Raw genomic sequence first — 124159 nt, forward strand, 5'->3', positions numbered from 1 at the left:
CACGTGGGATCTTATTAGTTCCCTGACCAGGGACTGAACCCGCACCCCCTGAATTGGAAGTGCAGACTCTGAACCACTGGACCGCCAGGGAAGTCCCCTCTGGGTAACTTCTGGGCTGAAGCCTTAGAGGCTTGGCCAGTGGGATCAGCTTTGAACTTCAGTGACCAAGTCGGGGGGTGTAAGCTTGGCTCGGGGTGCAATCTGGCTGTTGACCAGATCGCCACCAAGTCCCCAGCTCCACTGATGAGCTGCCCACACTGGGAAACAGTGTGTCACGACTGCTCCACCACCACCTGCTTTGGGGACTGCCTTTGGTCCCCTCACATTTGACCAGAGGCAGTCAAAAAACAAGAGCAGCTGGAGAGAGACATAATTAATATCCCCTCCCTTCCTGTCTTCTCTCCAGCAGCAAGAATGTGAGAGTTGATAATGAGGACCATTGACAGGGAGGTAAGGGAGCCAGTATATCTGTAAAGAAGGAAGACCTGGCCCTCAGCCCCCAAGCTGGTGCAGAGCCTCCCCTGTGTAACTCCACACCCGTGCCTGTGTTTACGTCCTGTGCCCTAAGCATAGCCAAGCCCAGGCCAAACTGTTGCTGGTCTTGTAGCTCCAAGGAACAGACTGGCTTCCTGCACCGCCAGCCTCAAAGCCACAGTTTTTAATGAATGTGGATTTCTCTCTGTAACTAAAATCAATGCAACATGTTGGATCTTGAGAATGACTGTAATCTGAAGGCCCTGAGAGCGTGGTCTGCAGGGTCAGGAATAAAGACCTCTGAGTGTGTTTACTTGATACTTACATCTTGGCTTTCCTTGGACACGGAACAATTAAAGTGGTTCCTCTAGTGCCGGGGGGCCAGTCCCCAATCTCTGGAGAGTTCTGGCTGCCAAGGAAGTCCCTCCAGTGCCTTCTACAGCCACGCCTTCACTAGAGAGGGAAAGGCTGTTTGGGGAATAGCGTCAGTGGAAGACACCCATCCCATGCCTGAGCCCTTACGGGAAGCCAACCACAGTGCTGAGAGCTTCACGTGAATACTTTTTTGCGGTACGCGGGCCTCTCACTCTTGTGGCCTCGCCCGTTGCGGAGCACAGGCTCCGGACGCGCAGGCTCAACAGCCATGGCTCACGGGCCCAGCCGCTCCGCGGCATGTGGGATCCTCCCAGACCGGGGCACGAACCCGTGTCCCCTACATCGGCAGGCGGACTCTTAACCACTGCGCCACCAGGGAAGCCCCATGTGAATACTTTTAAGCTCTCACAAATCCTCAAGTCGATCTATATCATTCATGCCGTGAGTGACCCCCAGACCTATTAAAACTAGACTGGCCTGTGTCCAGGTGCAAAGACAAACAGCTCCCTCGACTGGTCATGGGAAAACCCAGGGCTTTTCTATGGCTCAAGATCTTCCATGGTGGCCTCACAGGCTGGACAGACGGTCTCTGTAGGAACTCTTCTGAGGAGTCCTCGGTGATGGATCCTATCCAGGCTGGCCAGTGCAACATTAAAACAAAGAAACAAACAAGAGTTGCCAAACCAGACAACATTTCAAATGACAATTTAATTAAATACAAACGAGGAAAAAAGGCACCACAGCCCATTCAAGTATTTTGCATAGATATACAAATATTGTAAACAATTAATAGGTGGACGAGAGAAAAGAGGATCTGTTTTCTGTGAACAATCTCCCAAATAAAAAGAAAATTCACATTGCCCTGGATCCCAGACGCACACGTACATACACACAGTGGATGGTAAGAGAGGATGCATGGAAGGGTGACTTTGGGGGCACCTGGCTTGGATTCTGCAGAACCTCTCCTTTGCACGGTTCCCTAAGGATGGGTGGAGCACCTTTCCAGTTGGCATACTCTTGACTTTCTTGCGTGTCCAGCAGAGCTGTTACATACGCATTTAACGCCATCACTGACTTTAGAACTGGTCCCCAATTTAAAACGCGCAAGTTTTCCATACCCTCGGCCGAATAAGAACAAATTCTGACCTAGGTAAGGGGAGGCTTTGTTCAAAAGGATTATTGCAAGAGATGGCGAGGGGCCATGGCCACAGGGGGATGGGGCTATGACAGTACTGTAAGGTCTACAGTGAGACCCTAAGATCTGCGAGCCTCTCAGAGCTGGGGCAGAAAGGAGCTTTTCTTTCATAGGGAGAAGTCAATAAGGCTAAAAAGAACCCACGGCAAGCAGGCAGTTACCACTGGAGCCTGGTGCCTGGGCTAAAACTCCCACTGAGCCAGGTCGAGAGAGGGTGCAATCCCCCTTGATGTCCCCTGAGGTTTACATTTCACAGATGCCTCCTAGGCTCTTAAGGAAAACACACCTACCAAAAAAAAAAAAAAAAAAACCAAACGAACAAACAAAAAAACACACCTAGGGTTGAAAAACTGGCAGGAGGCTAAGTTAGCTTCTAAATAGATTTACATAGTCTCCATCTGAACAGAAGGCTGGTTAAGTCACTCCACCAAGCCTCAGTTAGGCTCCCCTCCTACCCCCCAGACCCTGAGCATGGACTCACCCTTGGCCAGAGCCAGCATACAGCCCCTCCCCCAAAGGCTGACCACAGAGATGGTCCCTGAATGTGGTTTTTTTCCAGCCATGCTCACTCCTTCCTATAAAAGGCCCCTTCCGTCTGAGCTGTGGGATGCTCATAGATCTTGTAGCCGCTCAGCTCACCTGAGCATTCTCCTAATGCAACTGCCCCCTGCCCCTATCGCAACACTCCCTTCCCCAGTCTTGCAGTAATCCTTGAGAATAAAGTGCCTCTTTCCCTAAGTCCATATTGGTTTCCGTCACCTCAAAGCAGCACATGGATACAGGAGGGGAAGAACGGGCTATGACAGCCAGGCTTGCTCCTGGGCAGACTCCCCGCCGGCCTGCCAGAACACAGCGAGGAGTCAAACAAACAGTAAATAGAACCAGCTGCTGAAAGTCTTATCAAATTTAGAAAATTCAACCATTTTCCAGTTCACAGTACAATGTTTATGGGATGGAGGTGGTATTAAAAAAATTGAAAACAAAAACGGAAACAAACAGGAAAGCAACAATCCAGGTCTCTTTCTGGTATGGTTCCAGGGAGGGTGGATTTCAGGTTCAAAAGGCTCATGCAGCCACAGTGGCTGGGGCATTTTCACTTCAGAGCCTTCAACCTCCTGACGTTGAGGAGAAAAGCTGGACATGCCCCAGGAATGTCAGTGAGGCAGGGGGTTGAGTTTAAGGGTGATTTCAGTGGAGAGGTGTTTTCACCGTTAATTTTCTGGGGCCCAGCCTTGAGGCCTGGGGCGTCTCGAGTAGCACACTTAACATGGAAGGCCGTCCCCTGACCTCCTCAGGCAGCAAGGATGGTGGACATCGGCTGTGGGGAGCAACCAGGCCCTTGTCGGCAAGACAGGGGTGTGAACATCACCAATAACACAACCTGACTACCTGAGGAAGGAGAACTTCATTTTCCTGAGCTCTTTCTAAATCTATCCCAAGTGTCCCCCCACAAGTGCACAGCCTGAACATCCCACTTGTCTACAAACCCAAGAATATCTAGTGAGCACCTACTGTATACAGAGAACGATAAGGGGGCCCCGGGGTAGTGGTTGGGAGTGAAAACTCAAGCCTCTTCCTTGCACTGAGGTTTTCAAGAGCAAACGTCCGTTCACTGCAGGAGGCGGGGAGGCCCCAAGCTGCCCGGCACCTTTCTGGGGTGGGAGATCATCCCAGAGAACATCTCCGGTGGTTCTCTGAAAATCCTCCCAGCTAGCAGAGCACCACACAGCCCCCATTCCCTGCTGCGGGGAGGACAGGACCAGAGGAAAGAACACAAGGAAGAGGATGAGAAAATGTCTGGCCGGTCCCGGCACAGACTCTGTTCCGTCAAGGCTGCTGGCTGCTGCTTCTCTAGGGATCTCTAGAGACAGGTCTGCTCTCTGCTCAGAAGACAACGGTCCTGCCTCAAGCCAGTGACCAGGTCTGGAGACAGGCTGGGGCTCCCAGGATGTCCACTCTCCTCCCTGCACCCACCACTGTCCCTGAGGACCTTACTCAGATTCAGGTCAGGGAGTAGAAGGAAGACCCACACTCTGCTGCGGTCACCACACACCATGGAAAGTAAAGCTACGACCCCACAGCCATGGCCCGAGTCTACCCAGGTCAACGCTCTTGAGAACCAACATAGGAGATCCCGTGGCCAACCCGCAGGCAGGACCCTGACTTGCAGGTCACAGCACCAAGTCCCAGCAAGTCGGGACTGCTGGGGATTCGCTCTTCACAGCACCACACATTAGGCGGGTCCCAGCGGAGAAGGAGAAATCAGAAGCGTGAGGCACTTGGAAAATGCAGAAGAGAAAACAAGGAGCACGCGAGAACAGTGGCGAGCAGAGTCAAAACCTTTGGCTTGACGGCTCAGAGGGGGCCGGGGCTGTGCTCCCCCTGCTGTCTACACTGCCTACAAATAGTACCTGTCTGAGTCAGAGTGACCCTTGGGAGTAAGGGGATGCAGGGGCTTTGGTGGGGGGAGGGGGGCGGCGTGAGGAGGGAACTTGACGTGTTCACATATGGCCACAGAGCCAGGAGCTGTGACCTCAACCAAGCCCTGGCTGGAGTGACCCCTCCTGATCAGTAAAGCTAAAAGGGACAGTAAGTGCCCAGCCTCTGTCCAGCCTGGGACCTCTGAGGAAGATGGAAGCAAAGGAAAGCTCTCATGCGTACCCTCCTCCATAGGACGTGGATAGATGGCTTCTCCAAGCTGAGTCCTGGCCTCAAGGGCTAAACAGACTTCTCCCAGCTGGGCTCGCCAGCTCGGACAGCCTGCACCAGCTCGACTGTCACCTCTGGGGTGAGGGGCCAGCTGAAGGGCGGATAGGGGACGAGCAGCCACTCAACCTCTTCGGCTCTACCCTCCCTACCTGGGGCTGAATATTGCACAAAACAACACTTGGATGCCGTCGATGGTAGGCACTCTGGGCCTCTGTGGAAGCCGAGGTGGCACTGAGTCAAGGAGGAGATTTTTCAGAGATGCAGTGGTTCCAGGAGGAGGGGAGGGGGGGAGGGGGAGCTTAGAGGTGGCCAGGCATGCTTCCTCCAGATTCCGTGGCCACGGCTCCTCTGTGGTGTTCAGAGTCCTCACAGGAAGGGAGAAGCGCCTTCAGACGAGTCTAGATTTTCGAGCTAGCCATCCCCACAGCCCTCTGTGACCTGTATTCAGGAAACTGCAGGGAAAAAAGAGAGGGAGAGAGACATCAGCTCCGTGCTATCAGTGGGGAGCTGTCCTCTGGCTTGTGACAGGTGGGCATGAGTGGCAGACTGTCACCTGAGAAGAAGGGTTTCCGCAGAAGTCTGTCCACATGTCTGCTCGTCCAGACCATCAACTCTGCAGTAAGAGGCATGGTGGCAGCCCCCAACCCCCAGCTGACAAGCCATTCCCCTCCTCCCTCCCAGCAAAGCTGCAGCTCAGTCTGCAGGGTTCCCAGGGCCTCGTAGGAACACAGGGCAGTGAGCCAGCTTCCTCACCTACTCCCCTCTGCCCCAACTCCCAGGACTAAGTCCCAGGGAAGATGTATTAAGAGGGGCCATTTGTGCACAGCCTACCATAGGCCAGCGGTTAATGTAAATTAACTGCCTTGACCTTCACAGTAACCCGATGGGGTTGGCTATTTCTGCTTCGTAAAACCTCTTTCTAGATAAGGAAACGGAGACTCAAGAGAGTGATTTGCTCAGGGCCGCTCAGCTCAGCTCAGCTCATCAGTTGCAGACCCAGGTTTGAAGCTACCATAGCTCAGCCTCCTAAACATCACCTTTCACATGAAACCAAAAAAGGGGGTGTGCAAGGGTCTCACCAATTTAAGGGACAGTCATGCAGGCACCAAGAAATGCTAAGCTTCTGTCCTTTGCTTTTGTTCTGGAAGTTCAGCACTACATCAAGAAGCATGAGCTGGTCTGTTTTCTCAACTCTTATTTTTGTCCCCTGGATCCCTCTGCCCCAGCTTCTACCTCGAGTGTTTCTGAAGACTCACCTTTGGGGCAAGCACAGCCAGAGGCCGGGTCTGCTGAGGTCTAGAGGCAGGGGGCCACAGAATGGAGACACCACCTGGCCTGGGGAGACTCTTGCGGCCTGGCACCGGGTTAGCCGGGAGTGCCTTCTGGGGCGGCCGAGGCCTGGAGAAATCCTGGGGAGAAAGCCACAAGCCTCACTCAAAGGCCAGAGGGGCCTGTTTGAAAGAAAATGTTCTCAATATTTTACAGGTCAAAAGCAGATGAGAAAAGGGATATACTATTTAAAAAGAACGGTCCCTCCGGAGCCTGTGCTCCGCAACGGGAGAGGCCACAACAGTGAGAGGCCCGTGTACCACAAATAAATAAATAAATATAAAAAGAATGGTCCCATTTAAAAAGAAATTGTGTGCATACATGTTTACATGCTCAGGAAAAAGCCTTTTTGGAGAGCAATTTAGCAGTATCTATTAAGATTAGAAATGATCATTCTCTGACCTAATACATAATTTCATTCCCTCTGAGAACTATTTGCACAGGTGCACAAAAATGAAATTGCAAGGATGTTCCTTGCAGCACTGTTGGTGACAGCTAAAATAAACTATAAATAACTAAAATTTCCATCAACAGACAAATTACTAAAATTATACAGTGATATATAAAGCAGCATTTCAAAAGAAGGAAGTAGGTTGATACGTGCTGAGGTGGAAAGATGGTCAAGACTCATGGCAAGCTGCAGTACAAGCTATACAGGATAGTTTAGAGAAAATAAGTCACCCCACTATCCCCCACCAATGTAAATGCAGAGGTACAGAGGAAAGTCAGGAAGGATGAAGACCAAATTGATAACAGAGGTCAGAGGTTCAGAGTGGGCTGTGCATAGGGAGAGGGGTCGTCCAAATGAACATTCAGTTTTTTTAACAAAGCATATATGTGTATTACTTGTGCAAATAAAAATAAAAATTGTAAAAAGAAGAAATCATATTTTCCGTATTGTTTGTCTGTGGGTGGCACAGTCTTTCCTTTGTGCTTTTACATTACCTTCATGTTTTGCCCCCTTCTCAATAAGGCCTTCCCTGATGACCTTATTTAAAATTATAACACCCCCAAACACAACAATACACAATCAACAGGAGGCAGCAAAAGCAGCCTAAGAGAGAAGTTCATAGCAATACAGGCCTTCCTCAAAAAACAAGGAAAATCTCAAATAAACAACCTAACCTACCACCTAAAAGAATTAGAAAAAGCAGAACAAACAAAACCTAAAGTCAGCAGAAGGAAGATCAGAGAGGAAATAAATAAAATAGAGATTTAAAAAAATAGAAAAAAAAAAATCAATAAAACCAAGAGCTGGTTTTCTGAAAGGATAAATAAAATCGACAAACCTCTGGTCAGGCTCACCAAGAAGAAGGAAGAGGACCCAAATAAAATAAGAAATGAAAGAGAAGAAATAACTACCAACACTGCAGAAATACAAAAAATCATAAGAGAATACTATGAACCATTACATGCCAACGAATTGGACAACCTAGAAGAAATGGACAAGTTTCTAGAAACACACAGCCCACCGTAACTGAATCAAGAAGAAACAGATAATTTGAACAGAATGATCACTAGAAGTGAAGTGGAATCTGTTAAAAAAACAAAACAAAACTCCCTGCAAACCAAAGGGAGTGGCTTCCAGGATGCTTCACTGGGGAATTCTACCAAACATACAAAGAAGAGCTTACACCAATCCTTCTCAAACACTTCCAAAAGATTGAAGTGGAGGGAACACTCCCTAAGTCATGCTATGAAGCCACCATCACCCTGATACTAAAACTAGACAAAGACACTAACAAAAAAGAAAACTACAGACCAGTATCTTTGATGAATATAGATGCAAAAATCCTCAACAAAATATTAGCAGACCGAATCCAACAATGTATAAAAAAGACCATATACCACAACCAAGTTGGATTCATCCTAGGGTCACAAGAATGGTTCAACATATGCAACTCAATCAATGGGAAACACCACATCAACAAAAGACAAAACTCACATGGTCATCTCAACAGATGCAGAAAGAGCATCTGATAAAATTCAACATCAACTCATAATAAAAACTCTCACCAAAGTGGGTATAGATGGAACATATCTCAGCATAATAAAGGATATTTATGACAAACCCACAGCCAACATAATACTCAACAATGAAAAGCTGAAAGCCTTCCTGCTAAAATGTGGAACAAGAAAAGGATGCCCATTCTCATCACTTCTATTCAACATAGTATTGGAAGTCCTAGACAAAGCAATCAGACAAGAAAAAGAAATAAAAGGAAATTGGAAAGGAAGAGGTAAAATTGTCATTATATGCAGATGACATACTATATAAAGAAAACACTAAAGACTCACACAAAAACTACTATAACTGGGACTTCCCTGGCAGTCCAGTGGTTAAGACTCCGTGCTTCCAATGCAGGGGGTGTGGGTTTGATCCCTGGTCAGGTAACTAAGATCCCACATTCTGTGCAGCACAGCCAAAAAAAAAAAAACTACTAAAACTGATAAATGAATTCAGCAAGGTAGCAGGATACAAGGTTAACATACAGAAATCTGTTGCATTTCTTTACACTAATAATAAAATTATCAGAAAAAGAAGTAAAAATATAATCCCTTTAAAAATTGTACCCAAAATAAAAATACTTAGGAATAAATCTGACGAAGGAAGTGAAAGACTGATATGCTGAGAATTATAAAAAACATTGGCAAAGGAAACTGAAGATAATTCAAAGAAATGGAAAGATGCTCTTGGATTGGAAGAATTAATATTGTTAAAATGGCCATACTAACCAGAGCAATCTACAGATTTAATGCAACCCCTATCAAATTACCCATGACATTTTTCACAGAACTAGGGCAAATAATCATAATATTTATATGGAACCACAAAAGACCCAGAGTTGCCAAACGATCCTGAGGAAAAAGAACAAAGCTGGAGGCATAACCCTCCCAGACTTCAGACAATACTACAAAGCTACAGTTATCAAACAGTGTGTTATTGGCACAAAAGTAGACATATGGATCAATGGAACAGAATAGAGAGCCCAGAAATAAACCCACACACCTATGGTCAATTAATCTCAACAAAGGAGGCAAAAATATACAATGGAGAAAAGACAGTCTCTTCAGCAAGTGGTGTTGGAAAGCTGGACAGCCACATGTAAATCAATAGTTAGAACACTCTCTCACGCCATACACAAAAATAAACTCGAAATGTCTTATTAAAGTCTTAAATGTAAGACATGACACCATAACACTCCTAAAAGAGAACATAGGCAAAACATTCTTTGACATAAATCGTAGCAATGTTTTCTTAGGTTAGTCTCCTAAGGCAAAAGAAATAAAAGTAAAAATAAACAAATGGGGCCTAATCAAACTTACAAGCTTTTGCACAGCAAACGAAACCATAAACAAAATGAAAAGACCTATGAAATGGGAGAAAATATCTGCAAATAATGTGACTGACAAGGGCTTAATTCCCCAAATATACAAACAAACAGCTCAATATCAAAAAACAAACAACCCAATCAAAAAAATGGGCGGAAGACCTAAATAGACATTTCTGCAAAGAAGACATACAGACAGCCAAAAAGCACATGAAAAGATGCTCAGCATCGCTAATTATTAGAGAAACGCAAATCAAAACTACAATGAAGTATCATCTCACACCGGTCAGTATGGCCATCTTCAAAAAGTCTGCAAACAATAAATGCTGGAGAGGGTGTGTAGAAAAGGGAACCCTCCTATACTGTGGGTGAGAATGTAAATTGGTGCAGCCACTATGGAAAACAGTATGGAGGTTCCTGAAAAAGCTAAAAATAGAGCTACCGTATGATCCAGCAATCCCACTCCTGAGCATATACCCAGAGTTTTATGGTGTCATGTCTTAATTCAAAAAGATACATGCACCCCAATGTTCATAGTCGCACTATTTACGATAGCCAAGACATGGAAGATAGATGAATGGATAAAGAAAATGTGGTATATATATACAAGCGAATGTGCCATTTGCAGCAACATGGATGGACCTAGAGATTATCACACTAAGTGAAGTAAGTCAGAGAAAGACAACTATCACATGATACCATTTATATGTGTGGAATCTAAAAAAATGATACAAATGAACTTATTTACAAAACAGAAACCGACTCACAGACTTAGAAAACAAACTTATGGTTACCAAAGGGGAAGAGGCAGGAGGGATAAATTAGGAGCTTGGAATTAATAGATACACACTACTATATATAAAAGAGATAAACAACAAGGACCTACTCTACAGCACAGAGAACTACATTCAGTATCTTGTAATAACCTATAACAGAAAGAATGTGAAAGAGAATATATATATCTATATATATCTATATATATATCTGAATCATTTTCCTACACAGCAGAATCTAACACAACACTGTAAACCAGCTATACTTCAATTTTTAAAAATTGCAACACTCCCCCAGTCAGCATTCCCAGACCCCTTTATCCTAATCTACTTTTTCTTTTTTGGTATATATCACTTATCCCATGCCACCATACTATACAACTTATTTTTTATTTTCTGCCTCTCCATCCCCCACTATATAAGAAACAGGGGCAGGGGTCCTTTTCTATTTGATTCAGTGATACAGCTCAAGCTTTAGAACAGTGCCTACTATACAGTAAGCACTCAACACGTATTAGCTGAAAAAATAATAAAACTCTGCACCTGTCAAAAAAATTTAAATAACTGTATTTATTCTGTGATCCAAAAAAAAATTTTAAGGGGCAAAGAATGGATCTCATGCCACCACCCACAGATCCCCAAGCTGGTGGGGTGCAAGAGAGAAGCTGATTCCACAGGTGAGAGTTCCAGTGCCTACTGTCCTGGATCGCTCCCCTTCCTGAGAAGGTCACTAGCAAGCATAAAAATGGCTCAAAGGCAAGCATGGGGAGAGAATGGGAGTAAATCAGAGATCGTCTGAAAGCAGCTTCTCAGCCAGCAGAAAAGTGAGAGCAGAAATAAAAAAGAGCAGCAGATTCTCATGACCGAAGCGCCCCGTTGTCCAGCGCCATCCCTTCCCGGAAGGACAATGCGATCCCACACGCTTCCAGCCCAGAAAGCTGTCAAATCAGTGGCTGCTGGAGGCCAGGACAGAGACCTTCTGGGGGAAGCAACAGCTGGGGGCAGATGTCAGGATGCCGTGGGGAAATGCTGTGCTCCCTTGGCTGCTTTCTGTGCCAAACGAACAATCTGTGTGTGTGCGAGTGCACACGCAGGGCGGGTGATCTGGGTGATCATCAGCATGGCAACACCGGGCCTCCCAGAGCAGGGTCATGCCACTGGCCACGTCTGCTTTGACCCAGCTCGGCTCTACCAGGGGCCTCACCCAGCACTGTTTTCTAGAGGCAGAAACTGTCCTTGAACCGCTCTGGCCCACTGCTCCTGTCCTCAGCGGGTGGCACCTCCATCAGTCAAGCTGCACAAACCAGACACTGGGCAGTTGTGTGGGGGGGGTTTTTTTGGGGGGGCGGGTTGTCATCCCCTCCCAACCCTCATCAGCAACTGTTCCCCTGTCTTTTCTCTTCTACACATCCCTCATCAGCTTCACCCCATCACTGCTGTCACCCACCCTGCTCCAAGCTACCATCACCTCTCCTCTGGACGCTGTTTAAACTTGTAACCCCTGCACCCAGTCTCATCCCTCGGATCACAATGACGCTACAGTGAGCCTTTCATTCTTTAAAACTAATTTTTTAATTAAAGTATAATATACATAAAAAGAAATGAGTCATACAACCAGATGAATCATCAGAGTGAACACACCTATGTAATCCTCACCCAGGTCAAACAATGGAAGATTAATAGTCTCAGAAGCATCTCTGGACACCCTCCCAGGCACTGTGCCTCCCTCTTGCCTAAATGTAGCCCAAAGTGAGATCCCTGTAGATGGCAAATCTGTAGGGAAATTTCCCTGTAGATGGAAATCCCTGTAGATGTCACCCATGCTCCACCACTGCCCTGTTCCCATCAAATGCAGACCAAATTCCTAGTCCTTGCCTGTGGCACAGTCTGGCTTCCCCTGGCTCTCCAGCCTTTCATCATAGCTCCATGGGCCCCAGGCAAAGGGGCCTTGAAGTTCCTTCCATCTGTGGGCTCTCTCCATCACAAAGCTTCCCTACCATCAGGTCCCTGGTCCAAGAACCTCTCCCACCCCTCACAGCCTGCTCACCCCGCAGGTCTCAGCTCAAATGTCACCTCCTCACGGAAGCCTCCCCCGATTTCCCAGGCTAAGTCAAGTCCCCCATAACTCTCTTTGTAAGAATGCTGAACCTCTCCTTCATAGCACTTACCACTACTGTCACTACATGTATACCAGTCTCGTCCCCAGCAAGCTGTGAGCTCTGGGAGGCGGAGATGGCATCTGCTTTGCTAACCACTGCCTAGTACAGAGTAGAAGTTCATACACATTTGTAGACAGAATAGAAGAGGTTACGAAGCTTCACCCTCCACCTCTCCAGAGTGGTCCATGTCACCAAGCTAGGAGGTGGTGGAGTGTGAATTCCCCCAGGGCAAGTGGTATCTCAGCTCTGGACTCCAGGGCCTAAGCCAGGACCTGACCCACAGGGTGGTGAAGGGTTTAGAGTCAGCCCTGGGTGCAAGTCCTGGCTACTCCACTTACAAACCGCCACCTCGGGGTAGCCCCTTCGACTCCATGAGACACAGCTACCCAACACCGAAAATGAGGGCAGCAGACTCTCTTCTTGGAATGGTTCTGAGGAAGGGGGCGGCGCCCCGATTTAATCCTCGCCGCCTGCTCAGAGAAGCTGCCTCCCACTCCCCGCCCTTGAGAAACCCCCATCTGGGCCCGGGCCCAGCAGAAGCCGTGCTTGGCATGTGTTTTGGGATAACTTCCACCGGCCAGGTGGCCCTCTGAGCTCTGGATTCCTGCCAGCAGCCACCAGGGAAAGTGGGAGTCAGGGCAGGACATGGAGCCTCCAGGCTTCCCGTCCCCCCAGCTGGAGTCCACTGCCCCTGGAGACCCCTCCCCCAACCTACTGCTCGGCACCTTGGGGTGAGGCTGACACCATCTCCACTGAACAGGCCTCCAGTGTGGGTTTTTTAGGACCAGTGGTTTCAATGGACTGCTCCCTCCTCCTACACCTCTGTTCTTCCCACACCCCTGTCTGCACGTGGCTGCTTTCTCCCCTCTTCCTCCCTTTCTCTCCTCTTTCCTTCTGTTATGGGCCGACCTGTGCCCCGCCAAAATTCATACGTTTCCGCTCTAACCCCCAGTACCTCAGAATGTGACTGTATTTGGAGACAGGGCCTTTAAAGAGGTGACTATGTTGAAATGAGGCCGTTAGAGTGGGCCCTAATCCGGTCTGACTGGCGTCCTTATAAGAGGAAATGTAGACACAGAGAGACATCAGGGTGCACGTACACAAAGGAAGGACCATATGAGGACACGGCAGAATGCAGTCATCTGCAAGCCAAGGAGACAGGCCTCAGAAGAAACCAAGCCTACTGGACTTCCAGCCTCCAGAACCATCAGAGGATAACTTCCCGTTGTTTACACCACCCGGTCTGTGCTGTTTTGGCCGCCCAAGGAGGCTAACGCACCCTCCGTCTCCTCATCCCTCCTCTACTCCTCTTGCTCTTTTCCCTTTCTCCTTCCCTCTTCTCTCCCTGTCAGTCTTTCCGTTCCCTTTCTGCATGGAATTTTCTATCCCCCCGCTGCCCCAGATGAGAAAAGTGGGATAGTAGCAGCTTCGCATCATCAGAGAACCAAAACTGATGCTCTCGGCTCTGCTAAACCATGACGCTGCCATGTCCCAGGGACACCCCCCAACACCTGGAGCCAACCACAGTCCTTAGGGGCAGAGACAGCCTGGGGCCCATGGAGCCCTCTGGACCATGCCCAAGAACAGCAGTCCCAGGAGGAAAATGGGCAAGTCCCCTACCCCACATGAGGGGCTCCACACCAAAAAACACAGGCCGCTCTGGAAGGCACCACGCCTGGCCACCGTCCTGGAAACATCTGTGTCTGTGCTACAGGAACTTCTGCCAGAAGGTAGAGCTGGAGCCATCAGAGCACAGAAACACCGGGTGAACAGACTGCTGGGCAGGCAGCTCTGCTTCCAAAGAACACCAGTGGTGGGGGGATAGCCCAGCCCCTACTCAGCCGTCCCAGAGGCCCGGCCCCTTGACCAGCCTCCCAGACGAGCGAGGCATCACCGTATGTCCCTCAGTAAGACTTCCCGACTAGTGCAAGATACCAAGAGGCACAATTTGGTGGAATAAGTACTATGATGAGAGAAGTACAGAGGCACCAAACTCAGGCCTGGGGGTCAGAGAAGGCTTCTTAGAGGAAGTGGCATCTAAGAGGAGACCTAAGGACGAACAAGAGCTGGCCGTGCAAAAGGAAGTATATGTGGCAGAAGAAACAGCATTTGCGAAGGCCTAGAGGAGAGAAAAAAGACCACGGGGAACTGCACCATTAACTGAACACTAACATTTGGGGTGGAAGGTGGGTAGCGGCTTGTCACAGAAGAGGCCAACCAGGAAGGAAGTCCTCGGTAGCGTACTTCCTCATGCTCATCACCCTCACTCTCTGTGTGCCCTGTATCTACCAGAATGCAGAAAAGGCAGCCAGCCCATGAGTCAGCAAGCTCCCTCCTCCCAGCCTCTGTCATTCCTCATGGCTGATGGCCTGAAAAGTGATGCTTCTGGCCCAGGGTTGCTGAGAAGCCACTTACCTGGGAGAGGATGCACTTTGGTGCGGGGGGCACTGGCCGGCTTGGGGGAGGCCTCCTGGATGATTCTTTCCTCTCTACTGGGGGTCCGGCCCCTGGGGAGTTCCTAGCAGTCCTGCTGAGGTGCGCTGGCAATGGCGCAGGTGGGGACCCACCATGCAGATAGTCCGCAGGGGGCCTGGGAGGAGGCTGGGAGGGCTTCCGTAGGGTTTCAGGGGTGTTGGTCACCTGTATGCAGAAGACGAGGAATGCCTGAGACACAGGAACCCTTAATGCACTTAAAAAGTCAGGGGTAGTCTTGTGTGTTGCACTGACATGCACAGAGGCCTAGGATCCCAGAGGTCAGATGCAACGTTTAAAGTCATTAGGGGATGGCAGAACCAGCTGACCATCTCTCAAGCCAAGAAAGTGTCTTTTATCACCAATCCCGTGGACCCACAGAGGCGCTTAGGAAAATCTAGCAGAGTCCTGAGGGACAAAGTTAAAGTAGCAAAGTTCATGGTGCAAAGCCCCTACCTTTCGCTTGCCCTGGGGTGTCTGCAACTTGAACGTTGGGTTGGCGTGGCCAGTTCCACTGTTCTGAGACACCCTGAAGGGACAACTAGTAACAAGGAAGGAGAGAGGAAGAGTGAAGGGGGTGTTGTTCATTGAGGATCAGTGCCTGACATCCCTCTGACCGAGGCATGGCAGTGAGCAGCTCAGTCATCCCAAGTCTGCTCTGGTGGAAGTGGGATGGGTCCTCCTGAACCCCGGCTCCCTAGGCATGGACACGGTGGCCAATGGAAAACTCCCAAGGAAAGACAATTGGCCTCATACAAAGCAGAATGTTCCTCAGCACCTTTCCTTCACCCTTTTAAGACCTTTCTCCCCCAAGAAGACGAGGATGACACTAGCCATCAACCAATCTCCCTCAGGCGTTGTGCCAGGAGGACCTGGGATTTAAAATCCCCTCCGGAAAAAGTGTCATCTAATAGAGGACTCAGAGACTATACACCTTCAGTATTCAAAGGAATGAACTGCTTAGGAAAAAAAATTACTCTGTCTTGAGCTGATGTCCAGCCACCCCTGTGATTGACGAGTTAGTCAGTTTTTCTCTGTTGCCTCAGTTTCCTGCCCTTTAAAATGGGGAGCAAATCAATTAGATAGATACACGCTAGCAAAGAGGTTTCATTTCTATTCCAACTTGAATTGGTTGGGGCATTCTGCTGAGAAGGATCCTGAAGTGATGACCAGGCTCAGCCAAGCTCACTTATTAATAAAAATCAGCTAGTAATGTCTGCCACGGTCAAGGAGCATGGCAGCAGTGGAGAGAGCGGCGTGTACCTGGCATTTGCCTTCCCCGAATTAGACCCACCACCACCAACTTTTTCACCAGGTACTGCTTATGGAAAGCTCTGTGATCTCCAAGTGGACCCCAAATCCTTCACGGTACCCCGTCATACCTGAACTGTTGCCTCAACTTGGAAGGGAGGGCTAGGGGCTTGAGGTAGCCCAGTTTGTTGTTCTGTTTACAGCAGTGGTACATCAGCATGAGGACCGCCAGCGCAAAGATGGCCGAAAACACACCGGCTACTACAGGACCAGCACCTTCCAGAAATAGAACCCAAGTGAAAGACTTAGAAGCGGTCTGAGCTTTAGCTGTGGATTTCAAATAATGTATTCCTGACACTCTTCAGATATTTAATCTTCATTTACATTGTATTACTTACTTTAACTTAAAAACTACAGTAAAAAAAACACACATTATGTCCCACTGCGAAGCCACTATTATTAGCTTAAACAACCAGGTCAACTTGCTTGGCACAGATCTCATAATAAAGCTTCTCCGGCCACTTCTGCCTAATTGAAGAGAGTGCCTTTTAAGGCGAGGAGTTTCAGCTCTATTATTATTTACCATTAGCTTTCAGCCTGAATCATGATGTTCCTGGACACAAAGAAACCAACACAAAACACTGAGAGTCATAGAGTGATGTAAGATTAGAACTTTCACACATAATCCACAATTTCACGTTGGGTTTCACCGAACCGCCTCAATGTTCTCACAAATTATAAATCTAAGTGCACAAAATATATAGAGAACAGTGACACACTACTTTTATGTTTTACATGTTGAGGTTTCTTCCTTAAAAAAAAAAAAGTTCTCTATTACTTTTTAAAAGCTTGGAAACCAAAGAGCTAGAATCCCTTAGATTTCCACTAAAAAAACTGTAACAGTTTCTGAGTTTCTGGCTCCTCATTTGAAGCTTTGTTCATCCAAGGAGATCTGAGCCACTATAATGTGTCCTAGGTTCATGATTATTTTTAAGTGGCCGAGAAGGGGTAGTCGCCTCCACCGCCCCCCAGAAAGAATGTGATTATTCAGTAGCCTGTGGTCTGTCTTAATCTCTCTCTAAGCAGAACCATGCCCCTCAATAGAAGGGACAGAGGAAGACCAACTGAGGCTGAGCCCCACACCAGGCTGCTAGCCTGGGCCACTCCTCCCACTCGGTCCCTCTTGTTCTCTCATCTACAAAATCAGGATAGTGATGCTGACTCATCATCTCTCTGCATCATGCCACCCGCCCCCATGGCACCCACCCCTCCTCACAAAGGTGGGCAGAGGCCCACACAGGCCAGGCACTCACTCTCGGGGGGCATGGGCCCGCTGTCGATGCTGCCCCCTTGGCCCGGTGTGTTGCAGAAGGGCGGGGCCCAGCCCCGGAAGCAATGGCAGTTCTGATTGTTGTTGCAAACCTGGAGCAAGGGCAGGGAAGAGGCGTCAGCACCCTGGAGAGCTCTGGCCTCCCATAGGGCCTGCCCCCTCAGTCATCATGGCAGAGGAGCCCCAAAACCCCAGGCACGCGTACCCCGTGGCCGTGGCACTTCTTCCCACAGCCTTCTGTTTCGAAGAACGAGGTGTTCCTGCACTGCCCCTCGAAGCAAATCTGTAATGAGGAAGAAGCCACTCAGTACAACGGAAGGGACACTGGTTGGCAATTAGGAGACTGGGGTTTTGCACTCAGAACTTAACGGGACTCAAAAAGGCAGCCTACTTCAGGTTATTACTGTGAACAATTAAAAACAACCTAAAAAGCCAAGGAAAGGATGGTAGTTAACTAAATTCTGCTATCACTTGTGTGATTAGGGAGAAAAAACCAAATATTATATTTTTAATAAATGTGTTATTCCACTCTATATTACTATATGTTGGTGATATGTTAATTACTTAATTGTATATTAATATGCACTAATTGAAATATTATACTTAAAAATAATGACCATGGTGACAGCTGTCTGCTTTGTGCCAGGTAGTATACCAAGTGCTTCAAATGTTTTTTATAACATCATTCTCATAGTAAACTCTGAGACGCGGCCATTATTTTCCCCAGGCTTCCCTGACTCCTAGTCTAGTCCACTTCTCAATTCATAAGATAATTAATGATAAGGACAAAAGAGATAATAGCCAGCCTTCTAAATGGTTTACAGGGATTATCTCATTTAATCCTTATAACAATTCTATGAGGTGGGTCTTGCTCTTACTAACATGCTTATTTAATAAAGGAAGCAAGCCACAGGGCCAGAGAGGTCGGGGAAGCCGGGACTTGAGCCCAGGCACCCTCGCTCCAGATTCACACTTTAGTCACTGCAACCCAGCGACTGAGTGAGGCTGGAGAAAGGCACTCACGTGGTTATGGCCACATTTGGTCCCGGTCATCACCAGGCCTGGGTCCAGCATGTCACCCTCCTCCTCGGGACCTCGGTAGACGTGGGTGCCCCGACATCGGATCTGCCTCCCGTTCATGATGATGGTGGTGTCGATGGGCACTGCGTTGGACTCCAGGGGCCGGGCCTCAGAACTCTGACACTGGATCTTCCCACACTTGGCATCTCTGGGCCCGAGAGAGAAGGAGGGAAGGAGATGGAATCAGAGGCAGGGGAAGAGCTGGGGCACCAAAGAGCTTCAATCTTTCTTGACCAGGACAGCAGGCTTGGATGGGGGAGAGGCAAAAGGGCAATGAGTGTGCTGTAGGGACTCAGCAGGAAAGACCCCATGTGGACTGAGACCAAGGATAGGATGCTAGATCTTTATCCCCAAGCAGGTCGAGGCCAGAGAGCTGGCCTTGGAAAGTCCTCTTTACTGCAAGGACAACTGCCTGACCTGAGCAACCTGCCCCCTTATGCTCCTTGCACCCCCATGCACTCGAGTGCTGCAGCCAGAAGCCTGGTGTCATCCCCGACTTCCCATACTCCCTCCCTCCCATATACCGACTCTAATTCACACCACCATCCTTTCTCACCTGGACACCAGGAATCTGTCTCCCTGCCTCCAGTCTTGCCCTGTAAGAGTCTAATTTCCAAACTGCTCTCAAGCCAAAGTCCAAACACCTCTAGCCGTGCATTCGAGGCTTCTCATGATCTGGTCCCTGCTTAACTAGCTAGGCTCATTTCTCAGAAGCCCCCTCTCCACTGCACCCCAACATTATACTTTAACTATATCAAATTGTTATCAGTTCTTCCTACCAAGGATTTTTCTCTACTCGTCTCTCTGCCTGGTACACTCTCCCAGGTACCAGCGCCATTCCCCATCCTGTTCAACTGGATAATTTCTCCAAATCTCAGCTTAGGCATAACTTCCTTTGGGAGACCACCTCAACCCACTAACGTTTCCATTATTACACCGTATCGTTATGTTCCATGTACTCAGCACAGTATCTGGCACATGGTAGAGCCACAATAGATAGTGGATGGGTGGGTGGGTGGATGGATAGATGTTTGAAATGAATGAATGAATGGGTGAATAACAGGCTGTTCAGATGAGGGTATAAGTCGTACCCTGTGGAAATGACCCAAGAGGGCTGATGCCCCGCCCTACTGTAAGAAGGCCCCAGAAGGAGGTCTGACCAGCTTTCTAGGAAGCATTGCCATCCGCGCCCTCCCTCGGACTCCCTTAGGGCTGAATGGCACATTGCCAAAAGGGCCTGGAACAGATTTATTTAAAGGCCCAGTTTGGGGCCAGCCAAGCTGCTGAGAGGGCGGGAGTGAGGACGGAGCAGGAATTGTTTTGTCACCCTCATCTCATGGGGTCTGCCCTATGGTCATCACCTCATGTTGCACTTCTTGTGTTTCCCATTCATGTCCTTCCCACAGTTTCCAAAGGTGTCCCCTGCCACATTAACCTTCTCGAAGCAGAGATCTGGAGCGGGCCGGGCTCCTGGGTGGGCAAGAAACATTTATCAGTACACTAGCCAACGTCAGCAGAAGCCAGAAGCCCCCAAAGGGCAGAGCTAGCCCTTGGCAAAATCAGAAGGTTAAGAAAGTTTTAGGGGAGGGAATACTCAGCCTGTTCTTTCTTTACCCCTATCAGTTATTCGACCCCCACCTCCTCAAGACCTACTCATAGAAAAAGGTTTTACATCAGTTCTTTATACCTTATTGGGGTTTTATATCTGTGGGAGGTTTGTGTGCTAAGCCTTCTCTCTAATGAAGAAGGCCTGTCCCACTTCAGGTTTTTTACTGAAGGTAATACCTGCACAACATTTTAAAGAATAAAGCATGTCTTTCAGTTTTTTCTACCTAGTCATTCCAGTTCCTACCTTCCTACAACCTGGTGAAGCAATCTTAATTAACAGTGTATCTTCTAAAGATAATTTTATCTCTACCGTCTAGATACAATTCTTGTGTATCTTCTAGAGATAATCCAGCTAATAAAGAGTGCCAGCATAGTCCATTCATTGGTCTGCGTCTTGCATTCTTCACTTAATTTATCACGAGAGATTTTTTTTTTTAATTCAGTACATACAGAGCTGCCTCCTTTTATTCAGCTGTATAGTGTGGAGGTACCAGAATAACTGGTCCCTACTGAAGGATTTATAGGTTGTTACTGGTATCACTAACAATGTTGCAATGAATATCGTTGTAAATCTATCTTCACATAAATGTGCAAGTGCAAATGTAGGATAGATACATCCCCAAGGAGTAGTATGGATGAGCCCAATGACAGGTGCACTTAAAATTCTGGTATCTCCAAACAGCTTTCCATTGGGTTTGTACCTACCTGTTTTCCCACACCCTCCACAACTATATTATTATTGTTCTTGTTGTTATAGTATTATTACCTTATTATATTAATTCTTCAGTCTTTGCCAATATGATACGTGAAACAAATCCCATCCCACAGTTGTTATAATCTGCTTATAGCTTAAGGCCATTTGCATTTCCTTTTCTGTCTCCATCCTCTGCCGTTTCTGTTGAATTATTCTTATCCACTCACCCACTCTGAGAATTTAAAGCATCAAAGAACTAGGAAGAACACTGCCTACTGCCTCTCCCTGAAAGTCTACCCTGAGGCAAGGGGTTTGAAGAAAGGTAATATCTGGAGATGTTGTTTTAAAGCCAAGGATTCTAAGCTACCCAGAGTGCCTGAAGGGGGAGGCTGGCTAGGAAGCAGTGGGGTGGGAGGAGGGCCATTCCCCCCAGGAGAGCCTTACCAGGACCCCACAGCTGCTGGCACTGCTCCTGGTAGGTAAGGCACATGCCATTGTAGCAGTAGGCCTGGCCACCCTCGCAGGGGGTGCCGTCCATCTGGTAGAAGTTGGTGGGGCAATGGGGAGACTTGCCCGTGCAGAACTCCGGGAGGTCACACTGCCGCGCCTGCTCACGGCACAGTGTGCCAGGGGCCAGCAGCTGAGCCGAGGAACGAGAGCAGAAAAAAAGGTCAATCTGCCACCTGCCCTCAACCCTCCCAGCAAGGGCTCATGAGCATCACTCTCGTGGAACAGAATTTCCCATTACCATTATTTCGGAGTGCTTTTTACATGACCTCATTAGCTCAAATCACCATCATTCATCCAATATGAATAGTGACTTAGGGTTTCGAGGTGTTTTCACAAATGCTAACTCTGCATAGCAGTCTTAAGAAGTAGGTAAAAAATAATATTTATGCAACAATTTACAGTTTACTAAGTGCTTTAGTAATCACAGCTACTTTATGGAGCTCCCACTTAAGTGCAGTACAAATATTACTTCATTTAGTTTTCATGATAGTCCTATGTAATATAATTATCCCTATTTCACAGATTACGAAACCTGAGGCGAAAGAGGTTAAATAATGTCTCCAAAGTCTCATGGTTAGTAAGTGGCACAAGAGCCAAGCCCACTAATACCTATGTAGAGATACACACACACACACACACACACACACACAGAGTAGCGTTCATACGTCTTTTTTTTTTTTTTTCATTCATACATCTTTGAATTTACAAAGCACTCTGGCAATAATACATCCCAGCGCCAGGCTAAGTATGTTACACATACTCAAGTCGTGAGATCCTCACAATATCCATGAGCTACATATACTGCTATCTGCCTCATTCTGCAGATGAAATAACCTGATCAATAGCACACCTTGGGCAACTGGTAAACACTGAGTTTCCACCCAGCCTCCCAGGGTGGTCAGAGTTATTAGTACTCTTCCCGTCTTACAGATAAAGAACCTAGGCTTGGATGGGTAATAGGCTGCCCCAAATCACACAGAGGGCTTGAATTGAAGGCCTCAGACTCCAAGCCTCCTCTTTTCCCACACACTTCTCTCCAGGAACTCCTTTTTAAGATCCAAGCTGATATCCTGGGACTGGGAGATGGGCGCTCTCCACACTCACTCTCAGGCCTTAGCCTGAGACTCGAGGACCTGACCCCAGCTAGCACAGCCTCCCTGGGGGACGCCGGGTGCATCCTAGAGTCAAACCAGATGGCGTGGGAGTTCCCCTGAGCCAGGCAAGGAGAGCTACGTCTGAGAACAGCGCCCCTCCACACTCGCGGGTGACTCCACGCCACCCACAAGGCCCTCCCAAGACAGAAGGCAAGAATGGGCCAGCTGAGCAGCTTTCTGACAGTCTCAGTTCAAGGGTGGCCTCAGAATGCATCTCTCCACCTGAGAGCAAGATGGAGGGGAAGAGGACCTACCATGGAGCCAGCCTGCCTGGGTTCAAATCCCAGCTCCTTAACCAGCAGTAGGACCTATGTTTATGCACCCGTGAGGGTAATAACCCTCTCGTGGTTATTGCTAGAAGGAATGTTCTAATAAAGTACTTGAACAGTATGCAGAACATCAGGAGCCCTCAGCAAGTGGTAGGTGGAAGCACAGTCCACAATCCTATGCAGAACCCTGGGATCAGATGGGCTTCAGACTTTACAGATTTTAGAAAGCAGACACTACACAGATGTACATACATACGTGTGTGTGTGTGTGTGTGTGTGTGTGTATATATATATATATATACACACACACACGTACACATTACATATGTATGTTACATAACCCACCAGCAAGGCCTAGGATTATACTTTTTAATCACACACATTAATATTTCTGCAATGAAATATAATATTCACTTTAAGTATGATTTTTTTTTAAGACTATAATTAGACTCATGTCAATTCAGGTCAAATTTTGCCACCAATAAGTTAAAAAAATTTTTTTGAGTTTTCAGAACTTCCTCAATTTCAGAATTATAGATAAGAGACTGCAGACCTATAGTAACATTAGTGGTAAAAGTGACGTGATCTTTCACCTCAATATTAAGAGAGTGGGCTCCAGAGGCAGGTCAGCCTGGTTCAGCCTCCTCCTGCTGTGTGATCCCAGAGAAGCCACGTATCCCTTCTGAGCCCCAGTTTTCTCATCTTAAATTGAGGATATTAATACACATCTCATGGGGCTTTTATAAGGATTGAATGAGACGACATATATAAAATTCTCTGTACCATGCCTGGCACCTAATAAGCAATTCATTAATGTTAATCAAAACTGTGATGAAGACGGTTATGAGTTCCAAATAAAATCAAGCCCACTCTTTCTGGACCCTTTTCTTTTTTTAATCTCCCATCTTCCAGGAGGCACACACAGCCCTCTGGGATGATCTGAACTCAGTGAGGCCCAATATAGAAAAAAGTAAACTTTGTTCAAGGGCCCTTCCTAGCTCCATGTTTCTGAAACTTTGATGCCACCGCTTCCCCAGGATAGAGGCTGAATCCTGGCCATGACCCCCCAGCAGACTCTTGGACTGGTAGGTCAGAACCCTGGGCAGGGAAGAAAGGGCCACTTACCTTACACCGGTGACAGCAGGAGCCATGGGCACACTCTGCCCCCTCTCTCAAGGTGCAATTAGAGGCATTGCAGCAGGGGTTATCACATTCCTGGGGAGGCAGTGGGAGGGGGCGTGAGCCTCTGGGGCAGCAGGGCAGGGATACAGGGGACTAGGCAGGGTGAGGGCCTTTACCCCCTACCCTGCCCCACAGGCCCCTGGGAAGTCTCCACCAAAAAATCACTTTATAGCTTTATCATTAAGGTAATACGTATACATCGTAAAAACATACATATGCATAATCGTCAGTAACACAACTTGACACAACTACATTTTGTATTTTTCTAAGCACTTTCCTATACACACACATAGACATATACTCATTTTATAAAATCATAGTATCCATACTGCTTTTTTTATTTTTTATTTTTATTTATTTATTTATTTTTTGGTAAGCGGGCCTCTCACCGTTGTGGCCTCTCCCGTTGTGGAGCACAGGCTCCGGACGCGCAGGCTCGGCGGCCATGGCTCACGGGCCCAGCCGCTCCGCGGCACCTGGGATCTTCCCGGACCGGGACACGAACCCATGTCCCCTGCATCGGCAGGCGGACTCCCAACCACTGCGCCACCAGGGAAGCCCCATACTGCTTTTAACTTAACATAATATGCCCATTTCTCCTTGTACTCATGGATTCTTCTAAAACATGGTTTTTAGCATAGTATTACATTATATGGAAATTCTGTGATTTGTTTTTCTCATCCCCAACACAACATCCAGAGACCATGTCTTCTACTGCTGCACCCCCCACACTCCTAAACCTTACTATCTGATAAAAAGAGGCCATCAGGAGTCAGAGCATGCTGGAACAACTCCTGAACAATTTATGTCAGCCCCCGGGCCTGCTTCCCCAGACTTCTCTTGCCATCTGCTGCTCCTCCTCAACCCTCGCTGGCCTGGACCCTTCTCTAGGGGTTCCATGCTCTCCTCTCTTCCTTCCTGCCCTACGGGTCCTGATTTGCTGACATACAGAATGAGATTTAAAAAGAGGACGGCGGCGGGGAAGCAGCCACAAGGCACAGGGATATTAGCTCGGTGCTTTGTGACAACCTGGAGGGGTGGGAGGGGGAGAGTGGGAGGGAGGGAGACGCAAGAGGGAAGACACATGGGAGCATATGTATATGTATAGCTGATTCACTTTGTTAAAAAGCAGAAACTAACACACTATTGTAAAGCAATTATACCCCAATAAAGATGTTAAAAAAAAAAAAAAAAAAAAAAAAGAGGACGGGACTCCCCTGGTGGCACAGTGGTTAAGAATCCGTCTGCCAATGCAGGGGACGTGGGTTCAAGCCCTGGTCTGGGAAGACCCCACATGCCATGGAGCAACTAAGCCCACGCAGCACAACTACTGAGCCTGCACTCTAGAGCCCGTGAGCCACAACTACTGAGCCCACACACCACGACTACTGAAGCCCACGTGCCCTAGAGTCCATGCGCCGCAACAACAGAGCCCATGCGCTGCAAGTACTGAAGCCCAAACACGCTAGGGCCTGCGTGCTGCAACTACTGAGCCCACATGCTGCAACTACTGATGCCTATGGGCCTAGAGCCTGTGCTCTGCAACAAGAGAAGACACCGCAATGAGAAGCCCACGCACCTCAATGACTGAGCCCACTTGCTGCAACTAGAGAAAGCCCGCACGCAGCAATGAAGACCCAACGCAGCCAAAAAATTAATTAATTTTTTAAAAAAGATGACTTTTATCTACAAAACAGAAATAGAGTTACAGATGTAGAAAACAAACTTATGGTTACCAGCGGGTAAGGGGTAGGATAAATAGGGAGATTGGGATTGACATATACACACTACTCTATATATAAAATAGATAACTAATAAGAACCTACTGTATAGCACAGGGAACTCTACTCAATACTCTGTAACAGCCTATATGGGAAAGGAATCTAAAAAAGACTGGATATATGTATACATATAACTGATTCACTTTGCTGTACACCTGAAACTAACACAACATCGTAAATCAACTATACCCCAATAAAATTGAAAAAAAAAAAAAAGATGATGAGATGCCCAGTGACTCCAAATGTCCCTATCACACTCCTACTATAGAGACAGGCCCATCCATGGGTCCCTCACAGCAGGATTATGAGGCACAATTATGCCCATTTCACAAAAGGGGAAAACGCAACTCAGACAAGTCCAGTGGCTGGTCAAGGCACATAACTGGCAAGTGCTGGAGCCGAATTCAAGCCATGTCTGCCTGGGGCCCACCCCGTGCTTATTAACCATATCATAACCATCACTGTCCAGGTCTGGCTTGTTGGAGAGACACGTGCCACCACCTGACTACAGATACTCATCCACCTGTCTCCCCCTCAGAGAAGGAATAAGGGCACTTTCTTTCCATGAATCTCCTACCACCCTGGACTGCAGGTAGACCTGTGTTCCTTCCCTTCTAGCACACCATGTTTCTTCTCACCCTAAGGCATGGTTCCTCCTCTAGCTGAAATGCGCCTTGGCCTCCCTGCGCTCCTCACTAACGCCTTCCTCAGCCTTCGGCTATGGGGTCAGAGGTCACACTCCCACCTGAGTAGGGCAGTTCCCCTCACATTACATATACTCCTAGCATCATGCCATTGGCCCTCCTAGCACTTACCACAGTTGTATTTATACATTTTTGCAATTATTTGGTCAATGTGTGTTTCCCCCACCGGACTATACACTCCATAAGGACAGGAGCCATGTCTATTTTTTCTGCCTATCAATTTTCCTATACCTGGCACATGACACAGTACCACATACTCAATAGATATTTATTGAATGAGAAGCTCCTCTGAATATAAGCCAGCTGGCCAAGCCCACTCGCAGGCTGCTCGTCAACCCCACTGGGCGCTCTGTGATAGTACAGCTCTCTCCCTTCTGAAGGGTCTGGGCTGATCTCTCTGAACTCATGGTGGTGCGGATGGTGAGCCTTTAACTAGTTCTTGTTTTATTACGAAAGTTACGTGCTGGCGTTAAAAAAAAGTCAAACCATGGAGAAGATTAGAAAATCAAATAGTCTTATCCCACATATACAGACCCTCAATCTCACCCGCATAGTTTATTCTGAATACATAGAATACTCACGCATTCTCCCACAAATTATTTTGCATGTTAACGTACATATTTTCATCCTTCAAAAAACAGATATGAAACTATTCAGTTCTGCTTTCTGCAGAACAGCGAGCATCTGTTAAAAGTGAGAGAGCTATGCTGTACGCCCACCACTCTCATTCTGAAGATTATAAGGAAGGAAAGAGCTTATACACCAAGAGTTCTGCTCCTTCTTCCTCCTAGAAGCCCCTTTCAGACTTGCCAGTACTTCCTACACCCCCTTCCTTTCAATCATCTCTTCTCCAGGCCAAACAGCACGAGCTTGTTATTTTAAGCATCCTCGTAAGGCCCAGGTTCAAGTGCATATATCTGGCTGCACGGCCTTCAGAATAAATTCAGTGCAGCTGGAGGGCCAAGGAGGCCACCTGTGGCGTCACTGGCAAAGACTGTGGTTTCTGGGTAGACCTGATGCTCACAATCTGAACATAAACAATGTCAACTTCAAACCGGGAGAGCCTATAGACATCTTATTTGTGACGGGGTCTTTGATAGCCACGTGTGTGCAGGAAATGCCTATGACTAAATTTTCGCTTGCATTCTCTTTAACCTTGAGATTTGAAGCCAATGCAAAGTCTTCCCCTCCCACTAGCACCAGCACAACAGCTTACCTCCTCCTCTCCACAGTCACACTCTTCCCCATCTTCCAGGTACCCATTTCCACATCTCTGGCCTCCATACAGCGTCCTGGTGTCCGGCATGTTGGAGAGACACATCCCTCCGCCTGACTGCAGATACCTGTCCAGCTCCTTCCTGTTGCATCTATTGAACACTCTGGGAAAGGGGTGCCTGGGAGAAGAACAAGGCTGGAATTAGCTGGGAGTCTGAGCATCAAGCAGCCAGAACAGCATCAATCCTGCCGCCCATGAGGCTGATTCCAGCTGGACTCAGACCCCTATAGTCCCATATGCACATATATTCTGCCCCCCCAGAACATCACCTGTACATTAACATTCTAAGAATTAAGAAATATTAACCACCCCATAATGCTTTTTTTTCTCACGCCCCATGGAGGATTTACTTGAGAATTTGAAGCAACAATTTCAGCCGTTTTCATGAAGGAGTTGCAATAAATAAAGGATAACTAGTGTGTCACAATCGGTCTCTTGAGCCTTAGAGCTGAATAAAATACCAGCCAACCCAAACTCTTCCTGAAGCTGATATTAGATGGAGATTTTCTTAGAACAGAAGACCAGGCCAAAAAAGGCCAAGTTCAAGGGTTTAATTTCTTTGTTGGGCCAGTGATCTGATCTCTGTTCTAAGGATGCAGGCAGCACTCCAAACTCAACCAGCTAACTCACAAACACATGGTCTTTAATCACAAGAATATAAAAGGTCCTGGATCCCGCTATTGGGAAAAAGAATCAAAAGCCGCACACTCTCTGGCGGCAGGTCAGTACCACAATTTGGGTCTGTAAGGGAAGAGTTATCCTGATCCCAATTCTCTAAACCAACTAAAGGTTAAACACTGGAGGGTTTTCTTCAGTTGTCAGGAATGTCACAAAGAACTTGTTACTAATAATTGTTAAACTATTGTTTAACAATTGTTTAACAATAATTGTTAAACTACTAAATTTTGTGAACAGCTTAAAAACAAATATAACTCTCTCAACCATTTGTCTACAGATATGCTTTTTAGATTGAGAGAGAAAGAGGTGGACTTAATGGTGAGCTCACAGGGATTTGAGCGTGACCCATGGAGTTGTCCCCTGCATGTCAACGTCATCCTTTGTGTGTCACTTTCTCTGAGAAGTGAGGAGAAAGCAATGGACACTGGAGCTCCAAGAAAGCTGCATCTCCTATCTATCTATCTATCTATCTATCTATCTATCTAATCTACTTATGTATTTAGGCTGCGTTGGATCTTCACTGCTGTGTGCAGGCTTTCTCTAGTTGCGGCAAGCGGGGGCTACTCTTCGTAGCAGTACGCAGGCTTCTCACTGCGGTGGCTTCTCTTGTTGCAGAGCACGGGCTCTAGGCGCACGGGCTTCAGTAGTTGTGGCACATGGACTCAGTAGTTGTGGCTCTCGGGCTCTAGAGCGCAGGCTCAGTAGTTGTGGCACACGGGCTTAGTTGCTCCGCAACATGTGGGATCTTCCCGGACCAGGGCTCAAACCCGTGTCCCCCGCATTGGCAGACGGATTCTTAACCACTGCGCCACCAGGGAAGCCCCTGCATCTCCTCTTGGAGACACACCATTCCCTAAGAAGCATAAGCAGACCCTAATGGTTTGGGGTGGGAGGAACACAAGCTCCCACCATGGTGCCTTCTGAAGAGTGACTAGGGTCCCGGAAGAACCCAGTGTTCTCTGCTCACTGACTTTTAAGCAACTCCAGAATTCTCTTCAAAGGCTCTGGTTTAAAGACCCCTCACAGCTACAGGGAGATGGAGCTGCCTTGTCCTTATTCCTTGTGGTAAACACAGCCTGTAAATTCCCTGAGGAGTCACTGGGGGGGTGTGGATGCTCCCCTTCCCTTTCCTTGTTCTGGAGGCCACCTCAGCACGTTCAATCTGGCCCGAGGCATAACAGCACCGATTACACTTCGTTCACATGGAGGGATTAAGGACTGTGGCTGTTTATAAATGGGTTCTCAGCAAAAAATCATGAAGTGGAAAAGACACACGTGGTTATGCCAATTTTATAGCTAAAGAACCCCAAGACAGAAACTAAGTATATCTAAGGTTACACTACACCAGACTTCCTGCTAGAAACCTGTGCTCCTTCCACATGATTGTTTTCTTGGTCTTCTTCCAATGCTTTTGTTGTCAAAACCCCCTTTTTCTTCAATGCCCCCGTTAGTATAACAGAGGCTCCCTGGGCCGGGAGCAACACAGGGGCCACACTGGCCTCTCGTGCTCTGCGTCCTCCCCGTCCTCACCTTCCTGCTTGACTCACCCGGTGGCGGCTGCCATGATGCACCCACCATCTGCCGCGCTGGCGGAGCAGCAATCCGCAGAATCATGGCTCATGCCGAAGTTGTGGCCCATCTCGTGGGCCATGGTGGCAGCCACGCCAATGGCATTCTCAGAGTGGTCCTGCTCAGGGAGACAGTTCAGGTCAAGGACATCTCCCCACTACAGCCCTGCCTCTCCTTTAGCCAAGCCTCACAGTCCTCCACTGATTGTACAATTGCTGTGCGTACAGGCTCGGTGACTAAAGCCCGTGCTCTTAACTACCCTGCTGCATCTGTCAATAAATACAGGTGGATGGAGGGGTGGACAAATAAATGGACAGCAGCCTCCTTGCTGTCTACTTCACAGGTCAGACATGAGTAGTCCAAACACTCCCACAAAGTCAGAGAGAACTTCAAAAGAGGGCAATAATTTCCTGTGACTCTGAGACAGGCTCTTCCTCCATAAAGATATACAGAACAACACGAGACTTCAGATAAAAAAAAAAAAACATTTCATCTCTGTATCTTACAATTTCTCAACCCCTGGTCTGGAACATATAAGACATCTAGTGATGTATGATTAACGTAATTGCTTCAAGGTGTCTCCTGAGCTTGAAAATTGGGAATAAATTACAATAAATGAAAATTCATCCCTGAGTACCTCCACCTCTTAGAACTTAATGCCTTCATTTTAAACAACGGCCCTTCTTTATGTTCAATCTCTTTTTCCTGCAACAATTAATACAAAATTATTTTTTAGAAGATGACCTCCTGTCTTGTGGGGCAGTTCTCTGCCTTCTGTAGCATCAATATATTGGCTGAGACTCACCATGTTGACCCCTCCAGACTGGTACACAGAGCACATGGCCATGAGGGGGGCCAGGCCGATGGTGGTGCCGTGGAAAGACATGCCCCTGCAGGAGGGAAGGAGAGAGGGTGACTGGAGTGGGGACCGAGAGTGGGTGGCCATCACGGCATTCCCTGGCCCTGCTGACATTCCCAGATCATTCCCAAGGGGACAGATCCCACTACTCTAGGCCAGCTGGACAACTTCCAGGTCACCACCCCTCTCACTTCCTCTCACCTACTCTCTCACTGCTCCAGAGAAACAGAAGAGAGAGCAAAAGTTCACTTCTTCCCACAATATGCCCGTAGCCCCATTCCCTGGAAGGAAATGGGCAGGGCTTGCAAAGCTGCATCCCATTCCTGCCGCAGAGGAAAAGGTCAGAGGGTGGGGATGAGGGAAGGGTGGCACAGGTTCTGAGGCTGAAGTGAATCATGCCCACTTCCGCCAGCTGCCAGGGTGCCCTGCCATATCCCTGGCTCTGTAGTATGTGTATGGGGAGGGGGGGTCAGGGCAGCAGCTGTGGGGGCTGATGCTTCATTCCTGCATAACTCTGGGGCCAAGGAAACAGATGTGTCCCATCAGGAGCCTCACAAAGTGCAGCTGGGTGCAAGGATGAACTGTTTCTGCCTTTGTTTTGCAACTGTGCTCCTAATCTGCCAACAGCCGGCTACGTTCCCCCAGTTTAACACACGCTTTTCTCAGCTGTACGCATCCAGGGCAGGGGCAAGGGAATGAAAAAAATACCAGTGTTTTCGTGCATACCACAGACATGAAATTCATTTAAAGCATCTACATGGAAGTTCATTACATCATGCTTTTATATCTCTGTCTTTGTCTTCTTACTTAGACCATGATATCTTAGAGAGTCAAGGCTATCTCATTTATTTTGGGGTCATTAGAACTTAGCAAAGCATCAGACACGTAGTGGGTGCTTAATACATGCTTGTTGAATTCAAGGCACACTTATCTTCAGAGAAACACTCCGCAAAAAAATACATGCAGGGCTTCCCTGGTGGCGCAGTGGTTTAGAGTCCGCCTGCCGACGCAGGGGACACGGGTTCGTGCCCTGGTCCGGGAGGATCCCACGTTGCTGCGGAGCAGCTGGGCCCGTGAGCCATGGCCGCTGAGCCTGCGCGCCCGGGAGAGGCCACAACAGTGAAGGGCCCGTGTACCGCAAAAACAAAACAAACAAACAAACAAAAAAAACATGCGAAGCTCTATGACGCCCTACTGGTTATCTGATAAACTCACACATGGCTCCGAGGAAGTCCTACTGGAAATTGGATTCAAGGACTTGCCCAAAGCAGAACTCCAGGCTTTCAAAGATCAGGCCAAAGTTTTGGTAACCAAAGACTCTTCCTAGGTAAACGTGCCATCATGAAGTAAGCACTTGGGTTTTTGGTACGGCTATTTCCCCGGTCTCTTTTAAAGAGTAAACAAAGGTTTCAATGATTGTTGTTTCAGAGATATTTAGGAAACAGGAAAAAAAAATTGGTTTTATTATGTATGTGCCTTTTGTTGTAACTTCCTGAGAATACCTTTGGAAGTCAACACTAATAAATACTAGATAATCACCACCGGGGACTGTCACGGGCCACCACGACCCCCATCAGTTTCTGCTCTTTTCTCTCTGGGGATTGAACAAACTCCAACACATCCGCCCTCTCCCCCCATGTCTCCCTCCCCCCAAACACACTATTCCTGCGCTACCTGCCACTTGACTGTCTCGCAGTCGACCCTGAGCCCCTGGGAATGACGTGAAAGACAAGCAGAGGAGGCCTCTCTCCTGTGCCTGCTTTGGGCGATTAACACCTGTTCTAGAACAAAGCGCCACGAAGATCAAGGTGAGCCCCTTAGAAAGTCTATTTCAAAGCAGCCATGACCAACAGTCACTCACTTCCCAAATACACACCCAATTGTTTCAGAGGCTCAACTAAATATGTCTAAGGCTAATTGTCTTATTTGGGCTGTAAACACTTCTTGGGATTGCTATGACTCAGGCTTTTTAATATTTTCCTGGATATACTGGGTACGGAGCACATGCCTGAGGAACACTTCGTTACCTGGACTGGAGAGTAAGGATGGCTTAGTCCAGCCAACCTTCAGCACTGGGGAGAAAAGGGCGAACAGCACACGCACTGCAGGCAGGGGCTTTGCAGCCAAGGCCAAGGCAACACATACGGAAAAGGCTATTTACGTGATTAACTGTGCATTGTCATGGTTCTTCCAGGCGAGCAGCTTGCGCCTCCAGCTAAGAAATGACCAGAGGGTAGAGTACGGGTTCTCCGAAACTTCACACATATTTCCATGAGTCCACACTTCCAAGCCCACAAGGGCAATCCGGATATTCAAGGATCGGTAAAACTGAAAACACACAGAGAAGAGAGTCACAGCATCATCTGTCAACACCACTTGAGATTATGAGCCCCTTCCTAGCCCAAGCGCTCAGAGCACAGATTCCAGATTTCTCTTCTATACATGCCTCCAAGGGGAAGAGGGAACACGTGTTGCTCTTCACCTTCTCAGAAGGGGGACATCCTGAGACAGGCGCGACATCCTAAGAGAGGCTCTGCCCCTGGTGGCAGAGCTGGGGTGACTTCGCTTAGAGAAATGAAGACTGAGATAGGACACAGAGTTGCTTTCAGACATGCACGGGGTTCTCATGTGGAGAAAGGATCAGCATTTTTGCACATGAGCCTAAAGCGGGGCTCAGTCTACAGGTAAAAAAGACAGGAAGACATTTCATTTCAAACAGGAAAAAAGCTTTCAAAGTGAGCTAAGCCACGCTGTCATCTATAATAAGGACCTTTGGCCCAGGTGTCTGGTACAATTATCCCTCCCAATTCCTTTAGGGCCCTTATTATTTTTATACATGTCTAAAAAGTTCTCTTGTATATGCATTTTTAAAACAACTTTACTGAGGTATAATTTACATATCACAGAATCCACCCATTTCAGGTGTACAGCTCAATATTTTTTAGTAAACTTACCAAGTTGTAAAGTGATCTCCATAATCCAATTTTAGACTTTTTTCATCACACCAACAAGATCCCTTATGTCCACTTACCATCATTGCCCATTTTACCCCCAGACCTGGGCAATCACTAATCCACTTTCTGTCTCCACAGATTTGCCTTTTCCAGACATATTCTATAAATGAAATTATACAATATGTAGTCTTTTGTTATTTCTTTCATTTAGCATGTTTCTGCGATTCATCCGTCTTGTAGCCTGTATCAGGCTGCCATTCCTTTTTATTGCTGACTAGTATCCATTGTGCGGATATATTAATGGATTTATTGGAAGACGTCTCCGACTCATTTTGGAAGTAAATGGGTGTAAATGAAATACATGTAGATAGATGTGCTTACTTTGAAAATTTCCTTCCCCATCACTGGGGGTTTTTGGGTTTTGTGAAGGATGCCATAAACAGGTCGCAAGCTTTAGGCTGCAAAGGTCCTAGATAATCTTCAGGATTTTGTCCAACCCAGAGATCCTGAAATTCTATACACGAGCCTTGATCCTTGGGCTCCTTAAGGCTAGAGCTACACCTAACTTTCATGACACAGTATATTTCATCTCACACACACATAGCAGGAAGAGGGTTTTCCTTAAAGCGAAGTACTGGAAGGCGTAGGTACAAGGAATTCTTTGACTGGCCTATCCTAGAGAATACTGAGACAGCAACTTAAAAAAAAAAAAATTGCAGGTAAACCTAGGTCACGTGAGCAGGAGATGCCATCTTAATCCGAAAGTGGCAGGTACTGCCCCCAGGTAAATATAACAATCATAGCACCAATGCTTATCAAGTGCTTTCTATGTATTAAGCACTGAGGCCTAGAGGAGTTCAGTAACTTGCCGAAGTCTCAGCAGGAAGCTGGCAGAGCCAGGATTAAGGCCCGGATTATTAGACCTCAGAGTCTAATCATGACGACACTACACTGCTGAAGTGCTACCATATTTACACATCCAGAGAATCAACTTGCCCTCAAGAAACTGTGATGTAAATGGGCTCCAGATTCAGCAGAGTATCAGTTGATTTCAATGGAAATTTTGATTTTCCTGTTTTATGCTAGGTCAATCATTACAGAAAATAAAGGGTTTGGATTTCAACTTGAACTTGCTTCACTAGGGAGCTTTTTGAGGACTTAAACTTGGCTTTTTTCACAGTTAAGGAAAAACATTTTTGATTGGGTTCATGATTCAGCTGATCAGTGCAGTGCATTCCAGTTTTAGTTCCATGATAGTTCAGTTCAAGTAGGTGGGTCAGCAAGCCTCAGAGAAGTGAGTTTGCCTTCCCTAACCCCAGCCGGGAGTGACTAACCTCAGCTGCAGATGAGAGAACCGAGACTGCTTCACAGAGCAGACCAGCTGGCAAGGCTGGGGGCCTTCCAGCAAGGATGTGGTTTGCTAACGCCTCTCTTCTCCTTCCACTTTTCACCAGCACCCCTCGTTCGATGACCCAGACCAGCTGCAGAATCTACATAGCGGAGACCCAGCCAAGTCTCCCACCTGCAGCATCTCCAGAACAATAGATGTCACATGGGGGATAACATGGTCTACCCCCAGGGAAACAAGCTTTTCTTGTTTTCCCAGATGCTGAGTGTTTGGGTTGTGGGATCATTTAGATGTTATTGCTGAGCGAACTGAAGGCTAGAGAGAGGACTGGACTGTGTCCCTGGAGTCCTTCCTTCCAGGAAATGCCAGTGTTTGACTTTTACCAGGCACCAAACACTGACCAGCGTTTCCAGAGTCATCTATGGCAAAAACACAGGGCATAGACCTGCCCATCCAATGACTTCAGTACACTACCAAATTTGCTTGGAAATCCCTAAAAATATTTGTTCTCTTCCTTATCCTCTAATATTTTTTTAAATATATATATATATTCCCCCTTGAGACCTGGGGTCCAGGAATCCCTAGCAGGCCCAGAGTTAAGGTTCAGCTATTTTGTGAGTGCCCTGAAACTGTACAATAAATGTGATCAGATTCTCAGAGACCTGCGACCCCAAACATTAAAATCTACTTTTTAAAACTATTTACCACTCGCCTATCAAGAGGCCACTGTCATTCTAGGTTACCTCTCCTGCATTTTGTACTCTTTCATATAAACAAAGTATTTCCAAGTCCCAGACCAGCCTATTCTAGTAAAATTCAAGAATCTGGGTATTTCCTAAGAGCTTGCTTAAAAGAGCCTGACCTAGGAAAGTTAACCAACTGCATGGCTTTTCTAAGAGACAAAAACAAATGATTTTAGAACTGTTTTACAGAGGGAGATTATACAGATTGACCCCAAACAACCCACTCCTCAACTTTTAAGGCAGGGATGAAGGGAAGGGGGTCAGAGGACAGCACTCTGGGTCCTCACCCCTGCTTCAGCTTAGAGGAGTCTGTTGTCATCGGACTTCTATATTAGACATTGGAAAAAGGATTCCATCAGAAAAATAAAAACAATCCAAAGCTATTGATTTAAATCAACCCCTCATTTTGTAAATTAAAAAACAAAACAAAACAGCAACCCAAACAAAACAAGCTACTTGGCTAGGTCCATGCAGTTGACGGTCTTGTCGTGACCACTGAGTTTCGGCTGCGTCGCTACTGCCTCCCGGAAGCTGGTGGGGCGGCCAGTTGAGCAAGAGGCAAGTCAGGTGTGATCTCCTGTCCTGCAGCTCCTCTAAGGTGCTGGCACCTTTCCCACAAGGACACACCTGGTCTCACCTTATCAACGTAATTGGCGATCTCCATGAGCTTGTGTTTGGTGGCGTCCTGGTCTCGTCGATTCTTCTGAAACTAAATGGGGTAAGCAGAACTAGGTGAGACCCCAGAACCCTTCCCAGGACCCCTCGTGTGCCCCATTACTGGTCTTTGAATTCCTTTTCATTTTCTTCCGTCTTCTATGACGACTATCTCCCTTGGGAGGGCAGAACCTGGGTCACATCCATCTTGGTACCTCCAACTACTAGCTCAGTTCCAGGCACACGGTAGGCATGTTAACAGTTGTGCAGTGAACTGAACTGTCTTCCTCCAGCCTGTGAAGTCAACCTTGTTCTCCTGTCCTCCTAATTACAAGGCCTCCTGCAAACTTCCACTGGGGCTTAGAAGAGGGACCAATCCAATCCTTGCCTCGGTCATCACCCCAGCATGGAGCCACCATCACGGGGATCTCACAAGGCCTCCGTGCACATGATCAGTCAACATGGTCAAATTGTTGCTGAACAACTGCAGTGTGCAAGGCACTGCACTTGGTGCTGGGTAGGATACAAAGTGTGTGGTCCTGGTCCTAGCCTTGAAGGAGCTTCAGTTAAAACACAGCGCAGACCAGAAATAACAACAATGGCAGATGCTATATTTAAGGAGTATGAAATAGAAACGGGCTGAGAAAACCTGCACAGAAATAACTGCAACAGGAGGCTGTGTGAATGACACAAAATGAGTGCTGGCAATGAGGATCATAAAACCTTGGGAAGTAGGCTTCATCTAGGCACGCTACTCAGATCAACTAGCAATGCCTTCCACAGTGAGAAGAATTCTAAGGCTGCAAGGGGCTCGGCAGCAAAAAATGCTGTGCTCCATCAGAAATATCCGCCGTGGGCAGCAGGAGGGGCACATTTCTGTAGGTAGCCTCACTTAATCACGCCTGCTTCAAAAGCGTAGATCACGGGCTTCCCTGGTGGCGCAGTGGTTGAGAGTCCGCCTGCCGATGCAGGGGACACGGGGTCGTGCCCCGGTCCAGGAGGATCCCATGTGCCGCGGAGCAGCTGGGCCCGTGAGCCATGGCCGCTGAGCCTGCGCGTCCGGAGCCTGTGCTCCGCAACGGAAGAGGCCACAACAGTGAGAGGCCCGCATACCGCAAAAAAAAAAAAAAAAAAAAAAGGGTAGATCACTTTCAGCTGCAATGATGAAGGAAAGCTTCACAGCATAAAGATAAAACTTGCTACAACTGAAACCTAAACTTGAAAATGATGGGTATGTCCTATATGCTGCCATTGTTACACAGAACCTGGGTACCTATCTGATTTACCTTGTGTACACACGATATATGTTACTTCAGTCCAAACCTTCACGTCCTTCCTCCACTGCATCCCACAAGAATATACAAGAAAGAAATGAAAAGAACAGCCAAATGAAACACCCTGGGATATGTGTCCAGATGGGGGTGTGTCTCAGCCACGATAGGGGGAGAAGCGCACCGTTTCCTATTCTCCCACTGCTTCTGGACCTTCCTGGGCCTCCTGGGAACCGTGACTCATCAGAACTGCAATCGTCTCACTTTCACCATTGCTTTCTAGGGAGTTAAATTCAGTGTAAGATCGTGGGACTTAGACCTTTCCAAGGTGTTAATCCTGAAGTTTCTCTTTACTCAGTCATCCCATTTCTAAACTCGTCTCACGGGCACAGAAAGTGCTGCAGCATTTAGGGAGTATTTATTAGAACATCAGAGTCAGACTTCATTGTCTTTCAGATATATTAATCCTATCTTCAAACAGCTGCCCGATAATACCACCATAGTTTTAAGGAATGTACCATGCTATCCTGAAGAGCCTCAGGCAAGAGTCAGCAAACTTTCTGCAAATGGCCAGACTGTAAATATTTTAGGCTTTGCAGCCATAAAGTCTCTACCACAACTACTCAACTCTGCCATTGTAGCTCAAAAGCAGCCATGGACAACACATGCAGCGGTAGGCATGGATACGTTCCAGTAAAACTTTATTTATAAAAACCCAGAGTGCGCTGGATTTGACCATGGGCTATAGTTTACAGACCTCTGATGTAAAGAAAAGAGTATCTCCCACTTACACTTTCTGGGCTGACACGGGCCTTAAAACACGGTGCAGCACCTGGTCTTTCCCAACTGCCCCACATTCTGTCTGTATCTTGAAAAGTCCTTGGCATACCTGTTCTCACAGCTGCCCTGTCTCCTCCTCCAAATCCCATCTTGCTCTTCCCCCAGCTGGATCTCCCATTTCACCTAAGGAATGAATAAACTGAGAACCACCCCCAGGTGCTCCCACCTAGGCCCAGGGAGCTGCATGGTCATTTTTACTGCTGAAAACCCTCTCCAGGCAGCAACCCCATCCATGTCTCTGCTCCCTGTGCTAAGTCCAGAGCCCAGAGGCGAAGCCTGGCCTGTCTCAACACCAGGTTATAAATCACAGATAAGGCGCCCTCCTCTTCCCTGTCTGCCGTCCTCTCAGATTAATTAATTGTCAGGAGTACATTTCTGCCCGCGGAGGATGAGAGGCCACTTGGAGAGGGAGTGGGGGAGGAGGTGGTGAGGGGGGCAGGGATCTGTGAGCCTGTGAGCCCAGCCTGGACTATTACTTCCCCACCCACCCCTGCCCAGGACCTGAATAGTGAGCACATTCCCTATCCACCAGCCACTGAGCTGCATGAATCACGGCCTGTGGGCAGCACCTATGGGGCGCTGCTGGAGACCCTCCCTCTAGAACAGGAAGATGGCTCTACGCACAGCACAGTTCTGGAGGCACCTTGGGCGCACACTTTTCCTTTTGGGGGTTTGCTTTGACCCTGGAGGTCAGGAGACTGAAGATGTCCGATCCTCACCCCACCCCCGCTTCTCCAGCTTTCAGACTCACACCCAGTGGGTTTTAAATCCCCACACCAGGAGTCCTCTGGTGAGAGTGCAAGGCCGAGGGGGAGCATCACCCCACCTTTCCATTAGAGCAGCTGTGTTTCTATATGCTTAACTATCGGGGTCCCAGGAGCTTTCATCTGAACAAAGGATTCTGCAGCACACACACAAAAAAGGTTCGAGACCACTGTATTAGAGGATCTCAAGATGTCCCGGAGCCGGGGAAGCTCAGCTCTCTTCCAGCAACCCTCCCACTATGGCAGTTCTGTTAGGCAGGGGCCAGCGCCATTAGCATCCCCCATGACTGCGCAGCTGCGGCTTTTAAATCACTTAGGATTTTGCTCCCCACGCCACTCCCCCATCCTACACACACACCAGTCTTTGGAAAGGAAAACAAGAGGAAAAAAAAAAAGAAAGAAAGAAAGGCTGCTGGAAAAACCAATACCGACACCAATTAAAAAGCAAAACTTCTCTCAAAGCAGAACAAGATGTTTCCTCGGGGCTTCCCTGGTGGCGCAGTGGTTAAGAATCCGCCTGCCAAGGCAGGGCACATGGGTTTGAGCCCTGGTCCGGGAAGATCCCACGTGCCACGGAGCAACTAAGCCCGTGTGCCACAATGACTGAGCCTGTGCTCTAGAGCCCACTAACCACAACTACTGAGCCTGCATGCCACAACTACTGAAGCCTGCACTCTAGGGCCCACAAGCCACAACTACTGAGCCCGTGCACCACAACTACTGAAGCCTGCACTCTAGAGCCCAAGGGCCACAACTACTGAGCCCACACCACAACTACTGAAGCCTGCACTCTAGAGCCCGTGCTCTGCAACAAGAGAAGCCACTGCAGTGAGAAGCCCGCGCACCACAACGAAGAGTAGCCACCACTCGCGGCAACTAGAGAAAGCCCGTGCGCAGCAACGAAGACCCAACGCAGCCAAAAATAAATGAATAAATAAAATTGAAATATATATATATATATATATATATATATATATAAAAAAGATGTGTCCTCGGTCTGAGGAAAGCCCTTCACCTCCGCGTCTCTGCGCAGTTAACGACTCCGTGTCCTTGCAGACACTCAAGGGCCACCTCCTCCTGCCACTAACACTGGAAGGCAGCTCTTCCAGCGCGAAGTCTAGTATTCTTCCCCCTTCCCTGCACTGCCTCCAGGATCTGCGCTGTGGGATTGCTCCTCTGGCGGAGCTGCTAACTAACCCATTTGGATGGTATGTGACAGATGGGAACTGTGACGAGTTCTGTCAGAAAGGGAGCCCCAGGCGAGATGCAGCGTTAGAACGTGGGGAGTGCTCAGCTCATCTGACCTTCCATGCCCAGAAGATATGTCAGTTCTGTGGTTGAGCCACTACATAAAGTGAGAATGGGGTAAAATACGGCTAATTTAGGCAAATATGGGCCGTAGGGCCTGAATCCATTCTTTAGGAGTCGGCTTCAACACTACTGCCTTGGGAAGCTTTTCCCAATTCATTATCTGCGCTCTAATCCTCTACAATGAACCATCCTACAGCAGTCATCACACTTGGAACTAGAGAGTTTTTGTGCTGCTACTGTAAACCCTGTGGTTTAAGGGCAGGTCTATCTCTATTCTCCCAAAGAATAAGCACCAAAACCTAAGGGTCTTCAGACCCAGTCTAAGAAATGTTAACCCAAATAACATTCAATCTATCCTGATGTTCTGATTAATGCACTGGGCTGGAAGAGACTTCTCCTTGTTTTCTTCCCAACTATGTTTAAAATAGCAAAAAGAGCCCTTGGTCAGATTTAAGGTCAAAATCACATGACAAACCGGAAAAAGAGGAATGCTTTAGTATTTCCCCAAAGCAGTTTGAAGGCTGGAATGGAAGCTATCAAGAGAGCAATTTTTCTGCTAAAACCCATTGCCTCCCCCTTACCTCTTCATAATCAGCCACAAGGTAAAGCTCCACATACTTCATGGAGTGTAAATCTTCCCTTTTCATCTAAGAAAGAGACATAAGCAGATCAGAGCTATAGAAATGGTGGATTTGACCTCATTTCAAAAAACTGCTCAGAAATGGTGCAGTTAATAAGCAGCGGCCCTCCTTACTAAATTTGTACCTGGGATCTAGAGACAACCCCAGCTATGGTCACTTCATCATCACCCTCACTACACCTTCCGCCCGCCATCTTGGTTATCGCGGGAGGCTGCTCTGGGACAGTGGGTCCAGTCCTTTAGTCTCCAGAAATAACGAGCTGGCTGCCTAGTGCAGACAGAACAGAGGCTGACATACCGTGAGGGAACATGCTGACAGTCAAGTTCCCAAAAGACATTGAAACCACATACCTCTCTCTATCTTCGGTATAAATAAATACAAGCATTTTGTGCACATGGTTAAGTGGCTATTCCAAAAAGGGAGGCGTATATTTTTTTCTCACATTTTAAAGTTTCTGAAATCAGCACCTTATTTTAAAGGTAGTAATGTTTTCCCCCAAAGCTGTTATTCTGTCGAAAACAAGGGTTTCTCACACTCAACAATGACTCAGACTAAGAGGAAAAAGCTACTTCCTCCTTCTTAGCCATCTCCCTTTAATTTAGAAATACTCCTGGATCCAAGGCAAGGGTCCTCAGAAGGGACAAGCCTATCCCCAGGCTAACTCCTGTGCTAAGAAAAACTCACCCTGCGAGGTCGCTTCTTGGTCTGGTTTGTAAACTGAAGGACCCAGTCCCTGGCGGTGGGCTTGGAGTGCTCGAACCCACAGTTCCTGGGGGGAAGCTTGAGATGTTCGGATCTGTAAATAAGGTGGTGGCCCTCGCTGTCAGGGAGGGGCTCGATGATGTAGCTGAGGTTACTGCTCACCATAATCAGTCCTCTGTTGACGGGAGAAATAGAATCTCTGGTCAAAGATTATGGTCCTGGAAAAGTCCCTTGCTCAGGCCTCAGGTTCCCCCTATAAAAAATTTCACAGTTGGTTTTGATCATTGCTTCTTAATCTTATTATGGGGTCGTGCACTCCTTGGTGAGAATCTGACGCAAACTCAGACTTCCTCTCCAGAGAAATGCACATGTACGTGAGATGTGGTGCACGGTTTCAGGGTACAAAAGCATATCACAGAGGAGCTTGAAGGTTCTAAAAGGGCTGGACCAGGGACAGTTCATACTCATAAAGGATGGCAGGACGAGGATTCCAAAAAGCCTCCCAAACCCAAACATAGCATACAACAGATCACAGGTCAAAACTTGACAGACGGAGAAAAAGACAGTCTGGTGACTGGAGGAAGAATGCTGGCCTGAGGATGAGGAGACCCAAGTTCCAATCTTAGCTCCAACATTAAATTGCCAAATGCTCTTCAACAAACCTGTTCAATCACTCCAAGCCTCAGTTTCCCCAAGTGTAAATGCAAATGATAATTTTCTAACTTCACAGGACTCTTGGGATGATTAAATGGAAAAACAAGTGTCCTTGCTCTTGGAAACCAAAGCTAGAGACGTCACTGATGGCATGCCTACCAGCCCCAATTTCCCTGTATCAGCAAGGCAGCTCTGCGGTGAGGTGACACCCACAACCAAGCATGTGTGACTACTCTTTTCTCTGGGTTACAGATACTAGCCTTGAACTCACAATAAATATGTGTGTTCATTCATTATATTTTTTCATTCATTGAACCCTTACTCTGTATTAGATGTAATCTAGACATAATCCCTGCCCTTGTGTAATTCACATTCCATTGGAGGACAGACATTCATTCCACAAATACTTCCTGAGCTGCTGCTATGTGCCAGGCATCGTGCTAGTTGCTGAGGACGGACTAGTGAACAGGACAGACAAGATGCCTGCCCTCATGGAGCTTAGAGTCTGAACATGGGAATAAATCACTACAGTATGTTAACAGAAAAGGCAAAAAGCTTTCATCGCCCTTAACACTGATGTTGGATGCTGCTGCCTGGGGTGCTGCATCAATGAGGCTTCTGGGCGCTTTATCTGGACTCGGTGAGAAAGAGTGCACAGCTTATCACCAATCACTATCACCAATAATCAATGGAAGGGACAGCAGAGGCTTTATTTGCCATCCTTGACACCGTGAGATGAAAACTAGAGCAAGGGAATGTTATCAGGGCCCTGGGGAAGGAAAGTCCCAGCAATGTACCCCAGGGACCCCACAGCATTTCGTTTGCTCCAAAACCTCAGGCTCTATCCATCCAGAAATTTCAAAAGGTAAAGTGTAGCCAAGTCAGTCTTTGCCACTCCAAACTGGCAGGACCTCTCTTCGGCTGTCTCGGCTTCCATCCCTGCCCCTAACACCTCCGGATCCCCACCCAGGTTTTGCCCTTTGGGAAGAGCCTGTGATGCTCTCAGGAGAGACAGTGCCAGGCCCTGATCAGCAGCAGTCCTTCCTGGAATCCATCCCTGGTTGACCTCATTCCGGTGCCAGGGAGCCTGACGACTTCCCGGCTACCTCATCCAGGCTGACGCAGCAATCCCAGACCAGCCCCCCGGCGGGACGCCCAATGGGCTGCCTGTGCAGCTGGGGGTGAGAGTGGAACAAACAGCAAGGGTCACATCCGCTCCTGAGTCCAGACGGGAAAGGGCAGAGGGCAGAGCTGCTGTGGGCATCCTGTTCTCAAGCTATCTTCTCATCTTGGCTGACCAAGGCCCCTCCCCGTCACCTCAGTTTCCCCCCATAGCTACAAATACTACAAACCAGCCGATGGCTTTGTGTGCACTGGGTTGTGGCTGTGGAGATAAAACCCAGTGGGTGGAAAGTTCCAGTGTAGCTGACCAGGCATCACTTGAATAAGCCTCTAGGCCGAACAGGACAGAGAAAACGCAGAAGTTTGGTGCACAGTGAACAACAATCATGGTGGTTATAAACTACTGAGTCTTTACTAGGGACCAGGCACCGTGCTGAGTATTTTATTATTCACATCAACCTCTATGCTCCTTACAAATATTATCCTCATTTTACGAGGATACGAGAAAACTAAGGCTCAGCGAGATTAATCAACTGACCAAAGTCACACAGGCAGTAAAAACCTAAGTAGTCTGGTTCTAGGTCCCAAGACCTTAACCATGACCTCACACTGCCTCTGTCACCAGAGCCCTGTACAGTAGCTATAAGTGACAAGAATCAGCAACTCTCCTCTGAGGCGTGATCGGCCATTACCCAACGGGCCTGTCTGAAGTAAGACACCAGCTGGGAGAGGCAGTCAGTCCACTTCTCATTTTTAGACACCATTTTTCGAGAGTTAACTATATGCCAGGCACTGTGCTTATAATTGTCGTTCTTATTTCATTCTTACATCAATGCTGTAAAGCACCATTATGGGTCCCATTTGATAGATAAGGAAACTGAGCTCCAGAGAGATTAAATAACAAGCTCTCATGGGTATTCCGGGGCCAAAGATTTAAGGTCCGGCAGACTCTGGACCCCATGCCCTTAACCGCTATGCTATCTGCCTCTATCAGTGAGTTCCAAACCTAGGGGTCAGAGATCTTAGGATCAAATCTCCCAGATCTATCCATTAGAATATTCTACAGGGTGTATTAAAAATGGAGATGTCCAGGCCCCACCTAGGAGATGCAGATTCTGTAGGCCTGAGCAAGTGAACAAGTCCCCTAGGAATCCCCTGCACAGCCACACTCAGGAACCTTGACCTGGAGCCCAGCCTCTGGCAGGGCCCTGTCTTTTCACAGAGCTCTAAGCAATTCTGTTCCAGGGAGTGGGCAGATTATAACTGGAGAAACACAAGCTCAGAAGGACACTGAAGGTCCTTCCAGCAATAGGACTCTGCGGCCGCTCCCCTCCCCTGCCCCTGCTGCGGCTGCTGGTAACGCGCCTGTGTCACAGTTGCCACCTTCCCGACTGCCAGGGGATGGAGAACAGGCTGGCGCAAGCCCTAGCATGTCACAGCATGTCCAGCTTTGAAAGTGGGGGGATTTGTGAGAATCTACTTCCCAGGGCCCTTCACTGTCACCAATCCCAAGCCCTGCTAGCTGCCCTCCCCTGAACACTCACCAGTCATTTCTCCTTCTAAGTGTCTCAGTTGATCTAATTTGCTAAATGTAAGCTCTGGCAGAGCTTAGCGGGGGGTGGGGGTGGGGTGGGGTGCGCGGGAGGGGGACCCATGAGGTTGGGTGGCCAGGACCTCACACGCTATTCATTGTTGAGAGCGACCTCACACGCTATTCATTGTTGAGAGCTTGATACAAATGAAATTGTACAGAGGAACCCTGGCAGGGCAGGCCAGGCAGGCAGCAGGTTTAACCCCTGAATGACCACAAGACTCGCTCAAATGCAGCCTTCCAGGAACTAGGCAAGAACTGCTTCTTAGGAATTTGTCCATTCAGAGCTGAACCCAAGGGGACACACCCTACATGCCTACATCCAGAGCTGCCCTAAGAGGTAATCACTCTGTCACACTTCTTTCCTTCCCCCAAAATCTGCATGCAAGTGAGAAGGAGTTACAGGGAGCTTCAAAGGCAGCACAGAGGTGACGTGGTCACACGGGTGATGTGGTCCCTCTGGGATGGGGTGGCCAGCCACAAGTGGAGAGCATGGGCTCGGGAGTGGGACACACCTGGATTCAAATTCTGGCTCTGCTGTCTGCTAGCTTTGGGCTAAGTTACTCAACAAAGCTTCCCCTCTCACAGGGCTGCTATGACAGTTGACTGAAGTAAGAGGCAATGTTTACTAATAATTAGGGTAATATTTAAAAAGGATAGCTAATAGTCATTGAGCATGTATGGTACACAAGGCAGGGTACAAGGCATCTTATTCAGTAGCCATTCAGCACATATGTATTGAGCACCTACTGTGTGCCAGGAACAGTTCTAGGCACCGGGGATGCAGCGTGATAGGAAAACAAAAGAAAGTCCCTGATCTCAAGGAAGTTGCACTCATCACCTCATGTAAATCCACCAATGATGTCACTATTGTTGCTCCCATTTTACAGGTGAGAAAACTGATGCTAGGGAACTGAAGCAACCTGTCAGGTTTTATACCAGGAACTGCCTGGCTCCAGAATCTACACCTGACAAAACTTGATGCTGCCCTGTGAGCGCTTACTCTATGCTTGACACAGAGGTAGCATTTCTTATCTGTTCTGCAGAAGGAAGGCCAGGTATTCAAATGGGAAAGGGCCACGCCTCTCCTTGGCAAAAGGGCAGATAGGCATGGACTGGCTCCTTCTGTCCCAGGCGCCCCACCTCCTGGAAACTCTGCCCACTCTCTCTGCAGCACAGAAATTTCTACACTGAAGAGTCCTTTCCATGGTCTTGTCTACCCTGCTTTCTCAGATAAGAGGAACCAAAGCCCAGAGAAGTAGGAACTTGCCCAAGGTCACCTAGTGAGCTACTGTTAGAGCTGGGGGCAGATCCCAGGTCTCCTGACATCCAGGCTCCTTACTCATGGGCGGAACCATGACACCACCCTCAGCCTCCCACCCAGGACTCAGCAGCCCCCTGCACCGTGGGCATCATCTAGAGAGCTGAGCTGGCCAAGGCAAAGACAAGGAGGAAATGAAACGAAACAGGGGGAGGAAAGCTCAGAGATCACACAGCCGGGAGGTATGGAGCTAGATCTGAAACTCAGGTCGCTTGACTCTAAATTGTGAGCTCCTTCTAAGCCATCACATAACGTCCACACACATGCTCCTGTACTCACTCTTAATTTCATATCCTCTCTCTCCCTCTCTCTCCCACAAAGGCTGAGTCCAGGGACCTGGGGTAAGGTATAACCACAATGAGTATGGGCCCCAGGGTTTTGAGGACAGATCTGCTGTAAGAGTGACGCATCAGGGCTTCCCTGGTGGTGCAGTGGTTGAGAGTCCGCCTGCCGATGCAGGGGACACGGGTTCGTGCCCCGGTCCGGGAAGATCCCACATGCCACGGAGTGGCTGGGCCCGTGAGTCATGGCCGCTGAGCCTGTGCGTCCGGAGCCTGTGCTCCGCAACGGGAGAGGCCACAACAGTGAGAGGCCCGCGTACCACAAAAAAAAAAAAAAAAAGAGTGATGCATCAAATAGATGACTACAGGTGATCTACTGTATGTCTTTGAAAGACTTTCTATGTAATTTAACTTGCCAGACATTAGTACTTAAGACACTATACAGCCATTAAAAGAATGAGCTAGATCTATGTGTGCCTACGACATAGTGTTAAATTGGAAAAAGAAAAAAACAAATTACAGAATGGTATGTATAACCCTATAACCAATCTCCCTTGGATTAAAAAATCATATATACACATAATTATGTATTTCAATTATGTATACTCCCCAACAGATTACAGATGGGGAATGAGATTGATTGAAAGGGCAGGACAGGATAAAGGATTTTCACTTCTTTTAGTTTTATGCTCCAGTATTATTTGGATGTTTAGCACACTCATTAGTTACGTAATGATAATCTTTAAGCACTTTCTTTACAAACAAAGTGACCAATCAGGTTTAAAAAATGTTTTTACTGCAATCAATACCTCTCCTGCTGATAGACAGTGAGTTGGACACACACACGCGTACACGCACGCCCAGTGTCTGCCAAATCCCACAGGCTCAGTCAGGACACCTCAACCCAGTAATGTCTAGATTTCTTCACAAATAATCGTTGCTCCTAAAATTTACACTTTATGTTAATTTGCAAAGCATTTGTGCACACAAGACATCGTATAGGACATTTAGATGAGTGCTTCATAGGAGACAGGCTTGGGGAGTATGGACACTGAACACCCCTAGGAAATGGTGCGCCACATCATTTCATTGGTGTAGTTTATAACTATCCAGAGCTGCCACCCTATTCTCGAAGGGGTCAGTGGCCTAAACAAGATTACAGAGCATTATATTACATATCCATGTTCCTTTTTGGAAGGAAGATTTCTAAAAGGATACACAAGAAACTGGTACCGATGGCTGCCACTGGGGAGGGGGGATTCGGGAAACAGGAAGCGTACTCTTTCATTGTACGCTCTTGTATTATTTGAATGTATTTTTACTATGATCCCGTATTACCTCTTCAATTAAATTAGCCTAAAGAACTGCTTTGGAGAGAAGAGGACGCCCAGCAACGATCTAGAAACTCAGCTGGATTCCTCTGTATTTGTATCATCAGCCTGAAGATCCCACTTGGTATAAATCCTACCTATTTTCTCCAGTCACAAAAAGCATGTTTCCAGGAGAGAAGCACAATTGCTATGGAGATTTTCCATTGCAGCATCGCTTTATGAGCCTTAGTGGGGGGCGACTGGAGTGCTCCGGGGGTTTGAAGCCTGCTGCTGCTACAGCTGCTCCTACTCCAGAGTCTGAATCGAGCCATCTGCCAGGCGTCTCCAGCACTTAAATCAGTCGGGCCCACAGACACCCTTGGTTTCTTAAGGTGTGTAGTGAGAAGGCTGGGAAAATAAGGCGGGTGGACCCCATAAAAGGGAAGCGTGCAAAATAGAAACACATGGACAGCTCACCCAGTTCCCCCCTATCAGCACAGCTGTGGGAATGATGTACAAGAGGCCAAGCCAAATTCCCACTGCCCCATACCAAGAGGACAGAGGAACAGGCAGAGAGAAGCAAGTCACACCTGCATGTTCCCTTTCCTCCTTCTTGGGACAGATGCTGTTCACTTGCAGACTGCAGATGACTGGGCCTGTAAACACCACTGGAAGGCCAGTTGGCTAGGCTCAATCAGGTCACTTGAGCAGGGGATTTGGGGTCTCTGTTATGGCCTCCCAGCCAAAGCTTGTTTCCTGCCTAATCCCCTCCGGCCAACTCACCATGAAGCCTTACAGACGAGACATGGCTCGATTTATAAACAAACACGTGGGATCGGCAGCGTGATGGGCCTCAAGTTGGCATGTGAGCCTGGGTGAGTCTTAGCATGGTTTCACTGTTACAAGATGATAATAATCCCGTCTGCATGCTGTAGCGTTAACACAGCACTTAACATTCTCTACCACGCCTATCATCCATGCCCACTTTACAGATGAGAAACTGAGGGCTCAGGAAATTACTTTTATATGCCTGTCTTCCCTCCACCCGTGTAGGACATGGGCATAGAGCAGACATCCACTGTTAATTTGCTGAATGAAAGAAACAATCATTGGCTCAATCGATCAAGAGAGAGGAAGGGTACACAGTGGAAACACCTCCTACTGGCTCATGAGAGCCAACGTGTGCATACCTGCCCAATGCTGCCTTCAGTAACATCCTGTTGATAGCTTCGAATTGGTCATGGTGGGAATATTTTTACCAGCATACTGGCAGATGCTACATATCAGTGCTTTTTTTTTCTTTTTGTTTTCATAGAGCTAGGTTATCAACACACTGGGTATAGGTACCACATAGTATAGGCAATTAAAACCCAGGCAATTAGTATAGGCAATTAGAACACAGGTTTTTCAGATCATCATCTCTTTTCCAAACGGAGGGGAGGCTGGGAAGAGTCTAAATAAATGATTTTTATTACTCCAACATACATGTATAGATCCTACTATATGCAAAGCACCAGGGTAGGCTGGAGGAGAGAAACAGATATTGAGATAGAATTCATATTCTCAAGGAACACATATTCTCAGGTATAAACTATAACGTGCACACATATCACCTGGGGATCTTGGTAAAAATACAGGTTACAATCCAGTAGGTCTGGGTGGGACCTGAGATACTACATTTTGAACAAGCTCCCAGGTGATACTGATGGTGCCCCGCTGCGGACCCCGCCCAGGAAGCACGGGTCTGGGAGGTGACTGAGTGCTTGTATATACTGGCCAGTTCTAAACGTTAGATATCTATTAGCACGTGCAATCCTCACAACACGACAGATATATATTTCCCTTATCCACATTTTACAAAAGAGACCATCAAGGTCCAAGGTCACCCCTCTGGTCAACTGCTAGTTGCTCAAAGCCAGGTCGTCTGGCTCAGAGAATGAAGTCACTCTCTTTCCAACATGGCCCCTCGTTGGAACTTTTCAGTTCATTTTCTGTCTTGAAGATTATCCCTGCTTCTCCCTTCTCTTCCTGCTCTTTTCACTAGCTGCCCATTTCCTTTTTTGCCGCCTATAAGCACTTCTACCAGAGAAGAGCAAAGGAGAAGTGGGAATAAATGCTCAAATTCATCAATTTCAAGTGTATGAACCATGTCTTTTATTTCCTATATCCTGGTGCTTTGACACTGGGACCTTGCTCCTGCCCCCAGGGTTAGCCAATTCCTACAGATGGTAACTCACCAGTGAGCACAGCATGCCTTTCCAATGGGCTTCTCACTCTCTGGGCCGCCCACCTCCCCAGGCCTGTTCACCCCAGGGCCAGGTACCAGACAACTAGGGACAGCCCCATGCCCCAGATCCCACCAAAATTATTCAAACTAGCCAATCCTAAGCCTGCTTACCCTGCCTTTCCTGTTCCTTTCCACAGAACCCACAATAAAGACTCCTGCCCACATTCCCTCTCCCCCGTCTGCCTCCTGACTGACCCCTGTGCTGCCCTGTGCCCCAGCCCCAGCATGGCGTGCCCCTCCTCCTGGGATCTGGAGTACAATAAAGTGTCTTTTCGATGGCAGTTGTCTCCTGCTCTGTGGGCTTCACCATACCTAAATAATAATAAAACCTCAAGCTCCTCAGGAAAGAGTATGCTCAATCCCCAGTGAATCTGTGGGTTATCTATTATTAACATTATTATTTTTACCATCACCATCATCAAAGGATTACTTCCCTTGTCCCTCCCAAGCTCAGCCCTTCTCAGAGCTGGCTTGCATACATTCTCAATTGACAGCTTCTCAAAGTCCCTGCCCAAGGCCAGCCCCGCTTAGCTTAAAAAATTCCATTGCTGCGGAGAGTCTCAGGTGCGCCCCACCCAGCACTGTCAGGGCCTCTTACCTCATTCCCCGGCAGGTGCTGAGCGTGACACTGGACTGTTCTGCCTTCCTCACTGTCCCATGGTAAAAGCAGTGATCCTAGCATGGAGAAAGCGGGTGGTCAGACCACAGGATACTGATAAGCATGGCAATGTTAGTGTCTCGTGAAAGTCAGGGATGATTATATACCTACCCTAACCTTACAATCTGCAAAGAGCTTTCTAAGCCACCATTTTATCTGACCCTCGCAATGTTCCTAGGCGGTGGGACAGAGTGGATGCCATCATCCTCACTGAAAAGATGAAGAAGCTAAGGCTCAGAGGAGCAAAGAGATTTGCCGCAGGTCTCACTGCTAGCTGGGGAACCCAGGATTTCAGATCTCTTTTTTTTTCAGAGAAACAGTTTATTTATTTATTTTTGGCTGCGTTGGGTCTTCACTGCCGCGCGTGGGCTTTCTCTAGTTGCGGCGAGCGGGGGCTACTCTTGGTTGCATTGCACAGGCTTCTCATTGCGGTGGTTTCTCTTGTTGCGGAGCACGGGCTCTAGGTGCGCAGGCTTCAGTAGTTGTGGCACGTGGGCTCAGTAGTTGTGGCTCGCAGGCTCTAGAGCGTGGGTTCAGTAGTTGTGGCGCATGGGCTTAGTTGCTCTGCGGCATGTGGGATCTTCCCGGAGCAGGGCTCAAACCCGTGTCCCCTGCATTGGCAGGCGGATTCTTAACCACTGCGCCACCAGGGAAGTCCCTCAGATGTCTTTCTGTGACATGATGCTGGCCACAGGAAACACTGGCTTCTCAAAAGCCTGCCTCCCCACTAGACTCACATCTTTGACCCCCCGTAAGGACTGAACACTGTCCCCCGCAAAATTCATGTCTACCCAGAACCTCAGAATGTGATCTTATTTGGAATAGGGTCTTTGCAGATGTAATTAAATTAAGATGAGGCAATACTGAACTAGTGTTCTTATAAAAAGAAGAGAGGACACAGAGAGACACACACACACAAAGAAAAAGGCCATGTGCAGATGGAGGCAGAGATTAGACAAAACTAGAAGCCAAGAAGCACCAAGCATGGCCAGGAGCCACTAGAAGCTGGAAGAGGCAAGGAAGGATCCTTCCCTAGAGACGACAGAGGGAGCATAACCTTGATTTTGGACTTCTAGCCTTCAGAACCATGAGAGAACACATTTCTGTTGTTTTAAACCTCCAAGTTGATGGCACTTAGTTACAGCAGCTGTAGGAAACTGGTCTATCCCCCATCTTCCCTGCTCCCCTTGAATCCCTACCCGCCTGGAGCAGACTTGATTTGGCACCTGTGTCCATGGACGCTTGCAGGTCTGCTGCTGCTCTCTAGCCAGGGCATCTCACGGTCATCTGGTCTTCCGAACCCGGCTGGATTCCTCATGGCTACAAACCACTCTGTGCTAGGCCCAGGACTAGGCCCCGACACACAACAGTGAGCAACAGACACAGCTCCAGCCTTCGTAGGACTTATGGTCTTGTGAGAGCCAATATTAGTTTAAAAGCCATACAAAGATAATTACAAATCATGAAGAATGGCTTGAAATAAAGTTCGAGGTGCCAGCAGAGTGTTTGATAAGTAGGGTAGCCAGAGCATTTATGAGGCAAACCAGGACCCCGTTGAGAGTGATAAAGTGCTAAACCAGACAGACGGACACAAACCAGGACTGTTCCCAGCACACCAACGGGTGATAACAAGGGGCACATTCCTAAAGCTTCTTCCCAAAAGGTCAAAAGAGATAAGCTGGTCCGAAGAGACAGAAGGTAAAATCTCCAGGGCAGAGCCAGGTTCTTAAAAAGGGCTTAAGAAGGATGTAAACTGTGTAGCTGCAGACACAGAAGCTTTATCTTTCCCCACCAACGGTCCTGGGCCTGAGCAGGGCCAATCGGGAATCTCTGGCATTCACCTACGTAACAACAGTCTGAGGGATCCATCACCAGGACCACACTTGATTGTGGTTGTTCCTTGGTCCCCAGCAGGCAAGCATGTGACCCAGGAGACAGCTAACCCATTCGTCTACATTCTCTGGTTCTACCCTCTGCTCAGCTCCAGGCATGAGTATAATGCAACACACTTTACAAAGGGCTGCCACACACATCACCGCATGTGATAATAATGCCTGCCATTTACTGTTATTAACAGTAAGAGCTAACATCTACCCAGCTCTTGCTCCTGGATAAACAATTTACATGATTTTTTTCCCTTTAATTCTGACCACAGCCTTATGAGGTAGATACTCTCATTCTCATTTTTTAAAAGGGGGAACTAAAAGTTGGAGAGGTTTTAGGTCATTCACAGGGCCACACGGCAAAGTGGAGATTCAAACCCCAGCAGCCTGACTTCAGACTCCATGCTCTGTCTCTCTTAGCAAAAGCAGACCCAGCAAAGTGCATGGAACTTAGTTTGTCAAAGCTCTATTACCTTCCAGCACCAACGGAGATTGAGGTACTAGTCTAAGCCTTGCCTCTCACTGGTTATCTCGACTTCGGCATGTTCCTTTTTCTCTTCTCCCCTCAATTTCCTCATATGTAAGATGTGGCATTGGAAGAGATGTTTATAAATTCCCATAAAAATCAGTGATTCATCTTACCCTTCCACAGCCCTGAGAGTCAGATCTTAGTATATCCAATTTTCAGATGAGGAAACTCAACACTAGTGTGGTCAAAAGGGTTTTTCAGGTCACACAGCTGGTTAAAGCCAAGACTAAAACCCTGGCTTCAGACCCCAAACTCTGCAACTCATTCTACTGGAACACACTCACAGACCATTCCCCCAGTGATCTGACCTAGATCAGGGCTGGAGCCCACAGGCCCAGCAATGGGTTGGATAAGGTTCCCACAAATCCTACTACCCCTGGCCAAGTTTGGTAGGAGAGTGTGATCTACAACATTTGGGTCAAGCGAGGCTAAGTGGTTTATTCCATTCCCATTTCTCTTTGAGTCTTCAGCTCCCAAGTAAGAAAGCTGACTGGAAGCCCCCTGGGGCTGGGTGGGGGGCTTTGCAAGAGCCTAGGAGCAGCGGATGTAAGAAAACAAAGAGGCATCCCATGCTTCAGGCGAGATGTGCTTCTGTGCTTCAGTCAACGAGACCTTCAGGAAGGAGGGGCTCTCTGGGAGGGAGGGGAAGTTCTCTCACTGTCCTCTGTTTCTCAAAGGCCCTCACAACATCTCTGCCTAACCCTGAGAGCACAAAGAACAAGTACACAACAGCCATGAAGTCATCGCATTCCTTCCCAGCTTCTCAGCCTAAGGGGGCCACCCTGAGGGGGCTTTCGTAGCAGGAAGCATGAGCTCATGGCAAATTCAGAGCACTGAGACCCATTCTTCAGCACAGAAGTGCAGAAGCCAAGCCCAGAGGAGGGTGCTTTGTGAGGTCATAATGGCGAGGGGCTTTTGAGGCATGTCTGTCCCTTCCCCACCGAGCTGGAGACAGAGAACAGAAGTCTCAAGGGAGGAAGAAGTTTCAACCAAGGGGCCTTGAAGAAGGTGTGGAGCCACAGCTGGCCAGCCTTCCCAGAGATGAGAAGACAGAGCCTACTTGCCTCCCGTGGGCACCAGCCACTCCCCCCACCCCAGGAAGGTCTTGGTGAAGAAGGCAGCCCTGATCTTCACACCCAACAGTCCAACATAGCCCCTCAGCTACCAACTTACTACAGACCTCTTAGACCCATCGAAACCTAACTGTCCTGTGTCCCTCTCCTCATTCAAGGGTGATCTGATAAACTCATCTGTGCTGCTAACAACTGTTGGTGGCTGTCATTGTCTTCTAGGCTTTTGCACTCCGGCAGGGCTACTGTAGAGACTGGATCACGTGGGAACCTCAGGGTCATGGGAAGCTGTGGGAGGAGCCCATCGTGCTGCCTACACACCACACCCCCAAGATACGCACACCACAAAAGCCCATGACATCCAGCCCCAAAGGCAAAACACTGCTCCTTCTGCTGGAGTCTGTCTTCCCTTCTCCTTCACCCCTGCTCTTTGGCACAGAGTCTCAGAAGGGTCACTCAAGTCCAGAATGTCTCAGCTTGGGTACTATTGACATTTGAGGCCAGATAATTCTCTGCTGTGGAGGACTGGGCTGTGCATTGTAGGGTAATTAGCAGCATCCCTACCCACCAGATGCCAGTAGCATCCACCTCCCGGTCATGATAACCCAAACTGTGCCTACAAATTGCCAAGGGTCCCCTCCTTTGTTGGCTAAAACAGTCAAAGAGACAAATAGAATATTCTAGGATAATTGCACCTGATTAAAATTGGTATAAATCATCACGAAGCATATTTCCTTTGCTTTATGTTCATTACCAACATATTTAACAAAAATTTAAGGAAAAGAAATGATTTAAACCAAAATCACTCCTAGTGGAGAACCACCACTCTAATCCTACAAATTCTAAAAGGTGCCCTGTAGGAAAAGCTAGCAAACCATGAAATGTGTATGATTCATGACCTTAAATGTCCACCAGTGACCAAATGGTGTGGTGGAGCAAACTAAAAGACTAAAACTGAAACACCATTTTTTGAATGACGAATCTCTGTGCATACAGCCAAACTCAACTTTGAGGGGAAAAATACCCAATATGAAGATAGGAGCAAAATAAGAAAATCTTCACATCCTAAAACCACATTAAAAAGGCAGAGTACAGGTCTTCCCTGGTGGCGCAGTGGTTGAGAATCTGCCTGCTAATGCAGGGGACACGGGTTCGAGCCCTGGTCTGGGAGGATCACACATGCCGCAGAGCAACTAAGCCTGTGAGCCACAACTATTGAGCCTGCGCGTCTGGAGCCTGTGCTCCGCAACGGGAGAGGCCGCGATAGTGAGAGGCCCGCGCACCGCGATGAAGAGTGGCCCCCGCTTGCCACAACTAGAGAAAGCTCTCGTACAGAAACGAAGACCCAACACAGCAAAAATAAATAATAAAAAATAATTAATAAACTCCTACCCCAACATCTTAAAAAAAAAAAAAAAAAGGCAGAGTACAAAACCTTACATGTCCACATGAAAAAAAAACCAAACACCTGATTGGGTGAGATGACAGGATTACCAGCAAATCATTTCTCTTACTTAAACTTTTGTTAGTATGTGGGTAATTAACATAAAGCAAAGAAAATGTATGCTTCACAATGATTTATATCAACTTTAATCAGATGCAACTTGCTTAAAATATTGTTTGTTTCACCATTGTAGCCAGCAAACGGGAGGGTACGCTTACGAAACAACAAATTCATATTTCGTGTCTCCTGCTCACTCCCTGGGTCTCAGTCAGGGAAACAATTTCTTCAGGGGAGGGACTGTCTCCACTGAGCATCTCCTCACTTCCTAGGGGTGGGTCTGGGATAGGGCATCTGCTTGATAGATATTGACCTGAACTTACCTCGGATTTCAGGGTGGTAGTTCGAGGGTTGCCACTTGGAGTATATTGGGTTTCTGTGTAGGCTGGAGCAAAAAGGTGCCTGAAAAGAATAAAAACAGGCATTTGTCTCCTTAGATGATGGACTTCACGGTCCTGGGAACAGCAGCCAGTGATTCTAACTAAACTTGGTAGAGCCACCCCAAGCGTCTCCACACAGAAGGAACTAGGCAGTCCTAGGGAACGGCTCAAGGAATAAAAAGAAAAACAGAGTGAAGTTTGTTATGAACTTTGTGTTCATTAGGATCATCGCTTAAGTCAGCCACAACCAGATAGAGTTGACCACAAAAGCAGTTATCTCAGATCTTAACTTGTTCTGGGTCCTAGGAAAATACATGTGCAAACACATTCACAAAATTTCCCAGGGTCTATGGACCCTATTGTGTACCTTGACTGATTATTTCTCCAGCATATCCACCAACTTTTGGTATCAGCACACCAATTTTTCTTTAAGGGAACCCCTCTTCCCTGTTGCATGTTTTGGTAAGACTGCCAATCAAGGTATCCTACCTGGCCTTGGCCAAGGGTGGCCCTCGGCGCGAGCCAAGCCAATGGAGCAATGCTGCGAGAACTTAACAAATGGGAGCTATTCATCTGCTCCTGTTCCTGCTGCATGGGTTCCCGGAGTTTCCTTTGCCCATCTTTTCTGAGACCTAGTGGTTCAGATCCCCTGAGACCTGGTAGTTTTACGTGTTACCCTTCCAATATTGTTTTTTCTTTCCTAAAATTGGACATTGGTTTCTCTCTTGCCACAGACCTCTTGCAGCTGGGGTTAAGAATCCCTCACCAGGGCTTCCCTGGTGGCGCAGTGGTTGAGAGTCCACCTGCCGATGCAGGTGACACTGGTTCTTGCCCCAGTCCGGGAAGATTCCACATGCTGTGGAGCGGCTGGGCCCGTGAGCCATGGCCGCTGAGCCTGCGCGTCCGGAGCCTGTGCTCCGCAACGGGAGAGGCCACAGCAGTGAGAGGCCCACGTACCGCAGAAAAGAAAAAAAAAAGAATCCCTCACCAAAGGCAAGGTGACCTCAAATAAGGCTTTTAGAATTTCCCTGAAAGTTAAAAGACAAAAGAGCCAAATGGACGCTTCAACTAGCTCAGCCACGTTAAAAGCAGAACGAATCTAAAGAAAATCGTGGTCGGGGCAAAGTTTGTAATGGAAGGCACCATTAAAAATTGGAGTCTAACAAAAAAGAATTAAGTGGATCTATATCTACTAACGTGGAAAGATGTCTAAAATGGAGTTAGATAAAGACAATAAATTTCAGGAAAGTATGTACTTTTTAAATCCCTTTTAATGAAAAAGTAACAGCAGTACACACTAGTGCACGCATCAACAACAGCTGGAGGAGGGCACGCCCGTCGTTAATGGTGGTTATCTCAGGGAATTATGGAAGATGTTCACAAGGTAAGCTGTATAATATTTCTGAAAAACTGGTTGATCTTAAAGAATAATTATCATGTATTTATTCTGAAAACGGAAAATCTAATTTGAAACTGCTTTTTAAATAAGAAGATACAAGCTGAGGCCAGCATAGAAAGCCAAAGGGACCTGCAGGGACCACCCTGGTTTTGTAAGAGGTGACATTTCCCACAAGAGAGGGTCATTGAAGAGGATCTCCAGAGTCTCTCGGAGTCACTTCCAGCTCTAAGTTCCAGGACCCCAGACTCTCAGATTCCCCTCCACCCAAAGAGTGCAGTCAGAAGGCAAATGCCACAAGGGTTGTCTCTTGCACTATGTCAAGCCCTTCAATGTGCTGGCGTGGACGAGAAGAAAAGAAACCCAACAGGGAGATGTAAAAACAAAGCAAAACAGAAAACCCAGCTTGTGTAGAGAAACTCCAATCCACATGGAAAGCTTGGGTCAGTAGCTAACTTGCCAGATTCTGTCTCCCTTTCTCTTTCTCCTTAGCATCTAACCATTCAAGGATCGAAGGGAAGAGCCACCCATTTGTCTGAGCGAGATAAACTGTAAGCCCAGGAGGGCAGAGGCCAAACTGTTTTGCTCACCAGTATATACTGGTGTTTAACATGTACTCAGTGAAAGAATGTGTTAACTAATTACTGAATGAATGAATGAGTGAGTCGTTGAGCATATTAGGAGCTTAGAACATGGTCTGGAGTCTGAGAGACTAAGTTTCAGTGCCAGTTCTGACATGTACTATCTCTATGGCCATGAGCGAGTTGTTTTACCTCTCCAAACCTTTGTTTCCTCTTCTGCAAAATCCCTTCTACTTGACAGGGTTGTCATCTGAGTAAAATAACATAATGCATGAAAAGAGCTTAAAACCAGTCCTGGCTCAGAGTGGAGCTCAGTAAATGTTAGTGGTTATCATTATTGCTTTCAACAGGGATTATGATGGGAAGAACCCAGAAAAACTGGTGGAATTTACCTATTTCCTTTCAATTCCCCCCAGCCATTAACTCTCCAGTATATCACTTGAGAGAGGTGAAAAAACAATGAGCTCATTCCTGCAGCCCATTTCCTTGGTCTGCTTTCACAGACTGCATAATGGACGGCGAGTCAGGAGTTCAGAATTTAACAGTCCATCCTGGATGACAGCAGGGAGACGTGAGTTTTCCCACAGTAATGCACTCCTGGAAAATACACTCCCCCAGGCTCTTCTGAGCCTTAGGGGGGGAAATATTCATCCAGTGACACCAAGATGCTCCAAAGAGAGCAATCCAGACTGAACCTCAGAGGAGTCTACATTCTCGTCGGTTCTTGGCCACACATCCTCAGAAGGGTAAGCATCTTTCTGCACCTTCTTATTCAGAAGTTCTGCCACTGTCATCATAGGACTCTCAGAGCCTCAGTGCTGAGAGGGACCTCAGGAATCATTAAGCCAAACTCACTAGACTGTGGACTCCCTAAGAGCAGGGAGCACGGCTGCCTTGTTCAATGCTTCTCCCCAGCTCCTAGTACCAGGCAGGTTTATTCTGTGGGAAAAGTGGATGAATGAATAAATGAACGAATGAATGAATCTTCTACCTTGTGTAGGAATCTGCCAGATGGCCATTCGGCACTGGACATCTCCAGTGACAGGGAGCTCCTGAGACCACCCACTCCATTTCTGACCACATATAATAGTTAGAGAAAGTTCTTACGCTGAACCAGAAACTACCTCTCTCTGTAACCGGCACCCACTGGCCTCATTCTTGTCTGCTGAATCTACAAGAAACAGTCTGCTCCCTCTTCCACCTAGCTGCCCTTTTCAGGACCAGCAGCATTAGCATCACCTAGGAACTAGTTAAAAATGCAGATTGTAAAAAAAAAAAAATATATATATATATATATATATGCAGATTGCCAGGCCCCACTGCAAACGTCCTTGCACACAGAAACTCTGTGGTTGGAGCCCAACCATCTGTTGTTGTAATAACTCTCTGAGTGAGTCTCGGGCAGAACCACCACCCTAGACCACAAGTTCTCAACATACTTTTAAAGCAGGCAAACTTCAGAAATATCCACGTGTCTCACTACCCAAGCCTCCATCACCCTTCTACCTCCACCACACCCTGGATCATTCTGAGCTTAAGAAACCCTGAAAAGTTGCCATCAAAACAGTTCACATGCCTTTAAGTGAGAAAGCATTTCACCTTCACAACATGCCTAGGAGGACACTGCAACCTCGGAAGTGTAACTTGTCCAAGCTGTCATGGCACAGTGTCAGAGCCGGGTTTCAAAGCCAAGTCTGTTGGGCCAGACCATACGTTTTAAGCAGTTCTCTGCTCCGTCTCTATTAGAAGGTAGAAGCATAAAACTAAAGCACTGCCAGCAGTAGTCCAAAGCACAATTTGACGGTGATGACAGCAGCCTTGAGAACATGTGATGCCACAAAAAGGAGGCTCCTAGGCCTTAGATGTGAATACATGCAGAGAAGAGCCATAGGGGTAAGCAAAGCCCAGGGCAAGATAAAGAGGATAGACATGTAAGGATGTCACGGGTCGTTTTTTGGGGGGGTTTTGTTTGTTTTTTTTAATAACAACCCTTTCCCCAAATGCGGTTGCGGGTGTTGACCAGGAGGGTCATCCTTCCTTCTAAAAGCAAAAGGAAGGGTCATGTTCCATCACCACTATCTGCGCAATTGTACCGATTCACAAGACACTGCTTTCACACGCTCCCCATCACCCCAAGCCAGGCCCATCTATGCCTCCAGTCCCTGGTGGTGCCTTGGCGCTGCTCTCGGCACCAAAGACACTATCCCCTCAGAGACAGGGCTGCAGGGCCACTGAGCAGCCCAGCTCAGCCCAGCCACCCCTTCTCCAACCACATCTTGTTCTCATCTCCTCTCTGACAAGGGGCTGGCTCAGCAGATCTGCAGGAAGCTGTCTCTCACCACTGGAGTGTGCTAGGATTTTCAGGAAACGAGTTGTGAGTGATGTGCATCCAGGAAGAGAGAAGGACTGTCCAAGATTTCCCACCCTGCCCCCTCCTTTTTCTGGCTTTGATTGGAAAAGCAATTTCTGAAGAAGTGCCTCCCACCCGTGCCCTCAAGGCTCACAAGCCCACAGGCAAGCAGAGATCACACATCATCCCAATGCTAATAGCAGCCGGCACTGCAGTGCTCCCTTTGGGTGAAACTCAGGTTGCCCAGACCCCAAAGTCCTCGAGCAATCTTCTGAATCTTTGTATCTTCTGCATCCCAGCTGGGAAAATAAGCTGTCCCCCAAATATTGGACATAAAACATAAGGTCACTCTCCAGGGAGGGACAACAGAATTGCCCTTGGTGGCCTGGTAACTGTACACGCAGCCACACCCCCCAAAACACACTGCAGCTCCAACAGCCCTGACCCACCTTTCCTAAGGCTCACAGCCTTCGAACCCAGAACCGTCCCTTTAAAGACTATGTACTGTCAGACTAATTTCAAATGCTTCTCTGAGCTTCTCTAAAAGCCCCTCTAGGGAGAGAGAAGCAGCAGGACTAAAATTTGCAAAACATCTTCCCGAGTCCAATCCCACCATCCAGCATGCTGCTTCAGATAAGCAAATCGGTGAAGACAAAGTGATAATTTCCAAACTACCTTGAAAAACAACCCTACCCAGATATGCTCAGCGTAAACAAACAGCACCCTGCTCATCCCAGCGGCTATGTTTACCGACACCTCCTTCTCCCAGGTCTTGCTCCATATCTAGCTCTTTCAGGAGTATTGGGGGCACTTATACACTGGTGATGCTGGGGAGGTACAGCCTTGCTGGTCCCTCTTATCTTCTCTGGAGGAGCCTCACCCTCACCCTGTCCATCCATGCGGGTGATAACATAAGGCTCTTTCATTTCTCACTTATACTTACAATGCTGTCATAACGGGACTCAGCCCAGTAACACAACACCCGGAAATGCTGTTAAAAAATATAAAATCCCAGGCCCCATCCCAGCCCCACTGAGAATTACATTCTCTAGAGAAGGACTCAGAAATCTCTATTTTTAATAGTTTTTCCAGGTGATACTTTTTCAGTCTCTGGGAATTCTCCACTGTACCAATTTTAACATTTTTAATTCTTTTTCTTATTTCTAGCCTCCTAAGCACCCTCTCAAAATCTAAAGATGATATCAGCACAGCCTAGAGGGAAAGTCCCGGGCTCAGAAAGGTTTGGTTCGAGCACCAGCTGCATTACCCTCTACATGACTGTCATTTCGAACCCTGCAAATGAGGCAAAAGATCACCGTAATGCCTTTCAATGGCATACAAGAGCACCGTCAAATCACAGGCTCTGGGAGCTCTAAGGTTCTTTGGACTCCATGGGGGGAAATGTAGCTTTGAAAGACTATTTACAATTAATTAGGGCAGCTCTTGTAAAACCCTGTAAACTCAGATGTTAACTTGTAAAAACCTAATAAGATACAATAGAGATACAAATGATTTCCATCTAGCAGAAAAGATAACTCTCAAGGTTATGATTTTATTGCCCATAGAATATTAACCAGTTTTGTATATAATTTAGCAATGTTGTCTCAGCATTCCTTCTTCACTATTGAAAATATATATATGATTCCCTTATCTATCCAATTTTTAAACCAGTTTTATCATTTTGTTGGTTCCCCCATTAATTAAACAAAACTGTGACAAACGCTCACTATCTGTATTTGTATGAGAACTGTTTTCACTTGAGCCACATAAATTTTGTTTTTTTCCCAGACTGAAAATGAACAGGGTGATAATTATGATCTCACTGCCCCACTGAGAGGATCAAATGAGAAAATACATTCAAATACTAGCTAGGACGTTTATGAATTCTGTGAACTTGGGCAAATCGGCTAGCCTCTCTGTGCCTCGGTTTTCTCATCTATAAAATGGGGGAAATAATAGAATCTACTTCATAGGGTTGCTATACAATGTTAGAAGAGTGTCTGACTATGAATATTTGCTAAATAAAATGAACAAATGTGAAAAAAATCTTTGCAAAGTATCAAGTATTTCTTTCTACAAATATCATTGTTAACATTTTCTCCAGGACCATCTATGTGCACATGCAGTAAAACTTGGTAATTGTTAACCAAGATAATGGGCTTCTGAGAGCTCATAATACTAGTCTCTCTCCTTTTGGGTATATTCAGAAATTTTAATATTCACATTTTTTAACTAGCAAGGTGATACTATACACATCACAAGCTACTCAGCCTCAGTTTCCCTTTCTATCAGTTGGAAATGGTGATGCCCAGGACAGGCAGACATTGGGAAGAGCTTTTGAAAAGCAGAGAATGATATTCTAATGTAATGGCTAGTGCCTGCCCATATTTGGGACAAAATAACAAATTCAATAAGTAGTGTTTTGTTGTCTTTTGTTTTCAAAGAGCAAGAAAGAAAAGGGGAGAAGAGACAGCTCAAGCTGTCTCAGAACCAAGATTTCCAAAGCAGTGCTCACTCCACCTCTGACTCCAAAAGAATGGAAACAAACCAACATGCCAAAGGCATGGCCCTAAAGCCAAATAAGGGGCCCACAGGCAGAGGCATTCCTTTTTGAGGGAACAGAAAGTTTAAGGAAGGGGGAACTTTAAAGGTTGCTCCTGATGTAAAGAGTAGGAGATCTCCTCCTACTCCAAGGACTCACTTGAGCAAGCATCATCACTGCTAGAGGCCCAGGTCCAGAAGCAATGCCGCAAAGCAAGATGGTGCCACCCACAAGCCTGGCATAAAGCCGAAGCATGTTGTCTTTAATCTTCTATTAAGGAAGTGTCCAAACAATGCATTAAATCAACACTCCTTGTCACCAAACGCATCCCATTACATCTTCTCCCAGTCCCCACAAGACCTGGCACCCTTCCGACCAGGTCCTGGTCCTGTGTTTTGCTTTTGTGTTGTCGACCAAAGGATGTTTGGATGAGCACTGTTTACTCCTTTGGCCAGCAGGGTCTTTATTTAATCCTCTTCAGGCCTCGCTCTTGGCTGCCTCCACGGAGATGGAGTAGCCTCTCTGTGCAAATAGGGCTGACCTCTTGGGATCAAGATGCTTAACCGTCAGGGACCCGAGAGGCCCTCCAAATGGCTCACCCAAGAAGAGTTTACAGGTTTGTTTTGCAATGTCCTGTAAAGTACCCGTTATAGGCACTTATTGGAATTGGATAAGAACAGTTCAGGGAAATGGGGTACTATGTTTACTACTTCTGAGAAAAATAAAGAAGTGGAAACCAGTTACCACGAGCAACCAAACCCATTTCCCATAGCAACAAGTTTCTGGTAAATCACCACAGTTATCAGATTAACGTGAAGGGAAGGGCCAACGCAAGAGGCAATGGTTCAGTTGTACAGATAAACTTTGGGGATAAGACACAGGAAAAGTGAAGAAAGGAAATCTCTAAGATCACAGGACTTATGAAAATATGCTTAGAAAAAGGGGAGTAGGTGGGCTATCCCATGAATAAAAGCAAACAAAGAAAAAGCAAAGACCACAAACCAACCTGCCCTAAATGTGGGTTCTTGGTCCCTTTTAGGCTCTGATTAAATATCCCAGTAACTCTGATAAACCTTGACCAATGTTTCTTAGCATCCTAAAGCACAAATCACAGTGAATGTGCAAGTCAAGAAGGTCAGAACTTGGAAAGTCCTCCTAGAACATAGTAGATATATGTTGTCCTGCACTGCCCAGCAGCCCTGCCACTTTCTTGGGAAAACAGTGCCAAATTTACATTTAGAGAAATGTTTCCCTCTTGCTGCATGCTGACTGGGCCCACCTGGAGTCGGTCATAACAAGTCAGGACAATCAGGTCTCATTTCACTGAATTTCTAGATGAGTGACACCGGTAAAAATGGCTGGAGCTGAGACACACCATTGGTGGTGCCTGAAGATGATGTTGAAATCTCAGCCTCTGCTTACTGATGCTGAATCGAACCTCAGAGACAGAGTTTCGGGTGAAGTAGAAAGAACAGTGTTACTGCTGTGCCAGGCAAAGGGGACCACAGCAGGCTCCTACACTTGAAAACCACGTATCCCAATCCGGATGGATTTTTTTTTTTTTTTTTTTTGGCTGCTTTGGGTCTTCGTTGCTGCGCACAGGCTTTCTCTAGTTGCGGCTAGTGGGGAGCTACTCTTCCTTGTGGTGCGCAGGCTTCTCATTGCGGTGGCTTCTCTTGTTGCGGAGCACGGGCTCTAGGCACGTGGGCTCAGTAGTTGTGGCTCACAGGCGCTAGAGCGCAGGCTCAGTAGTTGTGGCACACGGGCTCAGTTGCTCCGCGGCATGTGGGATCTTCCCGGACCAGGGCTTGAACCCATGTCCTCTGCATCAGGCAGGCAGATTGTTGACTACTGCACCACCAGAGAAGTCCCCAACCTGGATTTGATGAGGGGTTTTATAACAGTGGTTCAAGGGTGGGGTCGCTGACAAGATTAGGGTGTACACACGGGCCTGCACTCCCTTAATCCCAGGTCTCAGGTCTCCTAATCTTGATGAGCTTCTCGGGTCCCTTTAATCTCGCCTCAGGTGGTTTCTGGGCTGCTCCTCCCTTGATTAGCAGCTGTTCGAATCTGCCTTTTGGAACTCAGGGAAGGTCATGGAGGCTGGAGTCTTGCCTACAAGAAATGGGGAACAAAAAGGCCTCCGTGCCCGGGAGCCCCACAGGGTCCTGCTCGGTTTCAAAGAGACTCTATGAATTCCTAGACCCTGTCCTTTTCAAGCCCTAGTTCTTCAGCTTTTCCCTCACTCTCCGTGTTGCCTCATACGCTTCCCATAAAGTTTTTTTGGAGGGGAGGGGGACTGGTGAATAAATGGCAGAGTCTACTGCAACAAAAAATCTTTACATGTCACCCTCTCTGTTCAGTGCTTACCCCCATTCCATTCTCATGGATGAAAAAGAGCAAAAGCAACTTCCCAACATCACAGAATTATATTTTGCTTCTAAACTCGTCAGTCTAAATGAACGAAAGCTACCTAAACATCAGCATCAGCAGTAGATAAGCCAAGAGTTAGGCCATCCAGACACTCCCAAAAGGCAGAGAGGAAGGATGCTCATGCAAACTCATCAATGAACGCTTTTTAAGCAGCATAATGTGGTACAAACTGCGGGGCACATGGCCTCGGGAAGACCAAGCTCCTCCTGGCTTGAATTCATCACGTATTTGCTCTGGATTCTTGGCCAAGCTGCAGTGCCTCTTCGGAACACCCATTCCACAAATATTTAATTGAGGCCAATCATGTGCCAGGCACTGTGCTGGGGGACGTGAAGGAGGCAAGCACAGCTTTCCTGCCCTGCGCACGGCATCTCGCTCATGAAGATGAGAGGAGGCTGAAGGGTGGCAGCTTATGCCACCCCAGACATGCCACTTTAGCATAAGGATCATTTTGAGCTGAAGGCAACTGAGAAGAAGCAGATACAAGAAAAGCTCCTTGCCCTCCTATTTGCCTAAAAGCGGGTCATCATTTCTCAAAGGTGTCCCTCCTCCTCTCTCTACCAGCAAGGACAAAAGTTAATCACCAGAGACAACTTTAGACCCCGTCAGCCTGGAGACGGCACCAGAGGAATCCACACAACAAACTTTAAAAATTAGCCTTTATCTATCATTTCCCAAATATTTACCTTCCCACAGTGTACAGCCTTTAGAAGCCTAAAACCTCTTTCCTTTTTCCTACCATTTCTCTACAAACTTATCGTTCTTTGTTAAAGATGCTACAGAAGCCTCAATTCTGTGTCACTCATTTTTCTCTGGGTATCTCCCATGTATACATGTTAATAAACTTCTGTTTGTTTCTCTCTTGTTAATCTGTCTTTTGTTACAGGGTACCCAGCCGAGAACTTAGAAAGGAAGACAGAAAGTTATTTCCTCCTTTCCAAAGTCATCTGTGAAAGTACTCTGCAAACACTAACAGGCCACACACAAGGTAGGTATTACTCTTTGGTCCCTAGAAACCAAGTCTCTATATTACAACCTATCTTCCTTCCTTCCTAGAACTGCTGCAAACCACAGCTGCAATCAACTTCCAATTTCCCCTAACAAGCTGCCTACACAGCTTCGGAGGAGGGGTGCCTGTGCGTGCGTGCGTGCGTGCGTGCGTGCGTGCGTGAGTGGGTGAGTGAGTGAGTGTGTGTGTGTGTGCGCGCGTATGTTGAGCACAGAGAGAAAGGGCCGCCTAGGGATCAGGAACTCAGTATCCTCCACACTGCTGATCTCCCTTTCCACAGCCATATTCCTATCACCACATAACTGAAAGGCCAGTTTAACCTTCGCATTCTTACCCAAGCCCCAAAGCCAGCATCGATAAGAGATAAAGAGTTTCTAGAATACAAGGGGTCTGACATCTTTCCCAACACTTAGATCTCCTCCTTCTCTAGCACGCCAGTCTTCCTCCAAAGGAATCCCTTTCCATGACTTGTCCTTCCTTTCCTGGGAAGGGGGGTGGGGGGGCGGCCTTGGAAAAAGAAACCAAGCCTGATATAATGCAGTCATTATAGCCCCTTTGGCCCATCTCGACCTCTCTCCAGGGAGACTGATGCAAGAGGAGAAAACGTGGGGGCCGCCAGTTTCCTGCAAACCCGTAACCTCGGGGGTAAAAGAAGGAGGAAAAGGGGGCAGTGGGGCACATGGGAGCCATGGAGGGGACTGGAAGGGAGCCATAAGTACAGAAGCCATAAAGACCCATTTCTCCTTAAACTGGCTCAGGAAAGCCTGGCCCAGCTCCACCCACTCAATGATATCATTGTTTTCAACAAAAGCTGGTTTGAGAACCCGAAGGGAGACCCCCAGCAAGGCCTCACCAGTTCCTGGGAGATCAATCAAGTGCTCAGAATTGTAGATAAGGGGGGGAAGTCTATGTAAGGGTGCAGATTACAGAGATAACCAGGGTAAGGACAGACTTTGCTTCTGCCAGGACTTTTAGGGTCACGGAAAGAGTATAGGATGCTACTTGTCACATAGATTTTATCAGTGGATTCCCCACCACCAGAGTTGATGACTGGAGATTATTACCTTCAACTAATGAGAAAACTAAAGATCCGAGAAGTGGCTTATCCGAGGTCCCACCACAAACTAAGGACAAACACGGGGACTTGTACCACTGTCCTGCTACTTACTCAAGCCCGGAACCTCAGATTGGCCTTTGAATCCATCCCCTTCCTCAGCTCATATCCAACCCATCTCCCAGTCTCCATGATTCCACCCTATAAGTATCTCTGGAATCTGTCCCCTTCTCTCCATATCTGCAACCACTTCCCTATATTAGATCACCATAATTACCCCCTCAGATTAAAATAAAGCTTTAGAATGGGTCTTATTACTATCGCCAGTCTTGCCCTTTCCAATCCATCCTCCACACTGTAGTCTAAGTAATTTTTCTCACATGCACTTTGGATGCTGTCACTATCTGGCTTTTAAAATTTCTTCATCGGCTCCCCATTGTCAGCAAGATACACACCCAATCCTTTTAAGGAGCCTACAAGGCCCTTCGAGGACTCGCCCCTGCTTACCTGGACAACCTCTTCTCTCACCGTTTCCTTCCTCCCTCTTGCTCTCTGCTCTAACCACAAAGAACATCGTTTCATCATCAACAAAGGCCTTAGAGCCTTTGTTCCTGCTACTTGCCCTGCGTGGAACCCATCCCCCTCATATAAGCCACAACTCTACCACCACCCTACTTCTCCTTTTACTTCCCTTCCTCCGAGAAGCCTTCGCAGGCCCTCAATCCAGGGTAGGTTCCCCTTCCCCATGCTCCCATGGTACCTTCTACTTCCCCCAACACAGCCTGTCCCACACTGCTCAGTAACGGTTGGATTATCTCTCTCCTCCACTAAGCTCTAAGCCCCATGATGGCAAGCTGTGTTTGCTTGCCGTTACTCTTCCAGGAATACCCAGGACCTAGCCCAATGCCAGCCACCAAGCTGGCACGCACAATATTTGCTAAATGAAGGAAGAGAAGGTAAGAGAGAAAGGAAGTTAAGAATTCCCAACGAGTAACCCAGAGCTCAAGCCCTGGAGACTCAATACACTGGAGACTCTTGTCAGAAAAACCACGGGTTCTCTGACCCAATACCTACTCCCAGTTGAGTTTGAGCAAGACCTGCAACTTGCTCCAGGGTGCCCAAAAGCCTATTCATTCAGCATCCAAGGTATCAGCCAAAGGTCTGCGTATGTCCTTGAGTTCTAAATAGAGAAAGAGTAAAGGTTACATTCTTAAAATCAGAGTATCTCCCGGGCAAAATGTAAACGTGGCTTCATTCTGAGGACAGAAGCAGTCCAGAGGCCTCAGAACTGGCCTCCTCCTATAGACATTTCCCCAGGGGTAATCATGCTCCATGTCCTAGGCACAAAGGTTGGAGAGTAGAAATCCAGCTTCCAGGGAGTCTGGACGAAGAGCCTAGGCACATCCTTGAAGATGAAAACAGAGGTCTGGAAGGTGGGACTTTCAGCACACCTCCCAAGTCCTAATGTAGATCCATCCCGCCCACCAGACCCTGCTTCTCAGGAGACTCCCCCAACTCCCCGAGTTATGAAGAAGCCATCTTTGCCTTGGGCTCAGCCCCTTGCAGTCCATGGCTCCATCCGCCAGGTACACGTCCACCCACTGGGCTCAGCCCAAATTTCCCTTCGACGGCGAGGGGTTGGGGAAGAACCTCTTCTCATCCGAGGTGCAGAAAACACAGCTCAGCTTTAAATTGCACCTCAAGCCTCTTTCCTAAAAGTACCCCATCTACCTCTCTGACAATATGGTTTTACCAGAGGCAAGAGAAAGCCCAACTCAAAGTCAAAAATAAGAGAACAAAAAAATTTGAACTCTAAGCCACTCAAATCCTCAGGTAGCCCAGCTGTGGAAGGGAGAGAAACCCCTTTCCCACTGCCACATACCACTCTTCTGAATTATAATGATTTGGCTAGCTGGAATACTGAATTCCTAAGAGCTTATTAGCACTCCAGTTTTGGTTCCCCTAGATCCAGACCAAATATTTATATATTAATTTCTCAGTCTGAATTCCTTTCTCATTCTTCCACTCATCTCTCTTCCCTCCCTCATCCGAAGCCTCCCCTCCTTGCTCCCACAAGACAGAGCTCCAAGGTACCCTCCTGAGGGAAGTTTTCTCTAACCCCCAGTGAGAAACTCCCCCTTCCTTATCGCCCACTCAGCACTTTACTTTTAACGATATTAAGGAAATTTGTAACCAACCTCGGATTATGCTGTTTGAGCGTTTTCTCTCCCATAGAGAGTAAACGGCCAGAGGGCAAGGATATGGTCTTTGCATCTGCTCCCTACAGCACCAAGCATAGGACTTTACACACAGGTGCTCAATCAATATTTGCTGAAATCAATACTACAAAGCTACAGTAATCAAAATAGCATGGTGTTGGCACAAAACAGACATATGGATCAATGGAACAGAATAGAGAGCCCAGAAATAAACCCACACACCTACGGTTAATTAATCTTCGACAAAGGAGGCAAGAATATACAATGGGAAAAAGACGGTCTCTTCAGCAAGTGGTGTTGGGAAACTTGGACAGCCACATGTAAACCAATGAAGTTATAACACACCCTCTCACCATACACAATAATAAACTCAAAATGGCTTAAAGACTTAAACATAAGACCTGACACTATAAACTCCTACAAGAGAACATAGGCAAAACATTCTCTGACATAAAAATGTTTTCTTAGGTCAGTCTCCCAAGGCAATAGAAATTAAAAGCAAAAATAAACAAATAGGATCTAATCAAACTTACAAGCTTTTGCACAGCAAAGGAAACCATAAGCAAAATGAAAAGACAACCTTCAAAATGGGAGAAGATATTTGCAAATGATGCAACTGACAAGGGCTTAATTTCCAAAATATACAAACAGCTCATACAACGCAACAACAAAAAAAACAAACAACCCTATCCAAAAATGCACAGAAGACCTAAACAGACATTTCCCCTAAGAAGACATACAGATGGCCAATAGGCACATGAAAAGATGCTCAACATCACTAATTATTAGAGAAATGCAAATCAAAACTACAAGGAGGTATCACCTCACACCAGTCAGAATGGCCATCATTAAAAAGTCTACAAATAACAAATGCTGGAGAGAATGTGGAAAAAAGGGAACCCTCCTACACTGTTGGTAGGCATATAAGTTGGTGCAGCCACTGTGGAAAACAGTATGGAGGTTCTTCAGAAAACTAAAAATAGAATTATCCTATGATCCAGCAATTCCACTCCTGGGCATATATCCAGACAAAACTATAATTCAGAAAGATACATGCATCCCTATGTTCATAGTAGCGCTATTCATAATAGCCAAGACATGGAAACAACCTAAATGTCCACTGATAGATGAATGGATAAAGAAGATGTGGTACACACTGCTATTTTTAAAATAGATAGCCAACAAGGGCCTACTGTAAAAAAAATTAAAAATTAAAAAAAAATTTAAAAAGAACTATATATGTCAGTAAATGTTAATAACATAAAAAAAAGATGTGGCATACACACACACACACACACACACACACACACACACACACATACAATGGAATACTACTCAGCCATAAAAAAGAACAAAATAATGCCATTTGCAGCAACATGGGTGCAACTAGAGATTATCATACTGAGTGAAGCAAGTCAGAAAGAGAAAGACAAATACCATATCATATCACTTATATGTAGAATCTAAAATATGACACAAATGAACCTATCTATGAAACAGAAACAGAATCACAGACATAGAGAACAGACTGGTGGCTGCCAAGGGGAGGGGGGGTCGGGGGAGGGATGGAGTGGGAGGTTGGGGTTAGCAGATGTAAGCTTTTATAGAATGGATAAACAACAAGGTCCTACTGTATAGCACAGAGAACTATATTCAATATCCTATAATAAGTCACAATGGGAAGGAATATTAAAAAAAAGAATGCATATATGTATAACTGAATCACTTTGCTGTACAGCAGTAATTAATACAACACTGTAAATCAACTATACTTCAATTTTTTTAAAAATCTGCTGAAATCAAACTTGTAGAGTAGAGTCAAGTTAGCTCTGGTTTATAAGGCAGGAGATCCATCAACTGATGAACAGATAAACACAATGTGGTACATCTATACAATGGAATACTATAAAGCAATAAAAAGTAATGAGGTACAGATGCATGCTATACAACTTGGATAAAACTCAAAAACATTACACAGCGAAAGAAACCAGTCACAAAAAACCAATATTGTATAATCCCATTTATATGAAATACCCAGAATAAGCAAATCTATAGTGACAGCAGATTAATGGTTGCCTAGAGCTGATGGCGTTGGGGGAACGTTGTGGGTAACTGGTCATATTAGTTTGCTAAGGCTGCCTTAACAAAGTGCCACAAACTGAGAGGTTTAAAAAACAGGAAATTATTGTCTCACAGTTCTAAAAGTTAAGCCTAAGATTAAGGTGTTGGCAGGGTCATGCTCCCTTTGAAGGTACTAGGGAAGGATCTGTTCCAGGCCTCTCTCCTAGCTTCTGGCATTTCCCTGGCTTGTGGCCACATAACTCTAATCTTCACATGGCATTCTCCCTCTGTGCGTGTTTGTGTCCAAATTTCCCCTATTTATAAGGACACCAGTCATATTGGATTAGGTGCAATCCTACTCCAGGGTGACCTCATCCCAACTAACTACATCCACAATGACTATCTCCAAATAAGGACACTCTGAGGTATCAATACAAGGGGTTAGGACTTTGACATATGAATTTGCGGAGGGGGGGGGACATATTCAATCCATAACACTGCTAATGGCTTCTTTTTGGGGTGATGAAAATGTTCAAAAATTAGAATATGATGATGGTGGCACAACTCTGTAAATATACTAAAAAACATTGAATGGCATATTTATATAAATGGATCAGCTGTATGGTATGTAAGTTACATCTCAATAAAGCTGTTAAAAAAAAAAGCGGGAGAGTTGGGTTTAAAGATTCTGCCCAAGCTCAATAACCAACCCATTGGTGAGAGTGTGTGAAACAAATTCTCTCAACACAGGTGGTGGATTTAACTTAGTGCCTTTATCTACCTGTTCTGTGTAAATTCCCTGTGACCCAGTGATTCACATCTAGGAGGTGATTCTCTAGAAGTACCTCTCAAAGAACATGAAGGTGTCCACTCCAGCACTATTTGTAAAAATGAAAAAAAAAAAAAAAAAGAAAAGAAAAAAAATAGTTTGAATGCCCATCAATATGGGGGGATTAAATTGATCATGACATCTTGATTATTACTGAATCTGAGTGATGGGTATAAGGGATTCATTATATCATTCTCTCTACTTCTATGTGCATTTGATAATTTTTCATTATACGAAGTTCTAAAAGTTAATTATGGCATATGCATACAATGTACCATCACATAGCCGTATGATCTCAAAAATTTACATGGAAATGTATCCAAAATATACTCCCATACTGTGCTGTATGAACGTAAAATGGTATAGCCTTTGGCAAGGAACCCGTGGAATGGGAGGTACGATTTGTCAAAATTTAAAACATTTTAGACATATATGCTATACGACCTTGCAACTCTATTGCTAGGTATTAATCCTACAGAAATACTTGCAAATGTACTCAAAGATTATGTATAAACCTATTACTGCAGCATTATTTGTAATAGCAAGAAATTAGAAAACTGTCTATTAATGGGCAAATTTTTAAATTCCGGTTCATCCATTCAGTGGCATCCTATGTCATGATTAAGAAGAATGAAGTAGGTCTATAAATATGCTAATGTGGAAAGATACTGAAGAGAAATAATAAAAAAGCAAATTATAGAATGGTACATAAAGTATGATCTCATTTATTTTAAAACTCTATTACTTATATAATTTTTTGCTAGAATTTTATTATCAAAGTTTCAAACACTCCAAAAAGTTCTTCTGTAAATTTTTAAAAATAATTGATGATTGCCCATGTTATATTTCCAAATGAAAAAAAAATAGGTAATAAAACTTAGGATATAGTATAACCCCATTTGGATAAACTTACATGGAAATTTATACAGGGTTAAAATAAAAATTCATATGAAACAGTATGTTCAGGGTAAATGTTCACTCACTGGATGCCAGCTATCGTTGTTATCTTAAGGTAAACAGCCTGATGGTCAAGGGTTCCTCAAACTCAAGAATCAACTCTCAACTTCCTCCAAGTACACAGCTTCCCTTCGCTCTGACAAGGGTCCATCTAAGGCCAACAGGGCAGCTGACAGCTTCCTCCCATTCATTTTACCCTGTGCTCCTGCTGAAGGGCCGCCAGGAGAAATAAGCTTGAGACAAAAGAAAACCATGGACATCCTTCCTGGCTACACAGGCAGCCCTGGCTGCGGGTCCCTGAAAGGAGATAGAGCCGGAACTGGTGAACTAATCCCGACCTCCTTATCAGACAGCTCAGAACCTTGCCAAGGGAGTGCCCGGGCACTGATTCTGCAGGCAGAGACAAGAGGTACAGTTTGGCCGCCTGGAGAACCCTGCACAGCTGTATTCTCGAGATACAGTTAGGTCAAACTGGGCACGGCAGGGGAGCAGAATTGAGTTTCCTCCCAGGGGCAATGGGTTTTAAGGTCATCTTCCTAATTACATTTGGAAACCAGCTCAGGGGAATTCCCTCTTACTTCATTCTTAAATGTTTTTCCCATCCTGCAAAATACAAATAATAGCAACTATTTATTGGGCTCTCACAGTGCACCAGGCACAGTGTCCTTTAAGAGAACTGTGTTATTGAATATCACATGACACCTGATGAGGTGGCCACTATTATGAGCCCCATGATGTGGATGAGGAAACTGAGACTTGCATAGGTAAGCAACTTGCCAAAGCTTACACCTCCAGGAGGTGCAAGGAGCCAGCCTGACTCCTATGTGCCTGGATTGCAGCACTACAGTCCACTGAAATCCAAATTCTAACCTAGGCCTAGGGAAGGCAGGAGGAAAGGGAAGAAGTAGGGCAGAATAACAGAGAAGTAACACCAGTGTTCATCAAAGAAGAGCATACCAAGTAAGGACAGGGCATCCAAGAGGCAGTATGAGGCCACAGCTAAGACCCCGGGCTTGGAGTGCCCTTCCCACCCAGATGTCCTTGAACAAGTCACACGGCTCCATGCCTCAGGGTTCCCATCTGCCAAACAGGACTAACACAGGTACCTACACCTCACAGGGTTGCTGGGATGATTCAATTAGAGATTGCACAACAGAGCCTGCTACATAGGCATCTCCTATGTTGTAGCTATTACTACGGCTGACGATATCATTCTTCCTATCTGACCATCATTCCTCAGCCAGAAGCTGCCTGAAGGCAGACTGTGCATCAGACAACACGAGCTGTAACTTAGGAAATGCTGATGAATGGTAACCACACATGCTATGTCTTAATATGTTTTTCTCTTCCCACTCTTACTTGAAGACAGTCACAGGGGCCACATGCAATGCTTTGCGTCACCAAGACACTTTAGAAAATATCCGTTCTTGACTCTGCATTAATGAAGCTTAGCATGTATTGAAAACCAGCTTATTTACGTGCCACGAGTGATACTACGCACAGCGTAATACATTATCGCTGGGACTTTCCTGGTGATGCAGTGGTTAAGACTCCACACTCCCAATGCAGGGAGCCTAGGTTCGATCCCTGGTCAGGGAACTAGATCCCACATGCATGCCACAACTAAGAGTTCACATGCCACAACTAAGAAGCCCCTGTGCCTCAACTAAGGAGCTGGTGAGCCACAACTAAGGGGCCCACCTGCTGCAACTAAGACCCAGCCCAACCAAATAAGTAAATAAATAAATATATATTTTTAAATACATTATTGCTAAGGCTCACAAACCTGGTGTATTTGTTTCCTGTGCCTGATGTGTAACAAACTACCACAAACTACGTGGCTCAAAACAACAGAAAGCTATTCTTTCACGGTTCTGGAGGTCAAGAGAGTGAAGTTAAGGTGTTAGCAAGGCTGCACTCAGGCTAAGAGATTCCATTCCTGGCCTCTCCCAGCTTCCAGTGGCTGCCTGTATTCCTCGGCTTGTGGCTACATTACTCTCATCTCTGTGGTCACACTGCCTTCTCCTCTTCTGTCTGTCAGCAAATCTCCCTCTGCCTTCCTCTTACAGACATACTTGTGATTGAATTTACAGCCCACCCGGAAAATCCAGAATGATCTCCCCTTCTCAAAATCCTTAATATAGGCACACTTACAAAGATTCTTTTTTGCCACGTAAGACAGCATAGTCTCAGGTTCCAGGAATTAGAATGTGGGTCTCTGGGAGGGTGGGGAACATTTTTCAGCCTACCTCATCCCGCAATGAAGTTATTTTCTATTTTCTATGCAGGACATAGAGTATAGTAAGAAACAGACAGACCTGAGTGTGACTCCTGGATCTGCCTGACATTGAGTGAATTACTCAAATTCCTCACACTTGAGTCTCCCCATTTATAAAATATGAATAATAGTAATATCTTCTAAAAAGAGCTGCCATGCGGATTAAATAAGATGGCATGTGAAATGCCTCTGCACAGTGCCTGGCTCTCAGTAAATGCTCACTGAGGAGTGAGCGTTATCGTGAACACAAATGAATAAACAACATTCAGAAGGCAAGTGACTTGCTGAAGGCCACCTAACCAGAAAGTGTCAGTGCCTGCAACTGAATCTGGGTCTCTCTGGCACCAAAGCCCGAGCATGTTCTACCCTATGGATTAGGCATTTCGGGCTTATGTGCTCACAACCTTAAGAGTCAACACATCTAGGTTATTTCAATTGTGGATGCTACTTCATACTCTCTTCCGGCTACTGTACAGCTGCATCCCTTCAGATCACCACCTCTAGTTACTGAGTTTACACAGTCTACCCTAAGAAAGCAATATCATGTTTCCAATGATTTAGAAATACTGGAGACCCTGCTTATGCAGGGGTGCGGTTAAGAGTTTGGCTTGTACAAAATCACATCAGATTGGCTGGCAATCCATTTGGTCTGCAACTCCAGGGGTTCTGGACAATATGGGAATTATAACCGAAATCAATCTCCATCTACAAAGCTACAATTAGAAACTGCATTTCAAACAGGACCATGAGGTCTCTCTGGGGCAAGGTGCCTAGCCCCAGCACTTAGAATTTAAATCCACGTAGGCATTCGCTGCCTCAGAGTCAACGCAGCAGGGTTCATTCCAGTTCCTGATACTTCAAAAAAATGTTTGAAGAAAAATTCAGACACTCACAGGGAGCTCTCTTCAAGTTCTCATGTCCCCACCCATCCATCCAACCGTTTCCTCGGCACCGGTCTCCTCGGGTTATACAACGTCGGCTGCGGGGAATGGGGAGCCCAGCTGTGTGCAGAGTTTGGAAAAAACATTCTGAATACTTTAGCTCTGCCAAATACTTGGTTAAAGAACGATATCCTCTAATTTCTTAAGCCATGTGTATTTTAAGTGAAATGTAATCCATATGTCTGTGACTCATTTAAATGCACTTCAGTGAAGCATGGTTCACCAAGAGCGCTGGGATATGTCTAAGCCTTTCGTAAGCTTCTCTTTGATCCAGGAAATTGAATTCTGCCAACGACAAATGAAGCTCCTGACAAGAGAGGGTCTAAGAGAGCTGTCCTTTATCCTAGATAAGATGTTAAAATCTATTCCTCACCCAGGAGGAAGCCGGGGAGAACTCCACAGCCTGGGTGATATGCAGAGTTTTGCTCCAGATCAGCTACGCATTTCCACCAGGCCTCCTTGGAAGAGAGATGCAGCAACAAGCGGTGGTAACTAACCTACCCCGTCTATTGCTGAAAACACTCCTCTTCTGCCTATTTCCCCCCTTCTTGGGTCCTCCAGTATTATACAACTCAAATAGGGATGAAGGGGGAAAAGCCCAGGAGCTAGATCACTCCATTAGCAGTGAATGTTAATTTTCCAGGACAATTAATTTTGTTGCTTGATTTCCAAGACAACAAAAGCAGTCTCCATCCCTAAGATATCTCTGAGGGACTGGTAAGAAGTTAAAGATATGAAGTGAGATGAAAGTCGGAAGTAGTGGTAGGTACAATAATCAGTAAACCTCCAAATGCCTAAATTCTGCCTTGACCATTACTATTCCCCATGAGGTCTGGAGGTAGATATGCATACAAAAGAAAACAAATATCCATTCTTATTAGCTAGCCTTATACAAACAGGATTTCTCTTTGGCTGAGCCGGAGCACAATGAATGGGGTGAGACCAAAGGACATCTCTCCTTTTCCCAAGCCAAAACCTAAATCTGGCCTCATTTGGACTCCAGGAAGGAAGTCCACTGAAGAGATGAGAGTTGCAGAATGTGCTTCAGAGGTTAGCAGAGAGAAGTATATAGATGGCCAAAGATCCTCTGGGCACAGCGCCCACTGGCTGAGCTGCTCGTCTGCTTTTGAAGGTGATCTTGTAATGTAGTAATTGAGCCAGTGAGCATCCCGCAAGCAGGTTCAACAGTTCAGTGTGCCCTCCTCTTGGGAGAAAGTGGAGAAGGGAGAGAGCCAGGGCCTACATCTCCCTGGAGGCGACCAACTCCCCAGATGCCTACAGCTAAGGAAGATTCCATTTGATTTCAGCAAACAAACTGTTGTCCAATAGGGTTTCTGGATTGATGAGGCAGTCCTCAGAGCCTGGGGGAAATTACGTGGAGAAAAAAATATTATGGATTTATACCTCAAAACTGTGGGTTGTGGAAATAGCAGCCTATAATTTCTTCCCTGTAATTTCCCTTCTCGTGCTTATGTTGCCTAAACGGTGGGGCCTGAGCTATCAGTTCATCCCCGACTTCAAGGTCTGTGGTTTTGGGGGTATTTGCCTTTATCCCACTGCTCCCTATTTCCAGGAATGTCTACAGAACTGGAGAGTAAATGCCCTGAGGCAAGGACCTCTTTTCCATTTTCCACTTATGTGGTATCCTTTCAATAGGTAGCACAGGAAAGGCTTTTAGAACCCAACTGGGACAAAACCCTCATTCGACAGATGAGAAAGTTGAGGCCCAGGAGGGCCAACTGGCTTGTTGACCGATTCCACATTGTCTGTCTCTGAGCTCAGTACTCTCTCCACTGTACCACACAGCCCTAATCACAAGTCAGGTTCTCCTAACAACAGCTATGTACCAACAGTGGCAAATGATGGATAGGTGTGAGTAAATGTAAGACTAGGGAACATATCAGAGCAGAGTACTACCTTCATCACATACAGGTGAGTCTACAAAAACACGTGTGGGGCAACATGTAGAGTATAATCTTATTTCTGCTCCTCCCTCAGCACAAAAACAGCAGCCTGGTGTGCTTCTGTGTGATCGTGCCGATGAGTATCTACGTGCGTGCTCTCACACGCAGAGAAAAGGTCCATGGCAGGCTCACCAACTGTTCACAGTGGACTCTCCTTGTGGGTGGGAGACCTTCATTCTTTCACTCATTATATTCCGGTATTGCTACATGTTTTACAATGAGCACGTACTGCTTTTGCAATTTAAAAAAGCACAAGCTAGAAAAAAATAGTGGCTGCCATTTACTGGGTATGGAGTACAAACCAGGCACTATGCTGACCCCCTGACAGGCACCATCTCATTTCATCCTCCCAGCGGCTCTGCGGTGTGGGACTCTTATTATACCCCAGATAGGGAAACTGAGGCTTGAAGAGGACGTACGGTTAGTAAGTGGCGAGTCAGGATCTGAACCAGGACCCTCCAACATGAAAGCCGCATTGAGGTTAGCCCTACGATGTCACTCTATTCCACCTGCACTCAACAGAGAAGAGAGTGTGTGTCCCCCATGGGAATGTCATCCGTTTATCCCGTGTTGCTTCACAGCAGAAAAAGGCTGCCAGCTGCTGTGCTATGGAACTAAGGCACCTTGGGGTGTCTGCTGCCTGAGCTGAAGGCCCATTTGCTGTGCCCCTCTCTCCTGGCCTAACCCCCATGTTCCTCCATCCTCACTATTCTTGGCTATCTCTCCATGTGTGAATTCCATTAGAGGCCTGCTCACTGCTATTTCGGGCCATGCATTAGCACATGGGCTTTGATTAGACGAGAGAAGGCCAGACACTTCAGGATGATGAAAAAGAAATTAGAAATGTCCTCTCCCTCCCCTCAGAGTCCCAGAAGCCCTTGTCCACAGCTCCTAGGAGGCCTGAGAATCCAATATATGAGGAGACGTACGTGGGGGCAGGGGGAGGGAATGGAAACCCTCATAACCTATTAGGACCTTTGAACCTGGCTGTTCTTGCTCCTTGGAACTGTCATCTCCCCGCTGTCCACGTGGCTCACTTCCTCACCTCCTTCAGGTTTGGACTCAAATATCAATTCACCACCAAGGCCTGCTCTGGCCACCGTTCCCAGCACCTCCCTCCCGAACCCCTGCTCTCCAGAGCCCTTATGTTCCTTTTGTTTCTGCCACGGCAGTTGTCACTGGACATACTACACATTCACTTGTGTAGTTATTGTTCCCCTCCACTGAAATATAAGATCCAGGAAGGCAGAACTGTTTTATTCACAACTATATCTGCAGTACCTGCACTGGGGCCTGGAATGCTACAGATGCATCCAAGAGGGAAAGATAAATGAATCAACTGAGGAAGTTGAGAACCAGAGCCTGAGGATCACTTAGCACAGGGCCTAGTTTCCCCCTCAAATATCATGGGATTATAAAAACTTCATAATTTTGATAAAATGTGAAAAATCAGAAAAGCAGCACCACCACCCCCCCCAAGCTGTTTTGAATCCAGACTTGCACGCACCATGAATGAGAGGGCTTTGGGAAGTAAACACACTAGCAAGTCGTGTGCAGTTGGAGTTCCGCTTGCTAACACATGTTCAAAAACAAAAAGCCCAATTTAGACGAAAATAGCAGGAAGCCATCCCCAGGGATACCTGGTGAGGTCATATTGCTTGGCTCTGCTGCTTCCACTTTTGTCAAGTCTCCTGCCTGCTGCCAATTCAAGGACGCCAGGAATCACATCCAGGCCACTGCTGATCACTGGGAAACAAAAGAGCTCCAGGCAACAGACAACAGAACCACATCTCCAGGCTCTCCTCTGGAACCTCAGTGTGGGACCGTAAAACATCACAATAGTAGTCAACTATTTACTGTGCTCTCTGTAAGCACTTTGTGTACATCACTGTTCTCAGCCCTCACAACCACCCATATGAGGCTGGTGTTACTAGTCTCATTTTATAAGTGGGGACACTGAGATTCTAAAAGACGCAGCAATATGCCCCAGGTTACTCGGCTAGTAAGTTGAAACTGCGTTTCTGTGACTCCAAATCCAAGAACACAAATGATCCTCATTTCACCTCTCTCATTTACTTGCTGTGTGGCCTTAGGCAAGTGCCTATCCTTCCCTGAGTCGAAGTTTCTGCTTCCATGCATAAGACTGCTGCACTCAGTGTTTTCTATGGCATCTTCACGCTCTAACTTCCTATGACCTCTTGCAAAGACTCCAAAATACGAAGGAAGGATGAGTCCTGGGATCCCTGCTTGGCCAGTCCAACTCCAAAGGATTTGCCCATGACACTAACCCCATCACATAGGCAGCCCAGAGGAAGCTGAGGGGTCAAATGCCCCAGCTGGAGGCAGAATAGGACAGATTAGACGGAGGTGGTGATAGGGAACAATAGACTAGAGCTAGAGGGTTAGGGCCATGAGAAACTGAAGAAGGTCCCTGAGAGAGACTAAGAACAGACCCTCTGGGGGCCTTTCCTGCGAGACCAAAGGAAGACACTACAAGGAGAAATCCCAGGCAGATTTCTGGGCCTGCGCCCTCTGCAGACACAGCCAGCTGGGTCTATTCCAGGGAAATGGGACAAAAGGAACACATTCTTGGGCTGGTTTTACTCCAGGAGTAAGGTAGGAGGAAAGTAGCAAAAATGATTGAGATGCCCATCTTTCTGGCTTCCCGAAGGCCACCACATTCTGGAGGCAGAGGAAAGACTCGGATGAAGCCCATTACTGCACAGGCTGCTTAAGTCATACTTTTACTACACTTCCGACACCACTCATCCTCCTCTGCGAGTGTCCAAAAAGCCCAAATTTGGAATAATTTATATTCTTGCTTTCCACCCAAGCTTAGCAGTCATTCCCATCCTCCTGGATATGGGAAGGTCCCTATCCATCGCCTTCTTGGCAGGGATGCATGTCATTACTCATCTGCTTCCAAGGGACTCCGGAGGCTGCCAAGAGGAGACAGGCAGTTCTGAGAGCCATGCAGCCTTATCTGCAAGGTCTGTGCGGCAGAATGTAAGTGGGACTGTTGGTGGGGAAATATCAGAAGCCCTCAGAGGACCCCGGCCAAGTAAGGAGAGCTCTCCAGTGGCCAAAGCAGATTGGGAATGGCCAAAGAATGGGCAAAAGACACAGCCGTGCCTTATGTCTATTCACCGGCTCGATAACGTGAATCAAGATACAGCTGCACTTGATGGCAAATCAACGTGGAAATATTTCTGAGCCAGGCAGCCATCCAAGAGGAGTGAGGTTAGGAAGATGGAGGAACCAGCCCGATGAAGCCAGGAGACTGCTGACCATATGCCCTTATTGGCAGGAGCTCAGATGCAGCTGACCCAGAATGGACAGAGCAGCCAGGGTGTGAGCATCAAATCCCAGAACACTCCACCTTGCCTCTCTCCTTTCTGCTGTCTTCCTCTAATCTCCTTCACTTCCTGCTGTGCGCTGTGCTGGAGCTAGTAAGACAGCTGCCAAAGTCCTCCAGCCCATCCCTCCCTTCATGTCTCCCACATACACACACTCACACACACTCACGTGCAGTGAATTCTAAGAGGCCCCAGAAATACAGCCTGAGGAATTTCAAGGAAGACGTTACACAGTCCACTAATTTCACAGCAAGTCAAGAGACTGTGGAAATACTGGCTCTATAAGATGCTCCCCACAAAGGAACCCTAGCTTGAGAGCTTGGGTCACTTCGCTGTTTCCTTCCAAAACAGGCACCTGCGTCCGGCACTGACATGCAAGTGGGTTGTTTCATTTCAGACAAAGGAGAAGTCCACTTACTCATTCTTCTCCAGGTCCAGGATCAGTTCTCGCCCCTCAGCCATCACCCTGAGCTCAGCTTTGAGTGGATGCTAAAAGCAACAACAAAAGAATGTCAGTTCCTAAAAGCAGGGGACGAGGCTACCAGGAAGGGGTGCACGATCTAGCACAGGGCTCTGACCTGGATCCACAGGAAGTGGATCCACAAAAAAGGCTCAATCTCATTTCCAGCCCAAACATGAAATATCTTCACTCCCAGAAGGACCCAATTCCCCTCCCCCACCTGCATTCTCCTCAAAGACAAAGGAGAGAAACTCCAAGCCGAAATGTGGTTTTAAGCGCCTGCATGCAGGCCTGGTAAAGGCAAACCCTGAAAAACACGATCTTGGAAGACAAATTCTGAGCGGAGTTAGATCTGGCTTCAAGTGCTGGCTCCGACACTATAGTCGTGAATTGGGCACATTACCGAACCTCCCTACAACTCAGTTTCCTCATTTATAAGACAGAGGAGTAATAGTCAACTTTATGGGGCTCTTGTAAAGACTAAATGACATGGTAAATGTAAAGAATTTTATTACAGCGCTTGGCATACAGGAAGCCCGTTACATGTTGGCTGTTATCTAAAGTACCAGGGAAAGCCTCTTCATCATGGTCTCGTATTTTATTTTATATTGGCTCTGTTTGGATACCCCTCAATCATCTCAGAGGAGACAAGTAGAAGAACCTCCTACTAAGGTTTTAAAGGTCTGAAAGATACATTTTACACACAGGAGAAAATGTGCTGAGGGCCGAAGTAGCTACACACCCAGAAGAGACCATTTAAAGTATCATACAAATGGCCAATAAGCATAAAAAACATGCTCAGCATCACTGGTAACTTTCCCTCACCCAAAAAGATTTCTTTTTTAAGATATCTTTTAAAAAACCAAAGCAACAAAGATTTTTTTAAAACCATAAATCACAATGCAGTGGAATATACTATAGAATGGGCACTCTCACACCCTACCAGTGAGAATTTCAATGAATACTGGCTCACCGGAAAATAATCTGTCAGTATGGACCAAGAGTTTTAAAATGTTTAGGCTCTCTAACTCAGAAATAGAAGATTCTATCTGAAGGGAACAAATGGAAACACAGGCAATGGTTTATACACAAGGATGCTCATTACTTACAATAATGACTAATGAAATAGAACCTAAATGTCCAAAAATAGGAGAATGGCTAAATAACTGATAATCCATTCACATGGCAAAACATTACACAGTCACTAAAAATGATGACTTTCAATAATTTTTAAATTATCAAGAAAGTACATATGATAATGATTAAGCACAAAAAAAACATAACACTGTATGTTTTATTCGCTCACACTTTTGTAAAGGGACTAAAGTAGAGCGAAATAAACCAAAAGGTTACCATAGTTACTTCTCAGCAGTGAGAACATGAGTTAATTCTATTTTCTTTAGTGCATTTTTCCATGTTTTTATAATGGCTTTATATATATACATATATATTTTTTTGGACTGCGTTGGGTCTTCACTGCTGCACACGGGCTTTCTCTAGTTGCGGTGAGTAGGGTCTACTCTTCGTTGCAGTGCACGAGCTTCTCACTGCGATGGCTTCTCTTGTTGCGGAGCTCTAGGCACGCGGGCTTCAGTAGCTGTGGCGTGAGGGCTCAGTAGTTGTGGCTCGCGGGCTCTGGAGCGCAGGCTTGGTAGTTGTGGCGCACAGGCTTAGTTGCTCCACAGCATGTGGGACCTTCCTGGACCAGGGCTCGAACCTGTGTCCGCTGCACTGGAAGGTGGATTCTTAACTACTGCCCAGCAGGGAAGCCCAAGCTTCTACCCCTTTTAAGGTTGACCTCAAAGATTAGTTCTGGCATGTATGAGAAAGTGGGTCACCTGCTTTGCCACCTCTGGTTGGGGCCTGCCTCTTCCAAGCACGTTTCTCTTATCAACTTCAAACTCCACTTCCCATTAGGGTCCTGGGCATCCCTGAAACTTTTGTGCCACTGAGGGCTCTGATGAAATCTGAACATTGTGATCTAGGATGCTTATGCAACTCTGTCCTTTGCTATTTTTTGCTAATTTATCCTACTCATTTCTCTTAACAAGGGACATTTCAAAAACATGGGGAGAGGAAGCTAGGGGGATGTTTACCCAATAACTTTCACTAAGAAATTCACTTCTCTGTTTCTGATGCCTATTTCTGATTCAGCTCCACCAATACCTATTTCTGGTCGCTGGTCCTTTGCCACTTCACTCTGGGGGGTCTGGAGCAAGGGCCCTGCCCAATCACATTAAGCATCAGAGACACAGTCCCAAGTGGGCATTTGAGGAAAAGCACACAGCAACAGAGCTGTATCAATCCCTTATCTAAGAGGTAGGTGGCCAAGAGTCCACACAAAAAAATGAAAGTTGACACAGATCAAAGCACTTTCACTTCTCCCCCAAAGAGACACAAGCTGCAACATAAGTATGAACATTTATTTTTAAGTGGGTAATCCAAAAATATTTCTCTAGTCTGGAAGATGCTCAGACACTGATATTTAAGATATGATGTTTCCAGGGGACATTTCAAGCAAAACAATGAAATAGCACCGTAAGGATGTATGTAGCTTCCCTGTCCAGATTCACTCGGTTTTTGTCTTGCAACTCCACTCTGTGCTAGGAAGGGGCAACATCACCTCTCCTAGGAAGTATAGGAGCTGACCCACTGCTTATACTTCCCCAGGGCAGGGTTAAAATGCCTTTCTCTTTTGAGCTAGATTAAACAGATCTTCAGCTCCACAGGGTATTGGAAATCTGTCCTATATATCTGTACCCCCCTTAAGACATAGTACAATATTTAGCATATAGTGTTCAACTAACGTTTGATGAATGAAGTAATTACAAAATGAGAAAAAGATGCCTGAGTGAGACCTACCTCTCCCTCTCTTGACATTCATTCATTTGTTCTTCAACAAATATTTATGGTGCCAGGCACGGTGCTAACTATGCCTACAAAATACAATGACCCAGATTCTGGGCAGACAATGGCTGGGAACAAAGACAGGATCTGAGCTCCACTTTGTTTCTCAGGCCCTTCCTGAGGATGCCCAGCATCCCACATCTGGAGGGAACAGAGAGGCGTCTATAAAAGTATCAGATCCATTCCTCGGACAATAATGGATAGGTTGGAATATCCAAGATCTTAATTTTTAAAAATAACCTTCTCTAGGACGGCCATCCATTAATTTGTCTAGACTTTTCCTGAAGCTATTTTCAGTCTCTCCTACTTTTTGATGAAATGAACGCCACACATTTATTGTCTTTAGGATAAAACATTATTTGCTTTCATTTGTCCTAATATTTTTGCTGTAAATTCCCTTATTAAATCCAAACTGGAGCATTTTTGGACATGTCTGCATTAGTCTAGGCATAACTTCATGTATTCTGGGCATTTCTACTCTCCATTTACCTTTCCAGACTCAAGGACCACAAGTCTGAAATCTTTCCTGACACAGCTCTCTCCTCTCTCTGCTACCGTAATCTGGCTCTCTTATATGTTGCCCAATAAATCACTGACCATTTGAACCCAAAGGGCTCTTGTTAACTACCCCTCCTCTCCAGCCCTCTTCCTTCTTATCCCATCTAAGCCCTATTTTATAAATGAGGAAACTGAGTTCAGAAAGTGAAAGTCCAGTAGCTGGTTACTGACATGCAGCAATCACATCTTCCTTTCCAGTTCTTTCTTGTCTCACTTGAGCTATAAGAACCAGAACCAAAGACTATCCTAGATGCACAGATACTTCCTGCAAGAACAGGATAATGTTTTCTGTCTTATTCCCAATCCCCCTTATAAAGCCCGTGCATTCTGCTGGTGTCATGGCCCAAGGAGCCTACTGAATTTTAAGATTATTGGATTTGAAGACAGATTCCTCAGTATAAGGTCCCTACCCTGCATCTTAGTTTAAAAATAGTTTGGGTTGGGCTTCCCTGGTGGCGCAGTGGTTGAGAGTCCGCCTGCCGATGCAGGGGACACGGGTTCGTGCCCCGGTCCGGGAAGATCCCACATGCCGCGGAGAGGCTGGGCCCGTGAGCCATGGCCGCTGAGCCTGCGCGTCCGGAGCCTGTGCTCCGCAACGGGAGAGGCCACAACAGTGAGAGGCCCGCGTACCGCAAAAAAAAAAAAAAAAAAAAAAATAGTTTGGGTTATCATTTTTCTCTCCAAGTATATTATCTCATCAATAAAGTGAAGCAGGGACATCCCTGGCGGTCCAGTGGTGAAGACTCCACACTCCCAATGCAGGGGGCACGGGTTCGATCCCTGGTCAGGGAACTAAGATCCCGCATGCCTCACAGTGTGGCCAATAAATAAATAAATAAATGAAGTGAAACACATATTATGCAGAGCAAAAACTAATGACAAAATTTAATCAATCCCAGCAGAGAGTCGGTGATTTTTGTGACACATATTTGCACTTAGCTTATGTCAGCATTAACATGGATTTTTCATTTCCTCAACTACTTGCATTTAGAAGTGTTTCTAGTAGGTTGTCACACAACGAAGGAAAGCCCCATCTGGGATTTCCAAAACTGGAACACAGAGCAGAAAGAGTGGGCCAGAAACGGAACTAGTGGTGATAGCTGGGCTTCCAGGAAAGTTGAGTAGGTGACCTCAAGCCTCACAAAATGGAGTTGTCAGCTTCTGCCTGTGAAAATGAGATTCTTTGTCTTACCTTTTCCCACAAGGGGCTTTCTGCAGTCTTCCACTGAGGTATTACTAGTTCATGTTGTGGCTGGGGGCTGCCTTCCCCACTTCCTCCTGCCAACACAGGAAGCACACCATTGGAATCCCAGACCTCTGCACCCTAGCTAAGCCAGGCATGCACTGCCAACCGGAAAGACCCATACTGGGTTGTCAGGAGACCTGATGGATTCCAGGCTCTTGGCACTCACTATGGGTCAGGCACTCTGCTAGGTGCTGATAATATCGTGGTTGGTCTGTGTATACTTCAGAAAGTTTATCTTCTAGAGATGGGAAGCAGACAACACAAATATTCTCCAATGGTACCAGAGGGTCATGAAATAAAGAGACCCTGAAGAGGAGGTACCTATTTTAGAGAGGATGATCAGCAAGGATGGCATTTAATTGAGACCTGAGGGACCAGAAAGAAGATGCAAAGATCTACGGGAAGGGTGTCCCAGGGAGACAGGGCAGCAAGAGCAGAAATGGCCTTGGCCTGTTTAAGGAACAAGAAGAAGTTAGAGGTAGCTAGAACGTAGCAAACGAGAGGGGAAATTGGTAGATATGGTCAGCAAGACAGCCATGGGTCTGGTATCACAGAGGGCATGGAAAGTGTCTGGATTTTATTATAAATAGACTTGGAAGGCACAGGAGGGTTTAGACACAGAGCAATATGATCTGTATTTGGTTTTTAAAAGATCTTTCTGCCGCTGGGTGGAGATGGAGAGGGTGGAGGTGGGGGAGGGAGGCAGGAGTGCAAGTAGAAGCAGGAAGGCAAGGCTGGAGACTTGCAGGAGCCCTAGTGAGAGTTGCTGGTGGCTCAGACTAGAATGACATCAGTAAAGAGGAATGAAGTGTTTGGATTCTGGGTATATCTGGAGGGCAAGCCCCTGGGTATTATTTCCATTGAGTTTCAGTTTTCTCATCTGTAAAATGAAGACAATGATACCCACCTGCCCATCTCACAGCATTACTGGGGAGAGTTACTGTGAAAGTGCTTCCCAATCCGCAAAGCATCATCGCGTTAACCTGAGCTTCCTAAGGGCAAGTTTGCATTTTCATATCACTTTCTACTTTCCAAATGATTCTCACCACCCAGTTCTCTGTACTCAAGACAACCCTGGGAGCTAGGTAGGAGGATTCCTATTTTTCAAGAAAGGTGAACTGAAATCTGTTTGAGGAGACTTGTTCCAGGCAGGGCAGACCTCAAACATTGGTCGCAGGCAATCTTAATAAAGTGGTAATTGCTCAGGACCTAGGCAAATTAGTCTCCGTAAGAATAGGCCAAATCCACAGGACTCCTGGGGTTGAAGTGAGGACTCCAAAATTTATTCTTTCTAAACCAACCACATCAATCACCTAGAATACAATGAGTGACACAGAAGATGGCCATAGTTGTTCTGTTAGACTGGCCCAATTATGAGTGATTAACTTTCCTTTGAGATTACTGATATGATATATTCTCAATCAAAATAGATCCTAAAAAATAACCTCATTAGAGTAGCATTAGTTTCATCATATTAGTAAAAATGAGAAGCAATTCATTCATTTACTCATTACATGTTTTCTGAGCGCTTAACTATATGCCAAATGCTATGCTAGGTGCTTGATATTCACTGGGGAATCAGGCATAGTTTCTGATCTAGTGGCTCTGATCAATCTAGAGTCTCTGCAACAAAAAGGAGTTATGCTAGTCAATGGAACATTCAAAGGAATGAAATGATCTTTATGATTGCAAAAATTATTGAAAGCAAGGCTCAATAACAGGAACACAGTACCTCTTAAGAAAAATTGTTCAAACCTTGGAAATAAGGCAAAAAGAGCAAGCAGGATGTCCTTTCAATGTCACATTTGGAGCACTGTTTAACGGGCCTTCCCACATATTAGTGAATTATCGAGAGGAAGGTACCTTTGTTTGACTTTTTTGTTTCCTATTAATGAAAGGCTATACTCTGTGAAGTTATCTGTTAACTGTAGCTTTCAGTCTGGTAGAGATGCAAATGACTTCAGTATAGTAGAAAGATAACTAAGAATTATGGTTGTTTGGCCCCATGGAGCATTGACCACTTGTGTATCTGTCCCAGCACAGGATTTCAACATTCTTTCTCCAATGCTTGTATCACTCCTGTTCCTCTAATGCTTTGAACTAGCTTTACCGTTCTATTCACTGCCTCATTAATGAATCAAATCAATCTTTGCCAACCTTTCATCCTATATTTGTATAAGAGCCATGTTTTTAACTTTTTGAAAATTATACTTCTGCGATTTCTTGAAGGAATTTATAGTCATTGAAACCATGTTTTTGGAGAATGTAACGATGTGGCAAATGCTCATAATGTGAAGTGGCATATGCAAGACACAAAACAGTACCTATGGTACGGCTCCAATTTTATCAAAATATATTTATAGGCACACACACAAAGACTGGAGAAAAGAGGAGAGACTAGGAAAGCAGCGGAAAGAAAAGCCAAAAGCAGAAAAACCGAGGAAAAGGAGAGAGAGGGAGGCAAGCCAGGGAGGGACCGACTGTTTTCTGCCTGCTCCGGGTCTCCCGCATCTCCACCACCTCCCCTGGCGCACAACGTGGGAACAAAGCCGGGGCTCCCGGCCTGGGGGTCGGCGGGGGCGCTGCCCCGAGGAGTTGCGGGGGGCGACTCCCAGCTCCCCCAACCCACCCACCTCCAAAGCCCCCCGTCTCCCGCCCTGCTACTTACTTCTGGTCCACCCCAGCAGGGCGAGCGCCAGCAGACAGAGCTGGGCAGCGCCCACGCCCCGGGGCATGGTGTCAGCTGGCCCCTCGCGCACTCTGCGTTCACCAGCACGCGGCCATGCCAGCACCCTAACCAGGCCGCGGCGCTTCTAGAACCCACGGTCGCCCAGCAGCTCCCAGCCCTGCTCCCAGCCATTGGCCGGGACGCTCCGCCCCCGGCTCCGCGGAGGAGGGGCGGGAGGAGCCAGGGGCGGAGCCAGCGCGACCCCTGGGAGCCAGGCGAGATGGGGGCGGGGGACGGGGTGGGGGGCGGTGTTCGGCGGTGCTCAGGTGCTGGCGATCAGGGGAGGGCGAGTCCGAGCCGGAGGAAGGGTAGGGATTAACGGTTGCCGCGGCCTGAGGAGGGTCGGGGACTTGGGTTTGTAGGAATTAAACTGGACCCCTCTGGGTACAGCGGCCCATTTCCTCTGTCCCGCACTGGGCTAGACGCCTTGGGTGACACTCAGGGGCTACTCACCCAGCACCGTCCTCTAGAGGCCGCCACGCTTGGACGCAGGTTCTGAAAGAGTTAACCTGGCACAGAGAACTAAGTGCTATATGGAATTGTTTTCTTAGCAAGACACAAATCAGGGATCCTTTCCTTCTGACTGGGAGGAACGGGGTGGTGAAGAGAGGATTCCCAGAGGAGAAGACGTCTGAGCTCAGGAGGAGGCGAAATGGAGCACCAGGCAGAAAACCCGAGACAGACAGACTAGGGCGGGAAAGTCCATGGTCTGTACTGGGGAAAAACTGGAATTTGGGATGGTTAGGATTTAGGGCTTTGGAGGGAACGGAGGGAGATGAGACTTGAAAATAATAATAATGACTGTCACTTACTGAGGGTTTACTGTTTGCTAGAAAAAGAAAATAATAACTAAGACTGTTAGAGCGCTTCCTAAGTGCCAGACACTGTCTTCAGCACTTTACATATCAACTTATTTAATTAATCGATCTAGGAAAAGAACTACCTTTTATGGTCCTTTAATATGTGCTGGGGACTCTCTATACATCATCTCTTTTCATTAGCCCAATGATCCCCTGGGGTAAGTACTAATAGTTTCCTGGTTTAGAGATAGAAAACCAAACCTGAGAGGCTAAGTAATTTGCCCAAGGTCACACAGCTAAAGTCAGAGTCTGGATTCAAGTCCACATCTGAATAACTCCAGAGCCTCTTACAGCACACCTTATTTTACAGATGGGTAAACTGATAATCAGAAAAAACTGCCTTGCCTAAGATCCCTTAGCAAGGTTTGGCAAAGCCTGTTTCTAAAGCCTCAGACCTCTTGTCATGTATTCCTTTCACTGAGTCTCCTTCTTCAAACCCAGGTTTGTCCAGTTAAACAAGATGCTGTGTTTGGGGGAGGAAAAGGCACTCCTGAAGATTAGTAGGTATGTCTGTTGAAACCACTGGACATACATAAAAGACACTGCTCTTGCCATTGATGTATTTAGAGGCTGTATTATTCTGTTCAAGCTGTCATAACAAAAATCACAGACTGGATGGCTTAAACAACAGAAAGTTATTTTTTCACAGTTCTGAGATTAAGGTGTTGGCTTGGTTGGTTTCATACAAGGCCTCTCTTCCTGGCTTGTAGAAGGCATTCTTGCTGTGGCCTCACATGGCCTCTTCTCTGCTTGTGTGAAGAAAGCAAGCTCTGCTGTCTTCCTCTTCTTAAGGACACTAATTCCATCAGACAGAGCCCCACTCTTATGATCTCATTTAATTTTTATTACCTCTTTATAGGCTCGATCTCCAAATACAGTCACTGGGGGTTAGGGGTTCAACATATGAATGTGGGGACACAGTTCAGTCCATAACATTCTATCCTGTGGTCCCCAAAGTTCATGTCCTTCTCACATGTGTCAACTGAAAAAAATGCACAATGCGAGAGTTGTGAGTTAAGTTTATTTCGGGCAAAATGAGGACTATAGACTGGGAGACAGCATCTCAGGTAGTTCTGAGGAACTGCTCCAAAGAAGTAAGGGGGAAGGTCAGAATTATATATGACTTTAGTGAAGGGGTTACATACATCAAGCACACATTTTGGCAGAGGCTTGCTGCTAGTCAGGAGGAGCAGATGTCACCATTAATGATTTTAGTGCTTTTCTAGACGTGAGAAGATGCAAGAATTTGGGCTCATAAAATCTCCTCCTGAAGATATCTAACTATCTAAAGGCCTGTTCTGCCAGTTTTTCCCAGAGCACGGAGTGCCTCATTCCTGATCTCCACCCTGAACTCCTTTCAGCGGGTGTTGAAGCTCAGCGACTGCAGTGGCTAGTGACTTACTTCATTCTTGTAGAGGCTAATGGCAAGTGCCAAGTTTTAGTTGATGCGTGCAATTACCCCATCCCAACAGCCCCCAAAGACTTAACCCATGCCAGCATCAATTCCAAGCCCAAAGTCTCATCTAAATCAGATATGGGTGAGATTCAAGGTATGATTCATTCTAAGACAAAATTCCTTTCCATCTGTGAACCTGTGAAACCAGACAAGTTATATGCTTCCAAAATACAGGTTTAGGGGGACATTCTCATTCCAAAAGAGAGAAATCCGGAAGAAGAAAGGGGTGACTTCTCATGCAAGTCCGAAACCTAGTCTAAATTCCATTAGATCTTCAAGCTCTAGAATAATCTTCTGGCTGGATGTTCTGCCTTCCCAGCCCACTGGGGCAGTAGTGTCATCCCCACAGCCCTAGGCAGTGGCACTGCCCCCTCTGCTTTGGGCAGTGGCCCCACCCTGTGGCTTCTTGCTGCAGTTCTGCTCCCGAGGCACTGGGCAGGAGAAGCCTGGCTCCCTGAAACCAAGAGGGGTTGCTACCCTCTGAAACCAAGAAACAAATAGCCTTGCCCTCTGGGCCTGTATGCTCTACGCATACAGTGGGAATGGCAGCCCTGCTGATCTCTGAATCACCTTCAGGGTTCTTCCCTTTTCTTAAAGGATAAAGCACATTCACAGCCAAATAGCTCTATTGTCCTGTCCTATAGAATCCCAGTTCAAAAGCCTTCCTTTATTTTGTCTTATCTCTGTTCTCCTTGGTCCGAACTGGCACTGTCTCTGCTAGCATAATCCCATCTCTATTTCTGGCAGCTGCAGAGATGGCTGATTAACGGTTTGAGTCATCTCATTATCAGGTGATTGTCCAGCCACACCCTCAGCATCTTCTCTAGAACATGTGCTTTCATTTTTTGCAATGTAGATGGGCTGAGAAGTTTCCAAATCTTCAAGCTCTTGTTCCTTTTTGCTTAGAATTCCTTCAATTTATCTCTCTCCTTTTGTATTTTACTATAAGCAAAGGAGAAACCAGGTCAGCCCTTTAACATTTTGCTCAGGAATCTCCTCATCCAAATATCCAAGTTCGAAACTTGGTATTTCTACTTTCCACAACACACTAGGACACAATTCAACCAGGTTCTTTGTCCATTTATAACAAGGATCACCTTTCTTCTAGTTTCCAGTAACATGTTCTACCTTTTCATCTGAGAACTCACCAAAATCACCTTTAATATTCACAGCTCTACAAACATTGTCTTCACGATATGTGTCTTCTCAAAAATGATAGCCGCTTTCTTTAGAGTGCTTCTCTTTCCCTGAACCCTCACCAGAATTGCCTTCAACATCATATTTCTACCAATAGTCTCTTCAAGGCAATCTAGGTTGTTTGTAGCATGGACCTCAAAGCTTATCCAGCTTCACTATTTACAATAGCCAGGACATGGAAGCAACCTAAGTGTCCATCGACAGATGAATGGATAAAGAAGATGTGGCACATATATACAATGGAATATTACTCAGCCATAAAAAGAAAAGAAACTGAGTTATTTGTAGTGAGGTGGATGGACCTAGAGTCTGTCATACAGAGTGAAGTAAGTCAGAAAGAGAAAAACAAATACCGTATGCTAACACATATATATGGAATCTAAAAATAAAAATGGTTCTGAAGAACCTAGGGGCAGGACAGGAATAAAGATGCAGACATAGAGAATGGACTTGACACGGGGAAGGGGAAGGGTAAGCTGGGATGAAGTGAGAGAGTGGCATGGGCGTATATACACTATCAAATGTAAAATAGATAGCTAATGGGAAGCAGCCACATAGCACAAGGAGATCAGCTCCATGCTTTGTGTCCACCTAGAGGGGTGGGACAGGGAGGGTGGGAGGGAGACACAAGAGGGTGGGGATATGGGGATATATGTATATGTATAGCTGATTCACTTTGTTATAAAGCAGAAACTAACACACCATTGTAAAGCAATTATATTCCAATAAAGATGTTAAAAAAAAAAAAAAAGCTTATCCAGCTTCTACCTATTACCCAGTCCCAAAGCCACTTCTACATTTTTAGGCATTTGTTACAGCAGGACCCCACCTCTTGGTACCAAAATCTGTATTAGTCTTCTAGGGCTTTGCATAACTGAACACCATAGACTGGGTGGTTTACACAACAGAAATGTATTTCCTCAGCTCTGGAGGATGGAAGTCCAAGATCAAGGTGTTGACAGGGTTGTTTTCTGGTAAGGCCTCTTTTCCTGGCTCCTAAACAGCTGCCTTTTTGCTGTGTCCTCACATGGCCTCTTCTCTGTGTGAGCATGCAGAGAGAGAAAACACTGGTCTTCCTCTTCTTTTAAGGACCCTAATCCTATCAGATCAGGGCCCCACCCTTATAACCTCATTTAACCTTTATTACCTCTTTATAGGCCCTATCTTCAAATACGGTCATATTGGGGATTAGGGCTTCAGCAGATGAATTGGGGTGGGAGGGGAGACATAATTTAGTCCAGAACAGGGGTTCTAGCCCTAGAGCCATGAGACTAGAATTCTAGTCCCAGCTCTCTCCAACCAGCTCTGTGACTTTGGGTAAGTCACTTCTCTTTTCTAGGCCTGAGTTTCTGACCCAATGGCCTGGGAATGGTAATGGCTACCCCAATCCATCTCACTCAGGAGCTGTGAGAAGCTGTTGAGATAATGGTGGTGAAAGTGCTGTGCCAGTTAAAAAATATTGAAGTATCAAGTCTAACTCATTCTATGGACAATCTACTTGCAAAAGGCATCCAAGCTCCGTATCTGAAATTTGCTCCCAATTGCTGGCACTCAGCTGAACAATATTTAATCAGCATGTGCCCCTGAAAATTGGGAAGTAGCTCACAAGAGAAAGAGTCCAGTGGTTTCTGCACTGACCAAAATATGATTCCCAATTCTGTCTCTCATCTATGCCCTTCACACTTATACACAGTAACAAACATATACACAACTTTTGACCCCCAAAAGACTTTCCATTTATTTGTAAAGAATGTATTTGTTATTTATAAAGAATACTACACCTCTACATAATCTTTAAAATATTCATGACATTTAATCTACTAATTACATTTCTGGGAAACTAGCCTAAAAAAATAATCTGCAGGGCTTCCCTGGTGGCGCAGTGGTTGGGAATCCGCCTGCCAGTGTAGGGGACGTGGGTTCAGGCCCTGGTCCAGGAGGATCCCACATGCAGTGGAGCACCTAAGCCCATGTGCCACAACTACTACGCCTGCACTCTGGAGCCCGTGACCCACAACTATTGAAGCCCGTGCGCCTAGAGCCTGTGATCCGCTGCAGGAGAGACCACGGCAATGAGAGGCCCAGGCACCGCGACGAGGCACTGCAACGCAGCCATAAATAAATAAGTAAATAAATAATTCCTTTAATAAAATAATAATAATCTGCAATGCACACAAAGATTTATGGACTATAATGTTCATAGTGGTGTTATTTATAATAGTGAAAAATTGGAAACAACATAAATGTCCAACTGTGAAGGAACAGTTAATAAATTATAGAATATTCATATGATGGATTATTATGTGGCCATTTATTTAAAATAGTGTTTGCAAAGAGTTTATGCTCTGATGTTAAGGGAAAAAATCAGTGTCCAAAATTACAAATGTAAGTATGATCTCAGCTATGTAAATAAAAGACTAAAAAAAACACTAGAAGGAAATGTGCCAAAATGTTAATGGCAGTTACCTCTGGATGGTGAGACTATGGATGGATGAAGGTTTTTTGTTTGGTTTGTTTTTTTTTGGTTTTTCTTCATTATTTTTTGTTTGTTTGTCTTGCCCCTTCCATTTTCTACAATACTTCTCTACTTACGTGTTACTTTAGTAATGGGGGTGGGTGGACAAATGGGAAACACAGGAAAGAAACACAAAAGGAATAATGGTTTATCCTGGTGTCTTATGCAGAGAGTTTTGCATACTTGACCTCTCTACACAAGCTTGATTCTCTCCTCTGATGTTAGGGAAACTGAGGCAGAGTTAGAGCAACGCAGTTCCAAATTTCAGGGGTCCAGGTGACCGAGGTCACTGTTCCTTCTAGCTACAGTATAATATCATGGTTAGGAGGTGGCCACCCTGCCAGGTTTAAATCCCTTTTCTGTCCTTTACCAGCTGTGTGACAACAGGCAAATAAACTTTTCTGTGACTTTGTTGCCTCATCTATAAAAGATGCTAATAATGATAGTTCCTAGATCATAGAGTTTTTGTGAGGCTTAAACGGATGCTTAGAATAATACCTCTCACTTAGTAAGCAGTTGACACCTGCTAATTGTAATAATTCTCATTCTACTGCTAATAAGTATGGGGGTGGGGACCATATTCATAACACTTAACTTGTGCTTTTAGTTGTGTAATGTGTGAAGAGTCTAATTATATACTGATTCCTTAATTATTATCAAAGATAATGATCACATTATATTGTAACTGTCTTTTTCTTACCCCACATTCATGACATTGTGAGCCCCTCATGAACAGGAGCTAGACATTTTCTTCTCTCATCTACCCCCTGCATCTGGAAGGCACAATAAATGTTTAATTAAATTAATTATAAATTAAATAACTAATAATAATTCTTTCATTCTGGCTCAGCACAGACTTCCAAGTTGCTCATGGGAGAGTTTTCTTCATGGGCCCTTACTGTGAAAATAGTGTTGGCCCTGTGATAGCTTTCCTTTGTAAATCATTTTCCCAGCAACTAGCTCTTTTTTTTTTAAAGTTCGGTTTATTCGGGTATAATTTACATACATTAACATTCTCCATTATTTTTAGTACACATTGCTATTAATTTTGACAAATGCATATAATCTAATAACCACTTCCACAATCAAGATCACCCTCCTGTCTCCTGTCACTCCTAACCCCTGGCAATCACTTATCTGTTTTATGTCCCTATAGTGCTGCCTTTTCTAGAATGTCATATAAATGAAACCATACAGAATGTAGCCTTTGGAGTCTGGCTTCTTTCATTCAGCATAATGCATTTAAGACTCAGCCACGATGCTGCATGTATCAATACTTCTTTCCCTTTTTATTTTGGCCGTGCGGCTTGTGAGATCTTAGTTCCCTGAGCAGGGATTGAACCTGTGTCCACTGTCCACGGCAGTGAAAGTGCTGAGTCTTAACCACTGGACCACCAGGGAACTCCCGATACTTCTTCCTTTTTATTGTTCAGTAGTATTCCATTGTGTGATTATACCCTAGTTGTTTACCCATTCACCAGCTGAAGGGCATTTAGATGGTTCCAGTTTTTGACGATTATGAATGAAGTCACTATAAATATTCAAGTTTCATGTGAATGTAAATTTTCATTTCTCTAGGGTAAATAATTCAGAATGGACTTCCTAGGTCTTGTGGTTAAATATATGTTTAACTTCATAAGAAACTACAAAAAGTATTTTCCAAAGTGGCTGTATGATTTTGCTTTCCCACAAGCAATGTATCAGAGTTCCAGCTGCTCTGCATCCTGGCCACAATACCGTCAGTCTTTTAATTTTAGCCATTCTAATAGATGTGTAGCTCCCCAACAATGTTCTTGCTCTTCAAATACTCCTTGAGGTAGCAGGTTAGTATTACTGGATCCATTATGACAGAAGGAATTAAAGTCTAAAAAGGATCTTTTACCCAAGTCTCTTGGTTATATTCAAGATTTTAGTCTTTAATTTTGAGTTTTTACCCACAGAAAAAGCAAATCTCCCTAACCCATGGGAAACCCATAAAGCTCTTGGAATCACTCATTCAACCAACAGCATTTATTATATGCCTGGTCTTTGCTAGAATCTATCAATACACAGATTTCTAAGATAAGATCTCCACTATAACAATTAGGGCAGGAGGAGGTGGGGGAAAGAGTGAAGGAGGTAGAACTGACAAGTAACTTAAAGGGCTAGTTACAGACAGTGATCAAGTTTCTTGATGTGTGACTTGGGTCTCTTGATTTCCCAACACCAGGTAATGTCTCCAGGATTGTGGATCATCATCATCATTATCATCATCATCATCACCATTAAGCACCTCAAATGGTGCTTAATTAAGCACCGCGCCTATATTATCTCATGTAGTTCTCGTAACAGTCCCATAAGAGATACTAGGTCAAACCATATGAAATTATTGATTTTATAGGTCATAAAGAGTCAAACTTTGTCAGTGTAATATGGTTCAACCTAATAAATAAGAGTTGTAATTGACTGCACAAGGCTTACAATGTGCCCAGTGCATTATTCATTTTATCCTCACGATAACCCTCTATGGTGGGTACTACTGATATTCCCACTTTATAGATGATGCAGCTGAGTCTGGAAGCAGAGATGGAAGGGTAACTTAAGCACGATCATGCAGCTGCTAAGTTGGAGACAAAGCCTGAATTCAAACTGAAATGTGGGGAACTTCAGAGCCACTGAAGCCATAGTGGTCCGTATCCATACATATCCACGTATACTCTGGTATTATTACAGATGAGCAAACTGAGTGAAGAGGTGAAGTTGCCTGAGGTGACTGTGGGATCTACCATGCCCAAATTTGTAGGGCATCCTAGCTTCAGATTCCTGGCCAAACTGCCTTTTTTTCCTCATCACCTGCTTGTCACTCTGGAAATTGGGCTGAATCCAGACCATCTTCAGGAGCACTTCCATCAGGGTAGTGCCCCTATAGCCTGGAAAGAGGCATTGATACTTGTTTGCTCTCACTAGACCCTAAAAGAAATATATTTTTTATTTAACAAACTTTATTTATTTTAGAGCAGATTTAGGTTTGCCACAAAATTTAACAGAAGGTAGGAAGAATTCCTTGTACTTCCGCACACATGCACAACCTCCCCGCTTCTTCATCCGTGAAATTTCCTTGCTTTGACGTCTTCTCCATCTAAAATTAATATAGCTCCTCCTGATTTCTTTTTTTTTTTTTCGGTACGCGGGCCTCTCACTGCTGTGGCCTCTCCCGTTGCGGAGCACAGGCTCCGGACACGCAGGCTCAGCGGCCATGGCCCACGGGCCCAGCCGCTCTGCAGCATGTGGGATCCTCCCAGACCGGGGCACGAACCCGTGTCCCCTGCATCGGCAGGCGGACTCTCAACCACCGCACCACCAGGGAAGCCCCTGCTGATTTCTTTTGGATAGTGTTAGAATGGTATATTTTTCTCCATCCATTTAATTTATATACATATATATACACATATATATGTATATACACACACATATATACATACATATATATATATGTATAGGGTTTCTTGTACACATGTAATTGGTCTTGTTTTTTGATCCACTCTGATGATCTCTTTTTTTTAATTGGTACATTTAGACCATTGACATTCAAAGTAGTTATTGACATAGTTGGATTAATATCTATCATATTTGCTACTGTTTTCTATTTGTTGCCTTTGTTCATTGCTTTTGGGGGTTTTTTTTGTTTTGTTTTTGTGATTTTTGTTTTTGTCTTCCACTCTTTTCTACCTTTTGTGGTTTTACTTGAACACCATATATGATTCCATTTTCTCTCTTTTCTTAGCATATCAGTTATACTTCTTTTTACCTTTCTTAGTGGTCCCCCTAGAGTTCGCAACACACATTTACAGCTAATTCAAGTCTACTTTCAAATAACACTCCACCACTTCACAGGTAGTATGAGTACATTATAATAACAGAATAATCCTAATTCCTCCCTTGTATCATGGCTTTCATTCATTTCACACACACACACACACACACACACACACACATATATGCTCTGATGTTTTGTTCTCAGGTGATGCTGATGGTGTTGACAGGAGCACATTTTGAGAGCCACTGCTTTTGAATGTCATTGAAAGAAACTGTAGTAATCCTATTCCCTCATTTCCAATTTTTGGATAATTTCTAACAACATTAAAAAATCAGAACATTAAAAGTAGGCAGAACACTCTTTGACATAAATCATAGCAATATTTTTTTGGATCTGTCTACTAAGGCAAAAGAAATAAAAGCAAAACTAAACAGATGGGACCTAATTAAACTTAAAAACTTTTGCACAGGAAAGGAAACCATCAACAAATGAAAGGACAACCTACTGAATGGGAGAAAATATTTGCAAATGACGTGACCGATAAGGGGCTTATATCCAAAATATATAAACAGCTCATATAACACAACATCAAAAATACAACCTGATTTAAAAATGGGCAGAAGACCTGAATAGACATTTTCCCAAAGAGGACATACAGATGGCCAAAAGGCACATGAAAAGATGCTCAACATCATTAATCATCAGAGAAATGCAAGTTAAAACCACAATAAGCTGTCACCTCTCACTGGTCAGAATAGCTATCATGAAAAAGAACACAAATAACAAGTGTTGGTGAGGATGTGAAGGAAAGGGTACCATTGTATACTGTTGATGGGAATGTAAATTGGTGAAGCCACTGTGGAAAACAGTATGGAGGTTCCTCAAAAGACTAAAAATAGAACTACCATATGATCCAGGAATTCCACTCTTGGGTATACACCCAAAGAAAACAAAAACACTTATTCTAAAAGATATACACACCCCAATGTTCATAGCAGCACTATTTACAATAGCCAAGATATGGAAACAACCTAAGTGTCCATCAACAGATGAATGGGTAAAGAAGATGTGGTATATATATGTACAATGGAATACTACTCGTCCAGAAAAAGATTGAAATTTTGCCATTTGTAACAGCATAGATGGACTTAGAGGGTATTATGCTCAGTAAAATATGTCAGACAGAGAAAGACAAATACTGTATAATAACATTTATATGTGGAATCTATAAAACAAAACAAACTAGTGAATATAAGAAAACAGAAACAGGCTCACAGATATAGAGAACAAACTAGCGGTTACCAGTGGGGAGAGGAAAGCAGGGGAGGGACAAGATAGGAGTAGGGGATTAAGAGGTACAAACTACCATGTATAAAATAAGTAAGCTGCAAGGCTATATTGTACAGCACAGGGAATATAGCCAATATTTTATAATAACTATAAATGGAGTATAACCTTTAAAATTGTGACACTATGTTGTACCCCTGAAACTTTATTCTATTTCAGAGCAAATTTCTTTATATTAAAAAAGTTGTCAATACATAAAGAAGTGTGCCATAAAAAAGATATTTTAAAATGTGGAGGAAATGATTAAGACTGTCCACTGGTTGCGGGAAGGGGACTGTTCTATAAAGTCTTTTCATGATGCTATGTAATGACTAAGATAAATCTTGAAGAATCAGTAGATATTTTCCAGGTAGACAAAATAGTTGTGAGCGAAGAATGTTTCAGGAAGAGAAAGCAGTATTTATAAAAGCATAGTGGTGTGAATCCCTCTTCATTAAAACAAAATTTACGCAACCAACCTTTACTGAGTTCCCACTAACTGCCAGGCTCTGGACCAATCAGGGAACTGCAGGAGTTCAGATTGGCCGGCATGCAGGCAGCTGAAATGGGGTAGAAGTTCAGAGCATAGGCTCTGGTGTCAGATTTGAGTTCAAATCTCAGCTCCAAGTTGTACAAACTTAGGTAAGTTATTCAATCTCTTTGTGCCTTGGTTTCCTCTTCCATCGATATGTGCAGTGAGTATACATGAGGAAATGTATATAAAGCACTTTGCCCAGTGCCTGTGTGTGATCACATGTCACCCACCAATACGTTCATGTTGTTAATTTGGTATAAATGAGTACATATTACTTGTATGGGTGTAGAAGATAATAAACTTTTTGTAACCACAAAAAAAAAAATCAGGAGTTTGCTTTTTTTTTTTTTTTTTTTTAAATCTTGATCCTGGCTTCTCTTGAAAAGTTAGAAGGTTGGGCAATAGTCAACCTACATTCTCCCATGGTCACCACCACCCCTAGCCCACATCACTCATTTATGTTATAGGCATTTGATTTTGCTATTCCTGTAAAACATGGTAGAGACATAAGGCCCACTTCTGAGGAGGGGCATGAGCATAGCTGGTTAATCCTCTCTGATTAATTCAGACACCCAGGGCTGGCTTCACAGAAGTATGACTCAGGCAGTCTGCACAGGACCCCTGTCTCAAAAGGTCCCCATACTTGGCTTAATACCTTGCTGTTGCTATCTTGAAATTCTTAATAATTCTTGGAACAAGGAAACTGCAATTTCATTTTGCAGAAGGACCTGCAAATCATGTGGCTGATCCTGCAGCCACCCCACACTTAACGTTAACCCTCTCAGAGATGGTCAAGGAACCGAGACCTGGGTATGTACAACTCCATCCCCAGACCCACTGTGTTTGGCTCATTGATGGGTATGTGGTCCTAAGCTGGACCAATGAGCATCCTCCCCAAGACTCTTGACAACCCTACCAAAAAGTTGCTTTCTTTTCTTCTGAGATGGTGAGCAAAGTAAATTTGGAGCTGTGGGTGGTCCTTTTACTACCACGTCAGGAAAGAATCTGTCTGAAAATTAAGCCAAATAGTGGCAAAAGATAGAAAAAGAGAGGGGGGTGGGGGTGTTAATAATGTTATTTGAACCTGTGGATGCAACCATGTCTGAAGTGAACCTACCCCCGGAACTTCTCAATTACTGAGCCAAAATTTTCTATTTTGCTTAAGCTTGTCTGAGTTAGGAGTCTGTCCTTTGTGGCTGAAAATGTCTCACTAGCATAAAGACCTTCTCCATCCTAGGCACTGTGCAAGGTGCTGGGATTACAATAGTGGACAAGACACATGTCATTCCTATCTTCGTGGTACTTAGAGTCCAGTGGGAGAATGGCAATAAGCAAGCAACTACACAAATAAATAAAATATAATAATTACACACTGGGATTTGTAAATAAAAGGAGCTAAGAAAGAGGATAAGAAAGGAGGACTACTTAGCATGCTTGGGAAAGGCTCTCGGTTGAGTGTATTTTAAGCTGAGAGTCAGCAATAAGAAGAACAGAGGGAAAAGACTTCTGGGCAGAGCAAACAGGAACTGCTTTTAGGCTTCAAAGGGTTTGATTCATTCAAGGACTGAAGGAAGGTCTTCATTTGTTCATCTATTCAACAAACATCTAGTAGGCAGTGACATGGTGCTAGGCACTGGGAGACAAAGGGAAATAAAAGCAGTCCCTGACAAGTTGGCAAGATACATTGAAAGATGTAAAAATGTTCAAACCATTCAATTCTAGGAATTTAGTCAAAAGAAAAAAAAACAGGAATGTCTGAAAAGATATAGCTACAAGGATGTTCATTACAGAATTACTTATTTTTTCAACTTTTTGTTGAAGAACAACATACATACATGTGTTAAGTGCACATATCATAAATATACAATTCAACTATTTTCACAACCTAGATACACCTATATAATTCGTATGCATATCAAGAAAAAGAATATGAGACCAGAACTCCAGAAGCCCCCTTTTGCCCCCTTGTAGTTACAAATCCCCTTCCCACCAAGGGTAAATGTTAGCCTGACTTCTAACAGTATAGATTAATTTTGCCTCTGTTTATACTTTATATAAATGGAATCACACAGTATGTGATTTGCAGTTGGGTGGCGGGGTTGGGGTAGTTGGGATGCCCTGTCTCCTTTTGCTTAACATTGTGTTTGTCAGATTCTACTACATTGTTCATGTAGTTATAGATTGCTCATTCTGTATAATATTCCGTTACTGGAATGTCCCAGAAATTATTTATCTATTCTGCAATTTATAGACATATGGATAGTTCCTAGACTGAGACTATTATAAATAATACTGTTGTGAACATTCTTTTAGTTAATGTATGTCTGCATTTATTTGGGGTATATGCTTAGGAGAGACATTGCTGGGCCATAGAATGTTGGGTCAGAGTATATGATCCACTTTAGCAGATATTGCTAAACAGTTTAGCAAAATGATTCCACCAATGTACACTCCCACCAGTTTTGTAAGAGAGTTCGGGTTTCTTCAAATCCTTGATAACACTTGATAGTTCCCCTTTTAAAAAACTGTAGCCATCTGGTAGTGGTATCGAATTGTGGTTCCAATTTTCATTTCCCTAATGATTAACAAGGTTGAAACTTCTTCATATGATTATTGGCCACTGGACATCCTCTTTTCTGAAAAGTCTCTTCAAGTCTATTCCCCATTTTTCTACTGAGTAGTCTTTCTTTTTCTTATTGGTTTGCAGGAGTTCTTTAAACATCTCGTCTATAAGCCCTTGGTCGGATATATGTATGCAGATATCTGCTTCCACTTTATGAAGTGCCTTTTCACTCACTTTTGGTGAAAAGAAATTCTTAATATAATACTAATATATCCAAATTTATCAATCTTTTTTATGGTTAGTACTTTTTGAGTCCTATTCAAGAAACTGTGTCCTACCCCAGGATCAGAAAAATGTTCTCCTATGTTTTCCTCTAAAAGCTTTACTTTTTTTATTTTATATTTAGATCTACAATTTATCTGAAATTCATTTTGTTTATAGTGTGAAGTAGAGGTCAAGGAAATTTTTTCCATACGGCCATGGCTCTCAAACTGTGTACCAAGTACACAGTGGTACCTTGGGTGCCACAGTGAATTCACAGGGGTGTCATGGGATATTTTACATTTTTGAAGGCAGCACAGTGACATCTGTTGGGTACCATATAAACTATTAACCTGAAGTAGTTCACAGTTTCATCATTAAATTGTACTATGTTCCCTTCAATGACATCATATTTTTGCAAAGCTGCGTTTTTCAAAGTTGCCGTAACATAAAATAAATATCACGTGAAATCAGGAGATGAGAGTAATGGCGTCCAATCTGATTCTAACACATGATAAGCTCTGCAGTGCCCAATAGGAGCACAAGTCCATTAGCAAATATTGTGGTTGCTTAAAAGTAAAATAAAATGTTATTTTTTCTTTTAATTTATGTGTATTATATAAATACTCACTAAGTTGTTTGGATCTAGATACTTAATAAACAGAATTATTAGGTATTTGTATTTGGGCCTAGAGGTGCCATGAAAAAAATGACTGAGCCATTAAATGTTCCATGCATCAAGAGAGTTCGGGACCCTCACTGAGGCAGAGCCTAGAGCAGTCCCAGGATTCCCACCCTGGTGTTTATGTTCTGTGTGATCCCCTCCTCATGAGTGTATGGGGTACTGGTGACTTGCTTCTAAGCAATAAAATATGGCAAAGTGATAACATATATGTGATTATGTGTATGTGATTATGTTACTTAAAATTGTAACACTCAACTTCAAAGGACTCTCTCTCTCTCTCTCTCTCTCTCTCTCTCTCTCTCCCCTTGGCTTTGAAGAAGCAACCTGTCATTTTGTGAGCTACTGCATAGAGAGAACCATGCAGCAAGGAGGTGAGGGTGGGCTCAGGTTCTCAGCAGCAAAAAACAGGTCCTGAGTTTGGCAGCCTGCAAGAAATCGAATTCTGCCTATAACCACATGAGTCTGCTTGTAGATCCTTCCCTAGTTGAACCTCTGATGAGACTGCAGCCCTAGCCAACATCCTGATTGCAACTTTGTGAGACCCTGAAGCAGAGGGACTAGTTAAGCCATGCCCAAACTATTGTCTACAGAAACTTTAAGATAATAAGTATGGGGGGGCTTCCCTGGTGGTGCAGTGGATAAGAATCTGCCTGCCAGTGCAGGGGACATGGGTTCGATCCCTGGTCCGGGAAGATCACACATGCTGCGGAGCAACTAAGCCCCATGGGACACAACTACTGAGCCTGCGTTCTAGAGCCTGCATGCCACAACTACCGAAGCCCGCGTGCCTAGGGCCCGTGCTCCGCAACAAGAGAAGCCACTGCAATGAGAAGCCCGCACACCGCAACGAAGAGTAGCCCCCACTCTCCGCAACTAGAGAAAGCCCACGCGCGGCATCAAAGACCCAACAGAGCCAATTAAAAAAAAAAAAAAGTGTGGGGACTTCCCTGGTGGCGCAATGGTTAAGAATCTGCCTGCCAATGCAGGGGACACAGGTTCAATCCCCAGTGCAGGAAGATCCGACACAGCGAGGAGCAACCAAGCCCGTGAGCCACAACTACTAAAGCCCGCGTGCCTAAAGCCCATGCTTTGCAACAAGAGAAGCCACCGCAATGAGAAGCCTTTGCACCACAACAAAGAGTAGCCCCCGCTCTCCGTAACTAGAGAAACCCCGCGCGCAGCAACAAAGACCCAATGCAGCCAAAATAAATAAATTAATTAATTTTTTAAAAAAGATAATAAATGTGTGTTGGGAATTCCCTGGCGGTCCAGTGGTTAAGACTCTGAGCTTCCACTGCATGGGGCACGGGTTCGATCCCTGGTCAGGGAGCTAAGATCCCATGTGCCACGTGGCACAGCCAGAAACAAAAGCAAAAAATAAGATAATAAGTGTGTGTTGTGTTAAAGTGCAAGTTTGTGGTAATATTGTTACATGGCAATAGGTAACTAATACACTTGCCATGTGGATATCATATTGATCAGCCTCATTTAATGAAAATACCATTCTTTGCAGTGTCACCTCTGGCATAAATCAGACACAGCATTTTTAATAATAATGAGAAGTAGAAGTCACCTAAATTTCTAATAGATTTTTGATGAATAGATCATGATACATTTTATCCACTTGACAGAATAATAGATGGCCAATAAAAATCATGTGGAAAAATAGCTAATTACATGGGAAAGTTTTCACAATATATAATTAAGTGAAAAAAATGAGTTATAAAATCGTATGTTCAATTATATCCTAGTTGTGTAAAAGGTGAGTTTTGTGTGTATCTGCATTATAAAAATGGTGTTAAAGTGTGAGTTTTGTGTGTATCTGAATTGCAAAACTGGTGTTAAAGTGTGCTTGGGAGAGGAAGGATTACAAGTGTTTAACAATCTTTTTGTGTGTTTTTAAAATTTTCTATAGAGAAATTGCCTACAAATTTCCTACAAAGAGAACATACTACTTTTATACACACAAATTCATACATGCATATTATTTAAATCAAAGAAAAGTCCCTGCCTTGAGGAATTTACAGGGTGGTAGAAGGAGACAGACTACAGACAAACAAGGGCATATAAAGTTAGAGATTGCATGTTCAGGACCATTTAGAGATGCAGCTTGAACCATCTTAACACAAAAGGCTCATGGGCTGTGATTGGCCCTGCTTGGGTTATATAACATAGTTGGACCAACTTCAATTGCTAGAATATGGGGTTCTAGGCCAGGATCATGAGGTCACTCTATGAGCCTTGCCTGTCATCAGCACCACGTGGAGAGTTGCAGGGGAATCTTCCCAAAGGAAAGAGAGTACCATGAACAGAAGCGGGATGAGAAAGGTGACAGTGAATGACAAGACAAGAAGCAGTCAATTTTGCCTGGAGGAGCACGGCAAAGGCACAGAGGAAGTGATGCTTAGGCTGAATGTTCCAAGGTGAAGAGGTGTTTCCAGGTATCTGGGGTCAGGAGGGCATCTGAGGAGGAGGGAGGGAGTGATATGAACAGAGGTGAAGGGAGCCAGAGAGATAGATAGAGACCAGATCATCCGAAAGTGGCTTCTGTATCAGGCTAAGGTATCTGAGCCTTCATCCTGAGGATAATGGGGTGTCCCAAAAGAACTGAAGGCAAGGACCAATGTGTTTGATCACCTTTGCTTACCTTGCAAGGTACAATACCCGATGCATACTACTATAAGCAAGAATAGTTAATAATATTTTCTCTCTCCTGCACTAGCCTTCATGAACTCTCCAGTGGCTGTGAGGAGGATACTTTGAGGAATCTTTCATAATAGCCTCCACTAAACCAGTGTGTTTCCATGTTTTTGACCATGATCCTCAGTAAGAAATACCTTTTACATCACAATTCAACTGAAGTATGTTCAAAAAAAGCAAAACACTTCCCTAGACTATCAAATTCACGATGGCAGTGACCAAAACTGTATGACTCTTTTGATTATCGCTATAGCCTCTATATCTGGCACAATACTTGTCCTATGGTGGGCCCATAATATTACTCCTATTACTAAGTATGTATTTACTGAATGAATGAATAGATGGAGGTTCGATAAATGATTCAAAATGCATTGCAAACTACAAAGAGTTATACAGATACAAACAATTGCTGTTAGCATCCAACTCAGAGCTAGATTTATGAGGCTCTATGTTAGATCACCAGAGCAGGCAGGGGGAGGGGATGCTGAGGGCAGAGTAGAATTTGGATATAATGCCAACAGTGGGTGGTGCCCCATACACCCCACTGGAATGATTCATACTACTTCCTGGGCCAGGGTCCCCCTTCATAGCCCCACTTCCTCTTTAACAGACCGTGAGTAATTTCAGTGGCATACTGAGACCATGATTCAGAGACTGGAGATGAGAGGGTTTGAAGATTCCCTCTCAAAGAGAGTGCAACAAATGCACAAGGTAGTCTTCTTCACTGATTAGGGGACCTGGGTTTTAAAAAGCCACTGCTTTAGATACCTTAAAAGTGCGTTTGGCCCAGGGAGGGTAGCCAGGGACCACTTAAACCCATCATATCCTCCCTGCCTCTTGAAACTTATTGATCAGTATCATTTGCAAAGCCCTTCTCTTGCGTTCTCTGTAACCAAAGTTCTCTAAGCAAAAAGCCAAGCCAAGGAAACAACTCTATAAAGGAGCTGTTTGCCCAGATATTAGCAATGCTAACTGGGGCTGAGAAATTACTTCCTCCCAGTGTCAATATTCCTGCAAGGTTTAAGGATTAGAATCCCATTTGAAGAAGGGCTGGTCAGAAGAAATAATGATTTTCTGTCATTTTCAAAGAGCCAGAATCTTTTGTGATGAATGAAGTCATCATTAAAGATCGTTAGTTCAGGATTGCACTAACAATAATTTAATAGTTATAGATGACTGTGGGGGGAATTTCCAATACCAATCACACAGAGCTTTTTTCATTCAAAAAGCAAGCCAAGGGCTTCCCTAGTGGCACAGTGGTTAAGAATCCGCCTGCCAATGCAGGGGACATGGATTTGAGCCCTGGTCCGGGAAGATCCCACATGCCGTGGAGCAGCTAAGCCCGTGAGCCACAGCTACAGAGCCTACAGTGTAGAGCCCGCAAGCCATAACTACTGAGCTCTCAAGCCACAACTACTGAGCCCATGCGCCACAACTACTGAAGCCCACGCACCTAGAGCCCATGCTCCACAACAAAAGAAGCCACTGCAATGAGAAGTCCGTGCACTGCAACAAAGAGTAGCCCTGCTAGCTGCAACTACAGAAAGCCCGTGTGCAGCAATGAAGACCCAATGCAGCCAAAAATAAATAAATAAAATAAATACATTTATTAAAAAGAAAAACAAAAAAGCAAGCCAAGAGTTAAGACAATGTTTGAAAGCTAAGGTTCAAGATTAAGGGACTTTGGGAGCAAGACCTGGGTTGGATTCCATCCTCTCCCCTGTACCTTTTAAGTAATCACTTTGGTCAAGTTAAAGAACATACCTCTCTAAGCCTCAAATATCTCAGCTATAAAAATTCAAAGGTACTCTGAGGATTGGAAAAAAAAATGTGGAAAAGAATGTAGTGCTGTACCTGGCACATCATGTGTTGGATAAATAATTGTGGTAGTAATGATGATAATGATGATGATGATGGTTGTGATAACCTTTATTATTTTGTCCCAAAGCAATAAGAAGAGATATAAGATCAGGTTAATACTCAGAATCCAGTTGGAAAAATAAGTTGGATTCCCAAATAACCACAGTACCAAGCAGTATTCAAGAATGAGTGTCTCATTCCTATCTTCTTGAATTTATCCAAGCTGTTCCATCTACTGGAAAAGACGTCTCACACCATGTTCACTTCTTCAAACATGGCCTGACTTTGTTTCAAATGCTGTTATTCTATGAGACTGTCCTTGATCACTCAAGTCAAGGAAGCTCTCCTGCAAGCCCCCCGCCCTTCATTTGTGAGACAGTCCTCCTGCAGCCTTTCAATAAACACTGCTTTCTACTTGAGTTAATTTGAGTGAGTTTCTGCTTCTTGCTGCCAAAAGAGCTTTGATTCAGATACTGCCAACGCATGTGGTTTCAGACATATTGAGTGTGAGGGTGCTGGAAACGCAAGGGAGGATGGAAGCAAGCCAGGCAGAGGGTAGGATGTGGGAGTCACAGGCTGATCATCAAAGATGGTTCAGAACCCATGACATCTCTAGGGAGGGAAAAAGAGATGAGAGAAAAGACTGGAAACATGACTGACTTCAAGAAGAACTTAGATAAATTCTTGTCCCACTAAACGAAATCACACTACCGCCGAGCACCTAGTGTGTGTGGCTGAGCACTGCCTAGGCACCAGGAGAGAATGCAAAGTAGAGTAAACACGACCTCTGACCTTCAGGAAATTACACCTACAACTTCTACTGAGTACAGATGAAGTGCAAGGATGGCTATCTTGCAGTTCTTTCTCTTAGAGGGTCTTAAAGCATGAGACAGAAGAATCGGACAAGATCATACCAAATAATATATTCAAAAGTGCTTTAGCAATGGTAAACAGCTTTGTATACATAACTGATGTTAGTGTTCAGTCCGCAGTTATGGAGGACCTACTGTGCCAGGCACAGTGGCAAATCGTTTATACATATTCTTTGAAGGAAAAAAAGTACCCTAGAAGTAGGTGCTATTATCCCATTTTACAGATAAGGCAATGGAACCTCAGAGAGGCTAAGTCCTTCTGTAAGGTCATGAGGCTGGTGAGTAGCAGAACCAGAAGTAAATGCACATTTATGTTTAGCAGATTTTTGACAGAAGGAGAAAAAAATTATATTTTCAATAAGTGGTACTGGAACAACTGGATATCTGTACGAATAAAAGGGAATCCTGGCCTTTACCTCACGTTGTATACCAAAATTCCCTTGAAATAAATCACAGAGCTAAAAGTAAAGCTAAAACTACAAATTTCTAGAAGAAATCACAGGAGAATATATTCACAGCCCCAAGGTAGGCAAAGATTTCATGGACAGAATACAAAAGTATAAACCATAGGAGAAAAAAATGATAAATTAGACTTCAAAAAAAAAGCCACCAAACTTCTGCATTTCGAAAGAATGCAGAAACAGCAAGCCACAATTTGGAAGAAAATATTTGCAATGTAAATATCAGATAAAGGGCTTGCAACCAGAATAAAAAGAAGGTAACTCAATCTTTTAAAAAGGACAGAAGGTTTCCAAAAGATGATACATGAATGGATAACAAGCACAAGAAAAGATGTTCAACATGATTAGTTATCAGGGAAATGCAAATTAAGACCACTGTGAGATACCACTTTATACCCCTGAGAATGACTAAATTTAAAATGACTGACAATACCAAGCATTGGGGAGGATGTGATGAAGCACCTGGAACTTTCAGATATTCCACTTTGGAAAACAGTTTGGCAGTTTCTTATCAAGTTGAAAATATACGGGACTTCCCTGGTGGTCCAGTGGTTAAGAATCCGTCTTGCGATGCAGGGGACACTGGTTCAATCCCTGGTCGGGGAACTAAGATCCCACATGCCGCAGGGCAACTAAGCCCATGCACCACAACTTGAGAGCCCAAGTGCCACAACTACAAAGCCCACGTGCTCTGGAGCCCGCGCGCCACAGCGAAGAGCCCACACGGCGCAATGAAAGATCCCGCATGCTGCAACTAGGACCCAACACAGCCACCAAATAAATAAATAAATATTTTAAAAATATATACATATACTTATTCTATGACACAGCAATTTCACTCCTAGGTATTTGCCCAAGAGAAATGAGTGCACATACAAAGAGAGTTTTACATGAATGTGCACAGAACCTTCATTCATAATAATCAAAAAATGGCTAACTCGAAGGCTAAACAGATCGTGGTACATCCATAGAATAGTATATTACTCAGCAACAAAAAGGAACTATTCATATATACAACAACACTGATGAATCTCACAAAATTTCTGCCGAATGAAGCCGGGAACAAAATACTACATTCTCCGTGGTTCGATGTAAATGAGATTCTGGAAAAGGCAAATCTAAGCTGCAGCGGCAGAAGGTACATTGGTGGTGGCCTGGGGTGGGGGGTTGGGGGGCGGGCATTGCTTGGAAGGGGCAGGTAAGAATTTTCTAAATCTTGATTGTGGTGGTGGTTGTATTGGTGCACACTTCTGTCAAAATTTATTGAGCTATTTGTACATTTAAAATGGGCACATATCACTATATGTAAACTCTACCTCCAGAAATTGTTTTTAAAAGAATCTTAAAACATGGCGAATTGTTCCACAGGCTCTGCGGCGGGGAGAGGGCCTCCGCAGGTAGACTTGTTGTGGAAGACGTGGAGTTGGCATGGGCGGGAAACCTTCCGGAAATTATTTAGTTTATAAGTCACTCTCCACCTTGCCAAGACCTTTCACACTCTTAGAAGTTGCAGTCCCTCCTCAGGTCCTGTCAGACATGGAGTGCTGGGCCGGCAGGAGCAGGGCTGCCCAAAGGATAACAATATGGAGAAAGGGGTCTGTTTTTTCCAGGTACCTCCCTGAACCTAGGACACATCATCTGACTTAGCTCTGAGTTCTCCACAAAAACCCTCACGGCCTTGCTCCTCCTCTGGCCTCACATCTCTGCCTCACTTCCTTAGAGCGCTTGTCTCTGTCTCTAGCTCTCACTCAGCAGCCAGGGGCCCCTCACAGGTCCTTAGGCAGAACAGAGACTGCAATAGCCATCAACTCTGAACCCTTTACCTTCTCCTTCAGGGAAGCCACAGGAAACACTGGATGGAATAAATCCCGCCAATCACAAGCATTCAAACATTCTCATAAGTACTGTTCTTTTAAAAAGCTGGAAAGTTGGGTTGAGGAGTCTGGGGTTATTATTAGCACCACACACTATAAAAAGGAAATGCCACTGATGATCTTAGATGGCTGTATTTTTATATGGGATAATTCAAGCTTCCTTCTTAGAGTTTCCAGTCATAAGAAATCCTTAATAAAAATACTACCTCAGGTCGTACCCCCAAACCCAGCTCAGCATTGTTGAAATCCGTTGGGACTATTCCAGTCAGGACTGACTGGGAGAATTAGGATTGCATTTTTAGCCCATTCTTGTGGCTGTTCCCTTCTGAGCTGCTCAGGTCTGTCCTACCAGAAGAAAACAACCAATTAATCAACCTATGTATAAATATTTATTTGTAGTGACCATGTGGAAGCAGCACGGCAATGGGCTGATCTGCAGACTCTTATCAGACTGATCTGAGCTTGGTCCCTGTGTCGCATAAGGCAAGTTGCTCAGCCCTCCTGTGCTTCCTCTACAAAATGGGTCATGGTGAACCCTGTGAGCTAATGCCTAATGTCTGGCACTTAGTAAATATTCAGTAAATGCTGATTCATTATTATTACGTGTTCACTCATGCCTCTTACCGTGGGGACTGCAAAAGTGTGGTTTTGCCTTTGGGAATTCTATATTCCATTCTGACACTCAAAACATACAGGCAGGAGAATAAAAGAACAACAGAAGTAATGAAATCTCACGTTAGTGAAGTTGCTAAGAGACGCGCCATTTAGCCTTTCAGATACTGCTGGCCCCCTGCTTTGAGCTTTATTGGAGAGGAATTTGTCAGTGTGTGTCAAAAGCGTTTAAAATGTGTTTGTCCTTAAGAAAGCAATCTGTCTGTCATGGAGGACTGACACAGGAGGACCATGCCATTTCTGTATGTAGACTAGACCACTTTAAGGTCTCTTAGAGCCCCAGGAGTCTGGGGCATCTTTAAGTGAAAATATTAATCTGAATTTGGAAAGTCATAGGGGTTAGGGGTACCTAACTCCATGTATTCAGTTTAGTTAGGCTGTAGCAGATCACTAATTTTCCATCTTATTTCACAGAACCCAAGGCATGACTTGGGATTTACTGACATAGAAAATAGTCATGGCAGTTGTGTTTCCATTGTATTTGCACCCATCACCTCCCATCCCAAGAAGAAGGAATAAATCTGCAGCTGTTGCTTGAACTTCTGCAATCTGAAACAATTTGAAAACCACAGCTGTCAGAGGCATAAACCTGATTCTGGCTTTGTCCTTGATCCACGTCTCATGTTTCATGGAACTCACCAAAAGCCACGCTCTGGGGGTTGAGTCAGAGAAGGCCGCTTCTCCTAATCACCAGCCTCCCAGAAAACAGAAGTGCTGAGTGCTTATTCCTGAGGGGACTTTCCAGCGTGAAGCAGAGCCCGTTTGTGCCTTGGCTCAGTGGAACCAAACCCCTGAGAGGGGTGCTGATATTCCTAAAGTCCTACGAAAAATTCAGCTACTACCCAGCTTCGCCCACTGGCAAGCAGATATGAACACTATGGCAAACACCAGCATCTGGCTCCCAGCAGCCTGGCTATTTGGAGGAAGGGGCAGTCTGGAGGGCTTTAGTGCATCTCAAGTTAACCACGCTAGTCTACCCTCACTTCCACAGAGAACAGCAGGCTGTATTCAGGCATCTCAGCGACAGCTGTGCCTTCCAAACCAAAACGTTGTTCGGAAAGATGATCCAAATGTGGGCTATGTGTTTCAGCGGGATTAGGTGGGACTTTCCTACTCAAATGGCCCTTTGTGTGCTTCTCAAAGACAGGGTATTAACCTCACGCGTGCTAAAAGCATGATGGACGACTTGGAGTTCTCGATTTACATTTGGCTGGCAGTCAGAACTGAACCATCAAAATGCCTGGGTATCTGATGGACAGTGCCTGGCTTATTCAGACTTGTTTCTGATGGAGCGGGTGGATCCTGGGGCTTTTGCTCCATCCAGGTTTGATAAGCTAAACAAGGCTGGAATGTTGTTACAAAGTTCCTCTCAAGGCAGCAGAATTCAGTGTCCTGAATCAGTAGGCTCTATTATCATTTTTGTTTATATTCAGCATCTTCACCTACTTCCAGATCTACTCCGACCTCTGCCCATTTGTTGCAAGGTGTGGTCTCACCCAAGACTGGGGCAACCGGAGCACAGGGCCTCTGCTCGAGTCACTTCTCCCAACTCCTTAAAGTCACCTGCTTGGTCTTCTTGCTTTCTCAGTGAGATCCCTTGCAAGTGTGAAGTGCTTCTGTCTTCATCAGTGCTTTGGACTGTCTTCCCAGGCCAAGGGGAGTCAGAAGTTGACCTGCTCTCTCTTGCCTGTTACAGGCTTGCACCATTATATGACAAGAGTTCAACACTCCCAGGCTGGAAGTGGGGTGGGGTTGCCCCTCCATTCTCCTACAAACCAGAGTGGAGAAGGGGCTGCTTCATCTTCTGGTGAAGAACTGAGCTTTTAGAGGTTCCAGAATGATTCAGATGTCTTTGTTCCCAACAAAAGCTGTGTGGGAGACTTAGGCTGGCCTGCTGCACTGATCCCTTGACTAGGCCCAATGGCAAACAAGTTATCATGTGGGAGGAGCTAAGCTAAGTACCTGGGGTGTCACCAGAAGTCATGAACCCAGAATCCAGGCACTATAAACCTAATAAAGGATCCAAGGGAACAAGCGCTCCTCTGGCCTGGCAGACCCTTCACTCCACGTGCTGAGTCTCTTCACTCAGTGTGAAGAAGGGGTTGAGACTGAGATGTGTGGGCTGCTGGCCTGAGACAAAGTGAGGTCTGGGGTTGAGGCGGAGAGTGGCTGCATCTGCCATCATGGAGCCCTGGTTCTATGTGCAGCCTCTGCACTGCTCGCTGGCACTGGCAACAGTGAACCAAAGTGAGAGCGACCTCAGTAGAATGGGACATCTTCTCAGTTATTCCCAGACACAACCAGCCTTTGTGCTCTGGCCTAGCTCAGAGGAAACAAGAGAGCCTCTTAGAAAGTTTAACTCCGGGACTTCCCTGGTGGCGCAGTGATTAAGAATACGCCTGCCAATGCAGGAAACACAGGTTTGAGCCCTGGTCCAGGAAGATTCCACATGCCGCAGAGCAACTAAGCCTGTGTGCCACAACTACTGAGCCTGCGCTCTAGAGCCCGCGAGCCACAACTACTGAAGCCTGCATGCCTAGAGCCCGTGCTCCACAACAAGAGAAGCCACTGCAATGAGAAGCCTGTGCACCACAACAGAGTAGCCCCCGCTCACTGCAACTAGGGAAAGCCCGCGCACAGCAACGGAGACCCAATGCAGCCAATAAATAAATTTTTATATATATATATATATAAAAAAGAAAGTTTAACTCCATGGAAACTTTTACAAGGTCAAACTTTTTGAGCTCTGGCACTGAATTTACTTACAGGAATCTATTCTAAACAAAAGAATTTGTTGTCCTCTCCATGTTGGTAATCACAATACATGTCAGAAATAATTTAAATTCCAATAGAAAGGGATTGATTAAAGGGATTATGTTATATCAATACAAGTAAACCATTAAAAGTTGTATTCTAGATTAGTTCTTCCTGGTAGAAGTACAACCCACCACCAAGAAGTGTTCTGATCAAAACTCTAGATCTAACCACCAATTTATAGAAAATTCAGAGGACAGAGAAGCATGTTAAATGACAGCAAGGGAATGCAATCAGGAAAATTCAGAATGCAAGTACTCTACAAAACAAACCTAGTTTCTTCTTCAACAATAAAAAAATACAAGAAAAACAAAAGACAAAATGGGAACATACAGAGAAAGAGACTTAGGATATATCTGAACCAAATGCAATGGGAAGACCTTTCTTGAATCCTGACTCAAACATACAGTTGTAGGGCTTCCCCGGTGGCGCAGTGGTTGAGAGTCCGCCTGCCAATGCAGGGGACACGGGTTAGTGCCCCGGTCCGGAAAGATCCCACATGCCGCAGACTGGCTGGGCCCGTGAGCCATGGCCGCTGAGCCTGCGCGTCTGGAGCCTGTGATCCACAATGGGAGAGGCCACAACAGTGAGAGGCCCGTGTACCGCAAAAAAAATAAATAAATAATATAATATTTGCAATTTGCTTTTTAAAACTCCATGGGGGGTGGGGGCGGGAGGGTAGGAAAGTATAGAATTGGTGATTGTCGAATGTGAGTGATAGGTACAGAAATTTTATGATAGTATTTATGCTTCTTTTTCATAAGTTTAATTATTTTTGGCTGTGTTGGGTCTTCATTGCTGCACGCGGGCTTTCTCTAGTTGTGGTGAGTGGGGGCTGCTCTTCGTTGCTGTGCACGGGCTTCTCATTGCAGTGGCTCCTCTTGTTGCGGAGCATGCGCTCTAGGCGCCCAGGCTTCGGTAGTTGTGGCATGCAGGCTCAGTAGTTGTGACTCGTGTGCTCAGTAGTTGTGGCTCGCAGGCTCTAGAGCGCAGGCTCAGTAGTTGTGGTGCACGGGCTTAGTTGCTCTGCAGCATGTGGGATCTTCCCGGACCAGGGCTTGAACTCATGTCTCCAGCATTGGCAGGCAGATTCTTAACCACTGCGCCACCAGGGAAGTCTTATGCTACTTTTATATAGTTTGAAATTTTTTATAATAAAAAGTTTTTGGAAATCATGTTGTGGAAGAAATCTTGTGTCATGGAAAACTGTTTATGGCATATTACATTAAAAGAAAGAGGGAGTTGTATCTTAAGTACTATTATGATCTCATTTTTGTAACTGTGTGTATGTGTGAAAAAGTCTGCAAAAATATATGAACCAAAATGACTGATGAACTATGATTAATTCTGAATGACTGAATTACAGTGATTATACTTTTTTAGTGTGTTCACTGCTATAAATTTTTATAATAATCATTATTACTCATATATAAGCATGAAATAACAATTAATATATTTAAAATTAGAAAAAATATATGCATAACTATATTTGCACAGAAAAGTTATGGGAGGATAGTCTTCTAGGATTCGGGGCTTTCCTGTGTTTTCCTAATTCACTGAAAAGAGTAAAATTTCTTATAAAAAGAAATTTAAAACAAAGAAAAGTTGGCTTCATTTTAGGGCACTGAAATGGTTCTGATCACCAATTCCAACCTGGGGCAGGGGGGCATTTCCCACACCACCAACAGGCAATTCTCCATGACACTGGCTGGGTATTCTACAATGTAGCTCAATTCTGACACCATCCACCTGGAGATAATGTCAGACCCTACAGGTGAAGGACTCAGTCCCACAAGACTGTTTCCACCCTACTTCAGATACCAGTCATATCCCCAGGTTACCACCTGTGTTTCCAACTGACCAGGTATAGAATGAAGCTTCCCAGTGACCCTCTGCTAGGATTCAACCAATTTGTTAGAGTGGCTCACAGAACTCAGAGAAACATTTTATTTATTAGATTACCTGTTTATTATAAATGGTAATAAACGGATATAAGTCAGGACCATCCAGATGAAGACATGCATCAGGACAAGGTATAGGAAAAAGGGCATGAAGCTTCCATGCCCTCTCCAGGTATGCTACTCTCCCAGCAGCTTCATATATTCAACCTGGACGCTCTCTGAACCTCATACTTTGGGGATTTTTATGGAGGCTTCAACACATAGGCGTGATAGATCATTAACTACATTTTCAGCCCTTCTCCCTTCTCAAGAGAATGGGGGTTGGGCCTAAAATTCCAAGCTTCTAATCATGGCTTGGTCTTTCTGGTGGCTGACCAGCACTCATCCAGCCGTCATCCAGGAGCCCACCCAGAGTCACCTCATCAGAACAAAGACGCTCCTATCACCCAGAAAACTCAAGGGTTTCAGGAGCCCTGCATCAGGAACCAGGGTCAAAGACCAACTATTAGAAAAAAAGATGTTCCTAGTTCTCTGATCACTTTGGAGATTCCAAGGGTTTTAGAAGCTCTGTGCCAGAGACAAAGACCAAATCTGCATTTATTGTTATAAATCATAATATCACAGATATTTTAAGAAAATGTTTGAATACATTATAACTACCAATTTATGCACTCTATTTCTGTACAAAGTTGAACAGTTCCCTGGCAGACCTGAGTTCTGTTCCTCCACAGAGGAGATGTTTGATGTGGGACAAGTCAATTGTTCCTGAGTCTCAGTTTCTTCCACTCACTTGGTGGGTGGCCTTGGATAAGTCACTTCACTTCTTTAAGTCCTCAGTTTTTTCATTGGTTAAATAAAGAAAACAACTATTTACAAGCTTGTTATGAAGACTGAGATAATCCCATAACATACCAGATACAGTTGCACATAGTAGGTGTTCAGTAAAGTGTAGCTCCTATCTATTAATTAATCCAACAAATATTTATTGAGCATGCAATACACTGCAGGCACAGTGCTAGGTATTAGGGATAATTCGTCAAGCAAGAAACACAATGTCCCTGTTCTCTTGAAGCTTCTAGCCATGGTTGGTGGGGAGAAAATAAACAAGGAAACAAATAAATGAGATAATTACATTTGGTGATAAGTGCTTTGAAAAGAAAATTATTTCTGTGGTTATATTTACTATTAGTGTAAAAACCTTCCTCGTCAATCTCTCTCTACTCCTTTATGTTTTAGGAGTCACTCTCAAATTAAAGAGAGTTCAACAATGACTTTAATTGAGCTTGGAAATTCACTGAACTACTGACTCTTAAAGCGACATGAAGAAGACAGAGAGAAAAATGAAATGTTGGTGAGAGGAAAATCCTGAAGCTGTACCATAGCTCCCAAATGCCATTTGTGAATCATTGCCTGGTGGGATTCAGAATTACCTGGGGAGCACTTTAAAGATACAGACTCCCGGGGCTTCCCTGGTGGCACAGTGGTTGAGAATCCGCCTGCCAATGCAGGGGACACGGGTTCAATCCCTGGTCCAGGAAGATCCCACATGCCACGAAGCAGCTAAGCCCGTGCGCCGCAACTACTGAGCCTGTGCTCTAGAGCCCGTGAGCCAGAACTACTGAGCCCGTGTGCCACAACTACTGAAGCCCGCGCACCTAGAGCCCACGCTCCACAATGAGGGAAGCCACCGCAATGAGAAGCCCGCACACTGCAACGAAGTGTAGCCCCCGCTCACCACAACTAGAGAAAGCCCGCGCACAGCAACGAAGACCCAACACAGCCAAAAATAAATAAATAAAATAAATAAATTTATTAAAAGAAAAAAAAAGATATGGACTCCTAGTTCCCATCCTCAAATATTCAAATTCTGGAGATCCAGGAATTTTTGTTGTTGTTGCTTTTTTTTTTTTTAAGTTCACTGGTAATTCTTATGGGCAATCAATCATGGGAAGCAGTGCTTGTCAGGCAACTTATGAATTCCATTTGTCACTGAAGCTGAGAATACAGAGCTGTGTCTGTTAGTCTGTTGGCCACCATATATTTATTTTTCTAATTTCTCAAATACTTGACCTGGTTGGCCCTCAAGGAACTTAGAATGTAGTGGGAGATATAAATGAAGATGCTGTGGGAATACAAAGCAGGAACAACTAAGTCTTTGAGGGTTAGAGAAAACTTTCTGGAGGGGAAGAATTCTGAATGAGTTAGAATCTGCTCCAGCTCCATGTGACAGAAAACACAAAATTATAGTGGATTAAACTAGTTAAAATTTTACTTTTCTCTCATATAAAAGCCTCTAGTCTGTACGAGTGCTCACTCTGAAATCTCATCATTGAAATTTACTAGGACAAATTACTGAAACTGCAAACCTAACACTTTCATATGATTCATTATGGCACATCTGCCTGAAGCCATATTATGAAAAGTCATCACTTAGGGGCTTCCCTGCTGGTGCAGTGGTTGAGAGTCTGCCTGCCGATACCGATGCAGGGGACACGGGTTCGTGCTCCGGTCCAGGAAGATCCCACATGCCGCGGAGCAGCTGGGCCCGTGAGCCATGGCCACTGAGCCTGCACGTCCAGAGCCTGGGCTCTGCAACGAGAGAGGCCACAACAGTGAGAGGCCCACCCACCGAAAAAAAAAAAGAAGAAAAGTCACCACTTAGGAAGCTACAGAGTATGAAAAACAGCTCGTGATAAAATATTGAGGAAATGCAAATTTGTGTATATGTAAAATTGTGTATGTGTTGTGATTACAACTGTGTGAAAAATGTGTGTATATGGGCAAATATAGAAAGACCATCATAAAATAAAAACAATTATTGGATGGATTACAGGTTTTTTCTTCTCTGAAGATTCCCTTTAGTACAGTTATATTGTTTTCATAACAAAAATTTAAATGTCTTGCAAACTTTACATGGTGTCAAATGTAGGAGTGCTTAAGAATCACCTGAGGAGCTTATTAAAATGCATATTCCCAGGCTCTAGCCAGAGAGATTCTAATTCTATAGATCTAGGGAATGGGTGCATTTTAAACAAGCATCACAGGTCATTTTGTTGGAAGCAGTGCACTGACCACATCTGAAAAACACCACCATATCTAGTGTCTCAGAGACACTTAAAAATGTATAGAGTTGGAATATTATGTGTGCCAAGACAGCCCAGCTTTGCATTGTCCTAAGGACTCTGGCCAATATTCCACTATCATTGTTGGGGAAACAGTAAGAAAGTTTAAAACAAAGACTCCATATTCACAAAAATGCTTTCTCTCCCTGGTTTATATAGTGAAATATCACTAAAAGGTACAGCTTTGATCATTTTTCTTTTGTCTTTAAGCAAACTTGAAGCTACCTAATAAAAGCAACCCAGGCACTAACAGTTATGTATCTCCAGTTCTCTTACAGTCCCCATGTATCCTGTAACTTACTCCATGCCTTTCTAATAGGCCCAACACAAGTTCAGCTATAATCTGCCTTCGTGAGTGAAGCTCGGTCATTTCAAATTCGACATCTGCATTGAACAATGTGCATAAGCATAGATCTGCATAGATCCAGTGGATTCTGTCCTCACTGTATTCACTAGAATGATCAGTTTATCTTAGTTTGCCCAGGAATTTTCTGGTTTTATCACTGGTCCTAGGTCCCATGACCTCCACCCCTGCAACCCCTCAGTACTGTGCAAACCAGGACGGTTGGTCACCCCCATACCTTTCCATTGCCTGTGACCCATGTAATTACGCACAGCTTAAAAGATCCTTTCCAGGAGGGGTTATCAGCCTCCACAGACAGTGTCCCAGGGAATACAGGCACGAACATAGCTTCTGGAAGATCTTCCTCTGAAAAAGAATACATATAAAATGCTGTTCATTATTTGTTAGAAATAAATCATTTGCCTGAAGTGGTTTCAGAGGAGCCAGGGATTTAAGGTGCAGCAAATGGTCCTCCTCCTACATCTCCATCTCCCCCTTTTTCCTGCAAGCATTCATCATTTAGTGAAAAGTTTACTAAGATTTGTGTGTGTTACCCATCAGAAAAGAGACATGTAGGGTTCGGTCAGGCAGTTAGAATGAGGAAAGCAGAGATAAAGGGTAAATCTGTCTAGAGGATGTGGAATTTTTCATCAAGTAGAATTAGAAAGTAACTCCTTCCACACTTGTTTTCAGAAAAGTAGTTTTATTGTGAAACTCTTGGAATTTCTCTAAAGTCCTAAAAAGTTAAGATGATTCAGAAAGCTAGAACAGCCTCAGCAGAGTCTGTTCTAACATGTAGGACAGATTTTTCAGAATTACGCTGTTCACATCAAAATTATACTACTTTAAAATATCGCAAGTAATGCATAGAATCCCCAGAATTTCATTTTGAAATCATTTCCAAAGTGGAACTTTCATAAGTAGCTTGTATTTTTGGCTCAGGAATAATCCTTCTGACAGCTGGTTTTCACTGTGAAAAATACACTTATATGGGAATTTAGCGCATTTGCCCACTCAAATTCTTGGGTGCAATATCAACTTTCATTAAAAAGTCAGTTTAGTGGACAATCAAAATTTATAACAACTCTAGGTTTCAGTTCTTCTGTCTTTTAAGACCATCAGATACTTAATGCAGAATACAGGTTAATTAGTCATCACCTTCTTTCAGTAAATGATTTAAGGATTTTTTCCGATCAATGCAGAAAACCATATGTAAAGCCAACTACTGAAAACTGAAGCAACAGCCATAAGCAGCATTTTCCAGAGTGAATTCTGTTAGTAGACATTATGTTAAAAGAAAAAAGGATACTCACACTCAGGTAGGGGAGCACTGAGATAAACAGAGCTCAACATGTCATGTCAAGATTTTTGAGAAGCTTTGCAAAGACAATAGGCATTGGCACTCTCCAAGGTGGGAACACAGCATATATTTCCCAAACTTATTTGACCACATATTGTCAGAATATCTAAAAGGCTTGGGTTCCAACTAACACCCTTAGAAAAAGACTGCTGTTGACTTTCTAAATTTGATGATTCAACTACTTGAAGTTGGGACTAAATCTATTTTCAGTCTATTTGCAGTGAAAAGAATTTTTATTTGCAAATAAGAAGGGCAGATTTGTCCAAAGCACAGAACAGTCTCAGTGACATTCAACACACTTTGAAAGGAAGTTCTTCTTATCACAAATATGGTTACCTCCAATTTACAATAAGAACAAATAAGGCCTTGAAACCTATTAGAAAGTGCTTGTGGTTTCAAGCTTAGAGAATTTCACTTTGATGACTTGGAGAGGCAAATGAATTCATTCCAATAGGGCAGGGTTTTGTTTAGTCTATAGGTCTCTACTCAGAGCTAACAGTGGTTTGAAGAGCTATAAATGAGCAGATATGGGCATTTGC

The 124159-nt window shown here is 45.3% G+C and overlaps 1 protein-coding gene across 1 annotated transcript; it reads right to left on the reverse strand.

Annotated features, from left to right (window-relative positions):
- Positions 1-5151: 5151 nt before the first annotated feature.
- Positions 5152-90454, reverse strand: ADAM19 (ADAM metallopeptidase domain 19). Its single transcript, XM_065873735.1, has 23 exons — positions 90388-90454; positions 87666-87751; positions 82967-83037; positions 56522-56600; positions 51156-51232; positions 41974-42166; positions 41230-41295; positions 36446-36517; positions 32925-33091; positions 30710-30794; positions 29883-30022; positions 27598-27775; positions 23840-23929; positions 21226-21421; positions 19841-19949; positions 18423-18627; positions 17605-17682; positions 17383-17491; positions 16201-16345; positions 15275-15359; positions 14762-14986; positions 6010-6162; positions 5152-5205 (listed from the first exon to the last, which is right to left on the reverse strand). The coding sequence occupies exons 1-23, from the start codon at positions 90452-90454 to the stop codon at positions 5152-5154; spliced, it is 2730 nt and encodes a 909-aa protein (XP_065729807.1).
- Positions 90455-124159: the final 33705 nt, after the last annotated feature.

This window comes from Phocoena phocoena, chromosome 3 (assembly GCF_963924675.1).
Source record: "Phocoena phocoena chromosome 3, mPhoPho1.1, whole genome shotgun sequence".
Taxonomy (NCBI): Eukaryota; Metazoa; Chordata; class Mammalia; order Artiodactyla; family Phocoenidae; genus Phocoena; species Phocoena phocoena.

Bases quoted from the DNA above. Each gene is read 5' to 3' on its own strand.
- ADAM19 (XM_065873735.1), bottom strand. From the start codon at position 90,454: ATGCCCCGGGGCGTGGGCGCTGCCCAGCTCTGTCTGCTGGCGCTCGCC. The intron at 17,683-18,422 runs GTGAGTGCCTTT...TCCTCATTACAG, and splicing joins CCAAATGTGGCCATAACCAC to ATTTGCTTCGAGGGGCAGTG. The intron at 14,987-15,274 runs GTAGGGGCTTTG...TTCTGCATACAG, and splicing joins CACCCCAGGGCAAGCGAAAG to GTGACCAACACCCCTGAAAC.